At 40.8% G+C, this 144179-nt stretch overlaps 1 protein-coding gene across 2 annotated transcripts; it reads left to right on the top strand.

Moving 5' to 3' along the window:
- The first annotated feature begins 63167 nt into the window (after nt 1–63167).
- On the top strand, nt 63168–128153 carry PIK3R2 (phosphoinositide-3-kinase regulatory subunit 2). 2 transcript variants are annotated; one of them, XM_075204694.1, is made up of 16 exons: nt 63168–63313; nt 77589–78335; nt 104882–104977; nt 105317–105379; nt 107064–107195; nt 108609–108810; nt 116082–116167; nt 117095–117197; nt 117789–117887; nt 119432–119612; nt 119706–119831; nt 119917–120059; nt 124020–124196; nt 126039–126110; nt 126841–127011; nt 127328–128153. In XM_075204694.1, the coding sequence occupies exons 2-16, from the start codon at nt 78005–78007 to the stop codon at nt 127515–127517; spliced, it is 2172 nt and encodes a 723-aa protein (XP_075060795.1). In that variant the 5' UTR covers nt 63168–63313; nt 77589–78004; the 3' UTR covers nt 127518–128153. The 2 variants fall into 2 exon arrangements, with proteins under 2 accessions (XP_075060795.1, XP_075060794.1); XM_075204693.1 differs by having other exon boundaries at nt 107058–107195.
- Nucleotides 128154–144179: the final 16026 nt, after the last annotated feature.

The following is a 144179-nucleotide window of genomic DNA, read 5'->3' as shown; positions in this document are numbered from 1 at the left end:
GGCACACCGTTTGGGCCAAATAAGAGAGGGTCAAAGTGGTCGTCCTCGACCTGTAATAGCCAGATTTCTAGACTACACAGAAAAAGAAAAAATTTTAATAGCTTATAGACGTAAGAAAGAACTGTTCAAAGACAGTGATAAAATCTTAATCTTTCAGGACTATTCGGTCATGCTCACACAAAAACGCAAAGAATTCACTTCGATTTGTAAATTCTTGGCGGATAACAACAAGCGTTTTGCGCTCCTTTACCCGGCAAAACTAAGGGTAATAGAGATTGGCCGTCCTGTATTCTTTGAGGACCCTTCTATGGCCAAACGTCATTTCGAAATGACCGTCTCGCCTTCTGGCAACACGGGCCATGCCCGCTCGTTACCCCGCACACCACCTTGAGGGAATAGCTTGTTGTAAAGATTACAAACTTAATTACAAGTGCATGATAAAAAAGGTGGTTTAAGAGATTTACTAACGTGATGTTTACTCAATGATATAAAATATAAGAAGATAGAGGAGAACTCTCTCTGTGGTTTAAGGTTACAATAACTCATTTAAAAAAGTTTATTTTGATCTCTGATAATTTCTCCAGAGGTCAATTATGTTTAGATTTGTACGAATTTACTGTTTTTAATTCACAATACTTAAGCACAATGTTAATTGTTACCAAAAAGTGTTGCGCACTGTTTACAGGGACGCATGGTCAGCACCCTTCATTCTGTTCCCCTGTGAGGGGTAGGTTAAGTCATGCAGTCTTTAGGTCCTAAACCCCTTTCCCCTCTGCCCCCACAAACACTAAATATGTTATCATGGAATGTGGGAGGTCTCAATACCCCAATTAAACGTAAGAAAGTAATAGCACATCTTAAACGATTACATACAGACATAGCATTCTTACAGGAGACGCACTGGAAGGATTTTGAAGGCCTAGCCTTACGAGCAGGATGGATAGGTGATTGTATTACAGCCCCACATACCTCAAAATCTAGAGGTGTTGCTATCATATTGGCAAGACACCTTCAATACACCATCCAGAAAACGATAATTGATCCAAATGGTAGATATTTGCTAGTGTATATCCAAATCAACGACACAAAATTTACACTATTAAATATTTATGCTCCAAATTCGGCTCAACAGGATTTCTTTCGCTCCATTAAAGAAATGTTAATGCAAAATGACACACCTAATCTAATATTAGCAGGAGACTTTAACTCGGTAGCAAATCCAAAGTTAGATAGATCAAGGAAAACAAACTTGATTAGAACTCCTGATTCCAGTAATTTTTCGGGATTGACGGTGGAATGCGGCTTAGTGGACCCATGGCGTCTACTTAATCCGTCTGACCGTTCATATTCATATCATTCTAGTGTACATGGTTCGTTTTTCAGAATTGACTACATACTGGTTGCAGACCAATTGATGCCTCTAATCAGACAAGTGGACATTGATGATATAGTAATATCGGATCATGCGATAGTCTCAATTGTTATTCAACTACCCTGTTCGGGTCAGAAAACTCGTATTTGGAGGTTTCCATCATACCTGCATGGTTCTGAGCATTTCCAACAATTTTTGACTAATTCATGGACGATAATATAGATCACTGGGAAAATCCTATTCTTTTTTGGGAGGCTTCAAAAGCGGTTATGCGGGGAAAAATAATTGCATATGTCTCGAATCACCGCAAAAAGTCAAAAGAAACTTATGAAGCTTTACACAAGGCCTCGGCGGATTCTTACAACCACCATATTTTACTTCAAACAGATGCATCCCTAGTGGCACATAGAGAAGCGCGACAACTATTGGAAATCTTTTTAACATGCCAGGCTAAACAACAAATCGATTACACAAAAAACAAATACTTTAGATGGGGTAACAAGGCTGGTAAGCTACTGGCCAATATGACTAAAACCAATAAACGTAGAGGACATAATGTGGCAATTAAAACAAACTCGTCTAAGGGTCTACTCACTACTTCAGAAAAGAATTTGATGAAATTTCATGAATATTATTCAACCCTGTATTCAGGTACCACGGCAGATCAACAATTGATGTCTAGATTACTTGGAGAAGCAAAACTCCCCTCATTAACATTTGATCATAGGGAGATCCTTGCAGGAGATATTGCATCTCAAGAGGTAGATTTAGCAATTAAAGGATTGAGATTACACAAAGCCCTTGGTCCAGATGGCCTTACAGCCGAATATTATAAATCTCTGCGTGGAGAAATTCAGCCAATTTTGACTGCACTTTTTTGCAAACTTCACAGGGAGCGTCCATCTTATCCTTCCTTTAATAGTGCTCACACAGTCCTCATACCCAAACCTGGGAAAGATCCTCAGGAGGAAGGCTCTTATCGTCCAATTGCTCTCCTTAATATAGACTATAAACTACTGGCAAAAATTTTGGCTAACAGACTTCAAAGCATACTCCCCCATTTGTTAACTTCTCACCAATTAGGATTTGTCAATGGTCGGCATTCGGTTAAGTGGGTGCGCTCGGCAATCTCGGCTAGAATAGCTTCCACAACAACCCCTTCCACAAACATGCTATTAAGCCTCGATGCGCAGAAAGCATTTGACACGGTGTCTTGGCCATACCTCCATGAGATGCTCTCACTAAGGCGTTTTGATAGTGACTTCAAGGCCTTAATAGCCTTCTTTTATACTTCCCCCAACTCTAACAATGTCCCAGGGAACACATCAGGGGTGTCCTCTTTCTCCTCTACTTTTTAACTTAGTCCTAGATCCTATGCTCAGAGTCTTGCAGAATTGGAATCTCCTTGAGGGTATTAAAATTGGTACTCAAGAGATAAAATTATCAACCTTTGCTGATGATGTATTGGTCTACATTTCTAACCCAAAACATTCTCTTCGTCCACTGATGGCTCGTATTGCCGAGTTTGGTCGGGTCTCTGGTTTTAGGGTTAATTTTGAAAAATCATCAGCCATGTATTTATCAAAGGAAGCTACTAAACCAATATGGGCACACGATATCCCTATTACCTGGATAAAGTCCTCTATGACATATATAGGCATCTGTCTCCCGAAAAATATCCACCTACTTTATCGCTCTAATATTACTAAGATAATTCTAGAAACTGAACGAGAAATAAATGGGTGGGGTAGATTAAATCTGTCTATGGGAGGTCGGATCAATCTGATAAAAATGATCACTTTTCCGAGACTACTATACCTTTTGCAAATTCTCCCCTTGCTTTTAACAAACTCACATGCATCAAAAATAAATTGGATTTTTCGTAAATTTATTTGAAACTCGGACTCATAAAATTGCAACAATCAAAGGAAAGGGGAGGCTTAAATCTACCAAATGTGGCTCAGTACAACCAGGCAGCTCAATTGAGACACTTAAGAAATTGGATTCATAACACATCTACATATACGCATACTACACTTGATCAAAACTTCCTCCCAGGTATAGATCTCCGTGCATTTATTCACATGCATAAACAGGAACTTCCAGACCTGATTAGTGATAACCCAATTCTTTTTACTACCTACAAGCTTTGGCATCAGCTTTGTAGGCAATTCAAATTAAACACACATGCTTCGCTACATCTTCCATTACTACGTAATCCTTAATTTCAAGACTGCATGGCTTCCTATCCTTTTACATTGTGGGAAAAAGTGGGAATTTCAACAATTCGCCCACTAATTGACAAGGTGTCACATAAACCCATGACTCATGATCAAGCCTCGTCTTCTTTCCCCCCCATTCATGCTCATTATTTGGCCTACTTTCAATGTCAACATTATATTAAAACTGTCTTAAACAAGTTCTCTCCATCAGACTGGGATAACCCACTAGATCCAATTTTGTCTAAGCCGTTCCCATTACAACAAGCTATTTCACAACACTATTCTGTTCTACATCATCGGTTTGATTTTAATAATTCTAAGACAGGTATCGCCAAATGGCAGGAACGTTTCCCTTCTATGACCCCAGATTTTCTTCTAAAAGCCTTGTCAAGACAGTTGCGTTTAATCCCAGCTATGACTTATACAGAGATGTTCATAAAAATCTTCCATAGAGCTTATCTCTCTCCATTCAGACGTTTTCAAATAGGTATGGCAGATAATCACAATTGCCCAAGGTGTGGAACACATCAGGCAGATCTAACACATTGTTTGTGGGACTGCCCTCATATAAAGCGTTTCTGGGTTCAGATCTGGAGATACTCACTTGCCAATTTAATAAACTATGTCCCACTCTCCCCGAAGTGGGCAATATTGGGAATTTTGCCAGGAGAAATCAAGGTGACCAAGGGCTGTAGAAAGTTATTGCTTGCTATTTCGGCGGCAGCTAGGAAAAGTGTTCTGCAGGTCTGGGCTCAGAAAGAACCTACTTTATCATTATTTCGACAAAAACTTTATCATGTCTTCTGTATGGATTGGATAGAAACCTCTTTACAAAAAGAAAGCAGAGTTGATTTTTTTTTTTAACACCTGGGAAAGTCTAATAGATCTTTTACCGTAAGTGATACGTACACAAATTTGGAAAAGCTTTCATAACACAGAATGGTATGAGCTACGTATGTGTGTTGGGGATCCGCCGATTGAACATTTGTCCCCTGTGTAGCTGGTTTTGAGGAGGAGGGAGGGGTGCTGGCCTGCGTCCTTGTGCTTATCTAGGTATTTCAGAACTATAGACTCCCCCCCCCCCCCCCCCCCCCCCCCTCAAGGGACATTTTTATCCTCTGTCTCTGCTAGAGACACAAGCCATTTCCATCTACATTCGGGAGAACCTACAGCGTGGCTTTATTGGGCCTTTCTACCTCCCCTGCTGGGGCAGGTTTCTTTTTTGTAAACAAAAAAGACAGAACCTTTAAGACCTTGTATAGACTACCACGGTTTGAATTCCATCTCTGTAAAGAATCTCTATCCTATCTCCCTAATCACAGAACTGTTTGATAGGATTAAAGGTGCCAAGATTTTCACTAAATTGGACTTGCGAGGGGCTTACAATCTCATCAGGATCTGAGCAGGCGATGAATGGAAGACAGACTTTAACACTTGGGACGGCCATTATGAGTATCTCGTCATGCCTTTCGGACTATGTAATGTCCCCGCTGTTTTCTAAAGTTACCACTGTCTACATGTCTCCGAGGTTCTATCCAGACTCCGCAAGAATCACCTCTTTTGCAAACTGGAGAAATGTTCTTTTGAGGCCCTGTCTATGCCATTCCTGGGTTACATTGTTTGTGACACCAGGCTACAGATGGATCCCAAGAAGATTCGTGCCATCCTAGATTGACCACTACCATCTGGCCTCAAGACTATCCAGCATTTCCTAGTTTTTGCCAATTATTATAGACAATTTATCCAAGGATATTCTACCATTTTCGCTCCAATTACAGCTCTCACTCACAACGGAGCCAATACCAAGGTTTGGTCCTCACAGGCTATAGAGGCCTTTAGATTTCACAAAGGGGCTTTCTCCTCAGCTCCCATCCTTAGACAACCGGATGACTCCTCTCTACCTTTTTTTCCTTGAGGTTGATGCCTCTGCAGAGGGCATTGGAGCTGTACTCTCCAAAAAACCCAACTCCAATAAATTTCTGGCTTGCGCTTTCTATTCTCGCAAATTTCTTCCTGCAGAACGCAACTACACAGTCAAGGACAAGGAGTTACTCGCCATGAAAATGGCACTCGAGTGCTGCTACCTTCTGGAAGGAGTTCGGTTTCCTATTACCATCTTCACGGACCATAAGAACCTGTTATACTTGCAAACCGCCCAGTGCCTTAATACTCGCCAAGCTCGCTGGTCACTATTCTTTTCTCGATTTTGATCTCCTTGTGACTTACAAATCTGGCTGTATGAATAAAAAGGCAAATGCTCTTTCAAGAATTTTCTCCACTCAGAATTCTCACCAAGTTCCGGAACATCCCATCTTGGATCCCAAGTTTCTACTTTCATCAACCTTGTCCTCTAGTCCTGTTCCACCTCCAGGCAAGACTTTTGTCCCTCTTCAACTCTGGAAGAAGCTTCTACACTGGTTCCAAGCATCCCGGTTCCACGGGCTTCCTCAAATCATTGGAGATCATCTCACGAGACTATTGGTGGTCTACCCTTCGCTCCAATGTAAAAGAATTTGTGGCTGCCTGTGCCATCTGCGCTCAATACAAATCCTCTCATCAACTTCCTACTGGTCCTCTTGTGCCTCTACCCATGCCAACTAGACCGTGGACGCACATCAGCATGGATTTTGTAACAGACCTTCCACCCAGTCAAGGCTTCAATACTATCTGTGTTATTGTAGACTGCCTCTCTTAGATGGTACATTTTGTTCTTTTAGTTGGTTTGCCTTCTTCTCCAGGTCTGGCACAGCATTTTATGAAGGAAATCTTCCGGCTCCATGGATGCCCTCTAGAAAGCGTATTGGACCGTGGAGTCCAATTTGTCTCCAAGTTCTGGTGAGCACTAGGCAAGGCCCTCAAGATTCAATTAAATCTCTCCTCAACATATTAACCACAATCTAATGGCCAGACAGAGCGAGTGAATCAAGACCTGGAGACTTTTCTCAGAATTTTTCCCTCTGCCAATCAAGATAACTGGTCCAAACTCCTACCCTGGGCTGAGTTCGCCCACAACAATCTGTTTCACAAATCTACATCTGCAACTTTGTTCTTCATTGTCTATGGGTTACAGCCCTCTCTACCCAAATTCTCAGCTCTCCCTCCCACCCAAGTTCCTGCTATTGACATACTCCAGCGTGATTTCTCTTACATCTGGTCCCAAGTTGTTACCTCGCTCTGGAGATCATCTGAGCGTTATAAATGCTTTGCGGATAAGAGACGATGGGCTGTTCCTGCAATCAAAGTGGGAGACAGGTTATGGCTCTCTACCCAGAACATCCGTCTCAAAGTACCGTCCATGAAATTTGCTTCACGTTTCATTGGTCCTTACAAAGTCCTACGAGTGATTAATCCTGTCTGTTTCGAGCTACAACTTTCTCCATCTCTCTATATCTTCAAAACATTTCATGCCTCTCTTCTAAAACCACTCATCATCAACATTCTTTTCTGTTTCTTCTTTGCCTCCTCCACCCAAGCTTCTACAAGTAGAGGAGTTCGAGATCACCCAGAATCTGGGTGCAAAATGGTCTCGGAACAAGATTAAATACCTAGTGAATTGGAAAGGCTTTGGTTTTGATGAACGGTCATGGGTCGATGCTTTAGATAACCATGCCCCGGCTCTTTTCAGGAAATTCCACTCTCAAACTCTTGAGAAGAACTCTCCTAGGTGTCCAGCGGCCACCTTTAAAAGGGGGGGGTACCATCACATATTGCCCCCAAAACAAGGGGCTCAATACTCTCACCTGCCAAATGTGGGGATCCCCGCCGAGTCCGTCCGATGGAGGCGACCATCTTGATTCCGGGTCTGCGCATGCGCAGACCCGTCTTGTCAGATAGAACTCCTCCTCTCGCCTCCCATTCGTCCAGCCTTTCATCACCTCACTATTTAAGGTATCTGGGCCAACACCCAGTTTCCTGTTCTTTGTTTGTTAACCCTGACTGTGTGAAGACTTGGCTCCCTGGCTCCAGCTTGCCTGTTCCTGTATCTCTGCATGACTGACTCAGCTCTGCTCATTCCTGGATATCAACTCAGTTACCATCCTCTCCAGCACCTCAGCTCAGCTGCACCATTGTGTCTAATCTACAGTTCTCAGTTCACAGAGCTCGCTTACCTGTACCTGTATTTCTGCATGACTGACTCAACTCTGCTTATTCCTGGATATCTGCTCAGAGTTTATCATTCTTTCCAGCATCTCCTCTCTGCTGTTCAGTGTGACTAACCTACAGATCTCGGCTCACAGAGCTCTCCTACCGGTTTCTGTATTTCTGCATGACAAACCCAGGAATCTGCTGTGAATTGTGACAAAAAGATAGAGTGAACAACAATGGAAAAAAACTACTGTGTGTAAATAATTCATGACCATGGATTATGTTTTAAAAAGCCATTACCAGAAGTGAATTATTTACTGAATACTCAATATAGTTGTTTTTGTTTTGTTTTTTTTTCCTTTTAGTTTATTGGTAATTTATGAAACTACTAATCATCATTTATTTATATAGCATCAGCAGATTCTATATCGCTTTACAAGCAGTAATAAAACAATACACAGAGGTAAGAGGGCCCTGCTCGCAAGCTTACAATCTATGGGACAATGGTTTGATACACAAGGGTAAGTGCTACATCATATTGAGTAATTGCAGCTAGGATGCAAAGGTTATAAAGTATTTAGTGGGCTGGATGCTCAGTCACACAACTCTGTTGGTCAGAGGGTTGTTATCTTGTGTTAGCTGTGTAGAGGGTAGTAATTGGGTAATGTAGGGAGATTAAGAGGGTGGTAGAGGAATATTATAAGCTAATGATTTGCGTTGTAGCCCATATGGTCTTCTACCATGGCCATCCTCAGGGCTTGTGCATATAGAAGGCTGTGCTATGCTGAGGCTTGCCTTATCTTGGATTCCAGCGACAGATCATCTGAGGCTGAGGACTGGGCTAGCTACCCAGGGAACACCAATTTATCTCCTGGAGCAGATCTGTTCCAGTAAATTCAGATTTGCTGCAGATTTTTGGACCTCGGCGGTCTGCACATTTGCTTATGACACATCACACAGCCCCATGATGGAGATCAGGTTAAGGAGGGCTTGAGTCTGCTATATAGTGTTCCCTGTCTTTGTGGAATGTTTTGCCAAGTTGACATGCAGCAACTGGTGCTCACAACAGAATGGAGCCTGAAACCAAACAGCTGAAAGGCACCCACACTAGATGCTTCAGTTAGTAGTGTCCAAGTCTCTTCAAGTACACTCGGGGAGCCTGTGGAAAAAAAAAAGGGAACAAAAGCAAGCTACAACAGCATATAGTTTTGTGGCCTATAATAAGTTTTTAACAATTGAGTATGAAGGGATGTTTTGGTACAGCATGCAGTTCTCAAGCCAAGAGAAAAGCATTAAGCCTGGGTGAGGGTGTCTGTGACTAAGGAAGTTCTGTGTGCTATACAAGGATTAAAGAGACCAAGTCTAGGGCAGGCATGCATTTAAGGGAGATATACTCTCTATCAGAATATGATTCTTCAGAGAAGTTCTGGAGAATCAGATTCCTCTAATGAGTCTGGAAAGATTAATGAGACTGCTCCTCCTTGGTATTACAGCTTCCTGAACCATTCCAGTCCAATCCTCTCTAATTCTCAACCTTATCCAACCAAATAGGGCTGCCTCCCTGCGCCGTCCTCTTGACTTCTGAACACATCCTGTTTTCCGGCATTCTTATCACATGACCTAGCCATCTAAGCCTATTTGCTTTTAGTTTTGACCCTATGTCTGGTTCATTTTAAAGAGCCCCTCAGTTCATCATTCTGGAGACTCTGAGGTCTCCCGTATATATAGGGCCGATAACTATCCTTAATTTCTTCCTCTCCCAACTCCTCAGTTCATCATAAATGGTGATTAACTCACCACAGTATGGTAGATGGTCAACTTTTAAGTTTCTACTAAGGTTACATGTCTTAAAGACTTTCTTCAGAACTATCTCTTCTCTTACATTAATATCCTCTGTAATAATTGGTCCAAGACACCTAAAGCTTTGACATCATTCATAGTTGGCTTAATTCAGCCGAATAGACCAAACTCCTCTGTCTGTTTTCTCCTCTGTGAAAGTATATATTAGTTTTCAGAGCTATTCATTTTTAATCCCATCATCTTTGCATCTCTCTCTAGTCTTAGTCCTTTCCCAAGTTCTTTTAGTCTGCAAAACAGCATCTCAATGTCATAAGCATATGCAAGGTTTTTTGTTACCCTGTTAAACAATGTTCCTCTTGTGTTGCTTTCATAACTTTTTCCAGGTCAGTATTAAACAAAAAATGGTAACAAAGCCTCACCTGCCTCAATCCTTGGTGAACTTCAAATCCCTTTGATAATTCTCCCTCTATTTTTACCTTACATATTATCTTATGGAGTGCAATTTGGACTAATATTATGAGCTTTCCTGTACTCCTAGCTCTTTCAAAACACAGTATAATTTCTCCCTTTACACACTGTCATAGGCAAGCTTGATGTTGATGAACAGTTGAAGAACTTCGGCATTATGTTCATAACAACATTTTTTCCAAAAAGTTCTTGATAGTGAAAATCTGACTTGTGGTAGACCTATTTACCCGGAAGCCACATCGATAATCTCCCAAAATACGTTCTGCATGTGGCATCAGTCTCATGGCTATAATCTTAGTACCTTATAAACTACACTGAGTAAAGCTATGCCACAATAGTTTTAACTCTTTGCTTTATCATTCTTATGTATTGGGCAGAGAATCATAGTGCCCCATTGTTATGGCAGTTCTTCGGTTTTCCAAATGTCAGGTATAAATTGGTAGATATGTAACAGCAGCTGTTCTCCTGTGTACTTTCTTATTACTGCTGTGATAGTATCTTTTCCAGGGGCTTTGCTATTATAATGTTCTCTAGCAGCAGTTTTAACTTCCTCTAGTGTAGAGACTTGTTCTTGCTATCATTCCTTTCTTCCTAGTTTGTCCCTTCCATTTTCATTACTCCCTCCTCTTCATCTATTCCTTCTACTACTATTTAAGCTTCACCTCCCTTCATGTTTAATAAATCGTATAAATATTTGGATCATCTATATAAGTATCTGCTCTTTTCCACCTATAAAGTTTCCCTTTATCCTTGCAGGAGGTGGTTCTTGGTTAAAAGCATTTCTTCTTATCTTTAATACTTATAACGAAATTCCTCACTATTATTCTACTATTCTGCCCTACAAGCTCTGCAATCCAATACTTTGCATATTTTCTTTACTTTATTCTGTACTCTTTATTGGCATCTCTTCTACTATGTTTACTTTACTACCTTGGCATTAAGGTTTCCCAAGATCACTTTAACACCTTGTCTCGTGAAGCTCTCTATTTCTTGCTCTAGCTGTTCATAGAATTTGTTCTTCTCACTTTGTGTAGCCTCCTTGGATGTACGTACATGTAGCCTCCTTGGGTGTACATACATAAAAAATTTGAACAGAGGGGCGGATGGGCTGCTTGCTGGTATTAGTGCAACAAGGAAGTGTGAAGTCTAACGCACCATTGGTATTCACCAGAGACCCCCGCAAGGTAGTATGGACTTGGCTGCAATGGGTGAGCAAGTCGCGGTTCTCTAGAGAATGGTCAGGGTAAGCCAGGATTCAGAACCAGGGAACTAGGGTTTGCAGAGTCTTCTGTTTATAGGTTGGAGAAAGGCCTGATTGGCCAGGGGAGAATTTAGAAGGTCAGTATGTCGCTAACCGCCGGCATAGGAAGCAAAGAAGCGTCCCATTGCCTAGCGAATGGATCGCAACACCTACTACGCAAGTGCCCGCTATGCCAGGCCAAAAGGAGAAGTGTCTCACTGCTAGGCAACAGGACATGCTAGGCAGGAAGAGGCAGGCGGCCATCCCCAGCACACGGAGAAAGTAAGGGGACAGCTACTTAAAGTACCACCGATATATGAACTGTAATCAACATTCCCCCATCAGAGTACAATAATACCATTCCTAGCTGTTTTTAGATGTTATTTAGTTCTATAGCATCGTTAAGACCCAATGGTACTAGTGTTTTCATCCTATAGATCTAAAAGGCTTCCCGCTTACATAAGAGGTTGAATCTGTCACCTCACCTTTTGGTCACCTTAGCTTGTTCAATAGCTTTAGACCAAAATTGTTAGAATTAAGATGACTCAAAAATAGTGAAATAGAGTTAGAATCTCCATCCCAAAAAAAAAATATATTGTCAATAAAACGCCCATAGAGGACAAGGTTTGCACCAAATGCGGAACCCCAAATGTAACGCTCCTCAAAAAGCCCCAGATAGAGGTTTGCAAAACTCGGGGTGAACCTGGTCCCCATTGCAGTGCCCATAATTTGCAAAAAAATATTGGGAATCAAACAAAAAATAATTCTGATGTAGTGTAAAAAAATTGAAGATAGAATAAAGTTGCAGAACACAGAATCGATACTGTCATTGTGCAAGAGAAAATACCTAACAGCTTCAATTCCTTGATCATGAGGGGTGTTGGAATACAACGCCTCAACATCCCATTTCAGAAATTTATATGAATTTCTCCAATTAACATTATGTATCGATCTCAAAAAAATCTGAAGTATCCCTGTTGTGCGACCTTAAAGAAGATACATAGGATTGTAGATGTGAATCAACAAAAAAGCATAAATTACTAGTTAAATACCCAACACCAGAAATAATTGGTCTCCCAGGAGGTGAAATTAAAGATTTGTGAATTGTAGGCAAATGATCGTAAGTGGGAATAACTGGATGTAGTATCCACATTTTTATATCTCATATTCCTTTTATCATTAAAATTATTATTCAATTATTATTAGATTATTATAATTGGAATAAGATCTAGACCTAAATCTAAAGCCTGATCTGCTCCTAAATTGTCTATTATAAGTTCTTACTGTATCGTTCTTATAGCCTCTTGATCCCTCAGTAGCTTATTATCCTTACGGAGGCTAAGGGATTTCTCAAATTCCTCCACCCTCTTATTAATCTTAATGTCCCTATCCTTAAAACCCTCTTCATTCTCAAAAGTTTTAAGAGCACTTTGAATTTTCACAATTTCATTTTGTATAGTGTATAGAGATCTGTTCCCACCAATGTCTGGTTTCTGCCATACAATAAGATTCAAGTAATTACACAATCTGAACATGTCTGTTTTGGTGCCAGTAACCTCTGCATGAGCAGAAGATACAGACAGGTTTAAATATTCCTTTCTCCTTTCAATCCTATCCGCCAGACAGCTTAAGGAAAACATAATAACAAAGAAATAAATGAACCAAACAATTCACAATGCTTTAAGCAGCCCAAATAGGTACAGAATAAACAAGAATAGAATATGGGCGCTAGAGACCACTAAAATTCAATAGTATATAAACGGTGCTATTCTAGATCGCAGCTCACCAGGAAAGGGGATCTGTACGTATTGATAAATACCAAGAAAACAATAATAGGGAGTGCAGATCATAGAATAAATTAAAACAATTTAATAATACATATAAAAGATACCTAGAATAATTGCATAAATCCCGGTATGGAATTGTAAAATTCATAAAACAAACGCCTCCGAGTTTGATTACAAACTCATATGACACCCTAATGGTCTGTGTATATAATAGAATAGAATAAAGATATTGATAGGCTCTTGTTGATATGATATATAGGGCTTACACCTATGTCTCCTTAAAGTCAGTTTATCTTCAATAATTTCCTCCAATATGTCCTCAATAAGATAATTGCTATAATTGGCTGCTTAGTGTAATCCACACAATATTTGCGCTGGAATGTAACGGTGCTGCATCAGATGCAAACCCTTGAAAAGGGGAACAACCTGCATCAGTTGAGTAGACCCAGATTACAATCAGGGTCCAAATAATAATTGACCAGCTTCAGGATTCCTATCATCAGTGAAAAACTTCAATAGGAGGTAGGAGAGAGTAATAAATACAATTGGTGTATCCAAATATGATACAAAGAACCCCGGGGTTATAACTCTTCATGTATCAGATCAAAAATCATACTGCAATTACTGCCGCTTGACGCGTTTCTCAGCTGGATGCCGTTTCATCAGAAGTACATATCACAAGTGTCATCCAGGCACTGTTTATAGAACCTATCGATAATCATGTGACTTCATCTCACCAATCAGCGTATAGCCTAACGGTAATCCCGTGACTAACTCTCACCAATCAGTATGCAGGGAGAACTGTGACCTGAATTTTCCGATCTGCTCCAAATTAATTTCTCTGATTGGTCAGATTCTTGTTCCAAGTGTCCTGCCGTGTTCCAATATCAACAAATGTAATTGAAAACAAACGAAATAGAAAGGACCAATGAGATGTGGTGCAAATTTCATCAACTGAACTTGAAGCCTTAGTGTCACTCACCGGAGTGTGAGTGCCTCCACTCTGGTACGTGGTTCTCCATCTTTCCCGCTCACACCTGTGTGGAACCGCGGCCGTCCGCCATCCTGTCGCACTGGGCATGCGCAGGTCCCTTTAACAACTACACTTGACCACTAAAGTGATTGATGGATCAATCACCCCTCCCTACTTAAGGCACCTGCAGCCTTAGGTAGGGGCCTGATCTTGAAGTCTCACTCCCAGTGAACTTCTATAGGTGTGTGCAGTTTCCAAACTGCTTCCAGCTCTACTCCTGTGTGCAGTTTACAAACTGCTTCCAGCTCTACTCCTGTGTGCAGTTTCCAAACTGCTTCCAGCTCTACTCCTGTGTGCAGTTTCCAAACTGCTTCCAGCTCTACTCCTGTGTGCAGTTTCCAAACTGCTACCAGCTCTACTCCTGTGTGCAGTTTCCAAACTGCTTCCAGCTCTACTCGTGTGTACAGTGTCACTCACCGGACCGTGAGTGCCTCTTCCCGGACATTTAGGAACCGTGGCCGTCCGCCATCCTGAGGGTCTGCGCATGCGCAGCCCTTTTCTATACTTCAGTGTATACTCCTTTAACTTAATTGGCAGATCAGGCAACCTCCCTATATTAAGCACCTGTGGTCACAACCACGTGGCCTGATCTTGGAGTCTCATTCCTCATGAGTCTCTGAAGGTGTTCCTGTATTCCTCGTGTATTCAGCGCTGCTGATTCCTGTGGTTCCCAAACCACCTCTATTCCTGTGGTTTCCATACCACTTCTACCATCAACTATATCATCAGGACTGTTTGCTGATTCCTATCCGCTGCCTCCGTGCACTACAGTCTTCTACACCACTTCAACGTTATTCTATATCAATATGACTGTTTGCTCATTGCTATCCGCTGCCTCCGTGCACTCCAGCTTTTACCTCACTCACCTGCTTCTCATCAAGGCTGTTTGCTGATTTCTATCCGCTGCCTCCGTGCACTACAGTCTCCTGCTTGCAACTCGCCTGTGTTCAACATCGTGACTGCCAGCTGACTACTATCCGCTGCCTCTGTGCACTACAGTCTCCTGCTTGCAACTCGCCTGTGTTCAACATCGTGACTGCCAGCTGACTACTATCCGCTGCCTCTGTGCACTACAGTCTCCGGCTTGCAACTCGCCTGTGTTCAACATCGTGACTGCCAGCTGTTTACTATCCGCTGCCTCCGTGCACTACACTCTCATCTCATCTTTGCTGTGACTTCCTCGAGACTGCCGCTTTTCATTACCATCTGCTACACTTCGTGATCTACAGCTCCTGCCCTGCGCTGCACTCCTGTTTCCCATCGCTGCTGATTCCTGTGGTTCCCAAACCACCTCTATTCCTGTGGTTTCCATACCACTTCTACCATCAACTATATCATCAGGACTGTTTGCTGATTCCTATCCGCTGCCTCCGTGCACTACAGTCTTCTAAACCACTTCTACCATCAACTGTATCATCAGGACTGTTAGCTGAATACTATCCGCTGCCTCCGTGCACTACAGTCTCCTGCTTTCAACTCGCCTGTGTTCAACATCGTGACTGCCAGCTGATTACTATCCGCTGCCTCCGTGCACTACAGTCTCATCTCATCTTTGCTGTGACTTCCTCGAGCCTGCCGCTTTCATTACCATCTGCTACACTTCATGATCAACAGCTCCTGCCCTGCGCTGCACTCCTGTTTCCCATCGCTGTTGGTTCCTGTGGTTGCTACTGGTTACCTCCGTGTGCCGCTGAGTCCTGCTGCTGTGGTCAGCGCTATCCTCCATCTCCTGCTGATCCACTCTCCACGCCTTCACGTGTTCCACTGGTCTCTACCCTCCTGTCAGCATTTGATTTGTATCTCATCTACTACCCTCTGCTGGATCATCTCCATTCTCCGGGGTCTCCTATGAGTCCAGTTCCACGTGTTGCTGACTCCTGTGAATTCGTGTCCCTGTTGGTCTACTCACCTGTGCGCTGCACCTGCTAGACCGCTGCCTCACCTATCCAGGGACTTTCTATCCAGGCGGCCTCCCGCCGCTCAGGTACCGCTGCTATCCCATCTGACTGCTACTGCTGAACCACGGTATGCATACTTCTCATTGACTGTGCTGTGTATTGCATATCTTGCTGGACTGTGTTTGGTTCTCTCTGGAGTCTGCTATCCGCTGAGTCTATTGCCATCATTGACTGTGTTATTATTGTGCTGGACTACTTCAAGAGACTTTCTAGATTGCAGACCTGCTCAGTCATTTATATCTATATGTATATCTATATTGTGCATATTACAGTGGATCGTGTATAAGGTGCCTGTGTATATCCTGTGTTGCAGTCTTCCCCTGTGCACCTCCTCACATATATATTCAGTGGTACAACTTGCTGATGTCAGACCACTGATCCCTGTTTCCGTTATCACCTGTTCCATCATCCTCTCACATAGCAGTGGTACAACTTGCTGCCGCAGACCACTGACTACCCGGATACCTCCACTTGGATTCCATTCCTTCACTCAGACAGCGGTACAACTTGCTACCCGCAGACCGCTGACTCTCATCACCTCCTTGATTCTGTTGGACATTCCTCCTCCCTATAGCAGTGGTACAACTTGCTATCGCAGACCACTGACTATCTTCACGTGTCCTTGTCCATACAGTTCCTTGTGTATTATTACCTCATTATTACCAGTGTTGCTAGTCATAGACTTTCCTGAGCATCTCATCGGCCATCATTTCATGTTCCGTGATCACCTAGCTACCAGAGTATTCGATTACCATCTACATTGCTCTGGTAAGCCTACCATCTGGTGATCCCTGGGTAAAGACTCCTAGTGCCCGTGACAGTAAGATCAGGCCATGACAGACCCAGATACGGAACCTACAGCCAAAGAGATGCTGCGGCATCTGGTTACTCGTATTGAGCAACAGGAAGTTCGCCAACGGCATTTACTGCGGTGTTACCAGGCCTTAGCCTCCCAAAGACCGTCTGTACAAGATGCCACAACTACTGTTGATGCTCCTGTGCCTTCCTCCGTTTCCCCAGTGCCATCCCAGGTGTTTACAGCTTCCACGCTTCACCTGCCTACTCCCTCAAAATACGATGGAGACCCCAAAACTTGTAGGGGTTTTCTTACTCAATGCTCAGTTCATTTTGAGCTCCAACCTCAAAATTTTTCTACCCATCGTTCCAGAGTGGCCTATCTTATTTCATTGTTTTCTGGACAAGCTCTCGCATGGGCTTCCCCTCTGTGGGAAAGAAACGATCCATTGTTACAGGATAGTGCCGAGTTTATTTCCACGTTCCGAAGTATATTCGATGAACCAGGTCGTGTCATTTCCGCTGCATCCAGCATTCTCCGTCTTCGCCAAGGATCTCGCACTGTGGCTCAGTACGTCATTCGATTTAGGATCTTAGCCTCTGAACTTCAGTGGAACACTGAAGCACTAGTTGCCGCCTTCTGGCAGGGGCTTTCCGATAAAATTAAAAACGCACTGACTTCACAAGAACTACCCTCCTCTTTAGAAGATTTGATCTCTCTTTGCCATCGTGTAGACCTGAGGTTTCGTGAAAGAGAACCTGAGAAAACAACTTCGGTTAAAACACCTCTTCTCTCAAATCCTCAATTTCACACAGCTTCATCTCCGGTGATACCCATGGAGATAGGTCGCTCCAAATTAACTTTAGAGGAGAGGGACCGAAGAATAAAGAATAGACTTTGTATCTATTGTGCCGATTCTACGCATATGCTCAATTCTTGTCCCAGGAGATGCCGGGCTCTAACCAATACTGGGGAGATAAGGTTAGGGTTCCTGCAGTCCTCTCCATCGTCTATGAAATCTAAAGTCTGCGCTTTTGATGTGACTATTTCCTTTGCTACCAAAACCTTTGAGTCACAGGCATTGATTGATTCCGGAGCAGCAGGAAATTTTATTTCCAAATCGTTAGTAAATCAATGGTCTCTACCAGTGATTACCTTAAAAACTCCCATTACTGTGACGGCTATCGATGGATCACGTCTCATCAACGGTCTCATCACCCAGAGTACGTCTCCAGTAACCCTTCAGATTGGTGCCCTGCATCATGAAGAAATATCGTTTTTGATCCTTCCTGTTACGACAAGTCCGATTGTCTTAGGCCTTCCATGGCTTCAGTGTCACTCTCCCCAGATTGACTGGCGCACTCCTCGAGTTACATCTTGGGGAACTGAATGTCATCATCGTTGTCTCTCCCAAGTGGTTTCATTCAAAAGACAGCATTCGTCTATTCCACCAGGTCCTCCTCCACAAGATCCTTCATCTACGGATCTGTGTGATAAAGTTCAGTCTGAACGCCTTCCTCCTCATCGGGCGTTCATGACGTCATCGGACGTTGAAGATGGATCTCAGGAGTCATCTTCAAAAAGTCAAGTGCTGGTGGTTCACGGTCACCATCCGTCTTTTCCGGAATTTCCTGCCCTCCCGCCCACCCAAGTTCCTGCGGTGGAAACTGTTTGTCAGACTTTTAAAAATATCTGGTCTCAGGTCAGAACCTGTTTAAAGAAGACATCTGTCAAATATAAATCTTTCGCTGATAAGAAGAGGCGGGCTATTCCACCACTAAAAATTGGAGATCGTGTCTGGTTATCCACAAAAAATATTCGTTTGAAGGTTCCATCCATGAAATTCGCCCCTCGTTTTATTGGTCCATATAGGATCATTCAAGTTATCAATCCAGTATGTGTGAAACTCCTTCTTCCTAAGAGTCTTCGGATTTCTAATGCCTTCCATGTATCCTTGCTCAAACCTCTTATTATCAACCGTTTCTCAACTCCTCCCTCAGCTCCGCAGCCAGTTCAAGTTCATCAGGAGGAGGATTTTGAGATTACCGAGGTACTAGATGCAAAAATTTCGCGAGGAGTCCTCCACTTCCTCGTTCATTGGAAGGGCTTTGGTCCTGAGGAGCGCTCTTGGATCAAAGCTGAAGATCTTAATGCTCCTGCCCTTTTGAAGAAGTTTTACTCCAAAAATCCGGACAAGCCCGGTTCCAGGCGTTCTGTGCCCACCTTTAAAAGGGGGGGTACTGTCACTCACCGGACCGTGAGTGCCTCTTCCCGGACATTTAGGAACCGTGGCCGTCCGCCATCCTGAGGGTCTGCGCATGCGCAGCCCTTTTCTATACTTCAGTGTATACTCCTTTAACTTAATTGGCAGATCAGGCAACCTCCCTATATTAAGCACCTGTGGTCACAACCACGTGGCCTGATCTTGGAGTCTCATTCCTCATGAGTCTCTGAAGGTGTTCCTGTATTCCTCGTGTATTCAGCGCTGCTGATTCCTGTGGTTCCCAAACCACCTCTATTCCTGTGGTTTCCATACCACTTCTACCATCAACTATATCATCAGGACTGTTTGCTGATTCCTATCCGCTGCCTCCGTGCACTACAGTCTTCTACACCACTTCAACGTTATTCTATATCAATATGACTGTTTGCTCATTGCTATCCGCTGCCTCCGTGCACTCCAGCTTTTACCTCACTCACCTGCTTCTCATCAAGGCTGTTTGCTGATTTCTATCCGCTGCCTCCGTGCACTACAGTCTCCTGCTTGCAACTCGCCTGTGTTCAACATCGTGACTGCCAGCTGACTACTATCCGCTGCCTCTGTGCACTACAGTCTCCTGCTTGCAACTCGCCTGTGTTCAACATCGTGACTGCCAGCTGACTACTATCCGCTGCCTCTGTGCACTACAGTCTCCGGCTTGCAACTCGCCTGTGTTCAACATCGTGACTGCCAGCTGTTTACTATCCGCTGCCTCCGTGCACTACACTCTCATCTCATCTTTGCTGTGACTTCCTCGAGACTGCCGCTTTTCATTACCATCTGCTACACTTCGTGATCTACAGCTCCTGCCCTGCGCTGCACTCCTGTTTCCCATCGCTGCTGATTCCTGTGGTTCCCAAACCACCTCTATTCCTGTGGTTTCCATACCACTTCTACCATCAACTATATCATCAGGACTGTTTGCTGATTCCTATCCGCTGCCTCCGTGCACTACAGTCTTCTAAACCACTTCTACCATCAACTGTATCATCAGGACTGTTAGCTGAATACTATCCGCTGCCTCCGTGCACTACAGTCTCCTGCTTTCAACTCGCCTGTGTTCAACATCGTGACTGCCAGCTGATTACTATCCGCTGCCTCCGTGCACTACAGTCTCATCTCATCTTTGCTGTGACTTCCTCGAGCCTGCCGCTTTCATTACCATCTGCTACACTTCATGATCAACAGCTCCTGCCCTGCGCTGCACTCCTGTTTCCCATCGCTGTTGGTTCCTGTGGTTGCTACTGGTTACCTCCGTGTGCCGCTGAGTCCTGCTGCTGTGGTCAGCGCTATCCTCCATCTCCTGCTGATCCACTCTCCACGCCTTCACGTGTTCCACTGGTCTCTACCCTCCTGTCAGCATTTGATTTGTATCTCATCTACTACCCTCTGCTGGATCATCTCCATTCTCCGGGGTCTCCTATGAGTCCAGTTCCACGTGTTGCTGACTCCTGTGAATTCGTGTCCCTGTTGGTCTACTCACCTGTGCGCTGCACCTGCTAGACCGCTGCCTCACCTATCCAGGGACTTTCTATCCAGGCGGCCTCCCGCCGCTCAGGTACCGCTGCTATCCCATCTGACTGCTACTGCTGAACCACGGTATGCATACTTCTCATTGACTGTGCTGTGTATTGCATATCTTGCTGGACTGTGTTTGGTTCTCTCTGGAGTCTGCTATCCGCTGAGTCTATTGCCATCATTGACTGTGTTATTATTGTGCTGGACTACTTCAAGAGACTTTCTAGATTGCAGACCTGCTCAGTCATTTATATCTATATGTATATCTATATTGTGCATATTACAGTGGATCGTGTATAAGGTGCCTGTGTATATCCTGTGTTGCAGTCTTCCCCTGTGCACCTCCTCACATATATATTCAGTGGTACAACTTGCTGATGTCAGACCACTGATCCCTGTTTCCGTTATCACCTGTTCCATCATCCTCTCACATAGCAGTGGTACAACTTGCTGCCGCAGACCACTGACTACCCGGATACCTCCACTTGGATTCCATTCCTTCACTCAGACAGCGGTACAACTTGCTACCCGCAGACCGCTGACTCTCATCACCTCCTTGATTCTGTTGGACATTCCTCCTCCCTATAGCAGTGGTACAACTTGCTATCGCAGACCACTGACTATCTTCACGTGTCCTTGTCCATACAGTTCCTTGTGTATTATTACCTCATTATTACCAGTGTTGCTAGTCATAGACTTTCCTGAGCATCTCATCGGCCATCATTTCATGTTCCGTGATCACCTAGCTACCAGAGTATTCGATTACCATCTACATTGCTCTGGTAAGCCTACCATCTGGTGATCCCTGGGTAAAGACTCCTAGTGCCCGTGACATACAGTTTCCAAACTGCTTCCAGCTCTACTCGTGCTTCAGCTTCCATGCTGCTCCCTGCTCAACTCTGCGGCGGTTCCCATACCGCTACAACGCTTCACTTCTCAGCTGATTCCGGATCTACACAACTGGGTATGCTCTACTGACTATTGACTATTGCCTATTGCTCGCATACCAGTTGTATCCATTGTTGTTTGCTGCACAGGGTACAAGTACCCATATAGACTGTGTTACTGCATTGCTTCATTTAGGACAAGCTTTCACTCAAGCTACGATATCTCCTCACGCTACTACTTAGCGTTATTGTGCATATCTGCTGTGACCAGCTTCTCCTCCCTGCAAGGCATCTACTCCATACAGACTATTCATTGTGCCTTCCATCTCTGCCTCACAAGACATTGCTCTACTCGCGCTGTTTCCATACAGCCACAGTTTGCCCTTCAACTTAACTCTCCTGCACCTGGACAAGTCCTCATTCCTTCTCACAGCAGTGGTACAACTTGCTGCATGCAGACCACTGACTTCCCTGCTACCTACCCGCACCTGGACAAGTTCTCCTATCACAGCGGTGGTAAAACTTGCTGAACGCAGACCACCGACTACCCTGCTTCCTACCTGCACCAGTACTATTCTTCCCATCACTGCAGTGGTACAACTTGCTGTACGCAGACCACTGACTCCTCCTCTACCTACCATCACCTATCCACGTCCACTCCTCGTGTCTACATTATCTTCAGCCTCCAGTTTACTGCTCCAAGTCACTGACTTTCCTCTAACCATAGCTGCAAGTCGCTAACTTCCTCAGACTATCTCTACTCTCCTGCTGTTGATCATTCACCAGCCTGCTTTGAGGTGCGTGCCATAACCCCGCCTCTCTAGCAGAGTTTCATCTGGTGAAACTCGGGTAAGCAAGTCCTAGTGCCCGTGACACTTAGATGGCGAGTAGACAAGCACACTTTGTCTACTACGAACAGGGAGATATTTACGGTGACGATCAGCATAGTGTTTGTACTGGATTGAAGTCTCCAGGTGTCTGGTTTGAATCTGGGTGCAGATTTGGGAAAAATTACGGACCATGCCCTGAACTGCAGAAACAGAGGTGTCGGGTGGATTAGAAAAGGTGGGAAGAACAGGATGCCTTCCAAAAACTGCGAAAAATGGATAAACTCATGTGGATTCATGTTGAAGGTTATTGCATGAAAACTCAGCCCAAGAAAGATGATCACGCCACAAAGATTGGTGTTCGGAGGAATTACAGTAAGGAAAGTACTCCAGGCCTGGTTGGCCCATTCGGACTGACCGTTAGTCTGGATGTGGTACCCAGAAAAGAATTTTAGACTGACTACAAGGTTTTTACAGAAGGACCTCCAAAACATTGAAACAAACTGTACTCCACAATCGGAGATTATCTTGAGGGGACAACCATGAATGCGAGAAATGTTGTTGAAAAATAGAAGAGATAACTCTGATGCCGATGGTAAGTCTTTCAGTGGAACGAAGTGGTCCATTTTTGAAAAGTAGTCAACCACCACCCAGATGATATTGTAATCATGGCTCTCAGGAAGATCAGTGATGAAGTTCATGGTGATGCTGGTCCACGGAGAATCTGGAAGAGGAAGAAGTCCAGCCAGGTGTTGTCTAGAAACTTTGTCAAGCACAAACTATAATATATTTATGGATGTCCAAAGCTAGGGAAGGACAACAATAATAACGGGACAGAAGGGCAATGTTTTTATGATGCCAGCATGCCCTGGAAACTTTGATTTATGAGCCCAATTTAAGACCCTGGTGTGGAGGTGGGGGTTCACATAAGGACAACCAATGGGAGGGGTCTTTACAGGATTGGTGAAGGCTAAAACCCTGACTGGACTAATAACAGGTATCAAGGTTGTCAAAAGCTCTAGAAAGGGTATTCGCCCTGGAGTTCTTCAACCCTGGACAGTAGGTCAGAATTATTTTAAATTGCGAAAAGAATATTGATCAACAGGCCAGGCGTGAGTTAATGCATTTTGCAGATTTTTGTGGTCTGTGAAAACAATAATAGGATAAAGAGCTGTCTCCAGGAGGTACCACCATTCTTCTAAAGCAATCTTAATTGCCATGAATTCCTTGTACCCAATGTCATAATCGGTTTAGCAGGCAAATAAATTCTTGGAGAGAAATGTACAAGGAACCAAAACACCACAGGCATTCTTCTGAGAAAGCACAGCCCCTACATCCACTATGGAGGTGTCCACTTCCAAAAAGAATGGCTTATGTTGAATTGGGGCGACAGAAAAGGCTTTCTTTAAATCATTAAAAGCATGAAATGCTTCAGGAGGCCAAGTCTTGGCTTGTTCCACTTTACGCGTGAGAGATGTAATGGGTGCAATGAATGTGGAAAATCCTTTAATAAACTGCCGGTAATAGTTGGTGAAGCCAATAAAGCCCTGTGTGGCTTTTAACCCAATAGGCTGAGGCCAGCTGAGGAATGCCTCCACTTTCATAGGGTCCATCTGAAGACCTGTACCCGAGACCAGATATGCCAAAAAAGGTACCTGGGGAAGCTCAAAACATATTTTTCAGAATTACAGTATCAATGATTTTGACGTAGTCGGGAAAGGACTTCTCTAACATGCCTTCGATAAGTAGAGAAATCTTGAGAGAAAGTCAGGATGTCATCTAGTAGACATTTACCGATTAATACAAAAGGTCGCGGAATATTTTATTGACGAACTCTTGAAAGACTGCTGGGGCATTGCAGAGTCCAGATTAATTTTTAACTACTAGATTTATGTTGTAGTTTAAAATGAATAATAACAGCACATCATAAATATTACACATATGTACAAGTTATATATTAAAAATAATGATAAATAAAATATAATGTTAAAAAATATAAAAAATAAACCCTAAAAATAATATAAATTAAAAAAATATTAAAAAATAGTACAGAATAAAAAATATAAATAAATAACAAATAAATAACAGATAATATTAGAAAATCACAAAATGACGTTATAATTATAAAATATTCACACTCACCTGTATTCTTTATGATTCATTGTTTTCCATCACTTTCACTTCACAATATGGTAGCCTGATATATGGAATAGATTTATTACATACAATAAAACATAAAAATATAAAATAAAATATCAGCACAAATAACTAATATAATCATTAATAAATACAAAATGGAAGATAAAGAATCAAGATTAAGAAATAAACAATAAAAAACTAATCAAAAAATAAATAATGAATATAAATAAAAACATGAAAGTAAAATAAACAATATAGAAAAAATAAAGAATAGTTAAATAATAAAATAATGAACAGAAAATAATTAAAATCATAGATTTTATTAGCAACATGGATGTCCAATATTTATCTCCTTTCTCATTTGATAATTTGACATTTGTAATAATATACACTGGAGCCAATGAGGAAGACAAATCAGTTATTTTTATCTTGAACGATCACAATTTCTAATATATGTAGTAGTGCATGTAGATTTCTATGAGTGCATAATAGATACTACTAATGAATATTTAGGAGATAACAATTCGGAGATGAGCGGAAGAGTAGGGTTTTTTGATCGCAATGGCATTCAATTTGCGGTAATCTATGCAAGGGCTTAAGGTTACCATATTTCGTTTTAACAAAGAAAAACCCAGCGCCAGCTGGGGATGAGGATTTTCAGAAATATATTCTGACATGGCTTGGGTTTCAGGTATGGATAATGAATATACTCCAGGAATGTTCTTTCATTAAATCAATGGGGCAGTCCCATAGTCGGTGAGAAGGTACGGTTTCGGAGGAGGCCTTGCTGAAAATGTCAATAAAATCAGAATAGGGTTCAGGAAGAGCCAACTGTGAACCAAGGATGAGACAAGGTACCAGAAACCTAGAGGGTTGTACAAAAATTAGGCAATGTTGCTTGCTGAAGGAACTTGAGCTCGGAGCCAAACTTCGGCGAATATGGCATCAGCCAGGGTAGGCCCAAAATTATTGGATTGACAGACTGTGAAAGAATTAGGAACTTATACCACTTTGTGTGGAGAGCTCCTACCAGCAACCGAACTGCACTAGTAACACAGGTAATGGAACTGTTGGTGACCAGATTACCATCAACTGTGGTAAGAGCCAGAGGCTGCAGCAGAGGATAAGTGGAGAGATGGAGCTTGGATGCGAGAGTGGCAGAAATGAAGTTCCCGGCGCACAAAGGCTGCTAATTGAAGAGGACCATCCGGAGAAGAAAGGGTGACTGGCATGAGGAAGTTGGATTCTTTCAAGGAACAGGAAGTAAGGGACTTGGATCCTAGGACGACTCCCTGTCATCGCCTAGTAGGAGGCATTTCCTGGCCTCCTAGGGCATAAAGATAGCAGATGACCAGAAGGCACAGATGATTTTTAATGCACCGATCACACTCTTGAGTAAAACAAGAGTGGCCTATCTGCATTGGTTCTTCAGAAGTAGAGGTCGGAAACTAAAAGTGTGGAGCCAAGCAAGGAGGGGAACGACAGGCCCGATCTCGCTCCTGAGTGCTTTCCCTGTGATGGTTTTCTGCTTTAATACAGAAGGAAACCAAATCATCAAGGCTGACAGGCAGATCCCGTTAAGCCACATCGCCCTTAATTCCGTTGGATAACCCTGTTTTGATCTGTATTTCTTTTAAAAAATTGCTAAAATATGTTATAATCACATAATTTCGCTCTTTTTTTTTTGTTTGTTTTTTGTTCATAGATTATTATTAACTTCGATAACCCTGATTTGCAGTAATTTCCAGTCAATTTTGACCACCTCACAGGTCACAATATTATTTTCATCCACTATTGGCCAAAGACTGCAGCAAGCAAGCTGGATACTAAGCGACAGAACAACAGCACAAACACACAGCAGTTCATAGCACATCTAGGAAACACTGCCACACAGCAGTGGCAGAAAAGAAAGTGGTGCAAGATGGAATTGTCCTTGGGCCCTCCCACCCACCCTTATGTTGGATATTTTAAACAACATGTACAGTTTAACAAATCTAGCACTTCAGCGAAAAGGAGTGCCACTTTCGTGGGTGAAGTGCCTGGTTTGTTTGGACCCCAACAAAACAAGCTACCAATAGCTTAGCTGTCTTAAGCCAAACAGTGCTGACAATGGACTCTACAGTAGCCAGATATTGTTGTCATCATCCTCACCTTCATCAGTGTCTACATCAACCTCACACAATATTAATTCATCCCTGCTGGAACCCACCATTACAAAAGTATCAGTACTTTGATGTAACTGGTGGTAAAGGCCTTCCTCTTGGAATTAGTAGTTCAATTTCATGCACATTATTTTTTAAAAATTTTCAGGAAGTAGCCTCCTACGCCGATCGCTGACAAGGTTCCCGGCTGAGCTGAAAACTCTTTTTGAGTACACACTGGCTGGTGGGCAGCTTAGGTATTGCAAAGCCAGTTTGTACACGGGTCTCCAAATTACCCTTTTTTCCCCCTCACACTATGTATAGGGACTGTCTGACGTGTCTATTTCTACACTATGATTAAAATAATCCTCCACCATTCTTTGGCTGTTGATAGTAGGATCAGGTGTAGTTTCGGCAGAGGTGTCACGAATCTTGGGCAATTCTTGTAGACCAGACCAGGGGGTAAATGTATGAAGCTCCGATTTTTTTCAACAGTTGAAAAAATCGGAGCTTCATACATTTACCCCCAGATGTCAACATGTTGCGCTGACTCGTGCATCACCACTGGGTCTCTTGGGAAAGCTAAGTTTTGCAAAGTACATGGCAGTTTATAGCACATCTATGAAACATTGCCACACAGCAGTGGCAGAAAAGAAAAGTGGTGCAAGATAGAATTGTCCTTGGGCCCTCCCACCCAAATTTATGTTGGATTTTAAAAAGTAGATGTAACAAGGAGTGCCACTTTTGTGGCTGAAATGCTTAGTTGTTTGGACCCCACAAAACAAGCTATCAATTATGTTGGATTGACATAACATGAATGATGGGCAGCAGAGTAGATAAGGTTATAAAGTCTACAATATAGTAACATCTACAGTATTATTAGGACAACAATTGAAATGTAGACAGTATTTATTAGGTTGACAATACAAATGTAGACAGGATTATCCCTAACTCTAATCCTGTCCCTGTCCCTAGACATGTCCTTAACCATAGCCTTAGCCCTATAATAATACTGTCCACGGGGGTGTGGCTTGACAGTCATACTGGTCGCACGGAGGTTTTACAAGCTCTCCACCACCTGTATAAATATCGCCCACCATTGGTGTCTTTTATCCTACCAAATAGCTCCTGTATGCTGATATTGTCAGGGTACCCCCTCCCCATGTATTGGTGAGCTTTTATTCTACAACACCATTGCCATCTTGTGGCTGTTCTTGTGATTGCATACTATATGTATCATTGTGACTATATGTATCATCTCTATTAAGAAATACAGGCCTTCTGGGGCATGGCCTACCAGCCATCTAGGACAGTCGCATCTCCGTGCGGCTCCTCATCCCAACGGAGATTAAACCTAGCCATGGTTCTCCACTGTACAAGCAGACGCTCTGCACCACTATCACTTTGGTGGTGGTCACTCTATGCAACTGCTTTCCGGGTGATTTGATACAGCTGCCTTCTGCAACATCTCTGGTGACTATGTGACTTTTACTATTCTGCCCAATCTTGGGAAGATCCCTCTCACCCGAGCTGAGATCAGTGTGCGATCTCCCACTAACCCCTCTCACCTCCCCCTCCTCATCTTCTCCTGCTTTCCTTATCTCACCCCACTGCCAGGTCCATCCTCTAGTCCTCGCCATGTCTAATAAACCAAAGAAAGTGACACCGGGAACCTCGGAAATTTTCTTTGTCTCAAAATCCAAAGCCTCTTCTCCCCAATGTGACCACCATGGGTCTTCGGGCTCCTTGCCATCTTCTGAAATGGAGCTTGACCCTCAGATCCAAGTGGTAATGACTAACTTCCTTGAAGGAGTAAAGGCGGCCTTTCTCCAAGAACTTACAAAAGCTGTCAATGACTTCAAATCGGAATTGAATTCTTTGGGTAACAGGGCAGATGCCCTGGAATCAAAAACAGATGATATCTGCTGCTCACAGTCTGTGCTAGACAAGGAACTTTCCTGCCATCATGATGAAGTTGAGGCTTTGAAGGAAAACAAGGACTATGAAAACTGCTCTTGCCGCAACAATATCCGCATAAGAAATGTGGCTGAAGACGGCGCAGCGTATCTCCAAACTTTCTTCAAGGCCCTCTTCCTTCACCTTCTTCCGGATCTTTCCAAGGCGCACTGTCTCATGGACCAGGCTCACTGAGCCCTGAGAGCCAAACCTACCAGCGGTCAACCTCCACTGGACATCATCGTCTGCTTACATTAATTTTGCACCAGGGACAGCATTCTAATAGCTATAAGAGACCAATCTGTTGTCTCTTTCCTGGACATGGACATCCAACTGTTTCAGGACCTCGCACCCTCTACTTTCCAAAAACGAAGGGACCTACAACCTGTCATTAGGATTCTCCACCAGCACAATATTCGATACAGCTGGTGTTTTCCATTCCAGCTCCAAATCTCTGCTGCCAATTCCTCTGACTTTGTTAAAGCACTGGATTAAGTTCAGAAACTTCTTGCCAAGTTGGGCATCCTTCCCATGACAATCTGTTCTTCAATACACGCCTACTGAGGCCCAATGCCTTGCGCTTCCCCAGCCTGAGTGGTCCCGTGCCTCTCTCTGACACCTTCAGGACACAGAAGTGCCATAATTTGACTACGAGTTTTTTTTCTTCACTTGATTTGTTTTTTCAGGTGGATTTCCAACAACAGTTGGAGCTTATCACTTTGCCTGTCAGCCATAAGTTTCTCCGGATCTCTCAAAGTATCAAGCATATCGGGCGGTTTGCCTTTTGTTGATGATATTTTTTGACTTTTTTTTATTAGTTTTTTGGGGTTTTTTAAGCACATCATAATTTTTGCCTTCTCATAGTGCATTAAGTTATTTATTGCTCTAATAGTTAAAATTTTTGCTACATAGCTCTTCTACTTAACATAAGAGCTTACGATTCTTTAACCACTCCTTTTTTGTTTTCTTTCCTTTTTTTTCCCCCCCTCCCTTTTCCCCCCTTCCCTTTCTCTCTTTTACCTCCCTTCCCCTCCTAAATGCCTAATTATATAAAAGTTTCATTAATATATATGGCTTCATGTTTAGGCATACTTTTTTTTCTTTAATGAGCACATCATAATTTTGTCTTCTTATACTGTATTAGGTTATATGATGCTCAATGGTCTAAACTTTTACTGCCCTGCTCCCCTACCTTAGTCCTTGGAGAGTTAAAAATTGATGTACCCCCTCCCCTCCCTCCCCACCCCTCCCTACATGTATGACTACTTAAAGTGATTAATTTATAAATTGTGTTACCTTTGCACACTGTTCTATAGCTAGATAGAATTTTTCTGTACAGACTCTATACTGGGTCCCTAGGTCCGGGTGGTCTTTCTCGCTTTACAAGACCTAGGACCACCTCCCACGCACCCTCTGACATTGTTTACTACATCATGCTTTGCTTTTTGATAATCTCTCTGAATCCGCTTAGAATTCCTTTCACTCAGGGTTTTCGCCCAATTGAGCTATTTCTTCTCTTCTTTTCCCCCTCTCTATCTAGTGGCTATAATCCATCTCTATACATGTTCTTACACAGTTTGTCTCAGGGACAAACTAATACTTTATTTTTCCCTTAAATGTGTCTAGCTTTACTCTTGAGATTCGACTCCTCACCTATGCCATTGTTTGAAAAAACTTTCCGTCAACGTGAATAGCCTCAACTCCCCACATAAGCACATGATCCTCTTGGGCACCTGTAGGCTAGAGAGAGAGAGAGCTGCCATCATATTTCTACAAGAAACACATCTAACTGGAGCCCACTCTCAGCTTCAGGGGAAGCAGCTTTCTCAGACCTCCTTTGCCTCAGCGGATTGTAAGAAACGGGGCGTTGCTATTCTGATTCATAATAAAGTCCCCCTTCTTCATTCCAAGACTTATGCAGACTCGGAGGCAGGGGCGGGCTGGCCCGGGCCGCTCGGTCAGGCCACTATTAGGGCCGGGGGGTAGGCCGGCCGGCCGCCCCCCGGATGCAAAATACAATACTTTCCCCCGCGGCCGCATCTGATGACATCATGCGGCCGTGTCAGCGCACAGTCGGACGCATCACATGACACGGCTCACAGAACAGTTTAACTTGCCCTGCCACCAACTTAAGCAAGAGGGGTGTCGAAGTCAGCAAATTGGATAAAGTCATTTCAACTAAAATCTAGCAAACTTGGTTGTCTTTGTCTGAAAAGATGCGTACGGTACGCATCGACGTACAAGGGAACGCTACGGCGTGAAAGGGCGTACGCATCCACTACACGTGGCAGCAACAGTAATTGGTCTTTTACCATACATTCGCACAAACACGCATACTTATAAAATAGTACACATTAATGGTAGTTGCAACACATAGTCAGTTATGTCGAAATATAGTAGTATTTATATGTTATATCAGAGTTACATGCATATTAGTGAAATACACGGAACAGGTTGAAGGAATCACATCATGAGTGGTATCATAATGAACCTTGTTACATATCCTACTGTTTGGTTCACACTGCGAGGGAATCGCAGTGTGCATACACAAGTTATGAATGATAGGGAATTATGAACTACTTAAGACTAAGGAATCCTGGCGGGAAGAGCAGAGCATACCCCCCGCAGAGATGACCCCCTCCTTTGGATTCCTTAGGATGAACCAGCCAATGATTGACAACCCCTTGGACATTCCTGAAACCTGGACCAATAGATGCAAGCTATACCATCTTCATTGTATTACTGTATTTGATTGTGTATATAAGCAGCAGCTTGTGATCCAGAGTGCAGACATCTTGTCCCCAGACTTCAGGATTGAATGACTGCACTTGATCCAGAGCGCCTGCGATAAGTAACGGCTGTATTTACTATTACTTCGCTTGAGCATATTATTCTACTTATTGCGAATAAATCTTTGTGCTTTGGAAACACAAATCGAGGTTCGACAATCGTTATTGGTTAGCGACAAAACGCACATAACAATTTGGGGGCTCGTGAGCTTTGGAGGTTTCGTTGCCGATGATACGCAAGACCAACGGATTTCGGTTCCTCAACAAAGGGTGGAGACGCGTCATAAACGGGTAAGAACGCATGGTGTTCAAAACCTGAATTTTACTCTGTGTTGCGAAACCGAATGTCCGTTTTGCATTATCTAGGGCACGCTAACTAGAACCTAGAGACAAAAGAGAAAACTGTTTCTTTTTTCTGTCATTGTGCGTTTTAACTGTATTGCATTGCTTAGCGTATGTGTATTTTCTGCTGTGCGTACGCGAACTTCCGGTAGATTTGCCACATGGTTAAACAATCGTCTTGATAGTTATTATATGTGCATAATATAATTACTTGTGAAAACCTCTGGGACATTATTACTATTGTTGGGAATTCTTTTATTTTCTGCGCAGAAAAGGTGTATGTCGTGTGATTTGTTGACTTTAAATACACTAAGGTTTTATCTATTGCAAAATAGAGTGTCAGTTGCTGTTTGACGAGGCAGGTGCCCAACTGGTGTACGGTATACAAGGCAGGTATACCGGGGGGCGGACACTGAATAAGTTTTCGCGTCGTGCACCCAAGGGTAATCGCATCGCTTACGGATTAGCTTTAAGCGTTGCGATTGCACCGCACGGCAAGGAAAGCCGTGATTGTGACTTGGGAGTAACGGGGAGGAATTATGTTGGTAAGGCTGGTAATTGACTTTACCGGATGCTACCAGTTGTAATAAACTCAACAGATTTTTGTTGGAGAGTCAGGGGTGATCAGGAAGCTGATAACCCTTTAGTCCGCATTGATATTTCTGTATTAGGGGTCCTTGTTTAATACAAGAGAAAGCGAGTGGACGCGGCTTGTAGCAAATACGTCCACAGGCCGGTAAAATATCTCTAGCGGTAGTGTTGAAAATTAGTGGCTGAATATTGTGTTATTTCTGGAACCCTATTTTGTGGCAGGATATTGTGATATTTCTGGGACCCTATTGTTCAATATGGGTGCTAAGCAAACGCTAGAGAAGGCCAAGGTACTGCCTAAGGAAGGTCATATTGGTTCAGCGAGATTTCTCATGTGTAAGAAATATGGTGCATACGCAACTGCGTATTGCGACACGTGGGTCAAGATGACCAAAGGTTGTGATAGGCCTTTCCCAACAATAGGGAGTTTTAATGCAGAGGTACTAAATACTGTAAAAGATAAAGTATGGTTGATTACCTCAACGAAAGTGAGGAATAAACATAATGATTGTTTAAAATTGTGGCAAATGGAAGGTAACACGTGGCAGAGCAGTGAATGCAAAGCGGAAGTAGGAGTGGCTAAAAGTGCCCGGACAACGGAAGTAACCGTCGAGAAGCGTGGCGAACTCAGCGCAAGCGCGCCCCCGCCACCTTATGTGGCGGGAGGGGTAAGTACAGCCGTTGTTAAAACTGAAAATAGAAAAATTGCTAAGTTGTATCCTGTTTTAAGCCAGTTTAAATCAAGGGTATCTGAAAATGAAGATGAACCCACTGTGATTTCGGCCATTGCCCATGCCGTTAGTGTACTAGAGGCTCAGCGCAAGTATGAGAAAATGGCTGAGATAGGTGAGAGTAGCGTGATCACTAGGAGTGAAAGCGTTCTAAATCTAGAACCAGCAAATCCTGTAGTGTCCCCTGAAGTCAGTGTACCAGAGGGTGCGTTCCCAGTCCGCACAATATCAGTTCCCAATGGGAAACCGGATAAGGATGGTGTAGTTCCTTTAAGAAATGTTACAATACATTGTCCCTGGACTAGATCAGAATTACGCTCCATTATGACTGAATTCCCAGATCCTAGAAAGGAGTTAGCTAAATGTCAGAAATTTGTTAAAGACTTAGGAAATGCCCACGAACCAACCAATAAGGATTGGCGTGTAGTGTTGAGGGCGTGTCTTCCTCCCAATACTAACGTACAAAAATTTATTTGAAGATTGTTTTTTGGAGGAAGATGACACCTTGACTGATGAGGTTAACCAAAAGAATATAGAAAGAATTGTCAAACACTTAGCCATATATTTTCCAGTAGTGGTAAATTGGAGTAAGATTTTCACCATAAAACAAAAAGACAGTGAAACTGCAGCGGATTATTTTGGTAGAGCTCTTGCATCAATGACACAGTTTACGGGGATATCAGATATAAGGGAGAACCCACATCATAGGGAAGTAGCGGTAACAGTACTGATGGATGGTTTAAAGGAAAATCTAAAAACAAGAGTACAAACCTCAACCCCTGGTTGGAGAGGCAGCACAGTAGATTCTCTTAGAGAAGTTGCTGTGGAACATGACAAAAATATCTTTAGGAAAAGGGAAGAAAAGAGTGACAAGTTGATGACGGTGAGTATACAGGCATTAGGGGAAATGCATACACGACCACCAGCATATAACCCACATAACGGGAAACGCAGAATGTTGAGATGTTACAATTGCAAAGAAGAAGGACATATGAGAAAAGATTGTACAAAGGGAAGGTATAATCCTAATGAAGGGTCACATAGATATCCTCCAAGGAGGGATTCACATAGACTAGAAGACTCACATTTACCCGCGCTTATTACAGCAGCAAATGCTGCGCGGGAAATCAATAGTCAGCGCTAGGGGTCAGGTCATACCTGTAGTCTACAGCCAGTGAGGTTAACTGAGAGTCAGAGTGAAGAACCAAAAATGATAGTTGACATAGCTGGTAGGAAACAAACTTTTCTTGTAGATAGAGGGGCGCCCAGATCTGTATTAACCTCTCCTTTCAATCTACAGGTGACCAGTAAAACTATTCCAGCTATGGGGGTAACGGGAAAAGTGTTACATTATCCTCTAACTAAACCTGCTGAAGTTACTATTGGGCATCTGCATACTAAGCATTCGTTTCTCTTGGCTGCAGCGGCTCCTACTAACTTGCTAGGGAGAGACTTGTTATGTAAAATAGGATGTGTCATATACTGTACTTCTGATGGTGTGTTCTTAGATATACCGGAGAAGGTCGCACATGAGGTACAGGATATATTGGACACCCCTCAAAGGTTAATGTTACACTCTCCTGTTATAGAACAAAGTCCATCTCAAGTAAAGGGGATGTTGCTGGAAATACCAGGTTCCCTATGGACCAGAGATGGACAGGACACTGGACTGATGGCAAACGTAGCCCCTGTCATGGTAAATCTAAAAAGTGGTAGGATAGCTCCAAAAATCCCACAGTATCCATTAAAACCGGAGGTGGAACTAGGGGTATATCCTGTTATTGAGAGGCTGTTACAACAAAGGATTTTAATTCGTACAGCCAGTACAGCAAATAGTCCCATTTTCTCTGTGAAGAAGAATGGGGGAGGGGCTATAGATTAGTCCAGGACTTAAGGGGAATTAACAAAGTTGTTGAGAGCCAATTCCCCGTAGTGCCGAATCCAGCTGTCATCCTCATGCAGATTCCACCGTCTGCCAGTCATTTTACTGTCATTGATCTATGTTCTGCTTTCTTCTCAGTCCCTCTTCACCCTGACTGCCAATACCTTTTTGCATTCTCCTACAGGGGAGTGCAATACACATGGACCAGACTACCCCAGGGGTTCATTGACAGCCCCAGTATTTTCTCCCAAGCCTTACATGACTGTTTGCAATCCTTTCAACCCCACAATGGGTCTGTTCTAATTCAATATGTGGACGATTTGTTGTTGTGCTCTGATTCTTTTATGTCATGTTTACATGATACTAAATTGTTGTTGCTTCATCTTTCACAAACAGGGCACAAGGTGGCAAAGGATAAATTACAGCCATGTCAGACTAAGGTCAAATACTTACGACACTGCCTCACTAAGGGGCTAAGACACCTGACAACCGACAGAATTGAAGCCATACAACACATGACTCTGCCGCAGAGCCAGAAGCAGATCTGTACTTTCTTGGGGATGTGTGGATACTGTAGATCCTGGATCCCAGGTTTTTCTATTCTGGCATTACCATTGCAGGAGCTAGTCTCTTCCTCAAAACCAGAACGTGTTGTACACACAGAAGAGTCAGAGCAAGCGTTCTTTAATCTTAAAGATAGTCTGACTAGAGCACCTGCATTGGGAATACCTGATTATGAAAAGCCTTTTGAGCTATTTTGTACAGAAGCTGATGGTTGTGCAGCAGGTGTCCTCGCACAGAAACATGGTGACGCTAGCAGACCGGTAGCATACTACAGTGCACAATTAGACAATGTGGCAAGATCAGTCCCAACATGTCTCAGAAGTGTAGCAGCAACGGCTCTTCTGGTGAGTAAGAGCGAGGACGTAGTATTAGGATATAATTCAACTATCTATACACCCCATGCTGTATCAGCTCTGTTAAATTCAGCCCAAACCAGACATGTTTCTTCAGCTAGATTCACAAAGTGGGAACTAGCCCTGATGGCACCCTCAAATATCACCATCAAACGATGTAGCACCTTAAATCCAGCTACATACCTTCCGTATGTGTCTCTAGAGACACAAAGGGTGGGAGGTGAGGAGACCCTGGTTGATGATGAGTTAGGCAAGAATACTGACACGCATGACTGTATGGAACACCTGAATCAGACCTTTACTGCAAGGCCCGACATACGTGACACCCCCTTAGAAAATGTAGATTTTACGTTTTATACAGACGGAAGTTGCCATAGACAGACAGAGACAGGAGAGCTATGTACTGGTTACGCTGTTGTAGACGATCAGGATGTGGTAGAAGCTGAACCCCTTGGTCCACCTCACTCAGCCCAGGTGGCGGAACTAGTAGCACTAAGGAGAGCGTGTGAATTGGCAGAGGGCAAATCAGCCAATATATATACCGACTCTAGGTACGCCTTCGGGGTAGTGCACGATTTTGGGGCCCTTTGGCGTCTTAGAAACTTTACGACAGCAGCAGGTACACCAGTGGCACACTCACAACACATAAAAGGACTTCTGACAGCAATACAGTTACCCAGAACAGTAGCCGTCATAAAGTGCAAAGCCCATACCTTTGAAGAAGACCCAGTGTCATTGGGCAACAACAGGGCAGACGAAGCTGCTAAATGGGCAGCAGGGCAACCTATGACTGTATCGACCGAGACTATGATGGTTTTTCAGACATTAGACACGCAGAAATTAATTGAAATGCAAGATTTGTGTTCCCTGCAGGAGAAGGCGGTCTGGAAGGCGAAGGGATGTGGTCAAGAGTCCTCAGGACTCTGGAGGGATGGACAAGGTAAGCCTGTAGCTCCCCGAACATACTATCCAAGCCTGGCTGAAGCAGCACACGGCCTGACTCACCTGGGTAAAGAAGGTATGTGCAAACTGGTGAGAGCATACTGGTGTGCTCCTGGATTTTCCTCTCAGGCTGGTAAGAAAGCAATGTCATGTCTTACTTGTTTGAGGAAAAATGTTGGGAAAACTATTCCAACTGAGCCATTCCACATCCCTCCTACAGACGGACCTTTCCAGGTAATACAAATTGACTATATCCAATTACCACCGTGCAGGAATTTAAAGTATGTGTTAGTGTGTATTGATGTGTTTTCCGGTTGGGTAGAAGCATATCCGGCAGCCACTAATACTGCTGTGTTCACTGCAAAGAAAATTGTACAAGACTTTGTGTGTAGGTTCGGTATCCCTAGAATCATTGAAAGTGATAGGGGTACCCATTTTACTGGTGATATCTTCCAAAATATATGTAAACTCATGGGAATCAGTAGCAGACTTCACACCCCTTACCGACCACAAGCCAGTGGTAAGGTGGAGAGAGTAAACGGTACTATAAAGAACAAGCTGGGTAAGATAATGGCTGAAACTGGGTTGGCATGGCCTGAGGCTTTGCCGTTGGTCCTCCATAGCATCCGAACCACTCCTAGACCTCCTCTTAATCTGTCCCCCTTTGAGATACTGGTCGGACGACAGCCTCATTTGATCGTGAGTCCACAAGACGACTTGAAGTGTAATAATGAAGTGACTGTACAATATCTTATAAGAATGAGTAGACAGCTAAAACAACAACAACAAAAACTAAAAATGCTGTCACCTGGTATGCCAGAAACGAACTGTCATGATGTTGAACCTGGAGACTATGTTATGATCCGCAATTTCATACGTTCAGGTTGTTTAACAGACCGTTGGGAAGGCCCGTACCAAGTGCTGCTGACCATCACTGAAGGTTGCAGAGAGAGACACTTGGGTCCATTCCAACCACTGCAGGAGAGTCCATAATCCGGAGAAAGTGCAAGATAAAACTAAGACCGACGACATAGAGCTGTCACTTGTGAGCCTGTTCCGGGAGACCTAAAGCCTGCAGTCGAGACATCTGAACCAGAGCCGTTCCCTCAGAACCATCTTTCCAGCAATGGAGTGGCGGTTTTTGTTTTTCCTTTGTTCCAGGATTTTCCTTGTTTTTACTCTTTCTAGGACATTCTATTTTTGTGATGGAGGACGGAGGAGAGTTCTGGGAGTGATACTGATGAAACGGAAGTCGAAGAAAAGTTAATAGGATACTCGGAGCAGCCCATTATCAAACTTGGTCCAGGGGTTATGAAAAGGTCTGCTAGCTCAGGAACTCGGAGGCAGTGTGAGGGGCTATTGTCTGATGAGTATTGTATCTGCAAGTTCTGCGACTCCCTAGTTGAAGAGAGATGCATCCAACGATGCCAGTCCCCCAGTACTCTGAATATAGGCGGGCATCCTTTGGAGGATTATCACTCCCTGGTGGGTAAGGTGCTAAACCAAACCGCGTGTTGAGTGTGCTCTCACGTGCCTCAAGGGCAGCATAATATAGGACTAGTGCCATTCCCTCTAAACATATCTGAAGTACTCGAATTGAGGGGTGGGAGGCCCATAGACGGGAGGTACAATAACACTAGGTCCCCTAGTCTGACGCTTCGACAATACTCCATAGGCAGATCTTTGCTGTGCTTAAACATATCTCATGCAAAGCGCCTGTAGAATTGGGAGGCTGACCTATCAGATCAGAGAATGGCTCGCCACACTCATTTTAGAGGGAGACTAACAAGGTCACTACTAGGCAGGAATGTTGATGGAGGTCACAAATTAGGGCGTATAACTAAACATAAGAAGGTATCCATTGGAAAAGTCTCTACAGATAAATGTAAGAATGTCATTAATGCCGACAAGTGTCTAGAACAAATGGAGACACTGGGCATGGGTAGTTTTATCAAAACTCTTTGTGATATAATTCATGGGCATACTGCTCCTTATGTTCTCCCTGATGATGTGTATTTTGTTTGTGGGAGGAAAGCTTATTCCTGGGTGACTCTGAGTTCCAAGGGCTTGTGTTTCTTAGCTAAACTGGATCCTGAAATCATGACTATTACTCATGAAGAAATGGTTGATATTCACAAGACTACATCACCACCATACATACACACACAGTATGAACACCGTGGCAAGAGAAATATGATTCCTGGTGAGGAACCCATAGCTACAAAATTGATTAGTAAAACTGCTGGTTTCCAAGTTATGGTTGCTCTAGATCTCACCAGGACCGCTCGGGGAACATTAAACTTTAAATATATCCAAGACCTAGCTAAATTAATAGATAATATCACCGAGATGTACGATGACACTTTCAGGTATACTGGAAGGGAGCTACAAGCGTACAAGAAGGAGTTGGTGCAACATAGACTGGTACTAAATTATCTCACCTCTATTACTGGTGGGTACTGTGTGACACTGGCCACCCAGTTCGGTGTCAAATGTTGCACGTACATTACTAATAATACGGATGACCCTAAAGAGGTTATAGACCGGAAGGTGGATGAAATTTTACAGCTGAAATGGGGATTTCGAAAGAGCCATAATTCTTCGTTATATGAGGTCGGGGAAAAGGTGGCGGGTTGGTTCTCGTGGTTGAACCCTGTGAAATGGTTCTCCGGTCTGGGGGAGTGGGTATAGGAAATGGTTGCTAGTGTAGGTAAATTCCTTCTCCTTATACTGGGTGTCATCTTAGCAATTGGTTTGGTTGTCAAATGTGTTCCTACTGTGTTGAAGTGTGGAAAACGGTCTCATAGGAGTAACACTGAGAAAGAGACTGAAAGGGTGGTACCAGATACCGAGATCATGGTCTGTGGAGAAGTATTGTATAATCCTGAACTTGAAACGGTGATTGGGTGATAGTTTATTACACTATTAAAGGGTGGAGCTGTCGAATTCAGCAAATTGGATAAAGTCATTTCAACTAAAATCTAGCAAACTTGGTTGTCTTTGTCTGAAAAGATGCGTACGGTACGCATCGACGTACAAGGGCACGCTACGGCGTGAAAGGGCGTACGCATCCACTACACGTGGCAGCAACAGTAATTGGTCTTTTACCATACATTCGCACAAACACGCATACTTATAAAATAGTACACATTAATGGTAGATGCAACACATAGTCAGTTATGTCGAAATATAGTAGTATTTATATGTTATATCAGAGTTACATGCATATCAGTGAAATACACGGAACAGGTTGAAGGAATCACATCATGAGTGGTATCATAATGAACCTTGTTACATATCCTACTGTTTGGTTCACACTGCGAGGGAATCGCAGTGTGCATACACAAGTTATGAATGATAGGGAATTATGAACTACTTAAGATACTAAGGAATCCTTTTGGGAAGAGCAGAGCATACCTCCTGCAGAGATGACCCCCTCCTTTGGATTCCTTAGGATGAACCAGCCAATGATTGACAACCCCTTGGACATTCCTGAGACCTGGACCAATAGATGCAAGCTATACCATCTTCATTGTATTACTGTATTTGATTGTGTATATAAGCAGCAGCTTGTGATCCAGAGTACAGACATCTTGTCCCCAGACTTCAGGATTGAATGACTACACTGGATCCAGAGCGCCTGCGATAAGTAACGGCTGTATTTACTATTACTTCGCTTGAGCATATTATTCTACTTATTGCGAATAAATCTTTGTGCTTTGGAAACACAAATCGAGGTTCGACAATCGTTATTGGTTAGCGACAAAACGCACATAACAGGTGTTAACTAGGTGGAACTCCACCATGTACATGCTTCAGAGGATGGAGGAATAGCGCAAAGCCATACAAGCGTATTGCACAAGCCATGACATTGGGAAAGGAGGGGGATGTATTTCACTCTTGCACAGTGGGGAATCCTTTCTGTGCTGTGCAAGGTGCTGAAACCATTTGAAGTTGTGACGTGTGAAGTGAGTGCAGACTCTGCTAGCTTGAGCCAAGTCATTCCCTTAATTAGACTATTGGAAAAGCAGCTTGACAAACTGAAGGAGGAAATGAAAGAAAGCAATTCCGCAAAGTATGTTGGTTTGGTAGATCAAGTAATTAATTCACTTCGCAATGATCCAAGAGTAATTAAAATCTTGAACTCGGATCACTACGTTTTGGCGACTGTGCTTGATCCAAGGTTTAAGACCTACATTGATTCTTTGCTTCAAAATGAGCGAGATGTGAACCTTTGCTAGGAGCTATTGGTCAGCAAATTGTCCGCTGAACTGGACCTTGGCTTGACGACGTCTCCTCCTTTAGTTTCTCAAGCAGCTGCTGCTCAGAAAAAATTTAACTTTCAAAAGCAAAACAGGGATGACGCAGGGGGCAGACCACAACAGTTTAACATCTGGGCTGGTTTGAAATATTTTTCAAAAAAATGTGTGACCTTGCCCATAACTCCATCCAATCCGAGTATGAACATGCAAAGGATGGTGGAGGATTATTCTCATGAGGTAATTGATATGGAAATGTCAGACAGTCCCTTTCCTTAATGGGAAGAAAAGCAAGCCATTTGGAAACCCATGTACAAACTTGCTTTGCAATACCTAAGCTGCCCACCCTCCAGTGTGTACTCTGAAAGAGTATTCAGCACAGCCGGGAAACTAGTCAGTGATCGACGTAGGAGGTTACTTCCAAAAAAATGTGGAGAAGATGATGTTCATAAAAATGAACTACATCTTCCACGAGGAAGGCCTTTATCATCAAAGACATCCAAGCACTGATACTTCTCTAATGGCGGATTCAAGAGGAGATGAATTAATAGTCTGTGATGATGATGTACACACTGATGAGGGTGAGGATGATGCTGAAGATGGGATAAAATAATGTATAAGAGGGGTAGATTGGCCCGAGTGTAGCCGGTGATACACCAATTGAGAATGCCACTTTGGAATTGGAAGAGGATAAGGGGGATATTTGTGTAGCCTTCGAGGGCGCTAATGAGGATGTTGATGAGGATGATATTATTTGTGTAAGTCCTGCATTAGTGGAAGCAGTTCTGGCATCCCCTTAGGATGTAAGCTCGTATGAGCAGGGCCCCTCTCCCCTCCTGTCTCCAGACCTGTTCTTCCGCTCCGTCTTTACAGTATTTGCCTGCCTGGAGTTTCTGAAGTTCTGGTACTTTGTGTTTACTGTTCTGTATTGTTTTACCCTGTATAGTCTACTGTTTGTACCATGTACGGCGCTGCGGATACCTTGTGGCGCCTAACAAATAAACAATAATAATAATAATAATAGATTGCGCAACAAATCAGCTGCCGCTAAACCCCCTATAGGAATCACACAATATTCCCAAAATTGGATTAGATAAATGTATATATAAGGGTATTTCAGAGCTGCTGACTGTAATCACATAAATGTGTCCCACATAAAACCAATCTTATTCTTAACCACATATATACATAAATAAAAAACAATAAAATACTTATATTTTAGGGGTAGATCCATATGTCACCTTGTTCAGATCTTTCCTCCGTTATATAGTGATATACCATGAAAAATACAAAATCATAACATAGTATAATATTGTAACAACAAATGGCATTATATGGTGAATATAAAATTAATCCACTTTAATCCAAAGATTTCTTCTTATGTGAGTCCACTCACCAGATACAAAATATATAAGTGGTTTGAATATTTTAAACGTGTTCCATATAATGTGATATATAGTATCTTCACCCAACTCCTTAAGTGATAACACTTACAAAATGGAAAGAAATAATAGGCCTGGGTTCAAATTTCTTTGAAGTCCTCCATGGAAATGATCAGGATTTAGATGTATTCAATATTGCGTATAAAAAGAAAAAAACGGATCTAGTGTGATGCCGCCTGGCTACAAAATTTTATTGCACATACATAGCATAAACCAAAAAACATAAAATAACATAATAATTGATAAAAACTGGACCATAGCATTATGAGGGTCCCTACCAAAAAAAAAAAAAAAAGTATAAAAGAGATAGAGAATCATCATCTAAGAGTATTGCTTTAGGAAATAATGGAGAAAGTGATGGGAAAAGGGAGAGATCACAAAGAAATATACAAAAAAAGATGTATGAGGAGGAAACAGAGGACGAAGATGAGGAAAATGTTATAGACTATAAAAATTACAGAGGGAGAATATATGAAACATACAGACACCACAGGGAGACTTCTCCTGATTACAAAAGAAGTCCAGTAGCTCCCAGAAAATTCAGAGAATATCCGGGTAATAGATGGAATCAGTACAGAGAGAGGCAGGAATTATCAAAATTGTAACTATAGGAATCAATTCAGACAACAGAACAGCTACCAGGATAGAGATTATTTCCGCCTTCCTGTTAGGAATGGATATGACCTCCTGACAGAGGAAGATGGAGATAATACTTTTTTAGGAAAGAGCCAAATCCCTATGAGAAGAGGGAAAAAATCGTGGAACAATCCCTGATATTAAAAAAGTTTAGAAAGAGAGGAAAAAGGGGTGGGAATAAATCTGTTAGAAAACATCTTAAAAAACACCTCAGAAAATCGTGTAAAAAATCTGTTAAAAAGTTAGAAACAGCTATTAATTTGGATAAGGAAAGTGACAGTGGAATTAATTCCAATAAAATCTATAATCTAAGCTCAAGAGTACTAACTGAAGATGAAATATCACTGTTGTCGAAGGGAATAAAGTTTTGCCCGATATATGCAGCAGATCCCTTTAAGATGCATATTGACATCCAAAAATGTATTTGTAAATTGACTTTAAATTTTTTTTTTTATTTAAAAGAACATTCTATTAATCCTACTAAGGAAGTACAGATGATTCATGAAGATGACAAAATGCAGCTCTCTAAAATAAAGAAAAGAATCAACATTTTATCCCACATATGTGAGAGGTCCCTATGTGGAGAGTTTTTGTAGATTAGTTACAGATGAAGTAGAAAACTCATTCAAATCTATAAAAGGTGGTATGAAAAATCACAGAATATGTAATTTGACAAAAAAAGAAAGATTGGCTCTACAGAAGTTACAGAGAGATAATACTATTTCTATAAGACCCGCAGACAAAGGAGGGGCAATAGTGGTACAAAATAGGATTGATTATAATGAAGAAATAGAAAGACAACTGTCAGATCAAAACACATATTGCAAATTAAAACAAGACCCAACGAATCTAATCAAGGAGAAATTCAAAACCTTCATTGAAAAACATCAGAATATTTTAACCGAAAAGGAAATTGATTATCTTAAAGTAGAAGAGCCGAATACCCCACACATTTATATTTTGCCCAAAATGCATAAAAATACAAAAAAGCCCCCAGGAAGACCGATCATTTCGGGCATAAAGAGCATTACAACCAATTTGTTGTCTATGATCGATAGGTATCTACAACCCTTGGTAAATCGTACCCCCACATACCTGAAAGATACCAGTGATTTTTTAAATAAAATATCTAATATTGTGTGGGAAGTCAGCTACATATTAATTACAGATGTAACTGCTTTATATATACACGATCATACAGCATGATATGGGGATTCAAGCAGTAGTAATGCATTTGAGGAAAGCCAATTTCTCTGAACATCTCATCAATTTTATTGTAGAAGGTATTCACTTGCTATTGGAAAACAACTTTTTCTTCTTCAACGGCAATTATTACCTTCAGAAGGACGGCGATGGGCACCAGGTTTGCCCCAAGTTATGCCAATTTTTTTATGGCTAACAGGGAACATCTATTTATAGGGGCTGATAACCCTTTTGGGGCAAACCAGGTGTCCTGGTATCGCTATATTGATGACGTTTCCTTCGTTTGGAGAGGAGATCTGTCATCTCTAGAAACATTTTGTCAATACATAAATGGAAATAAGAACAATATTGTATTTACGTTTACTATAAGTAAAGAGTTAGTTAATTTTTTGGATGTCAGTGTCTATATTGAACAAGGGAAAATTAAAACCAAAAGTTATAATAAGCCAACAGATGTCAACTCCTATCTATTAAGGAATAGTGAACATCATAACAATTGGCTTAAGGGAGTTCCCTACAGCCAATTTTTAAGAGTTAAAAGAAACTGTTCAGATGAAAATATTTTAGAAAAACAGCTAGATAGGATGGAGGAAGACTTTAGAGAAAAAGGTTATACAGAGGAAGAACTAAAAAAAGCGAGGAATAAATTGATATGGATATAGAGAGACAGAATTTGCTTGTAAATAAAAAAGATATTGGCAGAAAAAAATCCCAGAGTTGTGATAAGATTGAATTAGCAATTACTACACAATATGGACAACAATATAAAATTTTTGAAAAAATTGTATACAAGCATTGGAATCTTTTACATAAAGATCCAGTTCTACATACAATACTCCCTGAAAAGCCATCCTTTAGGTACAGAAAAGCACCAACCCTAAAGGACAAATTGATAAGAGGGCCGTTAAAAGAAAATCCCCATAAACATCTTATTAAAACCAAAGGATTTTTTAGATGTGGAGAATGCATAGGATGTAAAAAAATTAAGAGTAATACTTCAAATATCAAAGAATTTACACACAGAGGAACAACATATAAGATAAATGAGTTTATTACCTGTAACACCAAAAACGTCATATATGCTTTAGAATGCAAATGCGGTTTATTATATATTGGCAAAACATCAAGGAGTTTAAAAAAGTGAATATCAGAACATCTGTATAACATTAAGATTAGTAAAGAAACGCATTCTGGCTCCCTACATTGTAAATCCTGTCACGAAAGTTCACCTGCTAGTATTGTGAATTTTTGGGGGATTCAAGCTATATTGCCCAATTGGCAATATAGAAATTTGGAAAAACAATTAGCTAAAGCAGAGATGACATGGATGTATAACCTTAAAACTCTAACTCCCAATGGTCTAAACCAGGGTTGTCCAACCCGCGGCCCGTGGGCCGCATGCGGCCCAGCACGCCTGTAAATGTGGCCCAGAAGGAGTTTTGGTTGTGGCAAGGGGGCAGCACTGTTAATGGAAAAAAAAATCCTGCAAAAAAAAGAAAAGAAAATGCTTACCTCGTGGTCACGTCAGCTGGTACTCCGGCTCCCTCCCTTGTCTCCTCCTCCATGCAGTGCTCGCAGTGAATGTCGGGCGTGATGTCATCACGCCCAACATCCATTGCGGAGCGCAGCACAGAGGAGTCACAAAAAGTGATTATAGTATAATAACTAGAGAGGATTTTTTGAACAGGGCGGATGAAAGGTAAGTATAGGGGGATTAGAAAAAAAAGTGATATATATATATATATATATATATATATATATCACTTTTCTTCTCATATATATATATATATGTTAACTGTTTTCTATGATTTTTTGGATGATCAGCTATCGTTATTGTTAGTGTATCTTATGTGCGGCCCAAACCAACTCGTCGTCTTCCAATGTGGCCCAGGGAAGCTAAAAGGTTGGACACCCCTGGTCTAAACGTTGAATTCGAACTTAAATGGTTTCTTAATTGAACATTTACTGGCTCGTTTTTCTTCCTTTTCTTTTTAGGATTGATGGTACCCTGATGAATATCTGTTTGACCTTCTGATAAATATTTAAGATATGAATATGCCCTCTTGTAATGTGGGGAATTCAGATCATACTTTCTGAATTCTGATCCATTTATACTATTATCTATACTTGCTGTTTTCGGTTTATTTGTATATTAAATGTGCCCTATTGTAATATATAAGCAAGATGTATTCTATAGGATATTAATGTATGAGTTTATACACAGATGCTTATTAAATATATAAAAGCCTAGTGGCGTGTGTTACTGTGTGTGTGTGGAAAAAAAAACAACCAAGCTGCAGCGCCACCTGCTGGGCGGAGTTATACACTGACCTACTAAATTCTTAGTGTGTGTGGAAAAAAAAAAGGGCTGAAATTTGGTATACTAAGATGTTTTTAATTTGTTAATGTCACACTTTTACACAGAGAATATCACTGACTGGTATTGGCGCTACTGACCTGAGAGGCGCGGAGTCTAACACACCACCAGTGTTCACCAGGGACCCCCGCAAGGAGGTTTGGGCTTTGCTGCGTGCGATGTGCAGGTCGCGGTTCTCCCAGGAAGTCACCAGTGCAGCGAATAGAGGGTAGTCAGACAGGCCGAGTCGAAACCAATGAAGCGAGGTACCACGGAGAGTAGGCAAGAGTAGTCAGGGACGGTCCAAAGGTCAATACCAGTGCGGGCAGCGAAGTACAAAGAAAATCCGGAAGAGAGGTTAAACAAGCCAAGGAGTCTTTACACAGGAGGTCAGGAACAGGAATGCAACTAAATGCTGGAGCAGGGTAGAACCAATACTCTGGCACTAGACCTGTGTCAGAGGCTGCCTTATATACCCTAATGTGCCTCCTGATTGGGTTAGGGAGATTTAGGCGGTTTAGACATGCTGGCTGCAGACTGGTGAGTAGAGATAGAGTTCTGCTGCTAGGCAACAGGACGTGGATTACGGAGAGAAGGTGTCCATCTACGGCGCCTGTGGAGAGCGTGGAGACGGCACCTGACAGTTAATTTAATTTGTTAATTGTTAAGTGTTTATAAAGATTTTAAAAAATATATATATATTTCTTGAAGGAGAAGTGACAGTTGAGAGTGGTTGGTGGTTGCCGGGGGTGACAGTTGGGAGTGGTTGGTGGTTGCCGGGGGTGACAGAGCGAGAGGAGTGTGATACTCAGGACCGCTGAGAGAGATCCCTGTGTCTGGATAGACATCTGGATAGATGTGGCGATAAAGATGAAGGATGAAGGATGAGGTGATGGAGAAAAATGATGAGGTGGTGACATGTGGACAAAACCACGTTAAAAAAGGGCGCTTGCGTCGGGAAGTAACGCTCTTCCATTGAGGAGGCCTGGGCTATGGCCCAAATGCATGACAAGAACCTTTTTTTAAACTTTTTATTTATAACAGCAGATGTGTAAAAAGCACAACAGTACAGGTCATACACAGTATCCAAGTACCGGGATTACAAAAATATAAAGACTTCAGATAAGAAAAATAAAAAGCGCAGAAGAACAACAGAAAAGATATAAATATATTTTTCACATCCAAGTACATTCCAAGAGGGAATTATAGATCTGCAAAACTAACAATGAGATATAATATTTTTCCCAATTCCTAAGGTGCATCTTGTACCATTGTACATATCCAGCAAATAGAACAAACTGTCATGATTTTTTATTTTTTTGGGAAGTACGGGGGGAAGGAGGGAAGGGGAAGGGACAGAGGGGGAAAGGTGAACAGAGGGAACACTAAGAGAGTAGAAGAAATAAAGTTATAGAGATTGAAGAAAGAAGAGGAGGGGAAAGCATCTAAGACTTATGAGAGACCTGGCATAGAACTGTTGTTAAAGCTATACCAAGGATCCCATACTTTGTGGAACGTGGGAACTGTATCATGGAGGAGACTAGTCACATATTCCATGGAAGCCGTGTGCCAAGTTCTTTTCATAACACCCTCTCTAGAAGGTTGTGAGGTCTTCTTCCATTCACTAGCTATTTGTAACTTAGCTGCATTATAGATGTGTCGGATCAGCTTATCTGATGTTTTAGTAATGCCCTTGATAGGTTGGTAAAGGAGCACCGAGAGTGGGGTCTTAGGCACATTGATTGAGGTAACCTGTCGGACTAATGAAATTACCTCGTCCCAAAATTTGGCCACCAGAGGGCAATCCCACCAAATATGAAGGAAAGAGCCCACCGCCCCACAATCACGCCAACAAAGATCTGAAGTTTGGGGAAAGATAGAATGGAGTCTCTCAGGGACCATATACCATCTGGTGTAGACCTTGTATGAGTTTTCACGGATAGCTGTATTAATAGATGACCTCGAAATTCTTTCACGAATGAGCGACCATCTCTCCTCGTCTAGGGTCACCCCAAGATCCTGTTCCCAAGCCTGCTCAAACGGTTCCTTAGGAGGAGATGAGGAGGTCACGAGAGAACTATACAGGATCGATATAAAGCCTCGGCGACCCGGACTATAAATACAGTGCCTCTCGAAGGGTGTTGGCAACAGCAACCTAGATGAATGAGTCTGGGCTTGAAGAAAGTTTTTAATTTGCACATAATGAAAGTAGAGGTTGCTTGGAAGTGCATGTCTCTCGCTCAGGTCTGTGAAAGAGCGTGGAGCATGCTCACCCATCAAATGAAAGAATCAGTCTAACCCTGCTTTCCTCCAAGGGTAAGCAAAAGCATCGATGACAAGAACCTTTTTAACACCTTAAGTAGCTTGATTTGACTAGAATGCATGAGTATCAACTTGTTGAATATATACATCTATAAAGTTAATAACTAAGAATATGTATTGCAAATCTGGATGATGTTTTCCCAATTCCATCTATACATATGTATAATATATCAACTTTGTATTGCACATGACTGATTGTATTGTTACAACCATTGTTTTTATTTGTTATTATTATGTGGTCTCCGTGTATGTCCCTCCCGTGACTCTCATGTTGAGAATAGCAATTAGATCTGTTCTTTTTTTCTCAATTAATAAGGCAGCTATTCCCAATGTCCATATGCCCATATTTATAATGATAGTGTTTGAGGTGGAACGCTCTTTGCGCTCCACTTGCCGCTATTGTGGACCTATACCGGATGTGACATGTCGCTAGTGTGGGGGAAGCGCCGGAAATGAGAGGTTGGAACACATCTGCGTTCAGGGGCGGATTGGCCATAGACCTTACAGGGAAGTTTCCCGGTAGGCCGATGCCTAACGAGGCCACCTGGAGGCCACCTCAGATTTTCCCGGGGGCGCGTTTAGATGCGGCGGGGGGAGGCACGTACAGGAAAGCAATCTAAAATATTGGTGTTCAGTGGGCAGCAACAGGCAGCCAGTTGCTAGGTTCCCACGGTGCTGTTCGGCAGACAGGAAGTCTGACTTCACTTTCTGTCTACCTGATGTGAGAAGAGACGCTGCTCAGAGCAACTGAAGGTAAGTGAGGGGGGCATAGTATACTATACTATACTAAGGGGGGCTACCTATACTATACTATTGGGGGGCTACCTATACTATACTATACTAAGAGGGGGCTGCTTATAGTATACTATACATTTGCCCTGCATGGCTTTAGAGATGACCCACTGTGTGTAAAGTCAACACATCTAGGTTTTCCTAAACTACAACCAAATTCCTGTAGTTCTAAATCCCGCCTTTTGTGTTGGCCCCACCTACAGTTATTTTGGTCCCGCCGACATGAGGCCACTTCAATAATTTTTTCCAGGGCCACTTTAAGTTCCCAATCCGCCCCTGTCTGCGTTCCACCTTGATTAAGAACAATAAAACCGGAAGCGCAATAGCGCGAATAAGAAAAGAGAACCGGAAGTGAGTCATTGGAACGCATATGCGTTCCATATGACTGTACAATGACCCGCAAACTGGAAATGAGGGTGGAACGCAAACGGCGTCCCCCTCGAGGTTTATTATACCGGGAATTGGATAATACAATGGGTTATTATATGATTATTATAAGATTGATTGAAGATTTAAACTGACAAGGAGAGTTATGGTAGTGGACATTAATGGAAGACATATATAAGGAAAAACTTTTTGTAAATTGTTAAACATGTGGATTTATTATGTATATAATATAAAAACCCTGGTGATTTAGTGATGTCTGAATTTTTTATAGTACTAAGTCCAGTGTTTATAGATGATAGAAATGGTATTTTTATGATGTATAGACATAACCTTTGAACTGGGATCAAAGTGATTTCCTGTATAAAAGGGGGCTCAGTTCATACCAGCCCTATCCTTGAAAAAGACCTATATCAAGAGGTTGAAACGCGTTGAAGAAATAGGGTTACTGGATCTGGAATTTATGAGGACCCCAGCTATGCCATCTTGAACAACCAGAAAAGTGGACCCCGGGGATATATAACTACAAGCTGTTTATCCACCTGTATCTGGTAGGGACCCTCATAATCCTATGGTCCAGTTTTTATCAATTATTATGTTATTTTATGTTTTTTGGTTTATGCTATGTATGTGCAATAAAATTTTGTAGCCAGACAGTATCACACTAGATCCGTTTTTTTTCTTTTTATACTCAATATTGAATACATCTACTTGGGAGAAAAAAATCCTTATCATTTCCATGGAGGACTTCAAAGAAATTTGAACCCAGGCCTATTATATCTTTCCATCTTGTAAGTGTTATCACTTAAGGAGTTGGGTGAAGATACTATATATCACATTATATGGAACACAAAATATTCAAGGCACTTATATATTTTGTAACTGGTGAGTGGACTCACATAAGAAGAAATCTTTGGATTGAAGTGGATTAATTTTATATTCACCATATAATGCCATTTGTTGTTACAATATTATACTATGTTATGATTTTGTATTTTTCATGGTATATCACTATATAACGGAGGAAAGATCTGAACAAGGTGACCTATGGATCTACCCCTAAAATATAAGTATTTTATTGTTTTTTATTTATGTATATATGTGGTTAAGAATAAGATTGGTTTTATGTGTATCGCTTTACTGTGGGACACATTTATGTGATTACAGTCAGCAGCGCTGAAATACCCTTATATATACATTTTTCTAATGATGCTGAAGATGATGACGACAACATCTTTTTAAAACTTTCTATATAAGTGTAGGATGTAAACTACCCCCAAATAGGAAATGGACTTTTCTATATCACGTACAGTATTGAAAGGGTGGGTGTCATACACAGACAGACACCAAACCGCCTTTGTCCATTTCCATTTATATTGTACAGTCTATACCAGCTGATTTTTTTCTATTTAACTACAATTGGAGGGTGTAATATACAGACAGATACCAAACTGCCTTTGTCCATTTCTATTTATATTGTACAGTCTATACCGGCTGATTTTTTTCTATTTAACTACAATTGGAGGGTGTGATATACAGACAGATACCAAACTGCCTTTGTCCATTTCTATTTATATTGTACAGTCTATACCGGCTGATTTTTTTCTATTTAACTACAAGTGGAGGGTGTAATATACAGACAGATACCAAACTACCTTTGTCCATTTCTATTTTTATTGTACAGTCTCTATGCAGGCCGTCTTCTTTTCTTTTTAACTACAAGTGGAGGGGGGGCTATACAGACAGAAGCCAAACTGCCTTGGTCCATTGCTATTTTTATTGTACAGTCTTTGCAGGCCGTCTTCTTTTCTATTTAACTACAAGTGGAGGGGGGGGGGTGATGCAGACAGAAACCAAACTGCCTTTGTCCATTTCTTTTTATATTTAACTATAAGTATAGGGTGTAATATACAACCAAAGACGATGGCTGCATTGTCAATAGGCTAAGATGGAGAGGAAGACAATCAGGTTTGTGTGTAGAATTAAGGACGGCCTATCAGGGATTAAACTGTTTTTTCCTAATTTATTATCTTTAGAATTACCTTACTTATTTTAGCCCGAAAAAAATAGATTTTTAAACAAAATAGCAAAACAAAACCAAACAAAACCAAAACACAAAGGTAATCCTGATCCAAAACCAAATCCAAAACACGGGGGTCAGTGACCATCTCTGATTTAAAATCACTACAAATCGCGAGAGATAACCGACTGTTTGAATTGCAAAATCGCCATATATACTAGTAGAGATTTTTAGTCTGATCTTCAAAATTGCTGTTAATCACTTGCGATTGGCGGCGATTTCAAACTCGCCCGTGTTTATCTGAAAATCGCCATTTTCAAACCTATACTTATTTCGGATTCGTTGCAAGTTTTACATGCAAAACTTTTTGACCTCACTAACATTATAAAAAGTACTTCCTTATTTGAGTTGATAAGGGTTTAAGGAGCATAAAGAGAGCAGGATACAGTATAGGAGGGAGATTAGTTTGTGATAAGGAGTGTGGAAAGTGAGGTTTGTGCATTTTTTTCATTATTATTTTGTTTAGTTGCCATTTTTTCTTTCTTTTGCTGTTTACTGTATTTCCCCTGTACTTGGTTTGCAAGTGTATTTGTTTGTTGCATTGTATTTCCCCTGTGTTTTATCTGTCAGTCTATATGTTTTTGGTTTGTCTTTCCCCTGTGTGTTCTTTGTCAGGATGGTGAGAGGAAAGAGAGGTGAGGAGGCTAGGGAGAGTGGTGAGGAGGAGGTATGCGGTGAGGAGGTGGAAGAAGAAGAGGCAGGCCCTTCTGCGGGCAAAACTAAATCTGGGCACAATGTACGGTTTAGTTTCCAAGAAAATTGTGCCGTCATACACAATTTAGTGCCTGTGTATGAGAGGATTTTGGGGAGCCTAGCTGCAAAGACCACGTTTGTACGCAAGAAGTGGCTGTGGTCACAAGCGCATCAGCGACATAAATTAGTATCGCTATATATATAGATGATGATGATAAAGCACAGAGTGAAGGAGAAGATGGCTGAGGAGAGGCGAGCAGCTGCAGGGATTCGAGGTGTGCTTGCTCTTGTAATGTCTTATACAAGTCCCGATTGAGCTCCTCTAGGGAATTAATGTGAGGGACACCAACAGATCTGTGTCACAAATTTAGATTGGTGAGTAATGTATAATGGTGCAAATGTTTATCTTTTATGTTAAAACAGTTACCCTGCAGCATGTAAAAGTCTGAACACTTTTAAAAAAATGTTTTTTCCTGCTAAATGTTTTTTGCACAAGATAAATATATTAATATCAAACATTTCCCATTTTTTCTCCACAGAGCCTCCACCCAAAAGCAGACACCACCAGCGCCAGCAGCAGCAGCACTCGCTACCCAGGAGGATGACTCCTTGGAAGGTAAATCCACCTATGTTGCAGTGTGGGGGGGATGCTATTGATTATGTGCCTGTAATGAAAATCAACTGCAACTGCTTTTGTCCGGTTAATGGTTTTGTTTTTTTTTAGATTTTCTAAAGAACATCACAAGGTGTAAGGGAAGACATACCTGGAGAGACATTGCATACCTGGAGTCAGAGGACTTTATAATCTTACAGCCCATCGGCACATTAACAGAGGTTGCGGAGCCTGTGCAGACTGTCCAAAGTCCTCCCACTTCTACACCCAGCCAACCTCAACCTGCTCCTGTGCCCAATTTGGCACAGGAGCAGGGTGCAGCAATTTAGCATGGTGCAGCAGAATTTGGTGGAATTTCACCAGAACTCCCTGAGAGGTATTCAGCGCCAGCTGACTAAAGGCTTTACATGCTTGCGCAATATGCAAAACACCCAACAAAGGTTGTATTCATAATTAGAATGCATAGAGACGAGCCTGATACACAGAGCCAGCGGAACACGGTAAGCAAAGCGGGGATAGGGGTTGCCATGTCGGATAGGCGATTCTCCTGCCTGCCTTCCATGCTGTCCACCGGCCCAGCTTCAAAAATAAATTTTAAAAAAAACCCTATTTCCTCCGGCACCTGGCGCCCTTCTCTCTGCTCCGGCTCCCTGGCAGTGTCTGGCGTCACATCATCACGCCCTGACACTGTCAGTGAAGAGCTGCACAGAACATATGAAGATGGAAGAGGAGAAGATCATAGAAAGGTAAATAAAAATGGGGGGGGCAGTGCAATAATGCAGGGGGTGAAACTGTGATAATGCAGGGGTAAAAACTGTGATAATAAAGGGGGTGAAATTGTGATGATAAAGGAGGTGAAATTGTGATAATGTGGGGGGGGGGCTGTGATGATGAAGGGGGGCAAACATTGGAATAATGAAGAGTGGGGCACAGAGGGTGATGTGGGAAGGCACAGTGTGATGAAGGAGGGCACTTTATAATGATGAAAGAGGTCACAGTGTGATGATGAAAGGGATACAGTGTGCCGAAAAAGGGGGCACAGTATGACGAAGGGGGCATTTTTTTCAATTATATATTTCTCCCCAAATTAATTTGCCAAAAATGTGAAATTTAATTACAAAGAATACATATCCTTAATTTATATTATTCATGTAACAATAAATGTTCAATGTACTTATTTGTATTACTTTTTTATGAAATTCTATTACATGATTTGTATTAAAAGAAGAAAAGCATTATTGAATGAACAAATAATTTATAAAAGAGAAGGGAGCAAATTTATTTTTTGCATGGGGCGCCACACATGCTAGCACTGGCCCTGCTTATACAATTAAATACAAGACTAAACAACCTAACTGGGGCTGTGCGTGAACTCTCAGGAAATTTAGTAACCGTGTGTGGTACGTATTGGCACGGCAGTCGGTGTCCTCATTCTCTGATGGCAGCACGGTCAGCACAATCCCGTCCATCATTACCCGCTACTCCTGTGCAAAGAGAAGCACACCACCAGATGTATTCATGCACAAGAATGTGGACTTCTAAAGGCCAAAGGTAAGTTCTATCACCCTTCTATGACAGAGGTATCATAAACCAGGATTGACACCCATATCCAGAATCACTTACAATTAAACATAAATACATGTAGATGATTGTAAACACACATAAAAAATCACCAAAAAACAAACCCCCTTGGTCTGCGCAGCCTAAGAGGAGTCTGTGGCTGTGAGTGTTCCTCTCTCCCTATCAATGCTGATTCCAAAATCATATGTTGCTCCAAAACAACCAACACGACTTTTCCAACCATTTTCAAGCACCCTCAGAGTAATGGGCATTTGGGTCCCTTTTTATAGTCCTCATTAGCATGTATACCAATGACTGATATTTTTAGTAATCATGCCTATAAAATGCAGCGTCTTGTAGGACAACAAAAATGTAATTTAAATGGTGATTGTGACAGGATGGACCGCCTATGCCATCTTGCTTGTTGCTGCTGGGAACCCGGCTGGGCTTACTTTGCCACCGTTCCCTTTCCTTATCCCAAATGCGCCATCTTGCCGCAGTAGGAGGGGCTTACAAATGCTGCCACCACTGGACTCCTATACCGGCATCCAGAACCGGGTTTCTTCTGGGTAACTGACGCTGCTAGTGTATCTCGTTGCTGGTGTACCTGGGCTGGTACTCCTGACCTCTTACTATGGATCAGGGGTGCTGTGGATGGATCTCCCCTGGCCTATCACGCTGACCAGGGCTGCAGAGTAGCAGGCAGAGGGGTGGTACCGGAAAAGCTCAGTCCAACCTCAGAAACAGCCGGAGAACGGATTAGATTTGGGGTCTAATCTGCAGGTTACAGGAATACAGCAATATTGAAGATGTTTTCAAGCAGGTCTTTGAAGCAAGTGATGTTTATTTGCTCTCATACTGGTTGGAGATACCAGTGATCAGGTCAGATGAAACAAGAAGAACAACTTTTCAATACAAGCCAGTGCCTTTTATACAGTTTGGGCACAGGCTATTTTTAGAATCAGGAAGCAATGTGTTTACACAAACATGGATTTACATGCATTGCAAAGCCAACAATATTTACACTTATCTATGAAATTCTAGAGACATTGTGATGTACTGCATCACATGCTGTTTACAATGTTCAGAAAGGTTTGAACACTCTGACAAAAGGCCACACAGTAACGACCCCCTGCTGGGCCTTTGGCCAGAGCAGGGATTTGACACTTCATCACAAAACTTAGTTAGCAATTAGTGCTATCAGACTCCCTCCTCATATGCCTAATTGGAGGTTTCCACTAGCAACCTTACAAACCCCAACAATGACACTTCCATACAAAACACATCTCAATACACAAAAGACCTTCATCAACAAAGGCTCATTGCATCAGATATATACATCAGAAATAAGGTAATTCCTTTAGAAAGGTTGAAACACAAAAACAAATTTTCTACCCTGGTCTCAGAAATAACGATGCAATTATATAAATAAGCGCCCTGCGCTATTTCCTTTACTTAAATTTATACCAGAAGTTATTTATCAGTGATCCCCATCTGGAAATATTGTTATAAGTGTATAATTGTTGCCACATCATACAAATATAATTAGTGGGCCGCTGGTGATGAAATAGTAATAAAATACAATTTTAAAATAAAACCTTACATATAATCTATAATTTAAATTTGACCCACTAATTTATTCATAAAATAAATTGTCTCCAATAATAAAATTCCTAATCATGTTTGGCCTTCTACAACAGAAATGATGGTTTATTAAAACTTCCTTTGTGTCTCTTGTTATATTAACATTGCCCTGCTGTGTAACAGTCATGTGTTTGGCAATCTCGCCTATAGAAAGCAGTGTGTTGTATCTGGTGATTTTGAATTCAAACTTGAAGTTTGCAAAATTGCAGCTTCATACATTTGGCGATTTGTATAGCTAGAGTAGCAAAAAATCGGAACTGCGATTTTGAAAGAAACACATCTCTGGCGGTTTTACATCAAATCGCCGGTTAAACTCGCCCAAGAAAATCACTAGAAGTTCAAAATCGCAGCATTATGCATTTACGGCAGGGCAATGTTCATGGCAAATGCTAACTGAACCTTCATTGTGCATTATTATTGCTGTGGGGCAATGAAAACATGTATTACAATTACACAGTCATGCCTAGGCCCAGACACCATCATGGCCACTGCCCTATCCTGGACATTGCTCAATCATCTAGACATCTTTACATCATGGCCAGGGGAGGGCTGGCAAATTGTATCCCCTGCAGGAACAAGACTCGACTCAGAAGCCTTTTAGGAACATTACAAATGGGAAAAAAAATGCAGGTGGCCCAGTTACCCTGCCCAAGGTAGCCCACCATTGGACCATCCCAGGGTGCAAATGACCCCCCACCCCCACCCAGCCTGCCCCTTAACATGGCCTCAGACCAATGTACCATAATGGACCCTACTAATTGTATTGTTTCCATTTGCCCTATTGTCTCTTATTACCCCCTTTCCTTCTGTCTCATATCTCACCACTCTCAGTTCCTCTCTGTCCCTGTTTTGTCTTATGCTGAATTGTTTTTGTATGCCATGCAATCTGTTCTGTTAATTGCACCTATGAATTTATTATTATGTTTACCTGTACCTATTGTTATCTGTATGCACTTATGTAATCTTGTTTGTATGTTCTAACTAGAGATGTGCACCGGCCACTTTTGGTGTCTCGTGTTTTGTGTTCGGATTTGCTTGATGTTTTGGGTTCAGATTTGTTTCGCAAAACACCTGTCGAAAGGTTTTGGTTCGGATTTAAGGTTTTGGATTCGGATTTATTTTGAAAAAAGCATAAAAAGTTCCAAAATCAAGTTTTTGGGCTTATTTTCACTCCTACGCTATTATTAACCTCAATAACATTCAATAACAATAATTTCCACTAATTTCCAGTCTATTCTGAACACCCTCACACCTCACAATATTGTTTTTAGTCCAAAACGTTTCACCGAGGTAGCTTTCTGGACTGCATAGTGGAGTGGTCCCGGTACCCAATTTGGTACCGGGGCCACAATATATCACCCTCAACTGGTCTCAATTCCACCAAAAAAGTTTCTGGACTGCATGGTGGAGTGGTCCCCACAATATAATAAAAAAAATCCCTCAACTGGTCTGAATTCCACCAAAAAAGTATCTGGACTGCATGGTGGAGTGGTCCCCACAATATAATAAAAAAACCCTCAACTGGTCTGAATTCCACCAAAAAAGTATCTGGACTGCATGGTGGAGTGGTCCCCACAATATAATAAAAAAACCCTCAACTGGTCTGAATTCCACCAAAAAAGTATCTGGACTGCGTAGTGGAGTGGTTCCCACAATATAATAAAAAAAAAACAATTGTTCTGAATTCCACCAAACAAGTATCTGGACTGCGTAGTGGAGTGGTCCCCACAATATAATAAAAAATCCTTCAACTGTCTGAATTCAACCAAAAAAGTATCTGGACTGCGTAGTGGAGTGGTCCCCACAATATAATAAAAAATCCCTCAACTTGTCAGAATTCCACCAAAAAAGTATCTGGACTGGTACCGGGGCCACAATATAATAATAAAACCCTCAACTGGTCTGAATTCCAGTCCACAGATGGCGGACACCGGATGGACGTCTAAAACCAACATAGCAGTTAAGGGCGCAGTTCCTCTTTTTTGTAACTGCACAAACAATTAACGTAGTAATAGAAATGACAGTTTTGGGTTTTTTTTAAATATAGAAAGAAAGAAGGTAGTACTAGAAATGGCAGTTATTCGAATCCCCAGGAGAGTCTAAGTGGGGTGAGCCACAGAGAGATTATTTCCCTCAGTTTCTCTAACAGGTTGTCAGTGTTGTGCCTCTTCTTAAAACCTGTGATACATAACTACACACACTCAGCAAAGCTTTTACAAATTATCTGCGGCACAGGAGAGTACCACTGGACTGTACTTTAATAGCAGTACCTATTATTTTTGGGTACAGCAACAGTGAATGATCGTAGTTAGACTTTTAAATAGCAGCACAAGCTAGATTTTTTAAAATTTTGTAATATTTTTTTCCAATAATTTTTTGAATTTTTTTTTTTTTTTTTTTTATAAATTTAAATTTGTTTTTTTAGAACTTTTGGATAACTTGGAAATAACAATGCCCTTAGCAGAACAGACCACAGGACACAGGAAATACAGAAAGAAAGAAGGTAGCAATAGAAATGGCAGTTCCTCTTTTTTGGAACTGCACAAACAGTGATGAAAATGAAGGTGGAGCTGTGGGCATGTCAATGTCCTCTTCAGAGGACAATCTCCTGACCAGCAGGTCTTTGCACCGCTGTAGACTTGTGTCCGCCGGAAACAGAGACACAACATACGCTTTAATCCGAGGATCGAGCACGGTGGCCAGAATGTATTCCTCTGACTTTAAAAGACTGACCACCCTCGGATCCTGGCAAAGCGTACGAAGGGCTTCATCCACAAGAGCTACATGCTTGGTGGAATCGTAATGGTTTACCAGCTCCTCCCTCACTTTCTCCAGCTGCTTCTGCAAAAGCCTGATCAGGGGAATCACCTGACTCAAGCTGGCAGTGTCGGAACTGACTTCTCGTGTGGCAAGTTCAAATGGCTGCAGAACCTTGCACAACACGGAAATCATTCTCCAGTGCGCTTGACTCAGGTGCATCCCCACTCCTTTTCCTATGTCGTAGGTAGCTGTGTAGGCTTGAATGGCCTTTTGATGCTCCTCCATCCTCTGCAGCATATAGAGGGTGGAGTTCTAGCACGTCACTACCTCTTGTTAATTTAGATTGCAAGGCTTGTAAATACTTTGAAGATAAAAAAAAGCAGGCTGCACAGACTGGGGAGCTAGAAAGTGAAATTAAATGGACCACGTTACTTTGGTGGCTATCTATGCCCCCCCCCCCGTCCTACACTTGTAGTTGAATATAAAAAAAGCAGCCTGCATAGACTGTAGAACTAGAAATTCAAATATACAAAGAAATGGACAAAGGCAGTTTGGTATTTGTCTGCATCAGATCCCCTCTCCACTAGGAGTAAAATAGAAAACTATTCAGCCGTTATATAATCTAGAATATAAATAGAAATTGAGAAAGGCAATTTGGTATCTGTCTGCATCATAATCATCAACATCGTCCTCAGCGCCAGCTACATCAATATCCTCCTCCCGGTGTACAACATTCACACCTTCATTAGCCAAATCTGTAACTGGACTGTGGGTGATCCTTCCAGCATATGCAGAGGGCGTGCTGCAAATGGTGGAAGGAGCCACCTCTTCCCGTACAGTGATGGGAAGGTCAGGCTTCGCAACCACCAACACCCTTGGACTCGCCTTGGGGATTTGTGATAATTTCTCTTTAGAAGGCAGAGTTGTTTGCTGTGTTGTTGCTGACAGCATAACTCTCTTAAATTTTTTGTAGGGGGGGGGAGGAGGGCTTAGCTCCTTGGGTGAAGCTGAACCACTAGTCATGAACACGGGCCAGGGCCTAATCCGTTCCTTGCCACTGCGTGTCCTAAATGGCATATTGGCAACTTTTACGTTTCTCCTCAGATGATTTTAAGTTTCTCTTTTTGCTACTTTTACTGAACTTGGGCTTTTTGGATTTTACATGCCCTGTACTAGGAGATTGGGCATTGGGCTTGCCAGACAACGTTGATGGCATTTCATCGTCTATGTCGTGACTAGTGGCAGCAGCTTTCAGCATTAGGAGAAAGTGGGTCTTGATCTTTCCCTACTTTATCCTCCAAATTTTTGTTCTGCATTATATGTAGCACAAGAGAGTGTACCCCGAAGCCACACACACTCGGCAAAGCCTTTAAAAATTATATGCGGCACAGGAGAGTACCACTGGACTGGAGTTATACAGCAGTACCACTGGACTTATACTGCAGAATGAGTGAAATTTGTAATATGGCAGTAACAACAATGGACTTATACTGCTGAATCAGTGAACTTTGTAATATAGCAGTACCACTGGACTTATACTGCAGAATGAGTGAACTTTGTAATATAGCAGTACCAATGGACTTATACTGCAGAATCAGTGAACTTTGTAATATTGCAGTACCACTGGACTTATACTGCAGAATGAGTGAACTTTGTAATATTGCAGTACCACTGGACTTATACTGCAGAATGAGTGAACTTTGTAATATTGCAGTACCAATGGACTTATACTGCAGAATGAGTGAACTTTGTAATATAGCAGTACCAATGGACTTATACTGCAGAATGTGTGAACTTTGTAATATTGCAGTACCAATGGACTTATACTGCAGAATGAGTGAACTTTGTAATATTGCAGTACTACTGGACTTATACTGCAGAATGAGTGAACTTTGTAATATTGCAGTACCACTGGACTTATACTGCAGAATGAGTGAACTTTGTAATATTGCAGTACCACTGGACTTATACTGCAGAATGAGTGAACTTTGTAATATAGCGGTACCAATGGACTTATACTGCAGAATGAGTGAACTTTGTAATATAGCGGTACCAATGGACTTATACTGCAGAATGAGTGAACTTTGTAATATTGCAGTACCACTGGACTTATACTGCAGAATGAGTGAACTTTGTAATATTGCAGTACCAATGGACTTATACTGCAGAATGAGTGAACTTTGTAATATAGCAGTACCACTAGACTTATACTGCTGTATCAGTGAACTTTGTAATATAGCAGTACCAATGGACTTATACTGCAGGATTGTTTTTGGGATATTTTTTTTTTTTATAATTACTTTTTTGGTAATTTTTTTTAGAACTTTTTTTGAAATTTTTTATAATTTGGGAATAATGGGGAAATAACAATGCCCTTAGATGGACAGAGCACAGGACACAGCACCACTGGACTGAACAGGACACAGCACAGGACCCAGCAGCACCACTGAACTCAGAAGGACAGAGCACAGGACACAGCACCACTGGACTGAACAGGACACAGCACAGGACCCAGCAGCACCACAGAACTCAGAAGGACAGAGCACAGGACACAGCACCACTGGACTGAACAGGACACAGCACAGGACCCAGCAGCACCACTGAACTCAGAAGGACAGAGCACAGGACACAGCACCACTGGACTGAACAGGACACAGCACAGGACCCAGCAGCACTGGACTGAGCAGAACACAGAGCACAGCACAGCACAGAACTGAACAGCACGCGATATAGCAGGACAGAGGACTACCTAACACACCCTCCCTCTACCCTGATCAATGCCCGAGTGAAGATGGCGGCGACTAGCGGGGAATTTATAGGATCCGAGTATCGCGAGATCCGACAGCGGGATTATGACTCAGAGCCTCGGTTTCAGTTTTGCAATTGGCGGGAATACCCGGATCTGTAACGTTCGGGTGGGCTCGGATTTCAGAAATCCGAGTGCGCTCGTCTCTAGTTCTAACCCCTTATGTATGTTGCTGCAGAAGCCTTGTGGTGAATCATAAATAAAAGGTGATAATAGTAATAAAATGCATTTACTTACTAGCTGCAACTATTTATATTTCACTTGGACATTATGTTTATTAGTATATAGTTCCAAAAAGTGATTATTTAGAATACAATAAAATAACATTATGAACACGTTTAAGACACATCATGATGGGGGTTGTAGAAGCTACATCTCCACCTACACATTCCCGATAATGTAGTTTTGCACCTGCTCAGCAGTGATGTGTCACTGACCATTGTATTTGCAAAAATGATGTGTATGCCTTGTGGTGGTTGTAGTTGAGCTTTATAATCATTTGTATCCTTCATGCACTACAAGTACCATTATATTTTTAGAGTTGGATATAGTATTATTTTTGCATCGTAAATAATAAATCATAAATAAAAAATCCCCAACAATATATAGTAGTAACAGTAAAATTGAGTCCAGTATACTTAATACATGGACTACTGACAAGTATATGTGTGATATTGGAAAATAATAGGGGGCAAATCCCTAAAAAAAAAGTGTGGCAGTGGGAACTATGACGCTGCGCCATGCTGCTTTCAAGCTGCCATAACACCGAGTTCATTTTAAATGACGTAATAATGTCGCTGCGCTTTGGTTTTTCTCATTCGGATTCGGCACAGCGATATTAAATGTTTGGGGTTTATTAATGCTGCTTTTTTTTTTTTAAGACATGCTTCGGATTTATTCGTAAACGCTCGTGTCTGCCTGGATACCTCACGTCGGCTGTTTCCGGAAGCGCTCGGCTTTCACCCTCAGCCAGCTGCATCATGGCAGCTCCCGGGAGCCTCGGCGTGTAAGGGCTGGAGGACAGGAGAGGAAAGGGGGAAATGACCATGCATCGGCAGGTTCGGGGATAGCAGAGAGCGGTAAGAGCCGACTGGACTCAATACTGGGCTAGTTAATAAAGTATATGGACGTACTTAGGCAATTATGATTAGAGCGTAGAAAGTTACAACAGAGGGGGTCGAGAAGGGACGGCAACTAGTGGGTCTTTCTGCCAGCTCAGTCCAGGCCTGGCTACACGTGCACCGCTAGGACTGCTATGCATGTAAAAGAAACATGGGAAAAAAATCTGACGCATACATGCATATCATTCTCTAGCGTTGTCAGGTACTACTTTTAGGTAAGTTTGCAAACAGAACTCGGGATTTTGTCTGCAGAACCAGGAGTCGGACAACCATCTACAGCCAATGCATTTACTTGCAGTAAAATCATTCTGGTATTGGTCAGCCCACTGATTTAGTAAATGCACATTTTGTACTGCTATACGTACAAAAATAATGTTAATAATTGTGCCCTAAATTAGCGATGGAGGATATCACTTGCCTGTAGAGCACTGCAATCCATTAAACAAAAAAAAACTTGCACAGGAACGCAGCAGCAGAAAATTAATCGGCTAAAATGCCATACATTTGTTAAATCTGTTACAAATGTCTCTTGAGTAGCGCCCATCTCTAGTGTGAGTAGCCAAAGTTCCACCCGTTTCATACATGAATATCTCTTGTGCAGCCTGCTGAGTGCCATTAATTTGAATCATTTTGTGTGCAAATGGGTTTTATAAATGGAACCCCCTTCCCATTCCATCCTTTGCCGTTTTACATTGCTAGCACCACAGAGGGAAAATGTAACAAGACACATGGACATATATTAACTTAAATTTATGTGCTCTGAAGTTTTTTTTTCACACACGTAGGCAATTCTGTGAGTATACAGTTGGTAATGCTGCAATGCACTGTGAGTTTAAAGCCTTGAGCCCATTTGGATTGAATTACAGTGTAATTCTGGCTGTGGTTGAACCAGTTCTGCTTTTGTGTTGGAAATTAACTAATATCAACACCATATTATAAATGTCAGTTCCTTGTACATATAATGTAACATATTTTATTAAAAAGGAATAATATATATATATATATATATATATATATATATATATATATATATATATATATAATTACTTGGACTCTGGGATAGCCATTACTATGTGAGTTTCTTTGGCAAAAATATCAATAATGAGTGTAAAGTCATGTGGGCACAATGAATGAAATGTTATGATTAAGTAATATTAAACACTGAAGCTATAATTACTGTGAAGTAAATGCAGAAATATGGGTTACATGCATAAAAGCTGAGGCTAACTTTTACTGGGAGAAAGGAGGTATTTAAACTACATTCTTCACATTTTAAATCAATCATTATTATTATTATTATCTTAAATTTATAAGGCGCCACAAAGGGTCCGCAGCGCCTTACATGACATAAAAAAAACAGTGAGCCATGACACAACATGATACAGAAAGAACAAAAAATAAGCAAAAAAATATACACAGACACAAGTAACATGGTAATGCAAATCAAATTATTACTGGGACAATGAGTGAAAGTGATAGTAGAAATCAGCGAGAAGTAGGCCGAAGCTTAAGAAAATAGGGCTGGGGAAGCAGGCCAAGAGGTACAGAGGGTGATGGAATAGTAGAGGGGGCACACAAGGAAAGAGGGCCCTGCTCCTGAATTTATGTATAGAGACAATACCATTATCAAAGCAATAGGATTTTCTGACATCAATAAACTTACAGGATGCCTACTTACATGCCCAGTAGCAAAGTAACATCGTTTTTCTCTGGTTTTGTCACCACATTACTGGTTTTGCTAATGGCAGAGCTCAGAAAACAGGGGTTCATGGTTTTGTAGTAGGAAAGTAAAACAAATATAACTCAAACAGGAACAAAGTGATTATTTTCTTGCAAAGTTATGGGTGGATCATAAACGGGAAGAAAAACTTTCTGGTTCAGTTACAACTGGATTCCTGGGTGTTTAAATATATATAGCAGAGGACAAGGTGTCGCTATCAGAAGAGATACTGGACAAAATAATACAAGTGATACGTCACATTCAATCTCAGCAACAACCTTCAACAAGAGATTGTCTCAGTCTTCTTGGTATAATCTCATCAACGATAGGGATTCTGCCATGGGCAAGCTGGCATCATCATCAGCTATTTATATAGCGCCACAAATTCCGCAGCATATGAGCACACTGCAGTTAGAATTTCTCAGACAATAAATAGGCTCACAGGATGAAGGCATCAAACAGGCAATATTAGAAGTTCCACATGGTGGAAGCACCACATAGTAAGAAACAAGGGAATACCAAATAGCAAATTCTTTTGTGTTTAAGTTTGCAAAAGTTAAATATAACACCTTCTGCACTTACCATTCAGATTCGATGGGGATCAGCAAGAAGTCTAGGCCCATATTCCCCTTTTGCCAATAAAATGGCAACCTGTTGTATCCTCTAATGGGATCTTGGTGTCTTCTATAAGCTTAGGTGCTGCTTTCACGCTGTACTTATTGCACTCTAATTGTGAATCCCTTGTGCTCTCCCTTACACTTTGCTGAAGCAAGAGCCTCCCCTTTCCAGACGCAGAGAAAGATGAAATTCCGGAAACAAGACTTTCAATAACTGGATACTTTTACATGAGTGACTTTTATTAGGGGTCATAGGAAAAGTTTGGCTAGGAATGTGAAGGTGTTTTCTAGGGAGTGGGATAAGGTCGCACTTAACAATAATAATTGCATTATGCCAACAACAACAACTACTTGGTTGGATATACATCAGTTTGATTTTGTGTAGTGTCACTTATCTGTTTGGATGAATCCTGAGTTAAAGGCAATTGATTTGCTGGTCCTCTTGTGAAGAATGGCATTTCCTGAGTATTCAAGTCCTCTGTTTGCTACCTAGAGTCCTAGTGCTCTCAGTCCTTATGCTACGCTAATCTATTTACTATGCTAACTAATCTCCTAGCATCTCCATAAAAATCTTTCTTTCCTTCTTCCTAGATTCCTTCTTTACTTGTTAGCTACACTAGTTCCTGCTACACCATTCTCTCTTTCATCAGTTTTAGCCCTGTCACACTGACTCATTCTTATGCCCCTGCAGTATGTCCTGTTCCTTACCCCTCTCCTGTATTATGCCTTTTTTTCTTAATTCAATTTTTTTTATTATATAAACACAAGTGACAATAAACGTGAATGAAACATTAAAAATACAAATATCAACCAGTGTCACTTTCCATAGTAAAATTACAAATTGCAGTAAAACAAGGTAACAATGAGGAAAAAAAAAGGGGGGACGGGGGTAGATAAAACTATGGAAATTAAAGGGATGTAGTGAAAGGGGGGAGGGAAGGGTATGCTTTATCCTCCTGTCTTCCATTTCCAAGGTCGTGGGTGCAACTCCTTGCAAACAGCAAGCTAATAATAACTTCTACAAACTAGCTGTCTTTAAGTTGTAAAAGAGCAAAATGGCTGAAAGGTGACAAGATTTCGTCAGCTCAGCAGAATCGCATTTCTCAATGTGAAGCTAGTTTCCCTGAGTGAGCATTGAGGTCCTGTATATTGTAGCAGAGGAGGAAGGACCACGGATCCTCCTGATAGACCATTGGAGAATGGAGGATTGGAGACCCGCAACCTTGTCCCAGAAAGAGGATATGACAGGACACGACCACCAGATATGTGAGTGTGCCTCGATGGCCGCAGTTTCTCCAGCAGGCAGGAGAAGCAGACGGACATATATTTGGGAGTCTATCAGGTGTGAGATACTATGTATAGTAAATCTTGTATGTGTTTTCTTTAATGTAGATATAGAACTAGAGGCCACATTCAATCAGATGGTTTCCCAACAGTCCTCTTCTGGGGAAGGGGTGCAGGTCCCTCTCCATCATGTGCATTCCCAGGGGGCAGCATATCCTATAAAAGGAGGTTATACAAGGAGGAGATCATACCTCTCTGCAGTGGGGAAGAGAGGCAGAGAGTGTCAAATGGGGAGGTGAGGTAGACTGCCTGACAGGAGAGACTGGAGGAGATGCCAAACCTGTAGATATTGATAGATAGGAGGGTGAAAGTCAGGGACTTCACAGCAGAGCGTGTCATAGGGTATGGACTTTCCCCGTTCAAGGAGGTTTCCAGCAAATCGAAAACCCACTGTGGTTCATGTCCGTGAAAAAGACCAAGACATACCCGGAAGAAAGGTGGTGTTATGCCACAGGGGTGTGATGGGCAGAGGGTTGGAGTGGACAGAAAGATGACGCTTAAAGGTCTCCCAAGTCATCAGGCAGGGAGAGTTAGGCAGCTTCTAAGTCTGCCCATGAGTTGAGAAGCGGGAGGAGCAAATGAAGACACCACTGAACTAAAGTGGGCCGCCCAGTAATAAGACTTGAGGTCAGGGAAGCCCCTGCCTCCACGGCTCGTAGGTTTTTTAAGTAGCGCCAGTCGGATCCTGAAAGGCCTGCCCCACCAAAGAAATTTAGTTAACTGTCATTGCGTAGAATATAATTTGGACAGAGGTATCTTAACAGAAAGTGTCTGAAAAAGATAAAAGAGTTGGAGGAGAATAGTAATTTTCACCGCGATGATCCTGCCCGGCCACGATATGATTAGGGACCGCCAGATTTAGGTTTGAGGAAAAGAGGCGGGAAGTTCTCCTCGTATAGGGACTCCAAGATGCTTTCATTTTTTCTTTTGCCATTGGAAGTGGGTGATGAGGTTACAGCAGATTGAGGAACAGGGCTTTGGATTTTGTTATATTCATTTTATAACCGGATAAATTGCAATATCTTGTTAAGAGGTTGAATAGGTTGGGCAGATATGTTCTTGGTTGCTGGAGGGTGAGGACTATGTCATCAGCAAAGAGAGAGCTTACTCTCCAGGGTCACCGTCTCCACCCCCCCTTATGTCTGCAGAGGCTCGGATTGTGGCGGTTAGAGGTTCGATAGGATTCTTTGGGCCAAAAGGCGCCATTCAGAATAGCGTTAAAGAGGGTGGAAAGGCCAGGTGCCAGAAGAGCTGTAAACTTGTTATAATAAGCTGCTGAAAACCCATCAGAACCAGGTACCTTGCCAGCTTTTTGCTCCACCTCCTCTAAGGTGATGGGTTCACTAAGACGGTCAGCTTAGGAAGATGGGCATCCTACAGAAATTGCTCTATACATTCCGCCTGTTTCTGGTTGGCAAGGGGGCTGGGGGGTTGTGGGAGGTTGTACAGTTTTAAATAATACTTCTGAAATTCAGAATGGATTGATTATGGATTATAGACCAGAACCCCCGATGAGTCCCTGATAGCCAGGAGATTGCGGGCTGAGATTCTGGTCCGCAGCCAAGTGGCCAAGAGCTTATCTGCCTTGTCGCCCTTTTTATAAAAATGCTGATTCAGCCATTTTAGCTTTTTGGCCACTCCGTGGGAGAGCAAAAGGTTAAGTTTGCCTCTTACATAGACTATCTGTTTAAGTATAGCCGGGTTTGAAATGGATTTATGTTGCTCCTCTAGTTGCTGGAGGCAGGTAGTGAGGCAAATAGTTTTAGCTAGTCTCTCCCTCTTGGCGCTTGCAGCCAGGGCCAGAATGTGACCTCTGATGATAGCCTTATAAGAATCCCAGAGAGTCGCAGGTGAAATATCAGGGCACTCTTTTGTTTCAAAATATTTGGATAAGAGGGGTTTGAGGTGGGTTGCCGTGTTAAAGTTGTGGAGGAGAGATTCATTAAGTCTCAAAGAAGAGGGGCGAGAAACTAAGGAGAAGAGGTCTGATGAAATCGGGGCATGCTCTGACCATGTGATTGAGTGAATATTAGAGTTAATGAGTTTAAGGGTTAGGTCGTGACTGAGCAGGATCTTGTCAGTTTGGAAATATGTATTGTGGATGGGGGAGTAAAAGGAATAATCTCTGGTCCAAAGGGTCCAAGATCTGTCATGTATCGTACAGGTTGTGCAGCTTCAAGAAATCTTGTAAGGCTTTAGAGTACCTCCCATCCTTCCTGTTGGGGAGAGCCGACCTATGCAGGGAAGGGGTAAGGACCATGTTAAAGTCTCCTCCCACTATCGGCTCCCCCTTACGGACCTGAGAGCGTATTGTGCCTACACACTTTATGTGGGTCCTGATTCGGAGTGTAAATATTCACTAGCGTGCAGGGAAGGTTGTTCAGTTTACCCACTAGTATAAGAAATCTACCCTCCCTGTCGCTATGTGTATCTAAAAGATCAAAAATAAGATTGCGAGAAAAAAGTTCCTAAATTCCGGGTGAAGGTGTTTAATAAAGTGAGTTTCCTGAAGGAAGACTAGATCACCTTTAAGTGCCTTTAGGAAGCCATTAAGTTTGCCCCTTTTTTGGGGAGAGTTGAGACCCTTGACATTTAAAGATATTAGTCGGAGAGACATGGAAAAAGTCAGAGGTGAGGAGTCGAGAAAGAGATAGGTGTAGCAAAATATGGCTCTGGTTAGTTAAGGAAGTGAATAAACAGGGCAACCAGGAAAGGGGAGGCATGGTGGAAGTGCAGGGAGTGTCGGGAAGGCAAGGGAGGAAGGTCGGGTGTGGTGCTAGACACTTGTTCAAAGTGCTGGTGGAAAAAGAGAAGCGTCACACTAGGTACTCAGGGACTAGCTGAGAGCAATAAGATCTATAGGGGACGTGACTGGCAAATACCAACCGAAGGGAAGGCAGGTAGAGTGGGGTGGGGGGTGAGTACCATCTCCCAGCGGGCTTGTAGAGGGTAATGGGTCAGAGCATAGCTATGGTTTAGGGAAACACAATAAAAACATGTAATCAAAGCAATACATTATCTAAACAAAGGAAGCCTAGTATCAGGATACCTCCAGCTTCTTAGGCAATGTCTGGTGGGGGTACTCAGTAAGCAAGCATAGTCAACTATTATTAGCCCTATCATGGATGCACCATTATGAGATAGGTCCTCTCTGAACCAGGAAGGAAGTCAGAGAGTTAGGTTATGAAGAAGAGGTCTTGTGAGGAGTAGAGTGTCTCTGAGCAGTGGACCATTCATTTGCTTCATGGTTTGAGGTTGAGGAATAGCATTCGGAGTACCTGGAGCAGATGGCTGAGAGGAGTCTGGAGGAGGTCCAGGGGCCAGGCTCAGCCAAAGAGGAAGAGCCTGGGCCTTTGGGAGCGTGTGAACAGAGACCTGGCGCTTCTTATGCCAAAGGAAGAGGTGGAAAGGAAAGCCGCACCTGTATCGTACACTATTATCTTGTAGAATTTGTGTTTCTGGGGCAAACTCTCTGTGTCTAGCCAGGGTGGTCGGCAACAAGTCCTAGAAGATCTGTATGTTATGACCTTCATATGTTAGAGTATGTAGTTTTCTTGGCCCACGTACAATCCTCTCTTTGGCTGTGTCGAAATTAAGATGTTGGATGATATCCTTACGCTGGTTTTGGTTGGGCGACCTCAGTTTTAGGGCTCTGTGGACTCTGTCCAATAATAAGTGTTCCTCTGGGAGAGTTGGGAGAAAAGCTTCTTAAGGTTTCTGGAATGCCCTTTTTGCGAAGATTAATCCATCTCGGTTATCCATAACTTCCTGGTGCTCCTGGATAGATGTCAGTTCATTGCGAATACGTACAATGTCCTCCATTCCTGTCTGGGAGGACACCACCGCTTCCAGTCTTTTGTTCAGCTTGATCAGTATGGTCGTCGATAGAGGTCACCTTCGCATGTATTGAGTGAAGGGCATTTTGAACCTTTGAGTGAACGGAAGACATGTTTAATTTCTTTGATTAGCGATAGGAAGTCCTGTCTAGTTATCGGGGACGTGTCATCCTCATCACTGTCAGAATCAGCAGAAGCGCATGGAGAATCTGTCCTTGCTTGGCGAAGAGTTGAAGTCGACTTTTTCGAGAAATATTGAGGAAGTCCTTTGGAGTGAAATCCCCCCGTACCCCCTTAGGCATGGTGGAGGAAAACGGTACGTTGGGGAGTTAGGCATGAATTGTAGAGGGTGCAGTAGACTAAAAGCAGAGTAGTAGGGTAAAATACAAAGAACGGAGGTAGGAGGACTCGCTTAAATCTGGATGTGACAGGATGGACCGCCTATGCCACTCTGTCTGTTGTTGCTGGGAACCGGCTGGGCTTACTTTGCCACCGTTCCCTTTTGTTATCCCAAATGCGCCCTTTTGCCATAGTAGGAGGGGCTTACAAAGGCTGCCACCACTGGACTCCTTACCGGCATCCAGGACAGGGTTTCTTCTGGGTAACTGACGCTGCTAATGTATCTCGTTGCTGGTGTACCTGGGCTGGTACTCCTGACCTCTTACTATGGATCAGGGGTGCTGTGGATGGATCCCCCCTGGCCTATCACACTGACCAGGGCTGCATGGGTAGCAGGCAGAGTGATGGTATTGGAAAAGCTTGGGTCCAAACCTCAGAGACAGCCAGAGAAAGGATAGATTTAGGGTCTAATCTGCAGGTCGCGTGAATGCAGCAATACTGAAGATGTTTTCAAGAAGGTCTTTTGAAGCAAGTGATGTTTAGTTGCTCTCACTGGTTAGAGGCACCAGTGATCAGGTCAGATGAAAATCAGAAGAACAACAAGTTTCCAATACAACCTATTGCCTTTTATACAGTTTAGACAGGCTATTTTTAGCATTACAATATAACCTGTTTACACAAACATGGATTTACATGCATTGCAAAGCCAATAATATTTACTTACCTATGACATTCTTAAAATCCTTGCTGTGATATCCTGTCTTATTTCAGAGGCAGGATACATACTAGCAAGTCAAAAGGTCTAACTGACATGAATACCTTCTTCAGACAGTCGCCAAATACACATTCCCACAGAACAACACAAACCCAAACAAGCCAATTCCCCACATCACAATACACCAAAGGCTTTGTAAACAAAGGCTCATTGTATCAGATATATACATCAGACATAATGCATTTCCTCTAGAAAGGCTAAACAGAAAAAACACATTTTCTCAGAAATAACGATTTCCTATCAAAATATTCACAATATCAAACATAAGTGCTTGTGCAATTATATAAATAAGTGCCCTGCACTATTTCCTTTAAATAAATGTATACCAGAAGTTATTTATGAGTGATCCAGTCACACTGGAGTTGTAAAGTGGTGTGGAAGTGTCCCCCCAACCACCACACCGCTGCTGGCATGTGTTGGACTGCTAAATCAGGAACCAATTTAGGAACCAATATAGCCTTTATAAAGAATGACTGATAGACTGGTCCTGATAGAAGTGTGAGCATTGTGTGCTTAAAAAGGCAGGCAGTTGTCCACTGTAGGGCAGCAGGCTGTGTGGAGCCTATGAAGGCTGAATTGTAGGGCAGCACCCTCAGGCTGACTGGTGCAGGAGCAGGGCAGCGGTTGCAAACGGCTAGCCAAGATGTGGCAGAGGGTCCTCAGTGTTTCCAGAGAGCCACCAGAACCGAGGTGCAGAGCCACACAGATAAAGCCATGATCGGGAATTGAACTTGTGACCCCAGTGCTGTGAGGCAGAAGTGCTAACCATTAAGCCACCATGCTGCCCACATGTCCCTCCTCCATTTTAACTTAGTCTGAATTCCCTAACACATACAATTTAGGGTCAGTTTTGTCAGAATCCAATTAAACTACCATGTATGTTTTTGCACTGTAGGAGTAACCTTGAGCATCTGGATGAAACCCACAAGCGCTGGAGGAATTTACAAACTCCCCAAATCTGTCACTCGTAGGGCCCTGTTCAGAATCAAAATCATGATCACTGTGTTGGAAGGCAGCAAGGCCATGTACTTTGGCTTGACCTTACTATAACATAGCAGTTGCAGCAGAGCTGCCTTCCAACACCCTGACTAAAAGCCTCTTGTGTTCAAAATTCTCCATTTTGAACAATAGATGATGATGTGAATGATTACATATTCTCTGTACAGTGCTGCATAATATGAAAGTTGATATAAAAACGATAAACAGATGTGAAAAATGCAAAATTCTTTGGTTATAAGATGCCTTTGTAAAGCTGGGTACTACAGGTTTTTTTTTCATCTTACCGATCACACAATAATTGACCGTTTGGTAAAATATTGCATTAGTGTATACAGTCACACAATTATGCTTTATCGTACCAAAGCACATGGTAGTATTTTACAACAGGAGAATGTAGCTAGAGGAGGTTCTAGTGAGGATAGAGCCAATTGACAAGTATTTCAGGGGAGAGTATTTCACAGTTACAGAGTTGGAAGTTTTTCTGTAAGAATAAAACTTAGTTGAGACTGTACTTATTTAAAGCAAAAGGAAAAAACCTAGTGAAATGGGAATTTTAGGTTCTCTCTGTTAACTGTACTAATAATTATGTATGCTGCCAGCAAATAATTTGACTTTAATAATGTATATATTTTTTTTAATATAAGTGCTGTACATAGTTCGATTCATGCACAGTTTACCTACCCGTTTACATGTCTTTGCCTGATTCATAGACCAATTGACATCCAGTGACAAACTTAACTTTGGATTCCAGCTGGGTTCTCAAGCACGTCTAACTTCAATTCCTGAATCTCCTCCATTACCTGTCGCTGGAAACCGGACCATACTTTATATGTGAATGCGGCTACTTTACTTGCAGAATACGTCTTGTCCTATTCAAAAGAGAAGAATAGATTGCTTCTGTATTGAATAGAAATGAATGGATTGAGAAATCCTTTGCTGAAACTGCCTTCACATATAGAGTGCAGTCTTGGTGGCAGGTAAATGAGGTCTGAGGCCCCTGACCTCTTTACTACATGGGGGTAGTGTCCACAAGTAGATAATGCCATTAATCACTGAGTTTGTGTTTGCTGAAAATGTGTATCTGTCATAGTTATAGCATGTTATGCCGACTAGAACTGTGTAAATAATTAGCCCAGATTATTCCCTTTTAATTGGATAGATTTTCTTGAACAAATGCTTGTAAAAGTTATGTATTGATTGGTTAACAGAGCTGTTCTGGGGTTATATAACAGTAATTTTGCTTTTGACATGCTTTATAACATGTTGGTTATACCTTCTGATGTTACTAAAGGTGTTCAGCGGTGTTAATGTGGATATTAAGCCACAACGCTTTTGTGACTTAAACCGGTTGCTGTTATTTAAAGATGATAACAGATGAATGCAGTTACTCACAGTTGCTTGTAGTACAGCAGTAACAACAGTTGCAGCAATCAGGCAATATAGATATACAGTACACACTTGTATATATGCTGGTGGAGATGCACTGTTATGTAGATATACAGATACAGGCAGGTTTGCTATATACTGCACAGCCGTGCAGTTTATTGTTGCAGACTCCTCTAATATGTATTAGGAATACAGTAGGGAGCCTGCAGTTATAGTTGTAGGCACTTTGAGGGCTTATATGAGCAATGGTACGCAGCTACTAGTTAGTGCGTCTGTCTCTCTCAATGTTTTAATGGAAGTGACGGCACAAAGCTGAACTTCCATTTATCGGGTGCTGGCTCATGCGCAGTAGCGCAAATGGGACATTGGAGTTCTGCCCCACTTCTCCTTTTAGACTACCAGAGATTACAGGTAAACATAGCAACCCGATAGGCGACGAAGCGAAAGAACTTCTACATACCAACATAACAAAGTACAAAAAAAGACATCTTAAGTAAACTGCAGCATCTGGGGTGTGAATCAGTGTCTCCACATTTGCATATAACATGTACTGTCTTTTTCTTTTTTTGTAAAAATGTTTAAAAAACAGAAATCCATTTTTTTTTTATTATTATTACTTTGTTTTAAAAAAAAATAAAAAAAAATCACACATAGTGTTTTTTTAATGTGCACATACATTGCAGCAAAAATCAATTTACTTGAGTTTTGCCTGGGCAAAATAGAATCACTGAGATAAACACACACTCCTGTGGGCATCATCCACCTGGATTTTTCTGTAATTCCGATCAACATATGAATGGTCCCAATCAGATGTTGAAAGCGATGGTAGTCATTTTTGTCCCAGACATGCACAGTTTTCTGCCATTTTTTATGTAAAATTAGCTAAAACAAAAGTCTGGATGTTTTACTTTATAGAGAAGTTTGGTGTGATATGCTGTCCCAGCAAGACTTCTGTTTAATTTCAGTGTCCACTTCCAGCCTTGCAGAGGTTAAATGGATCTGGTGAAAAAGCAACTGTCTACTATTGCTGAATAACCAGGCATCTGGTACTTATTAATGCTAGGGACTTCGTCGCCTCATAACACATAGTAGATTTTTCTGCATATCCAAAACACTGTCCCTGTAGGTGCACTTTTTCCTATGATCAAAAGCAGTTCTTTTGTGTCAAAGGATTAGCTGTCCCATAGAAATAATGCATCCGAATACAATTTCCAAATGAACGGTAAAATACTGGTGAAGTAGAGATACGAGCATCAATACTTTTATGAAAGAGTATTAATTTGGCTATGGTGTATCTGTGTAATATTATAAATAAGTCATGCAGAGCAGCTATGGTGTATCTGTGTAATATTATAAATAAGTCATGCAGAGCATGTTTGCTTTTCCCTCAAGTCTTAAAACCTCTGTTCTCTATGTACAGTTCTTCTTTATTAGTATTGTCTTTAGTTTTAAAGCGGCAACATAGTCAGAAACCCTGCAGAGTAGTTTTAATCTGCATGCTTGGGAATCTCTGCTTTCTAGCCCTTAGTTCTGAACACAAGTCCAGCAGTAAAGCGTTAAAGCCTTCCCTGTCAGAATGCTGTCTGGAGAGTATTTCATTCAGAACAACATGGCTATAAATTCTCAGTGTCTTTGTCTCCAGGGGCAGAAGTAGGAATGCTGCACAAGCAGATGTGACCTACAAACAGCATCACTCTTCTACATCTACCGTTTATAATAGCTTGCATATATTGGTTTATTACAAGTCTTTACACACACTCACACTCACTCTGAACAAGGGAAGGACAAACACAAACTCTGCATCACCCAGCTACAACAGAAATTCATACCCCATTGTCTCTAGCTTGATCACTTGTTGTTTTTAACTTCAATAGTATTTTATTAATTTTGCAAGGATTATGGGGTACAGAAAGTGAAAAGGGGGGAGAGGGATAAGGGGAGGACAAAAAAAATAGAGAGAGTAAGAGGGGTACATAGTGGGGAGGAACACATTAAACAATACTGCTTCTATACCACATTATAGACTCGAGGGAGGAAGACCAAATTGGCTCCCTCACACTTTGAGAAAGTTGCCCTAATCAGGTGGTCACGAGGGAGCTACTAATGAGACCATTGGGGAGATTCGCTAAGTGAAGGTGATACGAGAGGCAGATTAGAATCTACTCAAACTCCCTCTCCTTCCGTAACATACACGCGCCAGTTAAACCATTTTATTATCGGGGACGAGGGGGCAGTGGAGTAGGGCATCCCCACTGTCTTCATTTCAAAGCTGTATTGCCCCTTGGTCACTACTTTTTGTATCGGGGGTGGCCGTGGTGACTTTCAACACTGGGCTATGGAGGCTCTCGCAGCAATCAAAATATGACCAAACACATATTTAGCATGTAGTGGAAACTGAGGGGGGTAGTGATGCAATAACGCTACCTCTGGGGTAGGAGAGAGATTATATGCATTAACCTTATTGGCTAGCCTGAAAACTTGCTCCCAAAACGGCTGTATAACAGGGCAATTCCAGTATACATGCATCAGGTTACCCGGTATATTACATAGCCACCAGCAAAGTTTCGACTGGCTGGGCCACATTTTATGAAGTCTAGTTGGAGTGAGATGCAATCTGTTGATTAGTTTTATCATCTTTTCTGTATGGTTTATACATTTTGATATTCAGAACGAATTAGTGAAAATGGTTTCCCATTCCTCACTATTCAACTCCAGGTGAAGGTCAGATTCCCACTGCAGTTGTATTTTAGTCTTATTTTCTGATGTGGAGGGGAGGGATTAGAGATACCAGAAGGTAATGCTGGATTTATTATCTTCTTTTGTTAACTTAGTGAACAGCAAGAGCGGTGGTGCCGTAATGGGTAGACCTAGTGTCCAAGCTGCAGATATTTATAAAATTCCTGGGAGGGAAGGTGAAATCTTTCCTTTAATAGCGTAAAAGAGAGTAAGCTCTGTCCATCTAGTAAATCAGTGAATGAGGTTATACAATTTGATGACCATGGTCACTTGTCGTTTTAAAAGTAAAATGCACAAATTTCATACAGCGCTTTATAGAAACAGCTATTTTTTAAAAAAATGTTACATACTGAAAGCTTGTATAAGAAGTCATACATCAATTTGCATACTAGCATTGTTCTTTATTGAAATGTTAAAGTGATTTAAATGAGCATGTAACCATTTACCAAAGCTTACCATTTTTCCTCCTTTTTGTCTTTAGATTTGTAACCTTCAACACGTTGAGCGCTGATCTAGGAAGTCCTCCCTGGCCTTCATTTTGTCCTTCTTTCATTTGCCGCATGAACCCTGAAAAGCCCTGTATTATGTTTGTCGCACTTTTCCTGTGCTCGATCATCTGGCTGAATCGAGGCTTCAAGCTCAGAATAAGAGGCAGCTAGGGCTGTAGTCCCCTTTTCTCTCACAATTTTCTTTCATTTATTAATGGAACCTGAACTTCACTGAAGAAGAGGGTTTACATATCCACATTGTCGAATAATGTTAATGGAAAGCCCCAATGTTTTGTTTAGTGTAATTTTCACTCCTGGTCATTTTGCTGCTTGTATGCACTAAAGATCTTATTGGGCTGCTGAGTCTTTTAGGACCTTTGGAAGTCTTAAGGGGGCATATTCTGTACCAATGTCAACCGAGGGGTTTCAATATCGAGCTCTGTACCCATATGACAAAGAGCGAGAGGAAGACATTGACCTTTTACCTGGTGATGTCCTGACTGTGAGTCGAGCAGCTTTGTTAGCAGGTGGTTGTAAAGATGGAGATGAGCGTGACCCAAATCGTATTGGCTGGATTTTGGGAGTCAACAACAGAACCAAACAGAGAGGGGATTTTCCAGGAACCTATGTGGAGTTTATTGGTCCTGTCCGAATGTCACTGCCAGTCCATCACCCGCGTGGGCAGCGTCCACTGCCAGCAACTCCCACTACGTCCAGGACAGAGCCATCCAACTTACCAGGCAAGTTATTTCTGCATATGTAAAGTCAGAAAAAGCACAATGTTGTAGGTTTTATGTATTTATTGGTAAATAGTAAAGATACATGTATAGTCTGGGTAATGAAAAGCATAATAAGTATACTTTTAAGGTTAGGCAATTATTATATGCCTATTTTGGGAATCTAAAGCAACGTCATTGCTGCTTAGTCTGTGAAGTCCACACTTTGCTTCTCCTTTGGTGTCCTATGCAATAAATTGGTTGTAGGATCCTGTTGCTACTTTTTCTGTATATGTAAGTTTGCCCAGAGTTTGAAATTAAAGAAGCCTTACAATTTAAAGCTCTCCAGTAGCTTAAATAAGCTTATATGAAATTGTTTAATGACAAGAACTTTGTCAATAATGGACAAAAGTCACCTAATGTGATCTCATATTTTGTAATTAACTTGGCAGAGCAAACCTATTTTCCTTCGTGTAAATGTGCTTTGTTCTTTGAACATGATTACCTACCCTTGATCTAACTGTACTGATTGATATAAATATTATATCATGCATATATGACCATACTACTGTTCAGTGGGTTACTCTCAATTGACATTGGTGAGCAATCTTCAAGCTTCGTTCATAAAGTGTCTTATTTAGAGTTGAGGACAAATACAGATAAAAGGTGCAAATTTGCCCATTGATAACCCGTGATGTAATGCACAATTTAAATGTATTTTTTTTTTTTTTTTAATTATGGAATGCAGGTAATACTGGCTGCTTTTGCATGTAACAAACAAATACTGGACAACTTTATTTTTGCACTGCGATTTAGAGTAGTGTTGGGACTTCCCCCAACTCTGAATTTGTCCCACCAGCAACACAATATGCTTTTTGTATACTATATTACATACAGAGTTTTATTGTTCAAAAAGGTGGTTTGTACCTAATTGCTCAAATAGGATTCTAAAACACTGCTTCCAGTAACAAGTAAGGAGGCAAAAGGATGCTTCCTTTCTATTATATACCTCCCTGCTTCTTCCATTTTTCTTATCTGAAACTGGTGCATTTTTTCCCCACACATTTTTCAGGGGCTCTGCTGTATAGGCATTGTGGCATCTGAGTGGATACCGCCACGTGTTTTAAAAGAATATAGCAGTGAAGGGGGAAGAGGTGGGGTGAGCGGGGATGTTTTTCAATATCAAGGTGGCAAAAAAAGGGGAAGGGGAATTTTTTATTCCCAAGTTTGCTCCCTAATAGTGTGCGGAATGCATTATGGAACAAAAGGAATTGGTTAGTACGTGACTATACTCAACAAAGTGGGTGTTTATACAATATACACCTAAAATACCTGTTTTAGAAGATTACGCATTCCTCTATATTAACTTCCTCACTTTGGCTGTTGTACTGCATGTGCTGATACAGCACAGTGTGTCTTATCCATGGGACTCTGTTCTCTCTTTTGACTCTGGCCCACAAGCTGTCTGCATCAAAGAGAGGGCAGGGAGAGCCAGCCTTGCGCATAATTCCTCTTTTGTTCCATGCCTGTCCCCAAGCCAGCTCAGATATCGTCCCTTGTCACGGACATTCCCTGTAGAGGACTGTACTGTCTGCCAAACTTTTTTTTTTAACCCACATGCTACTACAGAGTACAGAAGAGACATTAAAACGTTCTGAATGCTGCACATGAAACTAAGCTCTAAGCATCAGGTTTTTTTGTGTGCAACTATGTCTTTACTATCTAACAGCTTTGTTTTTACAATATTTGTAACACCCTACACTGAAAGTTAGTAATTGCATTTACATATATCTTTATGTTTTAAGTGTTATCCTTTATGTAAATGACACGTTTTTCCAAAGCAATGTGAAAAAATAATCGTGTTCATGTAAGTCATATCTCTTTTAAAAGGCCAATGATGCATTAAAATCAAAGATCTTGTACAAGTTCATTTTGTTTACATTTATCATCTAGGGAAGGGCCGTACTAAGGTAGGTGGAATACAGTAAATGCGGCTCATGTAGACCTGCAACAGCACAAACCTATGCCAGTTGATGTACATCTTGTACCTGCTACAAGGCATGATGACTTGTGGCATACCAAGAGCATATGCTTCTGATGCTGGAGGTGGACTTGTCTAGACATGCATACTACTCTGCATATGGATGGAATTACGCTATTTTCCCATTCTCTGTAGCCCATTTTGCCAGTATCTCGGCACCGGCCTCTAGGTGTTCTAAATTAAATACTTTCATCTTTATTAATTGGCTATTTTAACTGCGCTTCATAATTAAGTTTATCAAATCTAATGTTACTGACACTTATGGCATGGAGCCTCATTCAATTAGTTTTAGTGGTCACCGTTGAAGAGTGTAGTACAACTTCTAACCTACTTCATCTGGAATTTGTAAATTTAATAACCATTCCTTCGCTGTTACAGTAATTCCAGCTGAAACTAAATGCAAATACATTTTTGTGTTTGAGGTGTCTATTTACATATGTGAAAGTGATAAATGAGTGCCTTATACTAACTTGGATCACTACTTGGGACAAAATAATGGGGCCTTCATGAGCAGTCGGGATATTTTATGCTACATACAGATTGGCATTTGCAATAAATGTTTTATTCATGTTAAAGAGCAAGTAAAATTGCATTGTGTTTATGTATGCATATTTAAATGTTGCTTAGTCACAGCTAAGTTTTTACAGGGGAATTCCATTGAGATGGTTTGGCCGGGTTCCGAGTACCGGCAGCTATCTTGAGCACTCCGGCACCGGAAGGCGCCACGTGAAATGTTATTAATTACATTTTATTTATTTATTTTTAATTAAAAAAATGTTTTTTTTTTATATGTGTGCGCTTCAGCGCTGGCTGGGTAGCACCCAGGACTGCTGCCGCGGGATCTGGCTGCTCTTCCATGGTACTATTTTTGGCCAGGGAGCAGAGTTGGACCTCGTCGCCCAGTCCCTGGAAGTCAGTTTGGGCGGGAGATTTAAAAGATAAAAATCTCGCCCCAGACAGAGAGGCACCAGGGGAGGAGAGTGGGCTGAGCGCCCCTCTCCCTGCCAGTTCGCGAACAGAGGGGAAGTATACTCCCCCTGCCACTAGCAGCAATGTTAAAGGCGTTAAACCTCTCTGGGTTGATTCCCGTGCAGGCTGCATGAATCAACCCAGACTGGTTAAAGGGACAGGAGGACGGATTACCTCCTGCTAAGACTAGTCTCCAAACGTGTATTAAAAAAAAAAAAAAAAGGCTCTGTTTTGTATTAAAAGTTGTTCATGTCTAAACTGACCTCATCACTGGTACCTTTAACCAGTGGAGAGCAAATAAACACCACTTGCTTCAAAGACATGCTTGGAAACTTCTCTATGCTGATTCCTGTGACCAACAGATTAGACCCAACTTTAGTCCGTTCCCGACTGTTTTGAGGTTTGGACCCAGTACCACCGCTCTACCGCTACCCAGCAGCTCTGGCCAGTGTGATAGGCCAAGGGGGATCTATCCACAGCAACTCTGATCCATAGGTACACCAGTAGCAGGCTACACCCGCAGCGTCAGTTACCCAGAAGAAACCCGGTTCTCGATGCCAGTAAGGAGTCCAGTGGTGGCAGCATTCTAAGTCCTTCCTACTGCGGCAGGAGGGTGCACTTGGGATAACGAAAGGGAACAGTGGCAGAGTAAGCCCATTTGGTTTCCAGCTACAACAGACAGGGTGGCATAGGCTCTCCATCCTGTCACAGATGGATTTAAAATTTCTTTTGTGTTGAAGCTCATCAGACCCACTGAAATAAAATAAAACACTGCAACACAAGTTAAATAAATAAAAAAAAAAAAAATATGCATGGTGTCATTTGGTACAATGACTTTTCACAACCAGTTATGTGCATTTAACCTGTTACACAATTCCAGGTTTTTCAGACTTGCAAAATTCCGTGTTTTTTTCAGTGTGATCCCTGTGGTAGTTTTGTATGGAGCAGACTACATGGGAGTCCCAGTTCTGTTTCAACATGATGGTACACAAAATCTCATTCCCACTTATAGCTGGAGTCTAGAAACAGAGCACAGCCAGGGCTGTCTCTTCCATTGGGCACAATGGGCAGGTGCCCGGGGGCCCGTCCGAGGCAGCTCTGTGAAAAATAAATAAATAATTAAAATACTTACCTTGCGGTCACATCAGCGGCGATCCGGTTCCCTCCCTGGTCCCCTCTTCCGTGCTGTGCTCGCAGTGAATGCTGGGCGTGATGTCATGCCCAGCATTCACTGCGAGCACAGCACGGAAGAGCGCAAAAGAGACTCAGCGGCGCAGAAAAAAGAAGGGGATCGTACTTAAGGGAAGTTAAGGGGGCATATATATATATATATATATATATATATATATATTTATTTTATATATTTATTATTTTTTTTTTTTTAGAGGCCTGGTGCGCTGCGTTGCCCGGGGGTCCATAAAGTAGTTAAGGTGGCCCTGAGCACAGCATTAAGTGTATGCATGTGTGTAATTTTTTTTTTTTATTTTTTTTTTATGTTCTCCTATGTGAACTGAGCTTGCACTTGGCAGTGGCTGGTACACAGTAGGACTGAACTACATGAGTTAGCAAGTCTGACTTGATCATTGTTTCTCCAACTTCGACGTTCTGTGTGTGCTATGCAGTTATTAGACACTTAAACACGTCTCATCTACAATAAATAACATTATCTGAAGTAACTTTAAACTGCAATGGAAAGGGCAAGGAGATTATATATATATATATATATATATATATATATATATTATACATATACATATGCATGCTGGAAGGGTTTACACATCAAATATTGGAGATTGCACTGAGCATCTACTCAGTAGAGTTGTTCTCCAATTGAAGGATAGTACAATTCATTTCCTTTACAATGTATTTTGGGTTTATTTCCATCTCCATTCTACTTTGCATAATATGACATTATGCTCTGTGTGGCAGAGTGATCGTGTCTGTACCCTGTGGTTTAAAATATCACTCCATCACAACCATTTTGTTATGAGTGTAATTATGTTAATCACATGGATATGGTTTTCCAAGAAAAGCTTTGGTAGATTATTGAATTTTATACATTATTTATTGCAGTTGGCATCCAAAGCAAAAAGTGGTAGAAATTTAAATTGCATTTTATATTGCTTATCTGGATGCCCTTTTCTAAATTAGCATGGCTTGCAGAGAGTGTCTAAGCCTACCTATTACTAGGAAGATAAATCTATTGTTAGACCTATGTCTGGCTAAAGACAGATTTGTCTTGTTTACTGTAATTTAATAAAAAGAATTAACACAACTTTTTACTGAAAGATTGTATCTGCGTGCAACACACAGCAAGTTGATCTTGCTGAAACCAGTTTGATTGTTTTCCCCCCTTCCTCCTTTTCTGAGACACGTGGTAGAGATTTAATTGAGCAGCCGGCTGTACGGGAAGCCTTTTTTTTTTTTTTTTTTTTTTAACCCCCTCTCCTCCTTGTAGCGTAATAGATTTTTTCTGACATTCTTTCAGCATAGTGCATTTTATAAATGAAGAGAGTATGAGAGAAAGCAGGGGAGTTGAATGTGTGTGTATGCTGCAAGGCCTAAATATAGAACAGACTTTTGAACAAGCCAGCTCACTTGGTCCGCCAAGTAGATTCCATTGAAGTAAATTTTTAGATTTTGCATACTGCTTTGCGTTGTGAGCTGCAGACTGTGCACTGAAGTATGTTCTAGTTGCTTCAAAAGCAATTGCAAGTATTAGCGTGCATCCAATATTACTTTTTTATTTTTACTATATTTAGCTGCATTACTACCTAATCGCTAAATGTTAGTCACCTGCTCCTCCCCTACCTCTGAGCTCCCCCCGGGACAGAACTAGATTAAGGGGGGCCGCCAGAACAGGTGCCCTGTGCCCCCCTCTACAAGGTACCAGTGGGGGGGAATGTTGTAGTTGGTGGCTGACCCCTCCTATGGGATCAGCCACCTTCCTTCACGGCCAAGTGAATCTTATGATCCATCCATCCCACCCTCCTATGTGTGGCCTCCTCTTTTCTCAGTAACAGACAGGTGTCACATGGGATGCGCACCACAAGAAAGGTGCCGTCCCATGTCTGCAGAGCTGCAAGAGGGGCAGACAGAAGAGCCTTAACAAGGTGGTAAGTGTGAGGGAAAGTAGAGGGTGGTATGTTATTATAACGTGTGAGGGGAGATGGAGGGAGGGCTGTGACGAATGCAGTGTGATAACACTGTTACCATCCTGTTACTCGTTTCTCACATAATGTGGATTATAGCAAGTACTTTTTATAGCCCTTTTGTTCCCGAGCTCAACAGAATACAACTGCATTGTCTATTTACATGTGGATAAGGAGGCAGTGTAGCTCATTGTAAATATGTATATTGATGATGTGGCAGGGATGTTGTTATTCATTGTCCTTAAAGTGAAGCCGGGTGGGTTATGGGTAACGATCAGTTGGTGTCCAGGATACAGATGAGGGGGCTTGAGCTGCATTCATTCTCCTCTCTCCTTCCTCTCCAGGAAGCATGGAACAGCTGGGGACCCTGTGACATCACAAAGTAGTGTAAGGGGTTAATTTTAGGAGGGGGAAGCCATTTAGTATCCATTGTTCTCCATAGGACTAGTCCAGACGTTTTGTCAGCGTCCCAGCAGGGGACTTCTGTGGAAGCACAGCTCATCTTCACTTCCCCCTCCAACCCCCTGATCCAGGACCAATGTTTAAAGAGGGAGAGGAGTTTGGCCAAGGGAGGGGAAGGCACTATGGAAATTTGACCCTAGATATAAGTAGCCACTTCGGGGGGGGGGGGTTGAGTGTGCATTCTGACTGGGATTTCATTTATGGAAGGTGCAAGATCTGGTTTTTGAGTTGTCGTTCTCTACACCAGAGTCTACATATGCAGCTGAGAGAGATCCATGGGTTGTCAAGTCTGGACAGCCAGGTGACTGTGAATCCTTAGCTAGTGGGATAAGGTACAGATAATGTGGTAAACCTGTCTGATATTTATTTACTGTGTGTACATAATAATCTAGTGATTGGTTTTGTTACAATACATGTATTTTACTTTCTAACTGTATTTGCCTGAGTGACTGAGAACCCTAGAAAGTACTGGGTAGACTTCAGTGGCATAGTCAGGCACCCGTGGGTGGTCAGCCAGCGTGAAGTGGTTAGCATTAGGCCAGAAAACCCGGTATCTTCACAAGAGCTCTTAATTTAATGGTGGAGTGTAGGTTGGACTACTTATTTAATAGGTGCTACTTTGTTTGTGGGGTGATGGGACCATTAGTGCTTGGGTGGTTTGGGGGCTAGTGGATGTGGGGCTGTTTGGAGAAAATGAGGTCTATTTATTTAAAATGTGAATATGAATTATTTAATGGCAGCATGTTTGCAGGAAATAGGTTTATTTATTAAACGTGAATTCTGGGAAATGGTTATATTAATTAAAAGTAAATGCTATTCATTTATTGCTGGTGCTGTTTGAGGGATGGAAAAAGTTTTATTTATTAAATGGGAATACTACTTAATATTTGGGCTGGTTGGAGGGAAATCTATTTATTTATCAAGTGTGAATACTATTATTTTAATGTTGGTACTGGAGGAAGGCCTAATTATTAAACATGGGTGCTATTGACTTAATATTGGATTTTTTTAAATTTCATGTACCCATGTTTTAATCCAAAAGGACCTCCAACATTCCAGGATCCAGACAAGCAGCAACTAATCTAAAGACACCAGCAGCCGCAGGTGGTGAAAGTGACAAGAACAGGTAGAAAAGAGCAGGACAGTCTGCCAAGTGAGTCTGGTCGGACAGTCCCGAATTTAGGGGACTGTTTCGCTTAGTCAGGAATTTGTCTGACTGCAAAGATGGTTAGGAGTTATGTCCCGCTTCACATTGTAATGCTCATGAAGGCAGGGCTGCATGCATCTAATAGTAGTGCGCACAGTATTGCATGTGTATTTGTCAAACATTTGTCTAAAAGGATAACCATATTACATCATAGGGGCCCCCCTAAGCTTTAATCCAGCTCTGCCTAAGGACTGCTCCATGCAGCCAGTTTTTTCTGGGCTCTGTGGTTCAACTCGCTGCCACCGTGAAAAACTGAGGCTCTGTGATGCTGTGGAGGTAAGGGGTGTGTGTGTGTGAGAGGACCAATCGGAAGCTACAATCTACATTCCTTATAAAGTTAATTTAAGATTTGCCTTGACTCCTCCCTTTGCTTTATAGAAGTGTCAAAAACAGTTGATATTCTCATTAAAACCCCCAGTAAATCTATTATATATATTGATATATAAAATAGAGCTAATAACATTTACAAATATGTAAATGCGTTTCAGAAGCTTTTCAGAATAGTAGATATGATTGTGTTTATAGGGGAAATATTTTCTTAGATTCCCTGGCTAAATAGCAAAATAACAAGCGACTGTTTATTAGTAACTGCAGATCGTATTTGTAATATTTTTCAGTGCAGTAGCTGTCTGAAGCAGCCTCTAATAAAGTTTTGCGATTTATGAAGCTTGGAAATCTGTAATCAGCAACAAGCGTATTCAACTAGGTTCCATCCTAAAAAAGCAAAAAGGTGCCCAGAAAGATAAGCGGTAACTCACAATTAAAGAACTCAAAACCAAGCCACAAGTCATCTCTTTCAAAATAAATTTTTGAGTAACTGAACAAGCTCCTAAACCACAAAATTAAATTTCACTTTTCGATAATGCCGTAATCTGTATTATCAATGTGGCACTAAACCAGGATAACTATTAGCAGGAGTTCTCCAGGCCCAGAGAGTCCTTACCTACATACATTCCTTTGGTTTTGAAAGGCATAACCCTTTGTACCACAAGTTACCATCGCTAGAGAGTGTCACTAAAAAGTGTACACCAAACTTTAAAATATCTTGCACGGTCTAATGCAGAGACACATTCATAAAGAAAAATCTTATCAAAGCATACGTTGCTGTAGTCTTTTCTCGAATTGATAAAAGTCTGGGCCCTGATGGGTTCACATCATACTGGCTCTTCTTCACAGGTGTCCTGAAATATTTGGAGGTGGGTAACAGCTGCTTGCATAGGATCCTTTCTCCCTATAGGGCATACTGCTAGGATTAAGATAAATGTGAATTATGGTTACTGTTTATTGCTTTTCCTCTAAATGCTTCCTCACAACCATTACCAATTGGTAGCTTCATTTCCAGTTTAGATCGAGACAAGTAAAAATGCTCCCAGGCTGTATATAGGGCAGCTTCCCATACGTCTTTCAGTGACTTTCCAAGCTTTCTCTTAAAAACATAAACATATCAACATGAGTGGGAGACTGGGCTGCCATGGAGCATTTCGAGGAAAAGGAATAAACCTTTTTTTTTTTTCCTTCCTCCTTTACCCAAGCAGTACAGTAAGGAGAGGTAGGGAAATGTTATCTGTGCTCTAGATTCCCTTTCAGGTATATTAGTGAGACATACGAAGGAGCTTCTGTAAAGTTAGTTTTCAGATGCTAAAACAGTGCAATAGTAAAGGTACCTTGGTATTTTTGCTTGTCACCCCCTGGATAAACTGTTTTTTGACTGAGGAAATCAGCTATTATGTTCTGTTTACCTGCTATGTGCAAATCTGAGAGTGACTTTATTTTTCTGTGCCCAATACATGATTATTTTTTTTTCTACTTCCTCCATCATGATTTTGCTTCTGGTCACAACTGTCTTGTCTGAGAATATTATCAGATATTTCTTTTTAGTTGAAGGTAAAAGTGCCTGTTACTGGACAAACCTCTTGAGCCTCTTGAAATACAGAATAGTTTGAAATGCTCCTGATGTGGAAGAGTCTGGAATTAAAACCTATGTGCCTTGAGCTGCAGAAACAAGAGAAATTGCATGAGCCTTTATTATGGTTTGCAGATTTTTTGTAGCTCTTAGGTTTGACAGAGTCTTGGATTGAACAAAGAAGTTTCCCCCTGGTAGACTGATGAGTCTATCTTGTATCCGTTTCTTACAATGTCCAAAACCCATTCATTTGTGATGTAGTGGCTCCATATTCCACACCCTGCTGGTGTCAACTTGTAATGATCCTGACAATAGTCGTTGTCTGAGTATCTGAAAGGACTGTTCTGCCTTGTGTACTGGCCTGGCCTATAACTTCTCACTACTATAAAGTGCTGAGATGAGGAATAGTATAGGTGTTTTAACCATTTCATTCTTTTGTTAAGCAGTTAGATTTACCCCCATGATACCTGTGTCATGGTGTCTAATTTGTGCTTAAAGAGCAGAGACTTTTCAAATGGGAGACTGGCTACACTGTTTTCGACTGAGCGTATGCTGCCCAAGGTGCAACCAGAGGGCTTTTTAAGCATCTCCATCTTTCTATCCATGGGATCCTTAAGGGAACCCTCATCTTCAAGCGTTATAGTAGGTATTGTAGTTTTGTAAGTTTCTGATTGCCTGGCAGCACTCGCGAATGGTTTCACTCCTTGCTCGGCTGAACAGCGAGGGGAAAAGGAAATGCTACACCAGGTATTCATTGTGGCTACCCCTTCCCTCGTGTCTTTTTCCTTTCTCTTCAAGTGAACAAGTCAGAAGTTCGTGTAAAAGTTTGGTGCTAACCTTGTATTACTGTATTGTAGACATTCTCTGTTTTGCGTTGCTCATGGAATGTTAACCGAGATGCTCGTGTCTACCTGGGCTGCGCTCTGCCTGTCCAGAAGCATGGATGCTGATTCTCTCTAAGGGGAGTTATAGGAAAGCTTTGGACAGCTGTGCACTTCCAGGATACCCAGCCTAGAAACAGCAGCATGAAACTGCGCGCCAAGTCATTTGTATCCGCACTATAAGTCCCTTTTCTGCAAAGAAGTGTTTTTTGCATAATAAACCCCAAGCTCATCCTAAAGAAGACACAAAGCACCAGCTCAAGGTAAAACCCTAATAAGGCTGCATTGGTATTTCTGTTATATAGATTTAGTTAGTAATGTTTTTCTCCAGTACCCTTTCGGAGCCTGCAGGAGGGAGAAAATTCTTTTGCAACTAAAGAGATTCTATATGCTTGCCAAGGAATGATAAGAGCCAGGTCCCAAATAAGTTTGGAACCTGATGATGTACCAGGACCCTCTAATTGTTGAGGTAGAAAATTATTACATTAATATTATGGACCATCTCAATGTGATAAAGGGGTATAATACAATATTCAATGTCTTTTTATATAGAGACAGAGGTCCAGTTTAAACATATATACAAAGCTATGGGCATGCAGGATGTACCATCCACGAATTCCCAAAAGGATGCTTTCTTTGAGGACAATCAAAGGAAACAGTGTCTTCCTAGTGAATAAAATGATTAAGGATCTCGTTCTAAAGAATGATTGTATGTATCATTTTCAAGATAAGGAAGCCTGTAAGTGGGATGCAATTCCTAATGTGGATGCAGCTGTGGCTAGTCTATCAGCAAAGACTACCATACCATTGGAGGGTGGAGGAGCTTTAAGGCATCAAATGGATAGTAAGATTGAGATGTTACAAGAAGTTATTCTGCAGGACTACAATTGAAGCAGGAATGGCAGTGGCCTTTGTTTCCAGAGCACTGAGAATTTCTATGAATACGTTATGCTAAGATGCAAAGGAGAAAATGAATAAAAATATGGATATCATGAGAAAACAACAGATTGAATTGTATATGTAATTCTTCTTTAGATACCGTTCTCATGTTTTCAGCCAAACGTGTAGTAGCCAGAATTGCCCTTTGGTTAAAGCCTTGGATGGCTAATCCACAATATAAGAACAGATTAATTACACTTCGTTATAAAAGTTCATTACTCTTTGGGGAGTCTTGATATAATAATTCAGAATATAATTTCTGTCACCGACATCAGACTGGTATCCTCTTCATACTCCCATCAGCACTTTAGGGAAATGAGAAAATACGGTTCTGGCAAATGAGACCAATACAAGACCGCTTTGAAGGAACTATTCAAACTTTGAAAATTTTTTGTTCCTCTAGGGCCAAGGAGGTAAATCTTGGATATAAAAATGAACAATGGCTCAGAAATGGCACATCTTCCAAAAGTTTACAGTAAGGGACAAGATGTCAAGGTACATGGAGACTTGGACAAACGCAATACAATCGCAGGGTGAAATCCAAGTAGCATCACAGTAGTTAGTTTAGCAAGTATGCTTATTTTTCATGGCCACTCCTTTATACCATTCCCTTAGTATTAGGTTAAGCTGTAGCGCTGCTTATAAATGCCAAGTATAATAATTAGCGCATAAGATTTGATAATCTTAGAGGAAATGCATAATACGGGGAGTGTATTGCTAACTACCTATGAATACCACCGAACTAGCTCTGGGTATATCGGGGTATGATTGCAGCTGCCAGTTAGAGAGAAATCAGATAAACAGATAGCGAGGACGCATTTCCTCTAAGATTATCAAATCTTATGCGCTAATTATTATACTTGGCATTTATAAGCAGCGCTACAGCTTAACCTAATACTAAGGGAATGGTATAAAGGAGTGGCCATGAAAAATAAGCATACTTGCTAAACTAACTACTGTGATGCTACTACCATTTTGAACAGCATAAGCCCAAACATTAACAGAGAATATACAAACAGATAGCGAGTATTTTTATTCCTTTTAATATATATTTCGCTTCATTTTAACCAACACCAATAAAAGTTATATTTTATAAATAAAATACGATCATTAGAAAGTATTAGTGCACCTACAATACAACTTTCTCTCTTTCCTTCTCTATAATGTTAACATTTAAAGTTTAGGTGGCACCCCCAGGTATATATAAATTTAATAAAATGATAACATACTCATTGGGGTTATACTTCTAGATGACAAACTAGTGCGATAGAACTTTTTTCTTTTCAGTTCCAATGCCTTTTTGAAATCCAAGTACCCAACCTCCCCTTCACAACTGGAGGCTTTGTGAAACAGTCTACAGGTGCTGCTGAAGGAAAGAGTAATTTCACCTATCCTAACAACCCATACGGTAGCAGATTTTATTCCAAACTATTCCTGGAGGAAAACCCAAAGAGGATGTTTCAGGACAATCCTGGATTAAAGAAGACTCAATCAACATATACAAATATTTGTATGGAGTCTGTTTATTCAGTCTTCAAAGCTATAAAGTAAATAAATCTGTGGGATGCCTACCTACATATTCTTATTGCATCATTGGTTCCTAAGATTTTGCATTGTAGGCCATTTTCAGTTTTTATGTCTGCCTTTTGGCCTCTCCACATCTCCAAGGACTTTCACCAAATCCTGGTAGTTTTGATGGCAGCATTAAGAAAACCGAGTTGCAGTATGGCCAAACCTTAAGGACCTCTTAGGAGTGGGTTAATCAGGGTGCATTGCATTGCCCAGGAAAGCACGTAAGTAATCACTTTTCTGCAAAATCATGATTGGATCATAAATATAACCAAAACCAACTGATGCCCACACAACCGCTTCAGTTTCGGGGAGTGTATATAGATACATCAACAGTCAAGAGGATTATATCCAGAGGAAGGTTACTCAAGATACAACTTCTGTCATACAGAGTACAATCAGAAGGCAGTCATCTATAAGGGATTGTCTCAAACCTCTGGGAATGTTTTCTTCAATGATAAGAATTATAACCGTGTGCAAGACTGCAAATACAAGATCTTTAACTAGAATAGCGGACAACTTGAAATGACAGCAAAGAAGTTTTAGATGAAGATCAAAATCACCACGGGGGTAATAAAATCCCTTAGCAGGTGGCAGGAACTAACATTGAGGAATCAGGAGTGACTGTCCCATAATCAGAGTGGGAAGTATTGAATACAGATTCCAAATCTATCAGCAGGGGTGCAGACACTCGTCGCCACAAACCTTGAACCATTTGGGTGCAAGACAAAATTTAATCTCCATATAAACATTGAAGAGTTGAGAGCCGTTTGGTTACACTTTCAACATCTTGTATGGTGCAAACATCTGAAAATAGTTTCAGGCAATCGGACAGTGGTGAGCTTTATAAACAGACAAGGGGGCACTAGAAGGAGTGATGTCAGAACGGTCGACAGTGGTAATATGGGAGGAGAAGCATAATGTCCTTCTCAACTCTTCATGTAGTGGGGGGGAAACAATGTGATGGCAAATTACTTGAGACTGTTAGATACATTTATGGAGAATGGACATTGCACAAAGATGTGTTACAGAGTTTAGCTACTCACAGACTTGAGGGTGACTTATGAAAATACCAAGTGAAAGCAGTTCTTTGCCCATCACGGGACCTCGAATCAGAAGATGTTAATGATTTAATAAACATCTTTGGTATGTGTTACCATCTTTTCCCCTCATTCACCAAATACTAAGGAAAATCAGGAGGGAGGAAGTGGAAGGTTCTCACTTTCTGGCCTTGGCTGCCATGGTTCTTGATGACCTAAGAGACACTCCTAAAGCAGTCCTGGCCGCTACCTCTTTGACAAAGGCCTTCATTGTCAAGGCCCAATTTATCACTCAAATCAAGGGACTCTTACTTTGCTGATATGGAGATTGACTTACATCAGGAAGGACTAGAAAAAGGCCTTCCACTGAACACTTTGAAGGGACAGGTATCAGCTCTGAGCATTCTATTGGACACAAGACTGAATTATCTTGTTGCAAAAAATATTTTAAGCAGCAAAGACAATTTTTCCCTTGCTCCATGGGACCTTAATCTTGTCCTAGCACATCAAGTCCTATTGATCCTTTGCATGAGGTCCCACCTAAATGGCTTACGGTTAAGGAACTATTTTAAAGACCATAACTTTTGCTGGTAGGATGAGATAGTTGTGTGCATTATGGTGTAAGAAACCTTTTATAAATATCTACCATGATAAATTAGTGCTTCTGACATATGCTGAATTTTTAGCTAAAATAGTATCATCCTTCCACATCAATCAGGAGATTATTATATTTTTGTCCACAACCATTGAGTCAAGAAGAATAACACTTATATACTCTTGACCTTGTGAGAACAATGTAGTTTATCTCTAGGATTAAGGAATTTAATTGGACTATGTACACAATCCAGAAATTTTCAACCAATGTGTTATCTATAACAATTTTACCAAAGACTGGGGAACAAAAAAAAAAAAAAGTTTGATCAGCATGTCGATGTATGTGTACATACTATACACGTTTTACAAGATTGACCTTCAGATCTGTGCTTTTCATCTGTTATAACCATTGGTTAAAAAGATCATCACTCTGTAAACCCTATGTAGATCCTAAACGGGAGTGCATACAGACTGCAGAATTGGAACAACTTTGCTCCATCTTTGAACAAGATTTTTAATTCAGTTTAAAGATAATTGTTCCTCATTATAGAGTACACACTACTGTGATATCGGGACGGATCTGTTGTTTATCGTCTGGCCTGATAATCTGCTGAAAACACTGTTGTCTGGACCCAGCTCAAGACAGACCAACTATTCATCCTCCCAAGAGGAGCTCAGAAAAGATATGCTCCATCTAAAGATACAATTGCAAGATGAATCCAATAAGTTATCATACAGGCATGTAAGAGGAAAGGGTGCGAGGAAATCTTCAGGGCTCATTGAACCAGAGCAGTGGCTGCATCCTTGGCTTAAAATGCACATGTCTCAACAAGTAACATCTATAAAGGAGCAGGATGGTCACTACTGCATACTTTCTCAAAACATTATATCTTTTTGAAAGATTTTTCAAACAGATTACTAAAGATATTTTTATTTTGCATCCATTTTAAGGTCAGTTACCTTTTTGCCTACACTTCATCAATTCTGGGGTACATCCCATTCATGAAGGCTGCCAGGGAGTCCAAGGAGGAAATAAGTAAATTGGGTACCGTTAATTTCCTTTCATCTAAGAGCTCCACGGCAGCCTTGATATATTCCCGCCCATGTAGTATGTTCTATTTTACCGGAACAGCTTTGAAATTGCTCAAATACAGCAGGAGATACATTATATAACAGATGAGGTGCTTCCTTTTCCTGTCTCTGTTTAGCTGAGCAAGGATTTAACCCATTTATGTTGGCTGCCATGGAGGAAAGGAAATTAACGGTACCTAAATTGCTTATTTTACCTTGAAAACTACACATTGTATGAAAGACCCATTCAGATTCAGTTGTTAAAGGTTTCACAGTCTCAACAAATTATGCAGTTGTGCTTTCCTTTGCTCATTTTCTCCCGCAGGCTCTACATGAGCACTGAGAGGAAGGGTATTACTAAAGTGAAATTCATGTATAACACAGCATCCCTAACCTAACGGCTTACGTAGAGAGGGTTCCCTTCAGCTGTTTGCAGTTTGACTCCATTCCGCTGTAGATTTCTGGCTGCTGCACTCGCAATGAAGGTGGTAATTCTTTCCTCCAGAACAAGGAATGCTTAAGAGCGGTTCTCAGTTCTCCTTTAACTTGATACTCCTTATTTACAACCTGTAAAATATGATGCAGCGCATGCACAGACCACAGTGGTCTGGGAACTGGCGCAAACTTTTAATCTAGACATTAAATTTGCTCCCGGAAGTAGCAGAACGAATTTTCCCCACATTGCCAGCCCAGTCCTCGATTTACATCGTAGATGGTGCGTCGGTGTGACCATAAAGAAGGTAAGCCCCTGCACTACAGTAACAAACACTACCTTACCTACCTATACCAGAGACATGAATCATGGGGAGTTTCATGCATGACACCTTATAAATAAAAGATAATAGTAAAGAAGGGGAAAGCTGCCTTATATTCTGTCTGGGACATTTTTAGCTAAACTGGAAAGGGAATCCTACTCATTGTAATGGCTGCCAATGAGGATTGAAGAGGAAATTAGCTCTCTGTCCGAACCATTTACGATAAGCAATGAAATGAGAGTATTGCTCCTTATTCCCTCTTATACTCATATTATTCACGGAAGCTCTTGCCAGATCAATTAGAGCCAATCTAGATATATTGGGATTTCAGGTGAGGAACAAGGAACACAAACTTGCTGTCTTTGCAGACAATCTTTTAGAGACAATTAGAAACCTAATCGTTTCTGTGCTGAAACTGAAGTCCAAATTCCAAAAATGTGGTGAGTTATCAAAGTTTAAATCTAATTACTGTTGGTGGCAGTAAATATTAATGCTCCCCAACCTTACTTGAGAGTCTACAATACGGATTCCCCTTTACCTGGCACCCCATCCATATTAGATACTTATGGGTCACTAATGGGGTTAAAGCGTATGTCTACTTAAGGCACCAGTTACCACTCTGAATCCAAGACGTAATGTGAGAATGAGTGCCCCATGGCCCAGAGTTGTGGTTACAGAACTTAACCAACAGATCAATCTCTAGATAGAAGAAATCCTTAACGAGACTTTGTTGAGTCAGCAGAATTGCGCACACACTGGCGATCAGCCACTACTCCATCCTTGAAACAATAACTAGCTATATTACATTATTATATGGTTTTGGACGATACCATGTGATGTCAGCCAGAGATAAGCATGAGAAATTTGGAAATACATGGTTTCGGTGGCTTGAGTTTGAAGAATCCAAAAAGTTGAAATCACAAGCCAATATAAGGGCTTCTTTTAGATTCACTCTTTCTTTAAACACACTAGGGGTGGTGTGGTCACCTCCCCCCATACCTTCCACAGCGCTTCAAAATGAATCTCTTAAATACAAAGTTAATGGTTTAAACATTTTTATCACTAGAGTGCTTATAAAATAGAACTCTGATTAATGTAGCAGAGTAAAAGCAAATGACAATTGCTGTCACCTTTAGTGGGTGCTGTAGGATTTGTGTTTTATACGAGCCCTGCTCTCTGTACTGTGATGTCCCCTGGCTCCCTACTTGCCTATGTCCTTCCCTTACCCTCTGTTTCTTTTGCCATTTGTATATATCAGAATATCTTCATTACAGTCTCCTATCTGTTGACACTGACTACAACAATTTATTTACATAATATATTTTTTTATTATGCAATAGATTTAATTGTCTGCTTTTGGATTTTCAAATTTACTGTAATGCCTTAGTTCCTTCAGTAAAGAGGGAGTGTATATTAAAAAAAAAAATGTGTTTGGTGGTTTGTTTTTTTTTTTTTGGTTTGGTTTACAATGCAGGCGTTCCTGCATAGTAACCACTGTGGGTGTCTGCCAGGACAGGCTGACAGAAGCTGTGGAAGACAGGAGTTTGGAATGCATACCTTTTCTGTATTTCATAAACTCTGAAACTGACTCATTAAGTGAATAAAGCAAGCTAAATCTCCAGTACAGACCTAAATGCAGGCTACAGGAATGTCTGATCAATAATACTAGAAGAGGAAAAACATTAACCTTTTTATTTACTTTCAAAACATGGTCAACTCCAGTGGATTAGTAGGAAACAGACCACATTAGGATTTGCTTGTGTGTTTGACATGACACTTCTGAGTAGTGGTTATACTGAAGGTTTTTGTGGTGGTTGGTTAAGAAATATTTACAAATGTATTGTAGCAGTTGTAACTATCCCAATAAGTGATTTCTATGTCGAGTCACACTGCTACTCCCCTTCTTTAAAGAGTTAATATACTTGGAGAGCTTGGAATTTGCTGACAAGGCTAAATAAGCCTGGCTAAGGATTAAGCACTGAGCTAGGATGTGTGTATGTGGGAGAAGGGGAAGCAGGAAAGGCATCAAAGCCTTGATCTGCATCTTTCTTTATATTTCCTTTTTTTTAGATTTCTCCTCCTTCCCTAAACCCTTCAAAAATTGTTTACTCTGCAGTTAAACTCCAGCGCAGTATGCTAGTGTGATGGCAACTTTAATTGTCATAGAAGTTTAATGAAACCATAACTACATTTTTACAATTTATACTTTTTTTGTTTTTGCACCATATTAGTTGGAAATGTACTATTTTGCAGACTCTTGTCCTATGGCTCCAGTGCAAATGTTTCTAGGAGACTATAAAGTTTGCACTGTTCTCACTTGAATGTAAATGGACTTTTGCCATTCCAACTTTTATCATAATTGGCCTGATGCAGAGTTGGCAAAATCAGGATGTAAAAATAGTGAATTTATGCCCATATGCTGAGCCGTATATATATCTTAAGATGCATGCAGGTTGGCATCCATTGAATATGCGCCCGGTTTACGCCAGACACTTACCTCCCACTTCTGTCCATATTTTTAGCCCTATGTTTTATATGCAACAAACGCATTCACTATAAGGCATCAATAAAATTTAAAAACCCTCTCTAATACAGCAGAAAAACTCTGTGGTGTACTAAAAAGATTGCTTAAACATACACATAAAAGCATAAAATATGTCCAAGCAACAAAGAAAACACCAATCTGCTTTAGCTGTGCCATAGCAAACAGCCAATCGGAAGCTGCACACTTGTGCTGGAAACTGTCATTATCATCATTTGCTATTTACATCTGCCCCTGACCACCTGCAAATACAGCTTTTTCATTCATATATTCACCCTCGCTGGTCATTGCTTTAAGTTGTAGAAGGACAGAGTTAGGTGTGCATGGGCCTGATACGGAGAAGATTTATCCAGTCACATCAGGTCAGGAATTAAACAATGTTCTTTTCTGCTATGATCTCGGACTGTTTTTCTGTCTTTGAGAGAGGAAATGAATAGCTGTAATACATAGTGATAAAACCTACTTGAGGTCTGAGGAGAAAGATGATCCATATTGTCACCATTTGCTAGAAAGATCAAATTGCTTTTGTGCCTTAAGCCAGTCCTTGCTTTCAAGATATCACAGCATTGCCTGGCTTCATCTGTGCAATAGAGGAATGAGCTTATTTTGCACCTAGAATTTTCAATGTACCTTCTACCAGTGTAGACTGTGACTACTTATCTGCTTTACATTCCATCAAGCTTCACCTCTTATTAAATAACAGCTGGGGCCCTTATGGTGTAGCTACTGGGTAATAAAGCAAGGCATAAGACTGAACCTAATCAGATTACCCAAAGTCTGCATCATGTGACCTACACAAATAAGGGAGGTCACTTGGCACATCAGAGGAGGAGAATGCACTCCAAACCACATGATCCTAGAACTGCAAACATGATTCCTGATTGCCTCATTGGTTAAAGCAAGGTAAGGATTTTTTAGGGCGGTGGTAGTCAGCATGTCGATGCTGTATACACCGTACCACATGTACAATGTAGAACCCTTTGTAAAGTACATTGTACATGGCCACATACTTACATTACCCCCTTAAGAGCGCCGTTAACAGCGTCGCCTATGTCAGTGACGTCATGAAGTCGCGCCGGCGTCTTCCTTTTTTGGGATTGGTTGAAGTCGGTTCACAGAATAGTCGTGATGGAACTACGTCGGGGAGCAGCCGTCCGGTCTGAAGATGTCCGGGTAAGTCTTGTCGGTGTAGTCATCACCGTTATGCCGTACCCCACCCTTTTAGGCAGGGTACTATTAGTGATTGGATTGGTGGTTACTGGTACTTCCAGTGAATAGAGGGTCTGAGTGCCATGTTTGTATGGGGGGGTGGAGTTCGACTGACGTATAGTGCAGTCTGACGGGCATTTTCAAGTGCATGTGAGATCAGAGTGTGTCATGCTGTAGCATTTTGTGGCAAGTAGGAGGTCAGAGTGGTATGTGGTAAGTCTAAGCCTTTATTTTTGTGGGTTTTATGTAATACTATATGTAACATTTATTTTCTGTTCTTTCTTGTGTGCCACTAATATGTTGATATGCCACTCTTTCTGTGATTGAATATATTGTTTTAGCCTTTTATTGAAATAAATGAGGGAAGCACGGTGGCTAAGTGGTTAGCACTTCTGCCTCACAGTGCACGGTGGCTAAGTGGTTAGCACTTCTGCCTCACAGTGCTGGGGTCCTCACAGTGCTGGGGTCCTCACAGTGCTGGGGTCATGAGTTCAATTCCTGACCTTGGCCTTATCTGTGTGGAGTTTGTATGTTTACTTTTTTTCCTTACTTGTTGGAAACTTTGCACGGATTGTTTAAAAAGCATTACTTGCAGCTACTCCAACTTTTTTCTCTGCTGATCTTATCCCATCCTCCCTATGCCTAATCCTAGCAATCATCAAAATGTTATCCCTATTATCTCACTCAACTGACTCTGATTCATCATTAAAATCATTGATGGCAACAGTTGTAATATCATCATCATCATCACCACTCCAAGCAGCGCTGTATAGGGGGGGGTCTTTAGAAGCACCACATGGTGGAGAAACGTTTAGATGTGTTGGGAATAATAATTGGAGAAACAATTACAGATGAAGTAGTTCATTCCCATCACCACCCCACTTTCTACATCTTTGTTTTAGTCTTGATTGAATAGTAAGTAGACTTGATCTATCACTTCTTTCACTGCTCCCCACTCAACATCATCATAATTATCTTCAAAATTTGGTGGTAGTCATATTTCCGATGGAGAAATACTGACAATTATCCAGCCGACAGGCTAAGTGCCGGTATTTCTATTTCCCCCACCCTGATAACATACCGACTATGATTGCCGACAGTGAAAATGCAAAGAGTCACAATGCCAGCGGGTTTACGTAGCTATACAGCCACTGACAGTACAGTCTTAAAAAATAAATAAATGTAACAAAAAAAGAAAGCAAGCATAACCCCTAGTGCTGGTTGGGGATAAATCAGGGGGACAAACAGCGTGGGGTTCCCCTGATTTATTCCAACCAGCCCTAGTCTTAAAAGAAAGTGTACCCCCCCCCCACCCTCATATTAACCCTAGTGCGGCACGCAATTTTTTTTATTTTTTTTTGTGGACCCCATCCCCCAAGGAAATCCAGCCCTGTGCTGACCAGCATGGGGCTGATGGGCATCATGGTAGAGGGACCCCCTGCTACCAGTTGCCTTGCCATAGTGCCACTAATGTCATCATTTTCACTGCCTGCAATCACAATGTCTGTGTTTTATCAGTGTCTGGGGAAATTAAAATATTGGCATTTTCATGTCAGCAGGATAAGTGTCGGTATTTTTTCCAATCGGATTTCATACCCAACCATCATAATTAAAATCTTGCACCTGTTGAACTGGGTAGCTGTACACTTACAACTACCAGTGCTGTTAACTTTTTTTAAAAATCAATGTCAAGGGCAGCTTTTCTATGCTAGTGCCAACCCGAAATGTCTTTTTTTTATCAAATGTTAATCTTGTTGATGCTTGTTCTCAGTTTGTGTTAACATCAAGAGAGACCCTATACTGCGCATGTGCACAGCTTGTGCGCATATTTTAGATGAGCGTATCTTCTGTTTGTGTCCACTTGTGCTTTGAGAGGTGTCGGGGGCATTAAAGTGTAAGTTAAAAACAGTAGCGGCACATAGACACAAGTCTACCATGCACCTTAGAGGTCCCATAGGCCTGGTGATAGACAAATACAGCCACAGGCATAAGTGTATGGATGTATTTTTGCCCATGGTTTTATGTTTGCCTCCAAATTGTATCTAAAGTCGGGACTGAAACAATGAGGATTTTAATGAATCTGTATAGCATCTTGCAAGTGCAATAGAGGAAAGGATACCACTGACAGGATGGACCGCCTATGCCACCCTGTTTGCTGTTGCTGGGAACCGGCTGGGCTTTCTTTGCCACCGTTTCATTTCATTATCCCAAAAGCGCCCTCTCACCGCAGTAGGAGGGGCTTATAAGTGCTGACACCACTGGACTCCTTACCGGCATCCAGTACCTGGGCAACACGGTGGCCTAATGGTTAGCACTTCTCCCTCACAGCACTGGGGTCATGAGTTTGATTCCCGACAATGGCCTTATCTGTGTGGAATTAGTATGTTTTCCCTGTGTTTCGTGGGTTTCCTCCGGGGGCTTCGGTTTCCTCCCACACTCCAAAAACTTACTGGTAGGTTAATTGGCTGCTATCAAATTGACCCTAGTCTCTCCCTCTCTGTCTGTCTGTGTGGGTGTGTCTATATTAGGGAATTTAGACACTATGCTCCAATGGGGCAGGGACTGATGTGAATGAGTTCTCTGTACAGCGCTGCGGAATTAGTGGCGCTATATAAATAGATGATGATGATACCTGGTTTCTTCATGCTGCTAATGTACTCTTTGCTGGTGTACCTGGGCTGGTACTCCTGACCTCTTCCGATTGATCAGGGTTGTTGTGGATGAATCCCCCCTGGCCAGAGCTGCTGGGTAGCGGGCAGAGCGGTGGTACTGGAAAAGCTGTGTCCAAACCTCAGTAACAGCCGGGAACAGATTAAATTTTGGGTCTAATCTGTAGGTCAGAGGAATAGGGAAGTTTCCAAACAGGTCTTTGAAGCAAGTGATGTTTATTTGCTCACAGTGGTTGAAGGTACCAGGAGCAGGTCAGATGAAGCAAGAAAGAACAACTTTCAATACAAGACAGGGCTTTTTATAGCGATTTGAACACAAGCTCACAGGCTATTTTTAGAGTCAGGGTGCAGTTTGTTTACCCAAACATGGATTTACATGCAATGCAAAGCTAACAATATTTACACTTCTCTGTTATGTGCTAAAACTTGATGCTTTCATTATCGGAGATCCAGTAACGCCACAGCCATTCAGCGCCCCCCTGCTGGGTATACAGGCTAAACAGGTTTTTGTCACTTCACATAAAGACTGCTATCAGCAAACAGACTTCCTCTAGCAAAGATACAAACCCAAAAAATGACATTTGCATACAAAACACATCTCAATGTAACATAAGTGCATTTCAAATTCTACATTGGTGCCTGCAGCTCTGATTGAAATACATTTCTACATTAAATTATTTCTACATGATCCAGCCACAAATAAGTTATTTATCAGTGACCCAGTTACAACCACTTTTTAAGTTTGTAGAAGATAAATTACTAAATGCACACAGTTCTTAATATATTCAGTATATAATTGGTGCATTAGCCTCACCCACTACTATACAGGGTGGAACAATTAAATTACTTGTAGTAGCATTAGCTGTACGTATGCTGTTTTCTTTAACTGGCATTGGCAGAATTATTAAATTGCAGAACACAATGCTCAGTGTGTGTGCATAACATCTGACACAGTAAGTCTGATAGACTCTTGCAAGTGGAACTGACCACATGCACTCCTTTATAAGTTAGCAAAAGATCATTGCTTGATTCAGTGGTTCCCAAACTGTGCCCTGTGGCTTCCTGGGGTGCCATCGCAATCTCCCTGGGGTGCCGCGTCCAGGGGCAGTGGTAAGCAAAGCAGAGGACTACTTGGTAATTATTTTGGCTTAGGGGTGCCTTTAAAAAACTTTGGAGACCATAGGGGTGCCACTGGCTTAATCCATCAGGCCAGCAAGTTTCAAAGTGATCTTGAGTTGTTCACACTAGCCAATGAGTGGAAAAAATAACCAGTACAAGTAATATTTACTCTGGTACACCAAATAAATATTCTTTGCTGTGCTATTCCTTTCCTTGGTCGCAGGCCTATTTTAACAATACCAGAGAACAGAATGAATTAATTGTCTTTTGTTGTACAAACTCTATTTAATACCAATGAATTCCAAGAATTTCAAATGTACAAATAGTTCAAAATGGTGAAGCAACATTGCATTTCAAAGATTGTTATCACTGGAGCTTGACAAGCTGAGCAAAGTTACCTGTTCTGCCATGAAATGGATTGCATGTAAGTTTGCTACATATGCTCTAATTTAAAGCATGTATAATATACTAATTGGTAGGCTTGGCTAGTTCTCCACTCCCAGCACGCTAGACCAGTAAGGTAATGCTTTGAGGAGTGATGTGGGAAGCAGCACTGTATAATCATGGCTCTAGGTAATTTTACTCTCTCATGCTAATAGACTTTTTAGTTCCTCTCCGCTTCACTGTTCGCTGTGTACCTTATTTTTATTACCGTTTATATTGCCCCTGCATACTCTTGTACAATTGGGAATAAATGCAGTATTAAAACAAGATTGGGTATTATCAAACAGACAGAGGCAATGGGATCATGCTCTCATCTATACACTTTATAGGGAAATAGAAGTTTGATATATAAGGTTAAGTGCCACAGATTGCACTTTGATTCTGAAAGATTTCTTTTGGAAAAAAGGCTTATTAGGGTTATGTGATTTAGTGTTGCTGTAGATGGTAAGGACTGTCTGCGATGGTGATGTGTTTTTTGAATGCTGCCTGAGGTGATATTAAGAACTATGGGTCCTATTTCTTCAAAGTACTTAGAGGGGATCCATGGCACACTTTTGTCTTGGTGTGTTTGTGGATCTAGATGGAGAGAAAACACACATACATTGAAAATATAACATAATTTACAATAAGCAAAAACGAAAATATCCAACATTGCTAAAATGTGCTCAATAATTGCCAAATCTGCCCATCGCTTAGTTTGCTAATGTGGAGGAGGGTTCAAAGTGCTACTTATAGTCTCTTCATAGTAGCTCATGCTGCTACTGCCTCCGCAATCGCTGTGGAGAGAACTGTTGGAAGTGGGGATTTAAAAAGCCCCTTACATGCCCATCGGCGTCCCCACATGCCTCAAGATCATCCCACATGCCACTTACATGCCTTCAGATCTCATAACATGCCCTTTACTTACCTATCATACTGCTAGCACAGCTATTGGAGCCTACGCAGTGGAAGGTAGGAGAGCATGCCGCACTCTCTTCTCCTTTCCTCTTTGGTTTGTATGTGACGCTTTGACCTCTCGGCGTTGTTCATAGGAGGATATATGATAGGTGAGTCAGCTAATGCCTGGAGCACCATGATGAGGTCATACTCCTGGTTGGGAACCACATTTTAAAGTTCTAAGATCAGATTCGCCACCGATGTGCAAAGGGATTAGTAAATCCAATGCTGGTATGTTTACAGTAAAAATAAATTACCTGGACTGTTAACAATGCAGCAAAATCTTTCACAAAAACCTGAGAACCTTGGGCTACACAGAACATTCACTTGCCTTTTATTACTTAACCCTATGTATAATGTACCCTTGCCCCCTCCCCCCCCCCTCCCCATATGCTCTCCTTGTAGTGTAAAGTGACTGCTGTTGAAAAATGTAGGTATTGGGTAACAGGTCAAGGAGCAATAAGAGTTGTGCTTGTGAACAGCTCTTTCTTGGTCATAAAAGAACGTGTTGATAGCTGTAAATAAGTTGTGTAGGGGGGGATTTGGAGAAAGGGGAGGGTGGTTAAAAGTGTGAATTGTAAAAAGGGAGAAGAGTAAAAGAGAATGAATATGATGGTTAAAAAATGGAATCGGAGAAGACAAATCTAGTGTGAAACTGACCCAACTTTTATGAATCGCTGTTGACCATTAGTAGCAGACCAAAGGTTTGTGCATAGTCCACAAAGGCTGTGGTGGTGGTAGGTAGGGAGACACGTTTTAGGGGTTGTAGGCCAGCAATTTTTATATAGATGGGAAGCAGTGTGAGTTGGCACGCTGCAGCAAGGAAACCAAATGGTGGTGAGAGCAGAGCAAAGGCATATCGTATGCACTCAATACAGAATATATAATGTGTGTCTTTAGAGTTATGTCCGGTATTATATGGTAACTTAATTCAAATGACAGATTTCTTTATGGTATTCAATTCACGTGTCCTTTTTGTGATTTTAATCTCTTGTGTAGTTTTTGGTATTTTTGCAAAAGTATGAATATGGTTTACGTGTTCTCAGTTGTCCATTTTGTTTCTTATAGAGGTGCTGCTGCTACCTGAACTTGTTGAACAATTTTCCACTCAAGATGTAGCTCCTCCGCTCCTTACCAGGTTGCTTAAAGTCATTGAAAAAAAAGGTAAGGATTTTGATGAATCCATCTTTGTACAGTGCAGTCTATTTCTTCGCACAGCTGACCATAACGCTTTTTTAATAACCCGATACACTGGGGACAGATGGTTATGGGAGCTAGAAGAGTCAATGCGAACATGAACTACAAAACATTTTTTTTTTTTTTTGTTTTTTTTGTTTTTGTGAGGGAGAATGTTTGTGACTAGAGTTTTCTACTTCAATTAATTGATTTTTATGATGAAGCACTTCAATATAGGCATATGGTGTGGGGGGCCTAGGAACGAAAAAAGGATCTGGCTGCATGAATGCTATGTAAATTAAATTTGTGTGCTTTTTTTCCCCCTAGGACTGGACAGTGAAATGCTGTACAGGACTTCTGGCTCAGAGTTTAAACACCCACTAAAAACCGGTAAGAACCAGTTGTTACAGGGGTTGAACTTGCCAGTGATTTGCACACTGCTATATTACAGACGATGGGAAGGTCTGATCATTTTGTTTTACTTAAAAGTAAAGAGGGGAATGTAGCAGAAGAAAGTTGCGTTATAGAAGAGAATTTTGAATTTGCTGTTTTTCTTGATATGCATTTATCTTTTTGTATTTATTTAAATTGTTTTGAATTCCTTTCACTGCAAATATTCACAAAATACACAATGAGCTATATAACTAGATGAAAACATACTATAAATTATATTAACATTATAGTCAGTACACACTGACATATTTATTTTCATTATTTCAGTGGAGACCAATATTACTAGTAAATGATATCATATGCTACTCAAAGTAGAAGTACTTAAAAAAAACCAAAAAAAACATAAACAACACTTTCTTATTTAATAGTCCTGCCTTTTATGGTAACCTTTCTAATTGCTTAAGAGAAAATATCATATTTCCAAGACAGCATGTCCAAGCAAATGAATTGCCATGTTAGCAACATTTTGGGGCATATTCAATTGTTGAATATGCCCGCGGCGTTAAAACTATTACCTTTATTACAGTAATAGTAAGCTGGATTGCAGCTCGCAGCTCCCTGAGCTGTGAGCTGAAATCCAGCGAGAAAAGTACTGTATTACCAGTATTTATGCTCACTACGGTAATAGTGCACGCGCCGTGAGAATTTTGGCTATAACGCCAACAATTGAATATGCCCCTTATAGTGTGTACTTCAGGAATACATTTTACAAATACTTACCAGACACAGTGTACATTAAACAAAGATAGACAAGTAAAGCAATTTTATCTTTGCATCTGCTATGCTCTCATCCTATAGAGAACCATATACTTGCATTGAGAGTGGTCATTTTAACAGATCTCAGTCAGCAATGGGTGAAGTGACAAATCATTGTTTACACATTTATCACTTTTAAATGTTTGACTGTTGCATAGATTTCTATTATCTTTTGCTTTTTAAAGTAACCTATAGAAATGTATAGCAGAGAAGTGATGTGAGGCTTCTGATTAGATTAGATTATGGTATTAAAACCACCTCTATATGAAACACTTCCCCATATTTGCATTTGAAGTTTGCTTGGAGGCACAACACATCCTTGCAGCAATACACTTGTCCATTGTACTGCTAGGTGTACAGCTGTAAGCTACATGATAAAATTCATTTTATTTTGGTTGGAGTTTAGTAGGTTAAAGTAAAGAAATATTGCCTACCTGGGGTCTGGTGTCCCTTTGCCTCCAACGCCCAGGTCCCACTCTCATGCTGCTAGTAATTCCCTGCTACAGACAGGTAGCAGTATTTGCTATACCCCTCTCAATTGTGCGATCGGAAAGGCCACTGAGGTGAGGCATCATCAACAACACCACTACCTGCCTGAAACAGGCCAGCCATTAACCGTATAGAGGAAAACCGCTCTGGACTTTTTGCATCATCATAAGAATACTGAACCCCAGGTAAGAAGTACTGTAGTGCAGCTTAACACAGATAATTACTCAAAGCTAATATTGTTTGTAGAGCTTCCAAGTGAAACTCATCAGTCCTGTTTTACATTTGTTTACTTAATTTGCCATCTTAAAAAAAACAAAACCATAAATGTGTTTGTTTGCAGCCTTAGCTTGTGTTAATTCAAGCCTTGTAGTTTCAGATCTCTCTGGGATAGACCTGGAAACAGCAGATATACATTTCCTCACAGACATGGTGAAGTTATTCTTAGAAGCGTTACCAACTCCTGTAGTTCCACTGCACGTCCACAGAGATCTCATTCAAGCACTGCTAGGTGACCTAACTAATCTCTCTTTTTTTATGTTTTATAGCCTCCGAAACGTTCATTAACATGTAACATGATTAGACAGGGGTTTATAGATGTAAGGATCATAAAGCTTTTGGGCATTGAGTTTTTATTGTCTTAAATGCAAAAATGTACAATGAGAAAAGATATTTACTCTGGGACAAGAAATTATTCTGTTTTATATTATTTTGTCATGTAGACTTACCATTCCACTATTTAAATGCGTAGCTAGCATACCATAAATCACACAGTTAACTGTAAATCCTACGTTGTCAAAATAGACTTATGAAATGTAGAATTAAGTACCTGGTCTACAGAGAGATAATTTAACACAAAAGCTACTTAATCATAATGATAGTATTTTAGCTCTTTATTTTAGGACTTTTAATTGTGACAGTTCACGTTCAGAAATAATAATGTTATTATATAAGCTTATATATTTACAAAAAGCTGTACAAATCCCAGGAGCCACGGTGTGAAAATTAATTAAAGGTACTTAACACTTTAGGGCAGGCCTGGTCAACCTGTGGCTCTCCAGGTGTTGTGAAACTACAAGTCCTATCATGCCTTGCCAGCTATCAGATGGCTATCTGCTGGAAAAGTGTGCTGGGTTTTGTAGTTTCACAACACCTGGAGAGCCACAGTGTGGCCGGTTTTAGGGTAATTCCAATAAACTGCAATGTGGCACCTTTTTACCTGACTCTTACCATAGTCATTCTACCGTTTACATTTTTTCACCAGATGTAACTGATGAAACTCAGTGATTCCTTTTTTGAAATGAGTGTATCTGTTCCCTACACATGGTGCAGGCTGAAGATTTTTGGGCTGAACCAATATTCATGAATGCAACCTATTTTTAGGAATATTGTTATAGACCACAAAATGACTGCCTAAGTATTTTCAGTAGTGAATTGATAGGCTGTACTCCCATTAATACTTGTTCATCCTATAAAATGGCTCCAACACCAAGAGGTGTTATTGTGGAATTAAATAACCATTTATCACTTATTACTCTGAATACAAAGTATGGACTGGACTTTAATTATTAGTTAAGGCTAATTTCTCATGGATTTGAAATACATATATACAACACACACACACACACACACACACACATATATATATATATATATATATATATATATATATATATATATATATATATATGTGTGTATATATATACATATATATACATATATATATATATATTATATACACACACACACACAGATATATATTTAGTAGACTTTTATAAGTAAGACTATAAGATGATGTAGCCATAGTCAAATGTTTTTTAGACTAAAGGTCAATCAATTTCATTTGATGGCTCAGGATATTATATTTTAAGTAAATAAGTATATTTTTAATGAGGCAGACTTTTTTTTATTTCCCCCCTTGCAGATAATGCTGAGGATGAACATAAGAGAGTGCAGGTTTCTTTAATTATACAGCCACCTGCTGTCCCCTTGCAACACGTTCTCACTTTCCAGTACATACTTCGGCACATCAAAAAAGTATGCAGTGTTAATAACCTTAATGGACTTACTGTGAAGATGGCTGTAGACTTTTTTGGGCCTTTGCTGCTTCGGCCTGTAATTGCAGGGTGAGTTCTTGTATTTAATAGTCCCGCCAATGACTACTGCTATTTTCCCAAATGGATATCTTTATCTCTTACCACTTTTTGTTGTGTTACTCTGTAATTGAACATTGACTTCTCCCATAGATTTAATCAAAATTGGAGACTTCTATCATGTTTATATATGTCTGAGGCCTTCTGGATCTATTTAACCCCGCACTGGACAAATTGTTTTGATGACAATGTTGAACACCTTGAAGAAATTAGTTTGCTGTTGTGGCATTAAATCTGGTCATGAGAAAATAGATTGTATCTTAAAGGACACAAAGGGAAATTAAATTATATACAATCACATATTGCACAAACCTCACGGCAGACCACCATTAAAAAAGAAAAAAAAATTGTTGACACTTCCTTTTGAGTCAAGTCAGGTTGCATATTGATATAACAAACAAGTGCTTTTGGTTCATCAATAGATTTCACTACATTTGTTTAAAAAAATTGCTTTATGATGATGATGATGCACCCTCCGATCTGACACAAAGCTGTCCTTTCTTTTGATCAGATGGGCTTGCCATTGTCTCTTCCATGACAAACACAGCCATTTTTAAATAAATACATTTCTCCTTCATCCGGTCTGGGGGACACTGCTTACCATGGGTTGTGGAGGGGAGCTTGGGAGTTGGCACCTAACTAGTTAATTTAGTACTGCTGGCAAACCCCTCCCCTCTACAAACCCCCTGCCTCTTCCTGTCCAGTTTTTTTTAGGTGCCCTGGAGTTGGGCAGCCTTATTTTTACTGCTTAGTTTAATGTTTAAAAATTAATTTTTTTCCTTTTACTTTTTTACTTTTTTAGGTGGCAGTGCTGGAGTGTGTTCTAATATAGAGAACACACTCACAGCTTGGCAGCGCACACATTCCCCTGTCAGCAGAGAGCCAGCGGTTCTCACTGACAGGGGCTGAAGACAAGGTGCCTGATTGAAGGGAGTGACAAGCGGTCTCATGGACTGCTGCACTCCTATAGCCTCCCCGTTAACCGTCGCTGCCATTACAGGCATAGAGCGCCGGTTATGGGATAATGAAAATGGCGGCGGCCATCTTGAATTTCGGCAGCAGCGCCGAGGAGAAGGGGGCTAAACCAAGATTCCCCCCTCAGACATAGGAGGGGGGCGTCGGAGACCTTCCGCTGCAGAGACCTCTGTCCTAGAGGTCTCCACCACTCTGCCACTATTATGATAGTTCTTTTGAAGAAGAAGGAGAAGACATGAAAAAAAGAACTACAGGAAGGGGGAGCTAATACATAGAGTTCCCCCCTTCCTTCAGAGAGAGAGATGGTCCTTCCCAGGTCTTTTGGCGCCAGCACAAGCCCGGGAAAAGGAACAGAGCTGAGGAGAAAGCACAGACTGCTGTCAGATCTGCTCCCCAGGGTGGCCTTTGGCTAAGTATCACCTTTATTTACACACATATCTGATGTGGTTATACTGGGCTAGCAGGTTTACTATTATAGCCTCCTACTAGCCATTGATATTTATGGTGTTTACTATTTCAAGTACAACTTTTAGAATATATCAGTTGTTTACTTGGTATTGTTTTGTTTTTCATTGCTTATTTACTCTCTCTCTATATTAACTATCTATCTGTATATTCAGCTAGATTTTTTATTACTCTGTGTGCTTGGTGTGCCTTCCTTTATAAATATGACAGATAAGGGAAAGGGCCCTATGCCAAAATATTTCACATGTTCAAAATGTAATGTTAAATTACCTAGTGCTCAGAGGGACCGTTGGCGCTCTGCACGACATGCGAAGCAGAGGCTTCCACTGCACAGATACCGCAGGTTTCAGTCCCACCGTCGGTGGAACCGGCCTGGGTTACCTCCCTTACGCAGTCGGTTAGCTCTTTAGCTCAAATGGTCCTTCAGTCTAACCAGTTGCTGACTACTGTGGCAACTTCTGTGGCTAGTAATGCAAGTTTACAGTCAGACCCCCCGGCTTCCTCAGGTTCTAGTGCTTTGAGTTTGCCGGGACCATCCTCATTACAGACTGACCCAGCCCTGGTTGCTACAGAACCGGCATGGTCTACAGCTTTTATCAGAGGGCTGAATAAGCTTAACCAGCTACTTGACCCCTCTAGTACTCCGCCTGCTAAAAGAAAGAGGCCTAGATATGTTAATCCCCTATTGACCCTCTCAGATTCTGAGGAGGAGTCTGAAGAAGAAGGAGAAATTTATTCGGACACTGACCAAGGTCATTCCTCTGAGCAGGGAGAAGTGTCTAAGGGCCAATTTGTAAACGATTTGGTTTTAGCGGTAAGACAGGCGTTGGATCTCCCGGAACCGGAAGATGTAACCCCCAGAGACAGAAGTCTCTTTAAAAAGGCCAAGAGGAAGGCCAGCCGTTTTCCTCCCTCCGCGGAACTTAGAGATATCGCTGAAGGGGCATGGAAACACCCCGATAAAAGATTTTCTATCCCCAAGAGGTTCTCTTCCCTGTATCCCTTACAGGAAGAAGAAGTGGCTCGCTGGGAAAGTATTCCCACGGTGGACATTCCCATTGCTCGCTTAGCAAAACATACTTTACTCCCAGCCCCGGGATCAGCGTCCATGCCGGACGCCAATGACCGCAAGGTTGAATCACAGCTCAAATCCATATTTGCGGCTTCGGGTTCTGCCTGGGTGGCTAGAGCCATGGAGGCATGGGCAGCCCAGCTAGCTGAGGCCTTACAGGACTCCGAATTTCTTCCCCTAGCCTTACACCTAAAGGAGGCTTCGGGGTATATTTATGAAGCAGCCCAGAACTCAGCGGCAGTCTCCTCTTCCATTCAGGCGGCCTCCATTTCAGCCAGAAGGACGCTTTGGTTGAAATCCTGGGAAGGTGATGCGGAATCGAAAAGGTCCGTTGAAATTATCCCCTTCTCGTCTGCAGGTTTGTTCGGCCCGGAATTAGATACCCTTATTTCCCAGGCCACGGGGGGCAAGAGCACGTCCTTGCCAGTCTATGCTAGCAGGAGCCGCGCCCCGAGGGGTAGCTCCTTTCGTCAGCCCTTTCGTGGGGCCTCTCCCCATAGGGGACAGCCCTTTAGAGGCAGGCAATCCAATTCCAGAGGCTCCTCTACCAGAGGGAGGTCCTCGTTTGCATCCAAACGCCAGGCCCCTAAATCTCAGGAGAAGCCTGCGTCCTGACGACCACCCTGTATTGCAGGGGGTGCCTGTGGGGGGATGTCTGTCTCTGTTTTACGAACAGTGGGCAGCGTCTTCCCAAGATCCTTGGATTCGGGGAATTATTTCAGAGGGGTACAAAATAGACCTTTCGGGCCCGGCTCCACGCCGTTACTTCCAGGTCCCTCTTTCCCGAAATCCAGTAAAAAGACAGGCTATACAGGATTGTGTAGCTTCTCTTTTAGCTCAGAGGGTCATCGCCAAGGTTCCAGATTGCCAGATAGGAACAGGGTTTTATTCCAACCTATTCCTAGTCCCGAAGCCGGACGGCTCCTTTCGCCCTATCTTAAATCTAAAGGGCCTCAATGTTCACTTAAGGGTGGACAAGTTTCGGATGAAATCTCTAAGGTCAGTGATAAACGGCCTAGAGAAAGATCAGTTCATAGCGTCCATAGATATAAAGGACGCGTATCTCCATATTCCCATTTGGATCCACCATCAGTCCCTTCTCAGATTTTCGGTGGGATCAGTTCACTATCAGTTTCGGGCCCTCCCCTTTGGCCTATCAACAGCGCCAAGGGTCTTCACAAAGATTATGTCAGTGATGGCAGCATGTCTTCACCTGCAGGGTGTTCAGGTCGTTCCTTATTTGGACGACCTGCTAATCAAGGCTTCCTCAGAGAGTTGCCTAAGCTATCACCTATCCCTCACCCAAGCGGTTCTCGAGGGCCACGGATGGCTGATAAATTTAAGGAAATCCCAGTTGGTTCCGTGTCAGCGCATGGTGTTCCTGGGATTCATCGTGGACACCGGCAAACAAAGGATATTTCTCCCAGTAGAGAAGATCACCTCTATTCAGAAGGTAACCTCCCAGGTTCTGTCTTCTCCCAGACCCTCAATGCTCTTGTGCATGAGGCTACTGGGAAAGATGGTGGCCTCCTTCGAGACCATTCCCTTCGGTCGAGCTCATTCTCGATGTTTCCAGTGGGACCTATTGTAGAAGTGGTCAGGTTCACACCTACGCCTAGATCTTCAGAAGATTTCTCTATCCAAGAGGGCGAGAACATCTCTTCAGTGGTGGATGTGCCAGGATCACTTGAATGTGGGCAGATCCTTCGCACCTTGGTCGTGGATCATAGCCACGACGGACGCCAGCCTCAAAGGTTGGGGGGCGGTGGTCCTGCACCTCCGGCTCCAGGGATGTTGGTCGGTTCAGGAGTCGGCTCTCCCAATAAATGTATTGGAATTGATGGCCATTCTTCTAGCCCTTCAGGGAGCACAATCCCTTCTTCAGGGCCACACAGTCCGTATCCAGTCCGACAATGCCACGGCCGTGGCATATGTCAACAGACAAGGAGGAACCAGGAGCACAGCGGCGATGGATATCGCAGCCCAAATATTGGTTTGGGCAGAGCTATATGTTCCGGCAATATCAGCAGTTTTCATTCCAGGAATAGAAAACTGGGAGGCGGACTATCTAAGTCGAAACCAGATGATGCCGGGGGAGTGGTCACTTCACCCGGAAGTCTTCCAATCTCTGGTTCACAGGTGGGGTCATCCAGACATAGACCTCATAGCTTCCAGACACAACAAAAAGGTCCACAGGTTCTGCGCAAGGGTAAGGGATCCCCTAGCGGCGGCAGTGGACGTCCTGACGATGTCATGGGAATTCAGGATGGGATATCTGTTTCCTCCGATCCCCATGCTTCCTCGCGTCCTCAGACGAGTTCGACAGGGTTCCCTACCAGTAATTCTGGTAGCCCCCTTCTGGCCACGGCGCGTGTGTGGTTCGCAGAAATAATATCTATGGCGGAAGGTCCGGGATTCCACCTTCCGTATCATCACGACCTTCTTCTTCAAGGTCCATTCCATCACCAGAATTTACATCAGCTCAATTTAACGGCATGGCTGTTGAAGCCAGCCTTTGGAGGGCTAGAGGGTTTTCTTCCAGTGTAATTCAAACGTTGATGCGAGCTAGGAAACCAGTGTCATCTCGCATCTATCACCGGATTTGGAAGGCATATATTAGATGGTGTGAAAGTAGGACATACCACTCGTCCTCCTTTCGCCTCCCTCGCTTGTTAGCTTTCCTTCAGCATGGCTTAGAAGCAGGCCTTAGATTAGGCTCCTTAAAGGTTCAGGTTTCAGCCCTTTCGATATTTTTCCATACGAAGTTGGCTGACTTACCAGACATTAGGACTTTTTTCCAAGGAGTTCTCCATATACAGCCTCCTTATGTCCCTCCTACAGCTCCATGGGATCTCAATCTGGTTCTGAACATGCTCAAGGGACCCCCCTTCGAGCCTTTGACAAGGCGGATTTGAAGTGTTTGACCTGGAAGGTCCTTTTTCTTCTGGCTATTGCCTCTGCTCGCAGAGTTTCTGAATTAAAAGCCCTGTCCTGTCGGGAACCTTATTTGGTGTTCCACGAGGACAAAGCGGTGTTAAGAACCCTTCCTTCCTTTGTGCCAAAGGTAGTTTCGGCTTTTCATCTAAACCAGGAAATAACTGTTCCGGTTTTCTCATCCACTTCTCATACGGATCAGCAATCAATGAAAAAGTTGGATGTGGTTAGAGCTCTCCGCATTTATGTTAAAAGAACTTCCCAGATTAGACGGACTGACTCACTGTTTGTTTTTTATGACGCTAATAATCTTCAGACATGGATAGACCCGTCTTTCCTATGAATGAGACTCTTTAGAGGAACAGTATTGTTTTTGTTTTAAGATGGAACAGGTGGAAGCAGTATTACATAAAGAAAAAAAATTCTTGTTATGAAACATTTTTATTGAAATATACCAAACAGAGAGAGCATGTCCTCCTTTAACTATTCTCAAATTACGACAAGGACCCCTTGTTGCATGAGACAGAGATCTATACATCGCTCATTTAAACACAATTACAATTAACCATAAGACGGCTGGTGGGGACTGTTAGCGCCTGTATAGTAATAGAAAAATAAATTCCCTTCTCCCTATATCCTTATCTAGCAACACAGCTAGACGTCTTGAGCTGCTTTGCAGATTGGTCAGCAATGGGCCGCTGCCTCAATGGGACCGCAAAAAAGACTTCCTAAAATGTAGAAATAATCAAGAAATATTTGCACAGCATGCATGATCAGTCTCTCAAAAACAACTCTCGAAGCATGGGGAGATTTCTCAGCCAATATACTGACAATTAATCGTCCTTCCTATGTCTCCTGGATCATAAAGGAGTATTTTACAGTAGAAGGTTCTTTTCATCTCTTACCTGCAGCATGCATAAAAATCAGAATGGAAAAACACAGAAAACTATATAGCGTAATTTTTTTTAATAACTGTGGTTATTTTTTTTATATGCACTCACATAAAAAAACATATAGAAATTTAGCCAAATACAATAGTCTAAAGTGAACCTGATACCCTCTTTGCAGATCTCTCGCACTGTGGGTATACTCATGGGAAAAAAAAATGTTAAACAACTCCACACATGGGACTCGAATTCCAAAGGAAAATGGATGAAAGCTTCTCAATCATACAGAGAATTTCTTGCACTCCAATCTAACTTTTCTTCTCCCTTTTGTTATCAAAGCAAGTTTTGTAACCGTTCAAGTATAATTCTTAATTCGCATCCTCTCACTGGATTCTAATACACAGCCTGTGTTTAATTAATGACGTCAGATTCTGAAATTTCCTATGGAATGTATGCAAGAAGACATACTATAAGAAATATGAGTAAATATTTGATATAAATGTAAGGGTCTGCAAGTCTAAGATACACACAAATCTAAATACAAACGCATTATGGTGTGTATGGAAACTTGTATATTTACACCACAAAGAGTCGACTTGTGTCAAACTGCAAAGCCGTTGGTGTGATCCGTGCATGTGGCTCAAGTGCTGAACGATTGCATCACGTCCAATTTGGCCACCCACAGGCATGTCCAAATTGTAAAGTGATTCAGGGTTCTGCATGTGGGTCAAGCAGCATAATCGACATGTGTATATTGCTGGCTTTACATAAAGTAATTATTGTGTACATTAAATATACTTTGTTTATACTGTATAACATTGATGTGTTCCTGAAATATTATGAATATGTAATATATACTAAGCTGCCTTTTCCTATAGAAAATGTATCATTGTTTTTTGTTCTCTTGGCAGGGCTGAAGCTTTTCCTGAATATCCCACTCTGCTTTTGGAGCTTCTGCTGCAGAATAATGATGATCCAGTAGAACAGGCTCCTCCAGGTACACCTTTATTCCTTAGAGAATTGTAATTATGTTGTTCAGACACTTTAGCCTTATGTACAGCTAGAAGCAAACTGAACTAAACGGTTCAAAATTGTACCTGTATTAACCATGATGTCATGCAAGATGTGCAAAAGGAAAAATACCAGCTTTTGAATGTAGCATCCAAATACCTGGAAGCTTTATTTTTACACTGCAATTTAGAGATGAACTAGGATACATCTACCATTATTCTGCTTACAATGTAAGCACCAAATACCTACATGTATGGAGTATATTATCATCATCATCACCATTTATTTATATAGCGCCACTGATTCCGCAGCGTTTTACAGAGAACTTGTACACATCAGTCCCTGCACCATTGGAGCTTACAGTCTAAATTACATAACATACACACACACACAGACAGAGACTAGGGTCAATTTTGATAGCAGCAAATTAACCTACTAGTATGTTTTTGGAGTGTGGGAGGAAACCGGAGCACCCGGAGGAAACCCACGCAAACACAGGGAGAACATACAAATTCCACACAGATAAGGCCATGGTCAGGAATTGAACTCATGACCCCAGCGCTGTGAGGCAGAAGTACTAACCACTTAGCCACCGTGCTGCCCCAATATTAAGTACTTCTAATGTTTAGGGAATTTTGGCCCTTTAAATAATACTGTTATTTTGAATAGTGTCACAATTTTAATGACATAGACAAGCAGTGCTCTTTAGTCACATTTTGTTTTTTTTTTTCCTTATAAAATGGGAAACTGCCAACATCTGAGTATTAAGACTTAAAATGTGATCTCATTTAATGGCTCTGGCTTTACCATTAAGTGTCAGTAACGTGTCTTACCTTACGTAGGTAAGTTTGTTTGTGCAATACTGAACGTTCAGTATAAAGATTTTCACTTTTTGGCTGTTTCTCCTTTCCAGCTCTTCCTCCCAAACCAGCAAAACCCAAATTGCCAGCATGTATGGCAAATGGAAGCGGAGGGACGCTGCAGGAGGCAGAGTGGTACTGGGGAGACATTTCTAGGTGAGTCACATTTTTTTTATATTTATGTTGGGCTTGTTTTAATGCAGTGCATAATATTCCCATGTTGGAAACCCAGAGCTTGATGACAACTAAAACACGCTTGTAATCACTTAGTCTATTTACCTAATGGTATTATTGACCTGAGTTACATGTTTAAACACTTTTCAGTTAATAAAACGGTCACCTATTCAGGAAGGACTTTACCCTGAAGCTGCAGAATGTGAGATCTTTTTCTATTGAAATGTGCACAGTTATGTTCCTAACTATTAGTAAGGAAGGAGAAGAAATGAGTTGTTTAATGTGGTGCACATTAACTTCTCCATTTTTCCTGGTATCATTAGATTGAAGTTTCTTTACTATTTAAATAGTGGAAATCAACAGACTGCAAGAATGTAATAATACTCCGATGACAGGTGCATGGAAGTGCTTGATTGTACAAATTATTTTTCAGATGGGTTTACTGGAAACGGAAAGGAAGATGGTATAATAAGTAATAGCATATTGCTCTCTTGTTACCAGTTACATCATATGGCATAAGATGTGTCATAATAAAGCATAGAATATAATGTTTCACCTTGTGCCTGGTTTCAGAGAGGAGGTGAATGATAAACTTCGAGACACACCAGATGGGACTTTTTTGGTGAGAGATGCATCCAGCAAAATCCCAGGGGAATACACACTTACTCTTAGGTAACCACATTTCTTGTATGATCTGGTAATACTAATGGAATGTGTGGACTAACTTCCTGCACATGAATGACTGAATTTTTCAGCCAATCATTCATACATGGAAGGAGTGAAATCAAAGCGAGCATTTCCTCCTTTCCCCACTGTTATTTTCCCTAAATAAACAGGTAAACTGTGTGCAGAGCCCTTGAGTGAAAAAGTTCAGCTTATTTGGCAGTCTTTAGAAAGCCTCCACAGGAGTGTTTCCATTAACTTAAGCACTTGTAAATGTCTTGCAGAAGGGAAAACAGATGTAGAAATGCCAGCTGAGCAGCACTAATAAAGCGATATATGTCTGAAAATGATAGTGTCAGACATTACGCAAATAATTTCCTCATGCGTTGTAGCAGAAAATAAGGGAATGTCAGTGCAGGCAGAGTGCAATGCATTGCTTCACCCAAATTGTGGTAGCCCAGCTGCTGCTGTTCTTCTGTAATGGAGCAGGAGTATAATAGAGCAGACCTTGCTGATCGATCAATACACTCCATTTCTTAGCGTTCACCTAAGATTTGTTATTATATTGTATTGGTTCGTCTTTCATGTCTTCACCTTCCGCTGTCTCTCCTTATTCGAATCATACCACTACTTGCTGCACAGAAATGGCAGTTGCCAATGGCTGCTCTAATATTGGTGGCCGATAATGCTTCTGGTTTACAATAGCCGCACACCTTTCACACTACCAGCTATATTTTTTTTCCACTAGCTTATGTATGATTTGTTCCCACACCTCTTAGATTGTATCTCATATAGGCAGGGCATCATTACCTTCTGTTTAATATTATTGTATTATGATCCGCTCAGTGTACAGCACTATGCAGTATGCTGGCTCTTTATAAATAAAGGATAATAATAAATTGTATATTGATGAGCACTGTCTGAACAACTGGATATATGGTGAGGGTGGGTGATTTAAGCATGGAGATGGAAAATGAGCACCAGCAATAACAGTGGGGCTGACGCATTTGTTTCAAAAACATCAACTATTTGTGAATGCATTTTACATATGCAAGATGCATGCTGCTCTGCACCAGTAGTATACATCAGTTACACTTTCTTTTTGCAAAAATCTTGATAAAAACGCTCTCAAAATCATATAATATATGACCTTACTGTACTTGGCCTATGCTAGACTGCTCCTTCCCTCGCTCGTCACACTTCTTCAGTTGCATGCAGGAGCAAATGTCAGCAAATCTGTATACACACATGTTTGCAGTTTGTATTGTGGATACCTTCAAAACAAAGTTGCAGAAAGTCAGACAAGGTGGGGGGAGCAGGGTAGTTAAAAAAAAAACCATACTCCCGTGATCGTGTCGCCGGCATCCCTCCTCTCTGCTGCTCTGAGCTCCATTCAGACTGTCTGAATGTCTGACATACGTCTGTGCAAAGGGACATACGTCCAACTCCTCATCAGACCCAGTGGTTGACTGACAGAGTACAGGTCTTTTTAGGGCTCAAAAATCCCAGACAATGGTTTTCTACTAAATTTTGACATTTTATTTGGCTTTTAGGAAAGGTGGAAACAACAAGCTGATCAAAATATTCCACCGGGATAACATGTATGGTTTCTCTGAACCCCTAACTTTTACCTCTGTGGTGGCTCTAATCACACATTACCGGCACGAATCTTTAGCTCAGTATAATGCAAAACTGGACACCCAACTGCTGTACCCCATGTCCAAATACCAGCAGGTGAGAGCTAATGTTCCTAGTAATTCTAGTTATTTAAGGATATTTGTCTCCTTTTAACCTTTGTGTATTTACATTTATTTGCTGAAAATTTAGGACCAGATTGTTAAAGAGGACAGTGTGGAGGCTGTAGGAGAACAGCTCAAAATTTATAATCAACAGTACAGAGATAAGAGCCGGGAGTTTGATTCTCTTTATGAGGAATATACCAGAACAACTCAGGTAATATTTTGGCTAGGGTCTGCTATACAGTCTATTTGGATATTGTGTTTGGTATCTCACACACCCACCTTCCTATTTTACACAGGAACTGCAGATGAGACGTACAGCCATTGAAGCCTTCAAAGAAACCATCAAAATCTTTGAGGAACAGTGCCGGACACAAGAAGCATTCACAAAGGACTACATTGAGAAGTGTCGCAGGGAGGGCAACAACCAGGAAATTGAGAAGTGAGAATAAAATACAGAAATTTCTTAAGTTTAATAGTGTTTGGATGAAGAAATTATTTATTGTGTGATAGTGGATCCTTGTACTGTAAGGCAGGGAAAGGAGGAGCTAAATGTTAGGTTCAGAAGGGACATTTTTAGTGTTACCCTGTTCTGTTTCATATGTTTGCCTAATTTTAGTTATTCATAGGTTTTTGATTGTAGATCACGATTTATTTATTTTTTAAATAACAGTGTCTCAGTCACTCTGATCTAAAATACGCTCGTCATTCCACTACACACGTAGTAGCAACTAAGCTCAAGGTAGGAAAGCACAGTACAGAGGCACAGTCCTGACCAATCTGACTGGAGTAGTGACTCCTAGTCAGCTCTGTGTCTTTGTAAAATGCTCTCACTAACTGGGATCTGCCCATGGGACCTCCTTCAGTCCTCCACTTACTTGCAGGCACTGTGTAACGTCTGTGTCAGTCTTTAAACCCCTCTCACTAACCAGGGTCTTCCGGTGGGGCCTCATTCAGTCCTTCATTTACTTTAATGCACTGTGTAACGTCTGTGTCAGTTTTTAAACCCATCTTACTAACCAGGGCCTGTCCATGGGGCCTCTTTCGGTCCTCCGCTCACCTGCAGGCACCGTGCCTTGTGTAGCACCAGCATGTCTAGTAAGCAGGATAAGAATCAATAGGTTGTCGCCTACCTGCTTATAGATGTGATGGCCAGGAGGCATATTGCAATACACAACCAAAAGGCATGTTTATACAATTGTAGCCATGGGTGTAACACCACCTGGTGACATCTATTTACAATAGACATAAAATACATACATAGTTCACACACTACAATCCAAGTACATTAAACCTGTATTTTCAAGGTCCTGATCACCTATCTCATTCAAGGACCCAGATCTCTGAGCAGCAGTGAAACCATATTCACGCACGTAGTCACTACAGACGCCAGTCTCATGGGATATGGGGAGGTTTTATGTTCTTACCTTGCTTTGGGTACTTTGTCTTTAAGAAGGCCAACTCTCTAGTCAACATTCTGGAAGTTAGGATCAACGACTTGGTTCTGAACACCAGGTCCATGCTTCTTAAGGACAGATTATTCAGGGTCCAGAAGAAAACAATACCATAGCTATTGCTCTGATGGGCACTCTTAGCCTCCAGGCCATGAGAGATGCATCTTGCATTTTACAGTAATCCCCAGAAATAGATCTTTTGTCTTCTCAAGTAAATCACAATCTTCCCCTCTATGGTTTCCGGGACTTGGAGAGGTATCTCATTGATCAGCAGGCGGTTTGGTGTTAATTACGTTTTGTCTACATCTTCCTTGATTTCTAGGATCATATAGAGGGTTAGACAAGAATGGACGTGGACAATGTTCATTGCCACTGATTTGTCCAGATGATTCTGGTTTGTAGATCTAATTAATCTCTCTGTCAGTCAACTTTGGAGCTTTCTTTTTCGTCTTAACAGAACTTGCATTAAAGGCATTGCTGTCAAAGCCATGGTTTTTGAGTACAACGGCCTTACAGAGCTCAGTGAAGCTGTGTTGCACAGATAAGTTTTCCCATGTCTATGCTATATCATAGTTTTTGGATATTCTACCCGACCTGTTGTGAGGCATGAAGGTTCCCACTTGAGGTGTTATCCCTTTTTTTTTTTTTTTTTTTTTTTTTTTTTTACCTCTTTTTCTCCAAATGGGCCTGACTCTTCTCATGGTACAGGTTTCTCCCTACCTGAGTATGTTTATCCCCAGTACCAGTTGGTGCTGTTTTCAGATGTTAGTATTTGTACAAGGAGCAGGCCCCTGTTGGATGCTCCTTGTCTTCCCTTTTGTTTTGTCACCTGGACATTTATTTTTCTCCTAGCTATTGTTTTGGCTAGGTGGGACTCTAAATAGCAGCTTTTTCCAATAGGTCTTTCCATGAAAACAAGGTGGTCCTCTGTATAGTTCTCTTGTTCTAACCTAAGGTTGCTTCAGGTTTTTCCATTAAACATGAGCTGATGTTACCTTTCTTATGCCCTCGACCTAGCAACTCCATGGACACATTGCTTCACTCCTCTGAGGATATGTCTGTCCAGGTCCTAGGACTTAAATTGTTTGCACACCCTGTTTGTCCTTTATAAGGTACATAGGAAGGGATTTTGTGTTTTCCATCAGTCAACCTCATGCTGAATGAGGACGGTAATCAGGAAGTATATTCTGTGGCTGGAGTGCTGAATACCTTTGAGCTGACAATCTTCATTGGTGGTTGCTCTTTCTCTAGTATTATGTCATAGGACCAGGAGTGCTTTCCATTAAATTCCTTTTTCAGTGGTTTTGGGGGACACATAACATATATGTACTTGTTCTGTTAGTATAACAAATAAAAAAAAAAAACAATCATACTTACTGACAGTCCTGCACTGCAAAGATTTGTGGAGCCATACAAACAAAGGGATAAAAAAATCAATTGCCAGTGAGATGATGATTTTTGCATTATCATATCATATCAGGCCAGGAAGTGGGCATGAAGTGGTTAATAAATATTTAATAAGAACAATGCGAGAAAAATATTTCAAACCATTACCACATGTTACCACGAGTCCTAAATATAGAGGGTTGACAAGCGGGTACATAACATTTGTAATGTCTAATCTAATAATTTAGCTCATTCCTTTCATTGCCAACATTTTATCTATTTTGACCCCTGTCCACTTAACAGTGCGCTGGACTATATTCTACTTCGGCAGGTGCCTGCTGTTACTACATTCCTAGCTGTTGCTGGAGGCACCAATCTCATACGCAGAAAATGAATCTAGACACTACCTTAATACATGGGAAAAGCAATCGCCTCCAGCGACGGGCAGGAAACTCTGGTGACATGATCACTGTGGTTTCCTATATGACACGTGATGTGAGTCTAGTAAAAATCACATTCTCTTTCCCACAGCTCCCCCATTGTTTGTCTATATTTTGAGCAACACTTAAATCACTCTATTTTTTATCTTTAATACAGATACTTTATTTTGTTTTGTTTTAGATTTTCTTTTTGCCTGTAAAGTTTGCAGAACAGAAATAGAGCTATATTTTATGGGTTATATTTTGCATAATTGTTTCACTTGTTTTTTCCCCCACATAAGTTAAAAAGATATTTACTTGACTATGGCACCAAACTGCTCTAAAGCTCAATGTTTTCTAATAAGCCAGCTCACATTGCTAGAGTAAAATTAGTTATTTCTGATTAGATCAGCACAGAATGAAAGTACAAAAAATGATGTTGTCCTGAGGTGTACATTTGGCACAGACTCCTGGATGAGATAAGATTAATACTAAATTGTTCTAAGAAGAAACCCATTTTAAACCAAAACTTTTACTTCTGGGAGTGTGTTTCAAGTAGCTTCTACTACTAATTTAGAAAAATACTTTTTTAACCATTGCTTCTGAGGAAATAGTATGACTGAAAACAAATCAGAAAATAAACAACATATGAAGTCTGCACAAACAGATTTCCTTGGACATTTTTTTTAAAATGTATTATTTACTTACATGAAAACATTCTGTGCTTTTACATACATGCCACTCAAAATAAACCCCAGCACCCAGTTATTTTGCTGGGGATTGCAGTTATTTCGCATAAATATACAGGTATCTTCTAATACATTCCTCAGTAAGCCAGTCCCTGGTTTGTTTCATGTATTGGTCCTTTCAGTTGTTGGCAAGTGAAGATAAATCGATATTACACTGAGTGACAGAAATGGTGTATGGATATTCAATTAATTGTTGTCAAAAAAATCCCTCCCCTTTAGTATTCCAAAAATTTGGTTCAGTAAGATAATGTCTAAGCTCCCAAACTAAACATAGTTGTTTCATATCCATGCAGAGCTTCACTATCTAATCTTGAGACTCCGCAGACAGGAATGTGACCGTTTTTAACTTTTACATATTTATATTTTACTCTGCTTATCGCAACAATACCAATAGGATCATGAGCAATTCTCAGAAGCTTAAGTCTCGAGTGACAGAGATCCATGACAGCAAAAACAAACTGGAGCAGGACTTAAAGAAGCAGGCAATTGAAAACCGGGAGATTGACAAGAAAATGAATAGCTTGAAACCGGACCTGATGCAACTGCGTAAACTCAGAGACCAGTATCTAGTGTAAGTAACATGTGACAGTATTACTTTTAGTCTATTCTGTACTCTTCATTGCCACCCCAACTTCCAGCTAATCATTTTTCACAAGTCAGAGTAGCACTTTTTTATTATTCAGTAATATAATTTACTTAATGTTAAAATATTGTGGATTTTTTTTTACTTAGTAATCCTACATGTGATAGATTCTGTTTTCAAATATAAATAGCTAAATACAATTCAGAAGAACAAAAGTTTCTATTCATAGCAGCAAAGGAATAATAAATCGCTAAAGGTATTTTCATATTTGATAAAATCAACAGTATTATCCATCTTCATTATATAGTCTAATTGCATAACTAAAGTTAACATATTCCCTTAAGATTGTTAAAGATATGTAAAGAGCTATGATATACTTGTTCTTATAGACCTTTTCTTGCTTCCCTCATTACTGCAGTCCCTTGCATAAAGCCTTATATTCAACTAACTAATAAAAATGCATAAAACGAAAAATATAATGCCTATTAGGTGGTATACAAAAACAGAAATAAAAAAAAATAGAGAACTAAATTTAAAATAATGTTGTAGTACTGCAAATCGGGTTAAAAATTTTTGGGGTCTATTGTAAAGTGCATTACAAATCTGTAAAGTGGTATATACTATGGGCTGGCCCTTTCAGAGGTTCATAGAGGCCCGGGGAAACCAAAAACATTAAATATGCATTTAAAATGTATTTTAAATTGATTTTAATGCTTAACTATATAAAAATATACAAATAAAATATTTTATACATATTCTGATGTACTGGATTAGTGTATATTTCACATTAGAGGTGCTTTTCAAAGAAAGCAATCAATATGGAAAAATCCAACTTTCGTGCCACGTCACAGTTAATGTTGAGCATGGCCAGCCCATTCGCTCTTGCCCCATAGTTGAGCGACGATAGTTTTTCACGTTCTTCAGCACACTGAACGTTCGTTCACCTGAAGCAACAGTTGCTGGAAAACTGATGAAAAATTCGCTGTTCATGTAAAAAGGTGATCATTTAAAATGTATAAATAAAAACAAAACCTGCTGCAATTCTGCAATTTCTCAAGTAAATGTTGAACATCAAACAGTTCAGTCCAGTTTCCTAATTATAAACAAACTGATCCCTTGGGAAGTTGTGAGTCACTCACCCCGTTCTGATGTCTGTGTGGATAGCTGCATCATCCACAATAATCCCATGCACCACTGCGCATTACGGCAGTTTAACAAATTAACATGTTTAGGCGCTAGGTTTGAACTTTTATTACTTGAAAATTGATAAATTAGCAAATGGATAAATATTGTTTTTAAAAAAAAATTGGAGCACAAAAACAACATGTTGGAAAATGTTGAGGCCCCCTGCTAGTTGGAGGGCCTGGGAAATTTCCCGCCTAACCCCACAACCACCACCCCGTTCTGGTACGGCCTGACTATGTGTTTGCAACAACTTATAGGACTTGTGGCCTTCACTATCCAACAATGCCCTTGCAAAAATACCACTTTCAAGTTGACGTAGTTTACAAAACTTTTTTATCAAAAGTGTGTAGAACATGAAGTAAATGGTTATTTTCTAAGGTTGGATTGCATTTAGCACTTCTGGCAATAAACTGCACTTGCCCTTGGGCTCTATTTGGTTAATTACTGCATTTTATAGGAAACCTTAGTTTTTGTAATCTTAAATATGTGCACACACACTTATATTAAATACTATGCGATATTCAGAGCTTGAATAATAAAATGCAAGCTAAACATATTTGTCATTTTGCTGCCCATGTATAAAATTGTAACATCTTATGGTTATTGGCCACTATTTACATTCCACTATTTCACCCAATATTTCAGCTGGCTGCTTGGGAATGGCGCCCGACAGAAAGATATCAGCGAGTGGCTGGACATGAAGAATGAGCCAGAGAAGTAAGTGTTGCTTGTTACATTCTCACTTCAAATAAAGTGCAGCAGCACTGTAGGGAACAAAATGCATCTTGTACACATTTTTTGTTGGGCTTTTTGGAAAATAAAATAGAAATAGAATCGAAATGAGGAGGTTAACATTGGTATGAATTCACAGTATATCCAGTGTGTGGCGATTTTCAAATAAGGGCTTATAATGGCAAGTTCATTGGTAATACACTTGACTATTATTTTTACTCTTAATGGAAAGGGTTTTAATTATTTAGGCATCAGACTTTCTATAGTAATATGCAGACAGATACAAAATGGTAGAGCGATATCATGGCTCGCAAGAGGTGCACCAGTGCTTACAGAGCAGGAGAAGACCTTGAATAGAATATATAAAAAATGCTCTAAAGTAATTGGGCATATTTATATAACTTTCAGTAAAATGTGCCTTAGTGTAAATATTTCACATCACTCCTGTGATGTCAAGGTACATAAACTGTGTGTGTGCGCCTCACTTCTAAATTGTTCCTTTATCAAATGTTTACAACATAGTTGCTGAATTTATAAAGATTAGCCTGTAGTTCATTTATCCAAGGGAAGCATCATTTTCCATATTTAGACTTTGCTTAAATACTTTAATGGGACCAGTAGATAGGTATGTATGCAAACAGTGCATCAGTTATAGGTTTAGAGAAAAAATGACACGTCTCCGTGAGTGATCATGTTAATCTCTCTTCCCTTGCAGTCCATACTCCATGATGGATGATGATGAGGATCTTCCACACCATGAAGAGAGAACCTGGCACATGGGAAAGATGAAACGTGAGCAGGCTGAAGAGATGCTAGCCGGGAAGGCAGATGGTACCTTCTTGATTCGAGAGAGTCGCCAAAAAGGTTGCTATGCATGCTCTGTCGTGTAAGTATAAGGCCACTAAACCATGTGAACACTATAGATGGATCTCTCTCATTTCTCATTGCAAGCTTCATTTCTCCACCAATTACTTTCCTACCTAGTTTTCTTTGTATTTTTCTTCCTTTATTTTTTTTATGCTTTGTTTCTAAATTAACTTTATATTTTTAACTGCCCTTTCCCTCTAACTCATTTACCTCTTCATTGTATTTTTATTATGTAGATGTTGAATAAAAGTGACTTATAAGAAATGTTATGTCCATAGTAGAGATATTCATCCTACATGTGTTTTACTCAGTTATTTGTAATCTCCCATTTTTAGGGTCGATGGTGACACCAAACACTGCGTTATCTACAAAACAGCCACTGGTTATGGCTTTGCCGAGCCCTATTACCTTTACGCTTCTTTGAAGGAGCTGGTGCTAAATTACCAGCACACATCCCTGTTACAGCACAATGATGCCCTGAATGTAACCTTGACATACCCTGTATTGGCATCGCCGTCTCGGTGACGTTCTCATCTTCTACCAACAGCTTATTCTGCCACAAAAGGATGTGCCTTTGGCATGAAGGTTCCAGTTGGCTTGACAGCAGGAGATTTGAACCTTGGTTATGTGTGGCTCATTCCTCTTAAACGTAGCAATGTTGCTACTAGAATAACCTCAAGGTGGATTAATAGCTTTGTAGGTCATTTTATTTTGCAAACAGCCACAGAAAAGTGAAGGAGCCAGCTGTGTAATTGAGCATAACCAAGATGGAGAATGATAAGTCTGTGCATTGCTATGCTACTTTATGAGTAGCTTTTTGTCAACAGATGCATGTTCTCGCATAATGCTTTCACCATATACAGTGGTAATTGAAACCAATTTTGAATGTTACAAGTTATAGATACATCAATACCTCAAATTTTCTTTTTGAGGTGGTTTGTTATGTTATGGTTTCTTTAGTATTCTCAGTATATTCATCCCTGTGCTGGGACAAAGTCCCAATAATTCGTATATAATATAGCACTATAAATCCCATCATCATCCTCTCAATTTGCTGTGTTGCATTCATTTGCAATACAGCTGTCTCTGATTTGCAGGAGTATTATCAAAATCTTTTCTATTCTAACACATTAAAAACCTGGGCAACATCTGAATACCACTACCAACCTTTTTGCTATATATATATATATATATATATATATATATCTATATCTATATCTATATCTATATCTATATCTATATCTATATCTATATATATATATATATATCTATATATATATATATATATATATATATATAATCTATCATGTAGCTATTTAGTAATACACAGATAAACATTTTTAAAAAAATCTATTGAGTACACATAGCGGTAACATCAGGAAGACAGTGTCTCAAATAAGGGAACCTATTGATATAATCTATACAGCAGTACACATGAATTCCTTGCACATATAGGGCCTCATTTTAATGTTGGATGCAAGTCCATTTACAGGGTGTAAAAATATGCATTTTTATTTAGACTTCAGTGTGTCTTTGACTAGCATTCCTTTATGCATGGAGAGGTAAGATGGGGGACAGGAAAACAAGCTGAAATTGGAGATATGACCTTCTTAGTCTTGGATGCATCTCCAGATGAGCAGGTTCGGAGGCATATGCTTTGTGTGTACTGCAGGCCTGTTGTAGTGATAATGACACTAGCAGCACTGTAGCCCAGTGGTACCCAAACTTTCTCAGTTCGAGGCACCCTTAGGGTCTCCATAATTTTTTTTTTTTCTAGGCACCCCTAAGCCAGAATAATTACCAAGATGTCCCCCGCCTTGCTAACCACCGCTCCTGGCCGTGTCACCCCTGTGAGATCTCCGCGACACCCCAGGAAGCCGTGACGCACAGTTTGGCAACCACTCGGCTAGCCATTTCTGATTGTTTGCGTGTTCACTGCTAGATCTGATAGTACTTCAATAATTAGCATGCCAGTTATATCAAGTTACAGATGTCCATTTGGATTTCTTGTGTATATGATCCATCATTACATTATGTTGCGTAAGAATAGGGTAATGCCAATTCTACATTTACTTCTAACACTTTTAAGCACGTCTCTATGCTATAGATGGGCATAGGTATATACATATGTATGCCTTACATATGCTTAAAATCCACAAAATAGAAATATTGCTGTGCTTTGAGTTGGATCCATCTTGAGATACTTGTGACTGAAACTACACATCTAAGACCACAATTGGGCTGCATCTTGCAATATAATTTCAATGAGTTTGCTTTTACTCTACTGCAGCTATAAACATCAAAACATACGATTAGAGAAAATTAGCAAAAAAAACACATTATTTTAGTTCTCATTTTAAGACTTGGCTGCAAAAGACAATATTAGTTGTCAATGAAAAATATAAAAGTTATAGAGAAAATTGAGATAAAAATAAATCTTTTTACGAAGATTATGGAATGTTTTCTTCATGTGATTAAATGGTTAGTACCAAAGTGTGACGCTGGCTCGCCACATAACTCATCGTATATCTCTCTCCAAGGACATTAAGCTTCTTCCATGTAAAATGTTTTTTTTTTGGGGTCTATCATACCCTGATGAAAGCAGGTGGGAATAAGACTAATGAAAATTGAAGGCATGTTGGATTTCAGTGCAGTCATTAATATAGGCTGTGAATGTAAATAGTATTTCATTTGCCAACCATTGTCACCTTTTTGAGTGCCCTTATGCAGGGCATATTATGCTGTTTAGATAAAGTCTCATGTAGCTCTGCAATGTTCAATTCATTTTTAACTCACAATTAGGGGTATATTTACTAAACTGCAGGTTTGAAAAGTGAAGATGTTGCCTATAGCAACCTATCAGATTCTAGCTGTCATTTTGTAGAATCTACTAAATAAATGATAACTAGAATGTGGTTGCTATAGGAAATATCTGCACTTTTTAAAACCCGCAGATTAGTAACTCTAGCCCTTAGTCTTTATATATAAATATTCTATATTAATACGAATTTACTCTGTAGCTCTCAGTCTAAAGCTGTTTTATATATAGAAACTCATGCTAAATAGAATATATCTATATACATCAGTGAGATTGTGGTCCTTTTAACGAATTTGAAAAATATTTGTTTTTCTGAATTTTTTTGGTATCTCCCTTTAATGTGGACAAGCCTTAGTCTAAGGCTGGGTACACACTTCAGTGTTTTTAGCCGAGTATTGCGTCAATCAAACGATAAACGACCGTTCGGTCCAATATTGCATTAGTTATGTACACTCCAGCAATGAACAAGGATAGTTTCAAAGCACAGATCATCATTTTATTTGTTCAGCAGAACTATAAATCTCATTCAGCTGTGGAACAACATTCTTCCAATCCTGCCGTGTGTATGCACTCACAATCATGATCTCCATACAGTCTCTTACAGTCATGATCTTTTCAGTCGACAGTTATGACAGTTAAAGAGCACAGATCTGAGGGTAAATCTTTTAAAACATGTATAGTGTGCACGCATGAATCAGCATGCTGAGCAGGACTTTCTTTTCTTTTTTTGTCAGTCGTTGGTACAATCGTTGTAGATAAGACATTGGTCAGAAAATTCTGTAGTGTGTACCCGGCCTTAGGCAGTGGAATCCAATCTAGAAGATTTAACACCTACAGATCTGCAGTTTTAACTGTATTTCTAAACTAATAACTACAGATTTTTTCACAAGATGCGTGTTACCTTTTATGTACTGAGGACTTGTTCACACATATGTGCTGGAAAAATGGGTAAAGCCACATGAATATCAACACACTTTAGTGATATCGTTAATGGTTTTTCCATGCACATTTGATGCATTTATCCCATACAATCTAGTTGGTAGTGTATCTTATCGCATTAGAAATATGTTGTACCATATTACATTTTTAAAATGCAATGGTGTAAACATACTGGTAAGAAACCAACCATTCTTTTTTTAATGCGATTTTCAGGCATTAGCAGCTGAAAAACATATTAACAGTTAATAGGTGTGAATGATATTTCAAGGAGATTGGAATAAGCTCAATTTAATAACTTGGGTTAGTGCTAGGGTTGGTTTTGTGCTAATGTTGGCTCTATGGTTATGGCTAGGGTAAAAACTTGAGATAATTGTCATCAATTGTACTGTTTCAAAAATGCATTTTTTTCTAATTTACAAGGAAAACAATGGCCTAGTGCATTTCAGATATACTTTTATTTCCCATAAGAGAGTGTAAAGTGATGGCTACTCCTACACATTTTTTTGCTATCCAAGTCATCTATTCTGGTTGGTGACAAGTATAACTTTTTTTTGCTTCCCATAGAACTTTTGGTCTTGGTAACCATAGGTCAAGACACTCAAGGGACCACATGTTTTGAAAAAGTAGACTTCCCTCTCAAACAAGGATTTGTCTTCATACAGTCATTAATTATCTCTGTTTTTACTGTTGTGTATCAGTCTAAATGACTGAACTTTGTCATTCACATGCTTTTTGGGAACTGATTTGAAAATTTTGCCACCAGAGTTAAAATACTTGCTAATGTGTGGGTGAGATACAGTTTTCTTTAGTATTTCATTTTTTTTTTTCCAATAAACTACAATATCAGAATGCATGTATGACTTGGTTTGATAAAGACAGGCGCAAACAAGGAAAATGTACACAAATTTAATTTTGCATGCAAAGGCGATAGTAAATGACTGGCCGTTGTGTCTGCCATTTTCGGTGCGCCTTGTGTTTTTTAAAGTAACTTAATATTCCACAGATCTAGGCTGTGCAACTGGTAAAGAAAAATGATGAAATAACTTACATCAATCATATGCTACTACACTACTGCCCCAAATAGCTTTGTAGGTATGTTGTGTTCTGTGATCCCATAAAAGCATATTGCCATAAACCTAGTGCTTATGTGGTCATACATTGTGTCCAGGAGAAATAATTCCATGCTGTAGAGTCGGACATAAATGCACTAGTAATGTCCTACATCGTGTGGTCAATTTGGTATTTGTTTTCCAGGAGCTAAGACAACCATACAATCATTTAGAGGATTTAACACTAAAATGCAAAATAGCATTGAGCAAAAAAAAGTTATTACTTTAATATTAATTGTTCCCTTGTAACAGAGACCATGCTGTTAATATACAGTCATGTAATTTGTTATCCAGAAAATTCTGAAAACCAGAAATCAAAAATAGTAAATAATTATTAATTTGCTAATTATATATACACAAACATAAGCACTGAGCTCTTCCTCATAGGGTCACCGGGAGGAGCATTGGTAAACAATTTAATAATACAAAAGACAGGGATCTAGTTTCTTAACTTTATTCATAATACTAAAATACATCTATCTGAAAATTCCTAAATCCCGAGCAGTCAAGATAATAGATCTCATACCTGTACTGATAAAATGAAAGGAATATACATTGCTGTATTTCTGTACATGTACTGTAAAGCATCCCTGTGTAACTATCTAGCCCCCTTTCTGCTTTTTTTATTTTATACTTTTGTTTGTAATTGAAACCCAGCATCCTTTAAAAACTTTGAGGGCCAAATTAAGGTGATGTGTATACTTCTAAGTGTTTCGTTTGCAGTAAGGTTACAGTTAAATCTAATATTGATTGTTTTAGCATTATATAAAGTTGTCATAAGCCACGGTTAATATTTTAACAGTCAATCATGATGGTCCTAACAAGTTATACATATTTATAAGTTAAAGAATAGCTCAATTTACCTAGGATAGGTAATTTGGTTGTTGTGAAATACTGAAACTTTTCATCAATATACTGTAGATCTTTTTTGCATTATATAATTATTAGGTCTGTATTTCTAACCTGTATGTGCTCCATTCTAACTTGGTTGCACTGCTGAAAATGTACTATGCATACTCATTATGTACATCTTACTAAATCATGCCTCCCAATATGGAAAAATGCAATTACGTACTTGTCCATTCTTGTTTATAAATGCTAGATGTTGGTGTCCACTTAATTCTCTGGTCATCTGACTTCTGGACATACTACTTTATAATGCCTCATAATAAATCATTGAAATCCTGTTGCACTTTAGTCACTCAATGTAGTTAAGCAGCATGGTACCTGCTTCACGGCCTTGTTATGCCCTCATGTACACTGCGTTCTTCACTTTGACACTGTTTATTGACTGATATCTAGGCTCATGTTTTATGGAAACTGGGATTTTAATTTTTAAATATAGAGGAAGCCTTAATTTCAATTTGTATTGCTTTATATTCAAATATGTTGCAGATGGCAAGTTGTGTCCTATTCACACAGCTATCTGTTGACTGCAAGCTAAATTCTTCAACTGTTGTCACATTTTAAGTACAGTGACTTATCAGCGTGTAGTAGTTCATTTCGGCAAAGCCTACTTGCCTCCTCTATTTGCCATTCCTAAGTCAAAGTGGAGTTGATGTACTATCAGCAATTCAGCAGTCCTCTCCACAAGTAACCCATTTCGTATGTTTCATGTTTATAGTTTTTACATTCAAGCTTTAAAATTTATTTTAACCAACTTGTTATTTGCTTTTAGAATGTGTGCCTATTTTACGGACTGTGCTATTCCTGCAATTTAGAATGAATTGGGATTCAATGCATTGGCCTAAACCCTGCCTGTTCAAACAATCAAGCAGTATGTCCACATATTGTAGGCGCTCTATAAAGAAATATTTGGCGAGAACTATATGCAAAAATTCCTATTTGCAGCTCACAATGAAATGAGGACAGAAGCTAGAAAGGTCTTTAATCTCCTTAGGGACAATATGCCATTCCAGTTAAGGACAATAGACTTCTGAGAAATATAATTTACCTGGCCAACTGCACCCACTGGGTTTTAGAGCATAACCTGGGCTTATACAGAGTCAGAATTTCCACCTACATTTAAACTTTTTAACCCTTCAGGCCTTGCTGCTTAGCGTTATTTGCAGTTTCTGTTGTGTTCATTTTAAATACGTTTAATGTTTTTTAACTTGTCTTGTAGAGCCCATGTAACCTAGTTTGTCTTTCCTTTTGCTACATATAATTTCTTCCAGTAATTTATGTTCCTATCTCTAGCTGCCTCTCCATGTAAAATTGATATTCTAAAGGACTGTAACAGTTGGTTTAGATAATGATGCACATGCCATGTTAAGAAAAATATGCACTACGTCAATTTTGCTTCATATTTTCTTTAGTGCCTGATTGAGACACATTCCTCTGATCATTGTTTCTCTGGACAGAGAATTTAACTTGTTTATTGTAACCCTATGCAGATAAGAATACTTATTTGGAAATGATTTTTATACCTAGCCACCTTTTTATATTTATTCCATTCCACTTCTAGATTCTAACAAATAAGCTTATTTTTTCATTGCTGTAGATTAGGCACGAAAAAGCATACTGTGAAAATGTACATGTAAACTTTTAATCCATTAACTAGGAAATTTTATTGATAGATTTTCTTGTCTGAGAGTTAATCTGTTCTAGGGTAAGCAGGGTTAGATTTTAGTACATAGGTTTTTGGGGGGTGGGGGGGTGCTTCTTTTTCCTCTTACCACAACAAGCCATTTGACACAAATGTTGAAAGCTTCTTTGAAATAAGCTGGGGTTTTTATTGTTGTATGTCTTGATTTTACATTTGTTTTATGCCATAAGGCCATTTTATCCCAAATATCTGTAAGATAAATTAGTGCTCAATGTTTTGTAACTTTTTAGTTCCTCTTGTACTCATGATTACTTTACACATTGCTTATTTTACCATAGATTTTCTTTTGTCTGTTTGCTTTAAGCTGTTACTGGTTTAAAAAAAATATATATATATAAATGTTTACTAATGTAAACCCAGTATTTGTTTCCAAGACTGGTACTCTAAAATTACATTTTGTATGGTACTTAAAAATAAAGTAAATAAAAAAACAAATTTGTATTTTGAAATCTGTCGTAACTGGTGCATTATTCTATCACACTTCTATGTATCCAAACTGAAACTGCTTTATATTTTTCTGAGCATCCCTAAACTCATGCAGCTTTTATATGACTGCAAGAGCTTAGATTTATTTCCATTATAGTGACTATACAATAGTAGTTAAAATCAATAAATCCTGCTGTGGAAAGATATCTCTAGATGTTGCAATTATAAATATATGGCAAAAACAATCACAATATATGCTCATTAACAAATTACACTGCCAGTATTTGTGTAGTTCTTATTATAGAGCATGTAAAAAAACTTATATCTGTGAGTGTGTGACAGAAATTAGCCTTTGAAATGGGTTGAGGGATTTTTTGGGGGAAATTACCTGAAAGTTCCAGTCCCTATTTTACAGAAGGGGGAAAGCAGATATTTAATTTAGACTGTAAGCTCCAATGGGGCAGGGACTGATGTGAATGAGTTTTCTGTACAGCGCTGCGGAATTAGTGACGCTATATAAATAAATGATGATATATAGCCTAGATCCTGGATAAAGACTGCATTCCCAGCAAAAGGTCAGAGTATAAGGAAAATGTCTTGTGTAAAATGCTAAGTCTGCAGCACTAGCAGGAAACAATTTTATTGCTTGTTTGTTGATCTTGGCTTGTAGAGAAAAGTTCCCCGAAGTTCCCCTCCCAATGTTCTATTTTTGAAATTCAAAAAGTAATAGAATAGCACATCAGCTGCTCTTTAGGGTGTTATTAAAGAGGTGCAGGACACTGGAATATGTTGTGGGAGGGGAGGGTCACTCCCCCTTCAAAAATCAAGCATCCAAGTTACAACAAATAAAAATAGTGCTCAAAATTTATCACAAGAATTGTAAATATAGATAATCATAATAAACATATATAAGTGTGTGTGTGTACATAATGTAGATATAGGATGAGTATATTAATGACCAGTAAAAAATGCAGATAATGCTGTGACAATATTGCATGACTTTAAAAAGAACCAAGTAAGCAAAAGTTACAATTAATAACACAATGACATAATATTAAATGAAGCACAATTAAACGGCACAAGGAACATAAAAGCATAGTACCACTCGGGATACTACAACGGTGAGTTGTTAGTGGTGTCATATGTTACAAATTATACAACACATTAATCACAGTATTAACTATCACTTCCCAGCATTATCCGTTCAGATTCCATATACAATCACAAAGACAGATCCCTAGAATGTCATTTATATCATATACAATCACAAACATTTTTCATTCAAACGCAATTACAGTATTACATAGCAGCCATCTGCGCATAAAGACCAACAAATTGCACATTCCATTCAAACTTCATTATACAAACTCTATGTCCGCTATACTCTAGTACAAATTTTCTTCCAGGCTGTACCACACAGACAAAACTCCATTCCATTCATTCTACAGTTTTCATTACCCCAGAGTGGGTGTGTGTAAGGAGGCTTAGCCCCGTGTGTGATTTTGAAACCTCCCTGTAGGGTGGAGCAATCAGTACCACAGGAGTAGTCACTAGTTCTGTACCTCTTTTATGAGATTGCTTAAAGCATTTCATATGTAAATGCAGGCAGCTTCTCAGCCCCAAAACCGGTACATTAACGTTTGTGTATGAAGGCTGAATCAGGCCTTCGTTTCAGTCATGTTTGAATCAAACATGGCTGAAACTAAGGCCAATATGTATTAGAAAATTGAATATTCTTATCATTACCCCTGATGGCAGTCATTATTTAAACTGACAGATATCCATTCCCATCTCTTATCGGTGTTCCTAGTGTTTGTACATGTGCAACATGTATGAGTGTGTTTTAGAGCAGGTGATCAACACGGTAGTTATAATTTCAGTTTGGAATTAATTATAGTAAAGCAATTTTCACAGTTCAAAGTGACAGATTAGAAAAGTTACTTAAGGAAAGAAAGACAAGAGAGACAGGCATCAGCCTAAAAGGGTTTTTTGTTTTTTTTTTCACTCACATCTTCAAGTAGATAAAAAAAATGTATTGTTTAACTTGATTCGAGGAAAAAAATCCTCAAAGTGGTGAGGCAAGCCCCTTCCGAGCATCCTCAATTATCCATCAATCAAATCTAGCCCTAGGGTTATCTAGCCAGTCTAGTTCTGTGTTTTCTTCGGTGGATCTCTTTGTTGTCATCTTGTTCCCAACACATGATGGGGGTCTGGAAAAGTACAATTATCTTTGGCATCTGTTTCAGGTCTTCTCTGTGTCTTGGTCCTGCTGTTCTGTGTTCTTAGGGGATCCATTTTAGGATCTCATGTCATCTGTCAGAGATATGATCTTCTACAGCCGGGTGCCCTCTACATTCTCAGCATCTAGTGGAAGGGAAGTAAATTTTGTCCGCATGTAGAGTTCTGACATTTTGCCGTTGTCCACTTCCTGGTTCCTAATATAGAAAGAACAACCAGAAACTCTTTTGAGAATGCTCCCTTCTCAGTGTGAATACTTGTTCCATCCCACCACTTGTGATTTGTAGTTGTTTAATTTCATTCCATACTAAAATGAAAGTTAAAAAACATACTTTGCTTTATTTTGCGAGTATAACAGACTGAACTTCACATAATTTCAACCATGAGATGTCATCCGGGAACTGTAGGCTATCTTATCTTTTTAAAATTCCCCAAAAAAATCCTCAAGTTTCCCTGTATCTGGAAAATTTCAATTTTTTTTTCACCTTTCCAATGATCTGTGTATCCATTGAGAAGAAGTTGAGGAATCATGTTCTTTGTAACTGGAGCCAGAGGGAAATGTGATTACAGAATACATTTGTCACACAATGTCATCTCGCATAATCAAAAAGCCATGGGCACGCACTGTTTAGAGATTTACCTATTTAGGATATTGTTATCAGCAATGATCCCCTGTGAAAACATTTTAAATATTAGACCTTTATATCAATTTTAAAACCTTTAGAAATGTTGTGCATTACCATGTTTGCTGGGTAACAGATTTGTCTATCCCCCTACTAATTTACTATATATCCAAAACTTGTTAGGCATGTTAATTCCCCCACTGGCCAGCAAAGATTAATACAACAAAATCAGTAAACTATCACTTTTGTCTTTGTTTTGTTTTGTTTTTTAAACCTTTTACTGCAGTTGTCTATCACTGCTACAAATGAAAAACTGTATTATCATTTATTCCTATAGCCCATGTCTGCCATCCTGATACTGGTGAATAAAACATCACTCATCGGGATTATCTTTTACAGGGATTTATGAATACAAACTATAGACATTTGTGTCTGCTGTCAACAAGCACTATTTGTAATACATTGGGGTTTCTCTATTACTGCAATTAACCTACCTAGTATTAATGTTACAGCAGTTCTGATGGTATTCAGATCCTGTCACTTTACACAAGTGGGAATTTCTATGTTACAATCCTGAGTGGCATTTACCATTGTGAATTAGGATCCCCCTTTTTATACTTGGCAAATAAATTCATTACGAATATACTGGGGTTCCATTAATTCTAATGCTACATGGAGCCAAAACACCTACAAAATAATTAACTGTGACTTACCAGATCTGTATTTTATCTCACCTGTTTACAGATTACTCTAAATCTGTTCAAGGGCCTGCAATAGATACTTATGACCACTAGGCAGTGTGCCTGTTACTAAAAATAGTCCACTCCAATATACCATTATAAATTACCTTTTATATACCTGGGTTTTTAAAATAAGTAAAATTTTGAATACCACTTCTCTATTACACCATATATTACTTATATAAAGTTATAAGACAATTGCATATATATATATATATATATATATATATATATATATATATATATATATATATATATATTATATATATATATCTGACATATTGAAAGCTTAAGTGCTAAATCAATTACACAGGTCTGTAATGAAAAAGCTTTTTTAACGAATTTATGTGATATTTCTAAATTTTTGGCTTCTGAACACAAAAATGACTCCCGATTTTGCATATCACATCACGTTTTTCTGCAAAACGTATATTTTTGAATAAATTATTTTTTTTTCATATTCTTTAAAATAATGTATTCTGCCTACATTTATTATAAAACATTGTCTTAAATGAATTCAGTCGGTAGTATAGAACGTTGCAATTCAGTTTTCGTCATAAAACTTCTTACCCCCGCCCAGTGCCAGATTAAGGTCCACATGGGCCTGGAGCTGAAATTTACAAAGGGCCCAAACCACATACTGTCTAAAGGAACATTGCACACACTACAACTACAAGGTAAGCTGGCGAAGGTGGAACCAAATACAACAGATGCAACACAGTTTTGTCTAATGCTGGCTCATTTTAACCCCTGCCTACCACCACATATACACACACAGTACATACTACACACACATAGTACATATACATCAATAGATTCTTCAAAAAAGAAGTTTAAAAGCTGTTGTATTGCACAATGGCAACACATAATACCATTAGTCTATCTTAAAGAAACATGAAAAATTGAAAACTGTTTTGGAACTGATTGGATATGCAAGACAAAACTGGTTAATATGTGGAGATCTTAACATTTTATGCATGGTACTTGGCCAGCAACAAGGTTACAACAAATTCCCATGTTTTCTCTGTGAATGGAATAGCAGAGCTAAAAATTTACATTGGCAAAAAAACAATTGGCCGGCTCAAAAAAGTTAAGAAATTTGGAAAAAATAATGCCATCAAATCCAGTTTTACTTCCACCTCTACATATAAAATTAGGACTGATGAAACAATTTGTAAAAGCACTGCCTAAAGATGGAGAAACTTTAAAATATTTGCACCATATTCCCTACCATATCCGATGTTAAACTGAAGGAAGGCATTTTTACAGGCCCTGACATTAGAAAGTTAATAAAAGATGAACATTTAGGGCGTGTAATGAATATTATGGAACTTTCAGCGTGGACTTGGTTCGAACAACTGATTTCCAAATTTTTAGGCGATGTCAAGGATCCAGACTACAAAGAAATTGTCAGGGAAATGCTTTATAGTTACAGAAACCTTGGCTACAATATGAGTTTAAAGATACATTTTTTGAATTCCCATATTGAGCATTTTCCCGAAGACTACAGTGAAGAACAGGGTGAATGGTTCCACCAAGACGTTAAAAATGTGGAAAGAAGGTACCAGGGTTGTTTGGACGTCAGCATGATGGCTGACTACTACTGGATGATACACAGACGACAGAAAATGCTTTTAAGCGAAAAATAACAAAACGAAGTTTGAAGACAAAAAAACAAGATATTAACGATTTTCAATAATTATGATTTTGTTTCTATTTGATTTTATTGTTATTTTATTATGTAATAAAGACCAAAAACAACACAGTTATATCATCTGCACTTCTTCGTATTTCACAATAAATATGTCAAGAACAATTTGAACTGTTTTTTCTTAAAAATATGTAACCCCCTTAGGTAAATGTGGTCATTTTTATTTTATATACTATTCTTGATGTACACATGAGTTTAATTAAGAATATAAAGGTATTATTAAAAAAGATTTCAATACCTTAAATTTTGCAGACGTGTTATCATTTGTTGATATAACAGCAAGAAACTCTCCTAATGCTTAAAACCCTGATTCAAATTTTGCTTATTCCCTATTATGTTCCAATGGCAATTATCTGTTTAATGTTCTGAGTACATAATTATATTGTTTTAATATTTATAATATGTATATTGCTATCTAAATCATGTCTCTTGTACTGTAGCCATGGTAACCTCCAGCTTGCATTGCAAAAGAAACCTGATTTAGACATACTACCATCTGCAGCATCTTGAGTGATACAAATATTTATATTTACCTGTACCTGCTACAAGACTCATCACTAACCTACGATCCAGTCCTCTAAATCATGCCCAGCTTATCAATACATAACCTTTGTATAAGCTCTCTACCAGTGATCACTATAAATTTTAGCAGAATTAAATGTTAAACATACCACCCTTTGTGAGTTTCTTTGAATATATTTAAGAGAGAGAACCCATATCTTCCTGTTACATTATGATTTTTACTGACACTGTTAGTGATTTGTGTAAATACCCCCATCTGCCGAGGGGAATTGCTTTTCCTAATTGTATAATGATTGGTAAATTTGTTGCGCAGATCTGGTTGTACACAACTAGAATAGCTAATAATGGCTTTACTGGGGAACCATTGCACACGATCCACTCTATTTAAGTTTCACCAAAGCCGTGTAACCGTTTCAGAGGTAGGATTCCTTGTGTTAACCTAGATTGGTGCTGGCTGACCAAGGGTGCGGAGTCTAACAGATTCCCTGGTTTTCACCAAGAACTCCGCAAGGCAGGATGGACTTAGCTGCCGGGAACCTGCAGGTCCCCTGACTTGCCACTAGGTGTAACACGATACTGAACACAGTAGGAGAGGAAAGCAGCACTTGGAAAAACAGAATCTGAATAGGTACATGAACGACTAATAGGTTCTGGTGGTAGGTGGAGTGTCAAAACAAGCCGGGGCGTGGTACACAGGCAGACAATGAGGTACAGAGTCAGGAGGCAGATGGATAGTCAGAACGGATCTGGAGTCGTACACAGGAGGGCAATGTTGTAGCAGAATCAGGAGGCAGATGGATAGTCAGGACGGAGCCAGATTCTGGTACACAAATGGTCAATGAACAGGATAACAGCTCTGGGAGCGAGAGCACAGGAACCCGAACAAGGATCAAGAGTCAGACAAGCTGAGACACTTGTTGCTCTGACACTGCTATAGTCTCAGAGTGAGGTTTATATACTCTGCATTAAGACTATGCCACCTCCCACGATCACGTAACCGCCCGAACCAGGAAGTGCTGAGTTCTACACACGGAGAGGAAATCAGCAACACAGGAGTGTGAAACAGGTAAGTTGTGACAGTGCCACCTCCCTTAAGGGCGGACAATAGACACCCTAAAAGTTTATCAGGAAATTTTAATGGAATTGCATGAGGAGCATGAACATCTGTGCCTTTGATATAGGAACGTTCCTCAGGACCGTAGCCCTTCCAGTCTACTATAAACTGTAGGGAACCTCTGGAAATGTGAAAATCCAAAATTTGGCTCACGTCGCACTACTGATCCTGAATCCATACTGAAGATGGCGGTTTAGCTGTAGTGGTGAACTGATTGGTAATGACTGGTTTTAAGAGAGAAACATGAAAAACATTTGGTATTCGTAAAGATGACGGTAATTGTAATCTGACAGCCACCACATTAATGATCTCAGTAATCTTGTAGGGACCAATAAACCAAGGTGCCAATTTCATGCTGGGTACTCGTAAATCTGAGCAAAACAAAATGTTTGGCTAAAGTAGGATGAAATGAGCTGTACGAGAAAAACGGTCAACAACAACCCAAATAACTGTACAGCCTCTCGAGGGAGGTAAATCAATAATAAAATCCATCGACAGATGAGACCACGGGCGATCCGGAGTGGGCAGGGGGACAAGAGGACCATAAGGTTTTTGTCGAGGCACGTTATGTTGAGCACAGGTAGAGCATGCAGATATAAATTTCTTAACATCATCACGAAGAGAAGGCCACCAGTAGTTTCGAGAAAGTGGTACCCAAGTTTTCTTAATGCTGGCATGACTGGAGAACCGAGAGGTGTGGGCCCACAGTTAAAGATTGATACATAATTTGGGAAGGATAAAGGTTTTGTTGGGTGGACAATTGATGATTGTAGATGGAGTGGTGGCTACTATGCATTTGGGATCTAAGATTAATCTAGTCTCTTCAGGAAATTCTGTATCCGTAGGATCGGGAGAGTGCATCCGCCGTCTTATTTTTAGACCCTGGACAATAGGCAAGGATGATGTCAAAACATGAGATAAATAGTGACCATCTAGCTTGACGAGGGTTTAAACACTGAGCCATCTAAGTATAACAGGTTGTTAAGGTCTGTAATTTGTCACAGGGAACTGTGACCCTCCAAAAGATGTCTCCATTCTCTAAGGGCTAATTTGATAGCCAAGAACTCCTTATCACCTATGCCATAGTTCCTTTCCACCGGTAAAAGTTTGCGGGAGAAGAAGCCACAGGGGTGAAGCTTCCCTAAAGAGTCTCGTTGGGAGAGAACTGCACCTACCCCATAGGAAGAGGCATCAAATTCAAAAAACAAGGGGCATTGGCAGTCAGCTTGCTGCAGGATGGGTGCTGAGGAAAAAGCTTCTTTAAGAACTTAAATGCTTGTTTAGCTTCAGGAGTCCAATTCTTAGCGCAGATCGCATTCCTGGTAAGAGGTAATGGGAGAAACCGGAGAAGAATATCCCTGTTACGACAACCAATGCAGCATAAACTTATAGAACAGGTAGAAGAGGTCTTCACCTTTAGCAGCCGCCTTTCCCGTAGAGACTGGTTACGCTCACAGGTACTCGGATGCCGCCAGGTCTTAAAGTCAAAGTAGTATAAGTTTATACTCGCACAACTGCGTACAGGTACAGGAGATGACACATGGAACAGCGGCGGACCAGCGTTCTGCAGACTGGACGGAGCACCGGAGGAGGTGTCAGGTCTCGGCACAGTCAGGGTCACAGGCAATGGTTTGGAATCCAGGGGCAGGCAATGGATCAGGATCACGGGCAATGGTTCAAAGTCCGGGTACAGGCAATATGTCAAGGTCACAGGCAATGGTTCAGAATCAGGAAACAGTCAATAGGTCAATTTCACAGGCAAAGGCTCAGAATCCAGAAGCAGGCAAAGGGTCATACACTGGTAGTCAAATCAAGGGGTTAATCACCAACAAAGGCACAGGAGCAGGCTAAGGCACAGGAAACACTGAACTATAACCGGCAGGGAGGCTAAGCCCTCCCTGCCTTACAAACAGGCACTGGCCAATAGGAGCAATAGTATAATCAGCCATAGAGGCTGTCATAATTCGTTTCAGGTGCTAATTAACGCGCGACCCGCTGGACCTAATGCCGGGACGCGGCGCTGTGTACCGCAGCATCCCAACCGTTGCCTAGGCTACGGCCATAACTAGCCCCGGAATTGACATCCCAGTAGTCATAGCGACGGCCGGGACGCAGATGAGGGAGTCGCAGTGGCTGGACACCGCTGCGGCTCGTAACAATCCCTTGATAAACTGGCGATAGTAATTAGCAAATCCCAGGAAATACTGTGTGGCTTTCAAACTGAGAGGTTGTGGCCAATCAATAATAACCATGAGTTTAGCAGGGTCCATCCGTAGGATAGTGCCAGAGACAATATAATCTAGGAAGGGTAATTGATCTGCTCGAACAGACATTTTTCG

This window comes from Mixophyes fleayi, chromosome 1 (genome assembly GCF_038048845.1).
Source record: "Mixophyes fleayi isolate aMixFle1 chromosome 1, aMixFle1.hap1, whole genome shotgun sequence".
Classification (NCBI taxonomy): domain Eukaryota; kingdom Metazoa; phylum Chordata; class Amphibia; order Anura; family Limnodynastidae; genus Mixophyes; species Mixophyes fleayi.
The sequence above is the reverse complement of the archived record's forward strand: the minus strand, read 5'-3'. Positions and strand labels throughout refer to the sequence as shown.

Coding starts and splice junctions, on each gene's coding strand:
- PIK3R2 (XM_075204693.1), top strand. CDS start 78,005: ATGTCAACCGAGGGGTTTCAATATCGAGCTCTGTACCCATATGACAAA. Junction 107,196..108,608: donor TCTCATTCAAGCACTGCTAG/GTGACCTAACTA, acceptor CCCCCCTTGCAG/ATAATGCTGAGGATGAACAT. Junction 108,811..116,081: donor CTTCGGCCTGTAATTGCAGG/GTGAGTTCTTGT, acceptor TTCTCTTGGCAG/GGCTGAAGCTTTTCCTGAAT.